Here is a 142,072-nt window from a genome sequence, read left to right on the forward strand (position 1 = left end):
ATTAGAATTACCTTCATATAACATAGGAAGTTTCCACTACACCAGGTTTCCATACCACCTCTCAAATGCCCTTCCGTTCCAGTTGTCTCTCCCCCTTGTCCCCTCCTTCAGTCCCATCCATCCGCCCGCTTCGCACCTGATCCTCCCATTCTTGTCCTCTGAAGCCCCTGCTCCAATCCACCCATAAAATCTGTTTTGTTTCCCTCTCCCAGTGAAATCCATGTGTCCACTCTAGTCCCTTTATCTATGCCTTACCTTTCAGGATTGTAGCTTGGGTATCATTTATTTAATGACTAATATGCAGATATAAGTGAATACATACCATATTTATCTTTCTGGGTCTGGGTTACCTCACTCAGGATGATTTTCCCCCCCTAGGTCCACCCATTTGCCTACAAAGTTCATGATGTCTTTTTAAAAAAATTATTTTATTATTTTATTTTATTTGTGGGGTGGGTTTCAAGACAGGGTTTCTCTGTGTATCCCTGGCTGTCTTGGAACTCACTTTGTAGACCAGGCGTGACCTCAAACTCACAGAGATCCACCTGCCTCTACCTCCCAAGTGCTGGACTTAAAGATGTACACCACCACTCTCGATGGTGTCATTTTGAGCCAAGTAATATTTCATTGTATAAATGCACTATATTTTCTTTAGCCATTCTTCTGTTGAGGGACATCTAGGCTGTGTCCAGTTTGTGGCTATTATGAACAGAGCACCAATGAACAGGGGAGCCATTTCTTTTCTAGGATGCCATGCTTCCCCACTGGGCCATGAGCTACCTGTAAGCATTCACCTGCAGTGCCCTGAAGGGCTGCGTCACCCAAGGAACCCAGGCCTCTCTACATGCTCCCTCAAGCATAGTACCGTGGTGGCTGGCACCGTACCCTAGGAAGGTGTCGGCAGGAAAGATGAGACCACAGCATAAGGAGAACTGAAACTCCCTTTTCTTTATGAACTTCAGAAGATTAGCATATGTGTTTCGGGGAAACGGAAACTTCTGCGGATATCTGATATGTGTAGGTAAGGCCTACACCAACCAAACCCTATCCTGAGGGGATGCTTCTCGGGTGTGGCTAGCACTTCAGAGGTGCAGACCACAGGCTCTCACACCTCTGGGCTAGGAAGACAGGGCAAACTGGGCAGTCCACAGAAGAGGGGCAGAAAAGCACCTAAAGAGCCAGTCAGAAATCTTCCCTGAGACTGACACTGGGTAGGGCGCTAAAAGAGGGAAAGACGGGACATGGGGACACCCTGTCAGATCACAAATGGAAGAAACAGGCTGGCACCTCTAATTTGAGTAGATGGAGTTGAAATATGAGGACTATATCCAGAGATTCTGAGGAGACAGAAACAGTTGCTATTGCTGTATGTCTACTAGATCCTAGTGTGCACTGGGTGGACCCTTCTGGTATGTTCCCCTCAATATAATCTAGTAAGTAATGATAATGGTTCTTGCTAATGGATATGTAAATATAATGTAGTCATTTGGTGTCATTTTAAAGTAAGTTAGCCTCTCTCTCTCTCTCTCTCTCTCTCTCTCTCTCTCTCTCTCTCTGTGTGTGTGTGTGTGTGTGTGTGTGTGTGTGTGTGTGTGTGTGTGTTGGCAAGACAGGGAGGGTTCATATCTCCAACTAGCTTATATCTCAATAATCAATATGCATCCCAGGCCGAGCCTCAACTTTTCATCCTACTGTCTCATCCCTTGTGCTAGGCTCTTGGGCATATTTCAGCATACCTGTCAGTCTTTATATTCTGAATATGTGTCTTAGTTATTTTTCTACTGCTGTGAAGAGACACCGTGACTGACTTATAAAAGGAAGCATTTAATTGGGGACTTGCTTATAGTCTCAGAGAGAGAGTCTATGACCATCATGGTGGGGGGGCATAACTCCAGGCAGGCATGCAGGCGAGTGAGCGGGTGGGCATGTAGTTGGAGCAATAGCTGAACAGCCTATCAGCAAGGAGGAGGCAGAGAGAGACACTGGGCATGATGACCCACCCCCAGTGACACACCTTCCCCAACAAGTCCATACCTCCCAATCCTTTCCAAACCGTTCCACCAACTGGGGACCAAGTATTCAAACAATGAGCCTATGGGACTTTCTCACTTATACCACCACAATAGCTAATATATCCACATGGCTTTTTTTAAAAAAATTAAGCACCTGGAGTGATGGCTCAGAGGTTAAGAACCATGACTGCTCTTCCAGAGGACCCAGGTTCAATACTCAGCACCCATATGGCAGCTCACAACTGTAACTCCAGTTCCAATGGATCTGACACAATCTTCTAGCCTCAGGCACCAAGGATGCGTGTGGCACACAGACATACATGCAAGCAAAGCAAAAAACCTATACACATAATCATCATCATCATCATCATCATCATCATCACTTAAATTTGTTAAGGGTTAAAGAGAAATACTGTGAGGACTGTCCCTAAAATGCATGACTCCATCTAAGTGTTTCCTATACTTTGCTCTACACAGCTTGGTTCTGCTCTTTAGCTTCTTGGTTATTCTTCCAGATGGCTTTTTATATGATGATGGCAATTATTACCATAGGTCTTGCCCTGTAGCCTAAGCTGGAATCAAAGTTATAGATTTATCCTACTCCAGAGGGCCAGGCATTCACCACCATGCCTAGGTGCACACCACCCCACCATTTGTTTGTTTGAGACCGACTCCTCCAACGCAGCCCAGGCGGGTCTTGGACTCATGGGTCTTCTGCCTCAACATTCTGAATTTTGAAAATCAGGTGTATGCTGCCGCAGACGACTGTGCCTTTTTTTTATCCCTGATACTTTAAAATGTTCTCTCATTCCGTTGCTCCAGCTAGTGTAGGGAGGGTTTTTGACTGAAGTGGTTTAGCCTACGATTGATGGTCGTTTCTAGAGAAAGAGAAGGGAGTAAGTATAGTTGGAGGAACCAAAGAGGAACTGAGAAAGAGGGAAGGAAAGACAGCAGGTGAGGGACTTGAGTGCAGGCAGGAAAATGTCTGCAGCCCAGCCCCTCCCCCAAGACTCTAACGGTGGCAGGAGAAGGTGGCACTAACGGTTAAGTCGGCCACTGTGTCATTTGCATGGGCATTCCTGGGCCAGGCCCTCTGCTGAGCCTCCAGACCCCAAATTACACAGCAGAGATGGAGGGGTGCTAGGGAGATTTTGTTGTTGTTGTTGTTGTTGTTGTTGTTGTTGTTGTTGGATGGGTAGAGACTGCAGGGAGATGGTGTCAGCTGCGGCTTCTGGATGCTTCTCAGTTCCTGTCCTGAGAGTCCAGTGGAGTCCATCCAGGACAGCAAATCTTCCTTAGTGATGACCAAAGGCCAGTATTTTCAAGGCTGGTGAGGAACAGCTGGTGCCTGGCCAGGGTGGGAATAGCAAAAGAAAACCTCAGGGTGCACGACAAGAAATTGGCGTTGGGGAGTCCAGATTCTACCAGCTCACTTCCTAGACGATACAACTGAGGCAAGAAGGCCCCAGGGCTCATGTTTCCCTGCGGGGGTTTGTGGCAGAGCTAGTTCCCTGTGTCTCCTGGCTCCTCATGAGCCAGGGTTGTCTTAGAGTGTTTCAAGGCCCTGGGGGCTTTTAGTCCTGTCAGGGCTGACTCTGCTGTAAAGACTTGGAGGTTGGTTGGACAGTGACCCACCCCTATGGACCCAGCATAAAGACTGAGGCAGAGAGGACAGCCTGGGAGAGAGGAAGGAGGCTGAAGACTAGAGAGACTGAGGGGGTCACCTGTGACAGTGACAGGCTCCTGTCAGTATGAGCTGCCTGGCTGTAGTTGGAAATGCAGCCTGCATTCATGAGATTTCCAACACTGGCCAGCGTCTATTGTTTGATAGACACCGGCCGCTGGCTTTGAACGTTAGCTTATTGAATAAAATGAAGAAGTCTTGTGTATATTCTCTGCCATATAATCATGAGCACTGGAAATTGAGTCTCCGAGGCTCACGTAAAAAGTGGGCAAGCATGGGTGGAGACCTTCAGTGTGATTCCAGACACAGATCCCTAGACCAGCAAGAGCCGATGAGTCCCTGCCACAGTAAATACAGCGGAGAAAGATTTAGGAAAACACCCAGTGTCAACTTCCACATGCGTGTGCACCCTCACAGGTGTTGCCCGCCGCCACGTGCATACACGTGCAAAAGATTAATTTGGATTTATTGAGAAAGGAAGGGAGACAGAAATACTGAGGTAGCACAGAAACAAAAGGATGGAGGAGTAAAATAACAGGAGCACACAGCAGAGGAAAGAGCAGAGCGTGGAAAGCACCAGAACACTAGAGAAGGAAGGGGAGGGGCCAGGTGCTCTCAGAGTTGCCCTAGGGACACAGGTCCCTGACCCCACTTTGACTGTTTCCTAACTTTGACCTTGGAGCTGAGAATGAGAAAACTGGCCTTGTAGCATCTAGCTGGCTTTAGACTCCGTGGGTACGCAAACCACTAGATTTGCCACCAAGATGAAAATAAAGCCTGCTACTCACGCTAAAGGAGCCAGAGTCACCTAGAAGAGGGAAAACTAGGGAGGGACACCCAGAGGTCTCCTGCCTACCTCCTCCTGGAAACCTGAAGTAACCAGTCTGGAGTCTGTTGCGCCATCTAGTGGTGCTTGGCGACAACAGATTTTCTTCCAGATGTGCTTTAAGGATGGTGAAGCACTTCTCTGGAGAGAAAATGTGGGGGACCCAGGAGAGTTCACCTGGCCTTATCACTCCTCATCTTAATAACAAGTAATGCCTGCCATTCCCCCCCCCCCATATCTGGACCTGTATGGGTTTGCTGGGACTGAGGGTAGAAAGGGAAGTGAGGAGCAGGTTAGCCAGGAGAAATAGGACAGCGTTGACTAGAACAATCCAGAAACTGCAGGTTTGGGGATTAAATCTGAGAACTAGGCTATTGATATCAAAGGCCATTTCCCCGTGTGTTATGAACATTAAAACTGAGGATCCCTACACCACACTTAATACTTTGTAAGGTAATACGATATGAGTTTCGTAGGTTTTTCCATAGAGATAATCCAGCTAAGAGCAGTTCTTAGCCTCCTCAAGAACGCTCTTCATTCCTGCTGTGTTCACAGAGTTTAAAATCTTCTAACTTTACAAATCATTTTCCAATATAATGCAACTCATATCATTGCTACATTTAATAATGAAAACACGCAGGAATAGAATTGATGACATACATTAATAATGGATAGCATCTTATAAACACTTGATTAAATATTAACTAATTTGTATTATTCTTTAGTTTTTCCACTTTACAATCAAGCTCTTATCTTAGGTTTTAACCATTTATGTGGGTCCCTGAGACTCTCAGGGGATCTGTGCATGACCATGTTGCGGGCGGGGGGGGGGGAACCTTCTTATTTGATGAGTAGGTAAGTAGTCCTGATGGTACCCTCCTTAGGAAAGCCATAACATTAAAAGTGAGGCAGGCTATGGTGGTGGCACACGCCTTTAATTCCAACCTCAGGAGGCAGAGGCAGTTGAATCTCTGTGCCTTTTGAGGCCAGCCTGGCCTACATAGTAAGTTCCAGGCCATCCAGAGCTATATAGTGAGACCCTGTCTAAATAAAAGGCTGGAATAAAAGTGGCCTAGCAGTTAAGAGTGCTTACTGCTCTTGTAGAGGACCTGCATTTGGTTCCCAGCACCCACATGACAACACAGAACTGCCTATTACCTCCTATTCCAGGGGATCTGATGCTGTCTTCTGGCTGGCTGGAAGCACATGATGCTCATGTCCTCACGCAGTCTCTCACACATAAACATTAAACGAAAATAATATAGTACATCTCTTTTGTTTTGTTTTGTTTTTCAAGATAGGCTTTCTCTGTGTAGCCCTGGCTATCCTGGACTTGATTTGTAGACCAGGCTGGTCTCAAGCTCATGGCAATCCACCTGCCTCTGCCTCCCGAGTGCTGGGATTAAAGGCATGTGCCACCACACCAGACTGAAAATAATAAATCTTTAAAATAAAATAAAAATAAAATAGATAAAAGTAAAATAAAAATAAAAATAAAAATAAAAAAGATTAAAATAAAATAGAATAAAAATGGATAACAGATGAAAGGCCGGCACGTGTCTGGTGTACTCTCAAGTACCCCATAAAAAGCAGTTGTGTTATTAAACATATCCAGTGAACATTCATTCATTCATTCATTCGTTCATTCATTTGTTCATTTTTTCATAAGCTGTATCAGGAATGCCAATGGCTGGGAAACCGTTGTGCTGAACGGACATGATAAGCCTGCCAAATGCCCTTCTAAATTGCTCTGCTTACGTCCACAAAATGGTGCTGCTGTCAACCTTGCCAGAAAACCTTCTCTTTGTGGTGGTCAGGAGTGACCGTAGAGAACCAGAACTGGTCAAAGTTCAGGGAATAAGTGACCGCTGGATGCCCAGCCATAAGCGGAACATAGGGTCGCCCCCTTCAACGCTCAGGGAACATCGTGGAAGGAGGGGGTTGAAAGGATGTAAGTGCTAGAGGAAGGGTAGAGCGAGGTGTGGACCGATCACTTGTAGGTCTGACGCGGCTGTTGCATGCTTGAATACACAGCAGCTGTGTTACCTGCCCTTCCCCCCACCCCCTCACACGTAAAAGGAATGTTAGTTGGGAAGCCCAGAAAGACTAGCGGGAGTGGAAGCAGGACAAGAGGGTAATGGGAGGGTGACTGTGATCGAAATATATTATGTATATGTATGAAAGTGTCAGAGTGAAACTTGCTAGGTCTAATTTATATATGTTAAAAACTAGACGTTTTACTGGGCACTGACTCTGCTGGGTAAGGCAGCGTTCTAGGTGGCACTGTAGGAACAGTGAACCAACTCAGCTACGATCTAAGTCCTGTGGAATTTCCATTCTACTTGGGAAAACTAAACATGGGCAATAGTATTAAAAGCTGAACGTGCCTTGGAACAGGGCCTCGGTGCATTTCAGAGCAGCAAGGAGTCTGTGTGCCTAGACTAGAAAGAGGCAGAAAGTGGCAGATGAGGCCAGAAGGGAAATGGGACCAGGTCAGGTGGTGCATAGGAGGCCATGGCAAGGACTCGGTGTGCACTGGGAGCTTCCGAACAGACGCCCTGAGGAGACTGAGCAAACAATGGGACAGTATGTAAAGTAAAACTCCTACCCACAGCCTGAACCATCTGCCCAGGAAACCACTCCCCTTATTTCAATCAACAGCCAAGAGGCCAGCTTGCTGTGAGCCAGATGGGAGCTCAAGAAACCACCCAAGAAGCAAGTCAGCTTCTGCCGCAGCGAGCCCGAGGGCTGGGGCTGAGTTAGTAACGAGCAGGTCTCTCACGTGTGCCCTTGCCTCCACGTTAGGACCAACCAGAGAAAGACAAATATGTTCCTGTTGTGATCACATTACGTAAGAATCAGATATGTTTGTCTTCCCATCATGTCAGAATGTATTGAATAACCAATAAATTCACAGGTTACATAGTTTTATTGGTTATGATGAACAAAATAGTCCCAGTTGCCCTCCATAGCTAGCTTCTGGCAAGCAGGGATTCTTTCTCCAACTTAGTTATTAATATTAAATTTACTTGCTTTATTTCTTTTCTCCCTGTGTGTGTGCGCACGTGTGCATTTGGCATACTGTGTGTGTTGAGGTTGGAAGAACAGCTTGCGGGAGCCCTTTCTCTCCTACCGGGAATCAAACTCAGGTCATCTACCCACTGAGCGAGCTCCCCAGCCTTTTCGTTCCTAATGTTCACTTTCAGATCACACATTAACGCTTTACACAATAATATACAAATGTTTATTACAGAATGGCTAAGAAGGGGCTGGAAAGGCTGCAGAGTTCAGAGAAGTTGCCCTCAAGGAAGCTGGAGAGAGGGCTCAGCAGCTAAGTGTGCACGCACACACACTCCTTTTGTAAGGCGAGAAGCATCTCTCTATATACTTGTATGACCTTTGTTCCCAGACCCTGAGACAGAGCTCTTCAAATCCAAGGAGTGTCTTTGGTTATTCATAAGAAGCCTCTTCACACTGGAGTTTAACTTAGTAAAATGGCTATTAATGGAATCTAGTGACAGGATGCAGGACGCTCACCGGGAAGAGGAAGCATTTAGAGTTAGAATTTTCACTATGACCGCTAGGGAAGGGAGACAGACAAGGAATCAGTTCAATTGCCCATGACAGATGTTTTATGTGATCATGCAAACAACATGAAAAAAAAAAACCTCTCCATAAAAAACTCTAAATAGGGAGCTGGAAAGATGACTCCGTTAGTTAAGAGCACTGGCTGTTCTTCCTGAGGACCTGAGTTCGATTCCCAGTATCCACATGGCAACTCACAACTGTCTCTAGCCCCAGTTCCAGGGGACCTGACACCCTCACACAGACATACATGCAGGTAAAACACCAATGTATATTTTATTTTAAAAAAAAACTCTTAATAATGAGATCTGGAATGCTTCCAGGTCAATAGACACACAGTGATGTTGGGAGAGGTTATGCCTTGGACAGGAGTGCTGGCTAGTTTTATGTCAACTTGAGGCAAGCTAGAGTCATCTGAGAGGAGAAAAACCCTAGTGAGAAATCCTCTCGGGGCTCAGAGGTTAAGAGGACTGACTGCTCTTCCAGAGGTCCTGAGTTCAATTCCCAGAAACCACATGGTTGGCTCATAGTCATCTGTACTAAGATCTGGTGCCCTCTGCTGGTGGGCAGGCATACATGCAGATAGAGCACTTATTTACATAAAATAAATAAATAAAAATCTTTTTAAAAAGTTAAGAAAAAAAGAAATTCTCTCCATAAGCCCAGGCTGTAGGTAAGCCTGTAAGGCATTTTGTTAATTAGTGATTGATGTGTGTGTGTGCGGGGGGGGGGGGTGGGGGGGGTGGGGGGGCGGGGGGGCGGGGGGGGCGGGGGGGGGGCTAGCCCATTATGAATGGGGCCATTAGGGGTGGCTGATGGTCCCGGGTGCTGTAAGAAAGCAGGCTGAGCAAGCCACAAGGAGCAAGCCGGTAAGTGGTATTCCTTCATGGACTTTAGCCCTGTTTGAGTTCCTGCCCTCACATCCTTTCGACGAGAAACAGTGGTGTGGAAGTGTAAGCTGAATACCATTTCCTTCCCAAGCTGCTTTGGGTCAACATATTTATCTCAACAATAGAAACACCCCCCACCCCCACCCTCCCACACCCCATCCCCGCTACCATGACAACTGAGACAGCCAAAGAAGCCTTTCCTGCTCAGGTCTCCCGTTTGGCTGTTCAGAGTCATGGCCTCTACACAAACCAGTAAACAGTAAAGAACATGTTTTGTTTTCTGTGAACCAGTCTAGCAAATGTACCAAGTCTGAAAAGCAGGATTGGGATTGGCTGGGCAGAAATGCAGGAACTAGGACTAGGCATTCGAAACAGGTTGTCTGGCAGGGCCAAGCCTTTAAGACCTTGAAGCTGGAAGCTGACTCTGGTAGCTAGCTAGCGTTAGGGCGGAACGGAGCTGCGGGAAGACAAGCTGTCCGAGAATCAGAGGATCATATGTTGGAAATGACAGTGCTCATTTGGCCCAGTCAGCCATGTCGCATGTGAAGCCAGGAGCTCCCTCAGGCTGCCCCTTTAGGGTTCCCACAGCGTCTCCCATTCCGAGCCCCTGAGAGCAGCTCACCTGTGTCTGTGAATCTGTCATTTCACCCCACTGGTGCACAAATAGACTCATGCCCACGGCGGCATTTTGAGATAGGCAGTTTCAGCCAGCATTTTCTCAGGAGGTCCGCGCACCAAGTCGAGTTCCCGGATGTAACTATAGTCCGTTCTTAATTGCTGAGTAGCAGTCTGGGATGCGGATGAGCCAGTGTGTTCAACTCTTTACACTTGGGAAGATGTCTGAGTATTTTCTTTATTGAGGCCTATTACAAATAAAGCTGCTATGAACAGTTGTGTACAGGTCTCACTGGGAAAGCAAATGTCATTTTCTCTGGGATAAATGCAAGACAGTGGAACTTCTGGGCCTTCTGGAAAGTCCGCTTTTAGTTTCTTAAAAAGGACCAGCTTTCTTCTGAAGCTGGAATTGAACATGGAGGATGGGGTGGGAGTGTGATAGGAAAGAGAAGTGTGAGGCGGGTTTTGACTAAGGATGAGGGATGTTCCTGGATGCTACCGGAACAGTGCATGAAGGGGGTGGCAGCCAGCCACACCAGAGGAGGCAACTCAGGCTACTGAGAAGTGAAAAAAAGCCACGAGACACTGTCAGTTGGGGACATTGCCTCAGAGGGTGTTAGGAGTCACGCAAAGGACATGTGGTGTGTGGAAAACCCGTTGATTATTTGCATATGTGAAAAGCCATTCTTAGCCCGTAGAAAGCCACAGGAGTATTGTCAGTTACACCCTAACAGGAAGATCCAGATAACCTATGAAAGCATGATTTACTAAAGCTGTCAGAGTTGAGGTCAGAGGCAAGTAAGAAGCCGAATTCCAGTGACAAGCTCTTCCTGAGAAAGGCAGGACCAGCTGTTCTGCAGGGCAGGGGGAAATGCGGGGGTGGGGCAGGACTGTGCTCTCCCAATGAGCTTGAGAGGGCCTTCCCTGGGCATGCAGGAGAAAGGCTGGGAGGCAGGGGGCTTCATACCCTACACACACACCTAGGCACACACCCTACAGCTACTGCCTGGGGCAGCACAGACAGCACACCCCACTGCTTCCCTAACACGGTTGCCAACACCATGTGTTTCCCAGCCCCAGGGCTGCAGCAGAGGAGGCAGGAAGCAAGACTTTCTGCTCTTGAGGCAAGATAAAAATTTTGATTCCTTTGTCCTGTAGATGAGGCAGGAACGCTGTTTCAGACACACTGGAGATGGACGAGGCAGAAAGACTGTGTGGAGATCCCACCTTCTGAGACCAAGGACATAGGCTCTGAGGAGGCGGGGCCAAAAGACCCAGCCACACCCTACTGGCTTCAAACACACTGACCAACATTCACAGTCAGCTTCTACAATCCTTGCAGAGAGTAACAAAGAACAACACAACACTTACCACTAGTGGGAGAGCAAGAGGAGAGAGGGAGAGAGAGAGAGAGAGAGAGAGAGAGAGAGAGAGAGAGAGAGAGAGAGAGGAAAAAGAAGAAGGAGGAGGAGGAGGGGAGGGAGGGAGGGAGAGGAGGAGAGAGAGAGGGGGGAATGGAGGGAGGGAGGGAGAGAGAGGAAGGGAAGGAGGGAGGGAGGGAGAGGGAGAGAGAGGGAGAGGGAGAGAGAGGGAGAAACAGCAAATTAACTTCAAACTTCCGGCAGGAGGGTTGGAGTTTGAGGTCAGTTTGAATTGTGGTGAGACCTTGTCTTGAAAAATAAAGTTATATAAATAATAGTCCAAAGAAAAGACGTTCAAAAGCAGTGAGAGGAAGTAGACTTTGGGGTGAAGGAGGGCAGAACATAAAGGGGTGGGCTCATCAAGAGGCGGTGACAGTTCCCTAGGGCATGCCCTGGAGAACAGGCACAGGATGCAGGCAATCAAGGCAATGGAGCAGCACAGGAAAAAGCAAGCACACAAAATTAGAGCGCATACGGGTAACTTGAAGCACACTAACCAGTTTAATCTGATGAGCATTTATTTATGAGCTGTTCCACCCAGCAACAGCAAAGCCCACATTCTTTGCAGATGAATGTTTAACTTCACTAAGACCGTGGTCTGAGCCATAAGTCAAATCTTGATGAATTAAAAAATAATTGGAATCATTCAAAGTATGCTCTATCTTGATAACCTAAGCTATAAATCAATAACAGAAAAATATCTGGAAAGATCTTCAAGTATTTGGAAAGCAAACAACAGGCTTCTAAAATAACTGATGGTTCTAAGAAAAAAATGAGGAGAATATTAGAGATATTTTAATTAAGTGAAAACAGTCAAAATGTGCAGAACACAATTTAAAGCAGTGTTTAAGAAGAATACTCAAAAATAGAAAAGATGGGGTGCTGGAGATGGCTCAACACTTAAGAGCACTTGTTACTCTTCTAGAGGACCCAGGGTTGGTTCCCAGCACCCACATGGCGGCTCACACCCATCTCTAAGTCTAGTTCCAGAGGATCTGATGCCCTCCCCTGGCCGTCTCCGGCATGTGCACACCCATGGTACACAGGCGTTACATTCAGGTAAGAAAACTATACACTTAAAATAAGTCTACAAAGGAAAGAAAATATCTGTGATTTTTGTTTAAATCAATATTTCTTTGGTAGGACAAAAAAAGCAAAGCCCATAGCAGAAAAAAAAATATTCTGATACGTTACCTTTCACTAAAGTTAAAACAACTGTGCCTCAAGAGTATAGTTAGATAGCCAGGCGGTGGTGGCACACGCCTTTAATCACAGCACTCAGGAGGCAAAGGCAGGTGGTGGATCTCTGTGAGTTCAAGCCAGCCTGCTGGTCTACAGATGGAGTTCCAGGACAGCCAGGATTACATAGAGAAACCTTGTCTCAAAAAAAGGCGGAGGGGGGCTGGAGAGATGGCTCAGCGGTTAAGAGCACTGCCTGCTCTTCCAAAGGTCCTGAGTTCAAGTCCTGACAACCACATGGTGGCTCACAACCATCTACAGTGAGATCTGGTGCCCTCTTCTGGCATGCAGGCAAAACACTGTATAATTACAATTAATAAATAAATGTAAAAAAAAAAAAAGAAAGAAACAAGAAGTCCCACAGGGGGGAAAAAAAAAAAAAGAAAGAAAAGAAAAGAAAAAGAAAAAATTACAGTCAGAAAATGAAAAAGGCAAGCTACAGAGTAGGATGGGGGGAGCACTAGCACAATAGCAAATAAACTTAATAATGTGCAAATAAAACAAAAAAGGGATTTGAACAGAGACTTCATTAAAGAAGAGACACAATGGCCCACAAGAACATAGACAGATACCTAATAATATTAGTCAGCAGGGAAGTAAAAGTTGAAACCCGCAGTGAGATGCTGCTCCGCATCTCTACTAGAACCTACTAGAAGGGCCTCACAAGGGTGAACCTTCCGCTGGAGAGCTTGGGGCAGTAGTCTCTGGGGAGGCTCCGTAGTTCCAAGACAGTAAATCTACCCTCGTCATGGGACTCAGTGACCTCATTCCTAACTAACCAAGAAAAAGTGAAAACACGTATGCCTACCACAGAAGCTTGTGAGAGAATACTGAGAGAAGTTTTCCCATAATGCCCCAAATGTAGGGAGAAAAAAATATATATATATATGAATCTACTAGTAAATGGGAGACCATATTGTGGTATGCCCATGAAAATCATGGTACATCTATGAATATGGGATATGACTAAACAAGTGAAAAAGTCCTGCAGCTGGGAGCATAGCTCAGCTAGCACAGGGAAAGTCATGGGTTCCATTCCCAGGGCTGCAAGGAAAAAAAAAAAAAGCAACAAAGTACAGGGTCCACACAGTGACATTAATGAGTCTCAAAAGCATTATGCCAAGAAGGAATATGGCTTTACTTTGTGATGATTACATAGCCTAGCAAATATAGTAAATAGAATGTACATTCCAAAACCATGAAGAACTGTGGCTCAGCTGCGAGGGTGCTTACCTAGAACACAGGAGGACCTAGCCTTAGTACCCTGCGTTGCAGAAGCAAGGTATGGTGGCACATGCCTATGGTTCCAGCACTTAAGAGGTGGAGGCAGGAGGACTAGAAGCTCAGTGTCATCCGTGGCTACATAGTAAGTTCAAGGCTAGCCTAGGCTAGACGCCTGGACTAAAAAAGCAAAGAAAGTCACTCAAGAAAGTGCATTTTGGATGCACTTATTATTTGGGATGATAATTGTGTTAATGAATTTGATTCAATTGCTCTGTCGTGTTCATAAATCACAACCTCACTTTGTACCCCATAAGTATATACAGCAACATTATTTCAACTTACAATATAAAAATAAAAAATTAAACTAAAAAGCGTATTTTGTGAACCAAGCTAGAAACACACGGATACATACTACATGACTCTGTTTACACGAGATCCGGTGAAAGGCAGAACCATAGGGACAGAAAACAACTTAGCAATTCCTGGGGACTGTGGTTGTGAAACTGACTACAAGGCAATGCTTTAGAATACGATAGAAAAAAAACAATGGTTAGATATTGATTTATTGATTCATTTAGTGGTTCCCTTAAAGCGCTGATTCTTGCCAAGCATTGGCTGCACTCGCACGGAATGACCTGGAGAAATAGCGGAAACCATGGGTCGTTGCCCTTGACAACCTGCTGCCTGCCACGTAAGGCTTCTTGCTGACTGTCATGTGAGCTTTCCAGTACAGCCTTGCTCCCTCGCTCCCCACCTTGTGGTTTTAGAGTTAAAACAAATATATAGACCGGGCCAGTACCACGGCTTTTCAGGAGCTGACCTGGCGTTGGTCCAGATGGCTCCTCTCTTCCTCTCTCACTGCTGTGCTTATTGCAGAAAGATCCCCACAAGAGAAGCAAGAGGGGAGTAGACTGTTTTTGTTTGTATTTTTTTTTGTGTGTGTGTATGAGTGGTTTGCCTGAATTGTACATGTGCCATGTTCACACAGTGTCCATGGAGCCAAAAAAGGGGGCTTGGCTCCCTGGAACAGGAGTTACAAAGAGTGTGCTCTACCATATGGGTGCTGAGAATTGAACCTGGGTCCTCTGGAAAAGTAAGTGCTTTTCATTGTTGAGCCATGTCTCCAGCCCCAAGAGGGAATTTTGAGGGCAATGGACTTTTCCACACTTTTATTGTGGGGAGTATTTATGTATTTATATATTTTTTCAAAACTTATCAAACTCTACACATAATGGGGGTGAATGAAAATGTATGCAAATTATTCCTTAGATATACTGAAAATGCAAAATAAACAATGCTGCAACTCAGAAATGATGTCATATATCAAAAAACAAAAACAAAAACAAACAAACAAAAACAGAACAAAACCCACTCCATCTCTGAAATATCCCTGAGGAAACAGTCATGCTCCCCCTGGTGGCCCCATATGCAATGACAGTCTGTTCCCTGTTCTCCAGCTCTGGCTAAGACCTTATATTGCTGCCAGAGATTGGAGCTCCTTGGGGCCATAAAGTGGCTGTCCTAAAGCTTTGGGGCTGCCTTAATTACCTTTCTGTTGCTGTGATACAACACCATGACCAAAGTCAACTTAGTGAGGAAAGGGTTTATTTCTGTTCACAGCTCTCACAGAAGGAAAGTCAGGACAGGAACTCAAGCAGGGACCTGTAGCCAGGAACTTAAGCACAGAGCATGGAAGGACACAGCTTACTGGCTTGCTCACTTCCCTTGGCCTTCCTCAGCCTGCTGTCTTGTACAACCCAGGACCACCTGCCCACTGGCCAATCTTGCGGGGGGGGGGGGGGCGGGGGATTTTCTCAACTGAGGTTCCCTCTTCTGGAAGGCCTCTAGTTTATGTCAAGCTGACAAAATACTAACCAGGACAGAGGATGTGCGTATTGACACAGCAAAGGCAGACCTCTGTCGGGAGTTTTAAAATCAGTGGCAATCAAGCCTTGTAGGAAGAAGGCAGGAAGGGCAGACTATTGAAAAACACAAAACAAGACAGGCCTGGTCACATGTGCCTGTCACCCCAGCTACCCGGGAGGCCGAGGCAGGAAGGTGCTAAGTTCCAGACCTGCTTAGGCTGTGAGTGAGCTGAGACTGGGGAACTTAATACAACCTTGTTCTCACTTTTTTTTTAAAGTAAAATAAAAAGAGAAGAAAATACAGCTCAGTGGTAGATCATGCCAAGACACTAGGTCCATCCCAAGTACCACAAAACACCCAAGAGCTTCATCCATCTAACGTGGTACCCACAATCCTATTATCCTAGTATTTAGGAGGCTGAAGCAGGAAGATGGGGAGATAGAGGCTAGCCTGAGCTACATGCTGAGTTCAAGGCCAGCCTCAGCTACACAGAAAGCCTCTGTCTCAAAAACAAAGCAAACAAAAATTCCCCAAAAGGCAGAGAAATGTCAAATTATCAAGCCAGCGGGCTCTTCCGGCTAGTCACAAGTTGCCATCGAACAGCAGGAGCCCAGGCGGCAGCTCTTCTGTATGGTATTTTTACAAGCTGTGCACACCGGCTCTGCTGGCTTTCTCTGCTTCCTGGAGGGGCATTTAGGACCACACAAAATAGATGCTGCGTCCAAGGACTCAGACCTTGGCTCTCTACGTTGCCATAGCACAGGTCTGAGGTACAGGGGAGCAAGCCAGATACTGATCGTGTCAGACCACACTATGGTTCTGAGTCCCATCTGCTGGCATTTTATCCAGGACTCTGCTGTCCACCACTGGGAGTAAACCAGGTCTGTGGCTGTCATGTGAGCATGGGTGGGGAGGGTGGCCAGCTCTGTCAGAGTTTTGCTGTCAGGATTATATTTACTTCATACAATTGGCTAAGGAGCATAAAATCAACCCAGTGTTTGCACAGTGCTCTGGAAGAGTTTAAATAACATAGACATTACCCATTCTTCCACTTCAAAAGAACTCATTCTAGAATTCTCCTAAGTCTGGCATTCTTTTTGGAGATGACAACTTTTAAAATCCTTCAGTGGGTAATCGGTCATTTTTCTGCTTTGTACTCCTTGGTATTGATTTTGGCAATTTAAAAATATATTCCTAGGGAAGTGCTGAATGTTGAAACACTTTAACTTATAAGCACGTATGAATCTTAACTTTTAAAAAAGTATATTTCTCTCTCTCTCTCCCTTTCCTCCTCCCTCCCTCCCTCCTCTCTCTGTGAGTGTGTGTGTGTGTGTGTGTGTGTGTGTGTGTGTGTGTGTGTGTGTGTGTGTGCGCTTCCCCAGGCTATGCAGTACCTTCCATCCTCTCTGGCCAGCTAGGACAAAACCTCACCAGCCTGCCCATAGGCACCTCCTGCATGACTCCATTTGGGGGTTTCAGGGAAGTGTGGGTGCTTCCTAACATGTGCTGTGGCTGTGGGGTGCACCAGGATGTGGCATGAAGGAAGCTATTGGGTGAGAAAGTCTATCCTCACAAGGGACCAGGAGAGGCCCAGAGCCATGTGTGGCCATCTAAGGGGCATCCTATGCCTCTGTCCATGCTGGGGAGAAACGCTTGGCAGGGGCTGGAAAGGAAGCCCTTAGCCTGGGTGGGTGGGTGCTACCAAGAATCTTCAGGAGGCACTGAGACACCTCAACACCATCTGGCCCAAGAAGCAGCTATCAAGAGTAAGCCAGCCCACCTGTGAGCTGGTGGAGACTGTTCTAGAAACAGAGACCTCCAAAGCAAAGGGTGAGGAGTTGGGGCCCTGGGTCTGTCCTTCCTTAGGGGTAAATCTCAGAGGCTTTGTTTGCATACAATCTGTAAGCATCTTCAAAGCCCCCAGACCTTGGCCAAGCAGCTCAGTAAAGCCCCCTTGGAGACACTCAGGATGATAAGGCCCTTCATCTAACAGGCAAGAAGTGGTCAAGGGCTCCCATTCACAGTACTATCAGCCACCTTCTACTACAGGTCTCACTGGGTCCCTCACAAGGATTTCTGTGGAGTGGGTGAAGACAGGAAAGGAAATGTTTTAGTAAATTAGCCTAGGGTCTTGTGGAAAGGGTGCTGCCCCCTTGGTGGAGGCTGCAGCCTGGAACTATTTGGCATCTTGGGGTCTTGGGTGGTAAAGTCAGGGGCGTGGTCGGGACAGTTAACATCAGAGACATCTAGGTCTTACTGACCTCAATCATGGTGGCATGGTGGCTTTTGTAGCCTATCTGCCTTGCGGGAAGCCCTGAACACCTCAGTCTCAGTTGGTGTCTTTCTGAAGGCTTCACACCCATGTCCTGGTGCGGGGGTCTGATGCTCCCATTGATGTCTCTATTATGGTGTCCTCTAAGCCAGGCAACGCCACAGCCTGTGCAGACTATAGGCCCCGCAGTCTCTTTGGCTACTGTCTTAACCTGAATCCAACAAGCAGTCTGCCCCTTCCCCACTGGGCTGGACTTTGTTCCTCCCAGTCCCTCCCTTTTCTCATTTCCTTCTTCTCCTCCTTGTTCTCTCTTCTCTGGCCAGACAAGGAGTCCAAAAAGCCAGGCCTTCAAATACAGGTGGAAGGATGGAGACCAACCACAGGATAGTTAAGACCTCTACTCTGTTTTTCTTAAATTCTTTCCAAGACCATACCCATGGTACCAAATATGGGATCCTGCAGGCCAAACCAAAGGGAGGCTGCAAGACCAATGCGAGCCAAACTGTTCCAGCAGGCCTTGGCGGAGGCGGTGAGCCCTCAGTACCAAGGCTGAGCCAGGGGTGGACCGTGCAGACTGCTGGGCAGGAGACTCTGAGGCTCTCGGTACTGAGTGCCCAGGACCCTCCCAGTCAGTGAAGCGTCGATAGGCCGGAAGTGGAATTGTTGCTGAGGGAATCCACAGAGCCCCAATGTCTGTTCACACAGCAAGAGGGCGGGAAGGCCATGAGTGGGGACATCCAGTGCTCCCCAGACTCAGAGGGAAGAAGGGAAGAAGGCCCAGGCTTCAAGGAACCAGACTCAGGCTGGCCTTTGTGGGAGCCTGAGGTTGTAGGTGAACCAAGTCCCTGGACCCTGCCGCCTGTCCTATGGGTCTGACATAACTCGCTCTGAGTGAGGCTTGGGGATTGGTCCTGCTCATCTTCTACTAGGTGAGCCCTGGGTAAGGGTCAGCGCCAGGTTTCGGTGAGACAAGGACAGTGGTGGCTACTCTTCCCTAAAGTGACAAACCCTCTTCTTCTGGCTCCCTCCCAGCTTCCTACCTCTGGACTACAGCACATTTGTCCAGCCACTTATGACGCTTTTCTCCCCACTTGGCCACAGGCCCTGCCATACCCAACACAGATAGATGCCCTATGAGCCATCTCTTCTTCCAGAGGGAGGAGCAGTACTGACCGAACCCTCAGACCACAGCAGCTCTTCAGAAAGAACAGTGGTCACCCTGGGTGCCTGTGCATCCTGGCTGTCTCATCTGATAGGCAGAAGCTTCCTTTCCTTTTTGCCTCCACTCTAGACTGCTCATCTCAGAAGGTCCTGCCAGAACGTGGGGACCGGTGCATGTACCCACTCCACCTTAAGGGCAGAGCTGCAGTCATCTGCCCAGCCTCTGGTGCCCTGAGGCTCCATCCAGGCTTAGGGGTCATGTGCACACAGGAACCCTGTCTGGAGTCTGGTTTGAAATGTGCCTCCTTTGGGAAACGTCACCCCCATCTCTCTCCTTTCACGTAGCCCAGTTTTCTGGCCTGAGCCTCCTTTAGCATCACTGAGGGTAGGGGTCTTCTCCCCAGAAAACTGCACACGCTGGCCATCTAGCCTGGCTGGGGCTCAGATATCTGCGCTTTAGTCCTGTTCACCCATGGTCTCGCATGGACTTCCATTCTGATCTGGGATGTGAGGACCTTTAACCTTACCTTCTAGGGTCCTTCTAACTTTGTTTTGGTCCTGGCTCGCTCTGGGGGCATCTAGAGAGGATGGCAGGGGCAAGTATTAGATACCATCTTTGAGGCTCATCTGGGCAGAGGGTGTGATGGGACAGTGATCCAAAGCCTAGGCTGCATCTGAGCTCCTGCTCAGCCTCCTGGTCCAGCCCGGATGCAGAATGGCTGGCCAGGATACCTCCCCATGCCAGGAGAGTTGGGTCCTGCTGCCTGGGCTGATGCCTGACCCAACCACTCTGGTGGGCTGGGGCCAGGCACTTTCTGGGAGGTCTTCCCACCCACCTACCAGGAGACTTCCTGGCTGCCTGGCTCCCGAGTCAAGAATAGCAACAGAGCCCAAGGATGGGGAGTGGTGGGGGCTTTTAAGGGCGAGGGGCAGGTGCTGACACTGTAGCTCGCCTTGTGCCTCCCCTGCAGCAATGACCGCTGCTTTGCCAGGCAGGAGAGCAATTCCATTTTATTAATGATGAACTCTGAGGTGCAGAGGTACAACATGCCTGGCCCAGAGTCAAACAGCTAGAACTAGCCTCTTGAGCCAAGTCCCTTTCCCTTTCCCACCAGCAGTTCTCTAGGGTAGCAGAGGCAGGGGGATGGAAAGGAATCTTAGGGCCGGTGGGAGGGAAGGAAATGAGTCAATATTTTCTTTCCACTTCTTCCTGGTCCAGCCTGGTGTCCAGGAGTTCTAGAATACCGTACCCCAGGAAGGACAGCAGATCTAGCTCCATCATGTACTCCCTTTGGCCCCCAGACCCACTGCACTTCCTGTGGCCCGTGCTATCCCCTCTGCCAAGAATCCATGAGTCCTCTCCCTTTGGGAAGGTGGCCCTTTCTCACGTTAAGGCTGCTCTGGCCCTCCCCAGGCACAGAGTATACCGCTATTGTATGGTTATGTGGTTCTATCAGGATGGGGGCTGGGGTTGTCCTGACAATGCTGTGGTTATTAGCTCCCAGGGCCAGGGGAGGTGGTGGTGGAGGTGGTGGTGGTGGTGGTGGAGATGGTGGTGATGGTGGAGGTGGTGGTGATGGTGGTGGTGGTGGTGGAGGTGGTGGTGGTGGAGGTGGTGGTGGTGATAGTGGTGGAGATGGTGGTGGTGTTGGAAGTGGTGGTGGTGGAAATGGTAGTGGTGGTGGTGGTGGTCTACAGTCTGCGAAGGAAAGAAGGACTGAGGGGCGGGGATAAGGCTGGAAGCTGGAGCTACCTACCGGCTCCGCCCTCACTCCATGAGATGGGCTCCTCTCTCTAGGCGGACAGCACGGCCCACAGCATTTCCATGGTGGCTAAGCCTGGTGTCTTGGAGGCTGCTGGAGTCCTGGCAGGTTGGCAGCCACCCTTACTACACTTTTCTACACAAAGGCCGAAACCCCAGACCATCTCCTGGGCCTGGCCCAGCTGTGGTTCACCAAGTCACTAGGCCACAGCAGAACTCCAGACTAGAAAACCCTTATTTTATTCAGCACCCGGGCAATCTTGCTGTGTGGGATGGCCAAAATATAAAAATTAAAAACCAACAACAGACAAAGTGATGTCCTAGAGGAGAATTAGGTACAAGAACGGCGTCTAGTATCCAGAATCCCTGTGGTTTTGGTCCATGTTCACTCCCTGAGGTTGGCAGGGAGGGATGCCCCAGCGGCTAGCTGCCCCTTGCCCTCGGGCTAGGCAGCTGGGCTTCTTGAGGGAGGCTGCCTGGAAGCAGGACCTGCTTTCCAAGGAGAGACAAGGGGGCTCAGTCCACTCAGAGATCAGGACCTAAAGAAAGAAAGAGAATTTGTGAATGGCGTGAGGTCTGTGAAGTGTCCCACCTCCCAGAAAGACAGGGTGGGTAGGGGGATAGGGTGGGGCAGTGAGGGTGGTAGTGGCTCCATCTCCTCAGGAGTGTGGCTTCAGGACAAAAGAACTGGGAAATCAGGATTCCAAAGAATTCCTTCAGGGCCTCCCACCTCCTGCTGGCTGCCTCAGGTCCCAGGTTCTAGATGCTCCTGTCAGGAAATACTTTCCTGCTTGCTATTTTCTAATTCTGAACCCCTCCTCCCCTTTTTTTTCCTTAAAAAGGAGAAAACATTTCTCCTTCCCCTCTTCAGAAACATGATGGAAACCCACAAGTGTCAGTCCCGTGGCCTCTTTGGGAACGCGCTGTGCAGCTTCCTGTGCATGTTGGCCCAGCAGCCAGCCTGTGGTCAGCAACACAGGGACACTCTAATAAGACCTGGGGCTTTCCAAGCACTTACATAAAGAGGTCTTGGAAGGAAAGGGCCTTGGCCTCCACAGCCACAGGCCTCAGGGGACCAAGAGGGCAGCCCAGATGGTTTTCTGTCTGCCTCTGAGGGCCCTGATGGTCAGTGCCTATGGGGCCCCTGTGACCCAAGACACACTGAAGAGTAGGGAGGCACTGGGAACTCAGGCTTATGAAAGCTAAACTGACAGTCAAGAGCAGAGGTCAGTCATTTTATCCACAGGCCATGTCCTGGGTAGTGGAAGCCTGAGTCTACTCCCTAGTAATCTGATCTCTGTGGTGACGTAGACGTGGCAGGAGCCATCCTTTCAGATGTGAGTTTATGCCTGGGAGTGACAGGTTAAAGGATGAAGGAGCCATCTTTAAATGTGCTCTGGTCACACACTGAGCCCTGATCCAGGCCACACACTGAGCCCTGACCCTGGTCACATACTGAGTTCTGATCCTGGTCACACACTTGAGCCCTGTCCCTGGTCACACATTGAGCCCTGATCCAGGTAACCCACTGAGCCCTGACCCTGGTCACACACTGAGCCCTGACCCTGGTCACACACTGCGGGGAGTTGCAAGTTTGTAAACAGAGGGATTTCTGCAAAGTGCTTCCCGGAAGGAGGGATTCAGGAGTCTGAGTTCAGCTGGCCTGGCACAGCAGGTGTAAGGAACCCTGCTTAGCAACCATCAGCCAAAAGCCCAGGCCTACATTCTATTAACTTCCTGTATGATGGAGACCCAGGGACAGAAGTTGGCTTATTCCAACCAGAATTACTTCTAATCTGCAGTTATTTAACCCATCCCACTTGATAATGACACCAAGGGTCATGCCTGCTGTTTTGTTCCTTCCTGAGCTGGGGACCTGGACATGCTGGCAATTAGGCCTGGAGTCCTTATCCCCAACTTATGTGGGTAGTAAAGAAAATAGAGCTGAGGACAAAGTTGTTATCAGAGCAAGGACCCACGGACTAGGATGGCAGAGCCCATGCATTTAACCAGACCATCCTGCCTTCTGTCGGTTTCTACTTGAAAATCCTAGGGGGGCCACAGGATTGGATGATGTCAGGACCCCATAAGCCTGAGCTCCATTGTGAGCACTCAGCTCGGGACTGGTGCACAGCTGTGTTTCACCATCAATGACTCATCCCCCAAAGTCTTAGGTATTTCAGGGAGTCCTGCTTGGTCCCCCAGGCCAGAATGTGGTTGAGGTAGTAGTCACGGGGGTAGGCAAACACGTACTGGACAATTTTGCAATTTGTTGTAGAAACGTAGCGACCTGTGTAGTGGATGTTGCATCTCACCACGTTGTTGGTGAAGTCGGACTCCAAAACGATGTACTTGGGATTCACGTGCACCTGGAGAGGAGAAACAGAGAGCAGGAGCCTCTCAGGAAGCTGCACCTCACCTGGTAATTAGTGGAGAGGTAGGCAGACACAGAAGTGACAGAGAGGGAGTCAGACGTGGGAGACAGAGAGACAAGGATGGCAAAGAATGGACCGTTGCAGTTCAAGAAAACATCCTCTATATCCTCAGCAGGAGATTGAAAATGTCCCCAGAACCAGAGCCCACTCCAGGGGCGCCCCTGCGCAGGCCACTGTTGCCAGTTTCTGCCCCGGAGAATATTGTACTGAGGGGTGGAAACAGGTAGCCAACACCTGGCCTGCCTGACTCCAGCACTCAGCCATTTCCCACATATCCCTTGGCCTGGTGACCCACTGAGGGCCCAGCTGTTGCCAGAGCACTGACCATGCCCTGAAGCCACCATTTGTTGGGAAGATGGCCCAAGCATGCTCTGCACTCTGTCGGAAAGAGCTACGGACACAAACCAGGACAGTTTGAATTAGCGGGGGTGGGGACCAGTCACTGAAGGAAGAGTGGAGACTGGATGCCGTGGAGCTGCACGTGCAACTCTGTGATACAGCACCTGCCTACCATGGATGGACGGGGTGTGTGTGTGTGTGTGTGTGTGTGTGTGTGTGTGTGTGTGTGTGTGTGTGTGTGTGTGTGTGTGTGTGTGTGTCAGGACTGGAGAGATGACTCAGCTCTTAATTAAGAACATTGACAACTCTTCCAGAAGACTCAGGTTTGGTTTCTAGCATCCACATGGCAGCTCAGGCCTTCTCTACTTCAGTTCCCGGGGATCCAATACCATTTTCTGGTCCCTGGAATTACCACACAATACAGTACAGAGATATACATATACAGGCAAAACACCCGGACAGGAGGAAAAGAAAATTTAAAAATTAAAAAAATATTAAAAAGGAACAGATGCTACTTGAAATCTTAGTGTGGTCTTCGCAGCTTGAACTTGTTTATAGGTTAAGTTGCCCATGACCCCCTTCGTTAGTCTTTGAGGAGTAGCTCGTCAGGCAAGACACACACATGCAACCTGTGCAGCAGAGCTCAGGCTGTGCAGCAATGAGCTGCTTCCGTTTTGTGTTTTGCGGGCCACCTTTCTCTCTTCTTCTTTGGTTATTCAAGACAGGGTTTCTCTGTGCATCCCTAGCTGTCCTGGAACCTGCTCTCTAGATCGGGCTGTTGAAGGCCACCTCTCTACCAGCCTCTTCCTGCAGGTGCTTGATTGGAGGAGATGGTATTTAACTACCAGGGATCAGGCTATGGGGACACTGTGTGTTTGGGTGTGCCAAGCAGAGCTTGTGTCAGCAGCATGCTTTTCTCTTTGTCCCAGTACCAAAGGAAATGAGTGATGGGGTAAGCTCACAGTACTCCACGTAGCAAGAGGGGTTCCTGCCGGGAGGAATCTCGCCAGTACCTGTCCTGTAAGGAGCTGAGAGCCTGCCATCTCACACACGGGAGGATGGCCTAACTAGCTCTCTGGATCTTTGTCACTTAAGGGGATGGTGTCATCATCACCTCCCCTGTCACTAGAATGGGGATGGAGATTCCTTGGGGTCTTTAGGGGAAGAGAATCAATGTCTGCTCGAGACAGAAACCACCATAGCAATAACGTTGCAGCTGGGGAGGTGGGGGCACAGTCAGAGAAAGGAGCATCTTTAAGAAGCAGGAGACCAGGGGCATGGGCGTCAAGTTGTCAAGAATGTTCCAGATCAGGAGGCCCACCTTGAGGATGTAGTTCCCAGGCTGCACATCGGTTATGTCAATCCACTGGCAGTCAATGTCTGCATTGTAGGTGTCATAGCAGCCTGGACTTAGGCCCTGGGCAAAGGGATAAAAAGAGAGGTTGCATTTCAGAGCCACTCCATACTCAACCAAGACAGTCTGGGGCCTCTGTGCTTCCTCCACGACCTGGGCCCACAGTGTCTCAAGCCCTCCTGAGCCACTGGATGGATGAGCCAAGGAGAAGGTGGAGATGCCATAGGCAGAGGGAGCATAACATGAAGGGACAAATGCTTGAAGATACTTGACAGAGATGCTGGGTGAGCCAATGGGAAGATGGCTTGGGAGAGACCTTTGTCCCTTTTTATGCAAATGAGATATGGTATGTGGCAAAACTGTATGGCAATGCTTTTGGGGGGGTGTTGTTTGATTGTTTGTTTTTGTTTGCTTTTTAGTTTTTTGAGACAGGGTTTCTCTGTGTGGCTCTGGCTGTCCTGGAACTCACTCTGTAGACCAGGCTGGCCTCGAACTCACAGAGATCTGCCTGCCTCTGCCTCCTGAGTGCTGGGATTAAAGGCGTGGGCCACCACTGCCCGGCATTGTACTGTTCTTTTCTCTCCAAGACAGACATGTCTTGAAATGAGGAAGGGAAGCGCTTGTTGAGGTCCTATGCTGGTCTCAGGACTGCAAGAAGATCCTCAACCAGAACTAAGTAGGCACAGCCTTGGCATTTGCCCACTCCTCACCTGGCTGACCCACTCCCCATCCACATGCTCCTGTACCCACCCTGCCACACTAGCCCAACCTGCGTGTGAGAGGTGCATGCATAGCGCTTGAGGTTGCCAAAGTCACAGGTGCTGTCCTCCAGGCAGAAGCTGGCCTTGTGTCCCTCGGCCACTTTCTTGCCCGTGGCTGCATCAAGCAGGTCATAGTGGCTGAACTCGTCCATGCTGTGGTAATGTCTGGGGGAGGAGAAAGAAGAAGACCTGGTTTCCCTGAGGCTTTTTCTTCATGTCCCCTTCCTGCGGTGACCCAGATGACCTACTATGGTCGCTTCCTTACCACTGAGCCTTTCTATTCTGAATCCCACAGGAGAGCACCTTGGTGCTTGGTCACCTCAGAACACCACCTCCTCAGGCTCCTCACTTATTTTCTGGACTCTTTCCTGTTCTGTTTTCCCAAGGGCAAAATCCTGAATTCTAGACATTTCCATCCCTTACCAAGACTGATTATGGCCCATCTTTCAAACCCAGTTTTGCCGAGGGTCCTTGACCAGCAATACTTCTCTAGGACAGGAACGAGCACCCGCATTTCCCAGAGTGCTAATGAGGAGAGACTCAGGCACTGATGGCCCTGCCCCAGGAGAGGAAGAAGCGAAGGCTAGTCAGAGTCTTACTGGTGGCAGCTGTGCCACTCCCAGGTGTGGCGTGGCCGGTTGGGGAGGAAGTCCGCTGTGCCCTGGTTTTTCACACGCTGGGGGAAGCGCAGAAGTACTCGGAGGTCATAGTCGGTGGCCTCAGGGGCATAGGCTGTGCTGTGGGAACAGGCAAGGGGACTGGAATGGTACTGTGATACCAAAAGTCAGCATATGATACGTCAGACCCTGTGTCCAGTCCTTAGATACTGTCCACTCAGTCTCTTCTGCCCCTAAGATCCTGACGTTTGACCTGTGCATGACAGTGAGGCCTGGCCTCTTCTCTCCTGACACCACCTGCCCTCCTCTCCTCCCTGACCTTCTGTGTGTGACTTGGACTGTTAATGGACTTGGACCACAGACTTTAAGGACCAAGAGCTTCCAGGCAACTCAGCTAGGGACAGTGCCCACTACCACCCCGGGAGAGTTTAGGGTCACATAAAAATCTTGGGAGGGTAAGTTAACAACAAGCAGTTCTAGGCTGATGAGGACAGCCGAACTGGTAGAGTGCTTGCCTTGAGAGCACGTAGAACTCTGTCCAGTCCTCGGAACCTGGGAACCCAGTCCCACCCCCAGCCAGGGAGTTGTGTGCTTCTAATGCCAGCACTGGGGAGGCAGAGACAGAGGGAATCCCTGGAGCTTGCTGGCCAGCCAGCCTAGCCTAACTGGTGACCTCCATAGCAATGATAGACCCTGTCTCAAAGGAGGTGGCTGACATCCTGAAAGATAACCCCAAAGGCTGTCCTTTGGCTTCCATTTGCATATGAACACACATCATGTGTGCACGTGTGCACACATACACCCATTAAAATCAATAAATAAGAATTAAGCCTAACAGCCACACCAAGGAGCTTCTAAACTCTTCCTTCTGTACAGAGGCTTAACGGGTGACCAAGTTGCCTGTGCAACCGACAGCCAGGCCTGAGCATTTTGGGCTAAGTCTTCATGTTCTTAGTCCCATGTGCCCTTCTGCTCCACTACAGACTGAGTGCAAGCTCCAAAGACTCTTCTCCCATCAGACTTCTCTCCTTCCCCTTCCTCTCATGCTGTTTGTGTGACTGTAGCGCTAAAGCCCACCAAGCTTCCTAGGCCCAATTCAAGTCCCTTCCTCCAGGATGGCTGCCATGATTGTTGTATTTAGAAGTACCCTGGTCTGCCCGTGAGCTCTTGCACTGCTACCTATGGCTCACTCTGAGCTCACATGCACCCTGGGCTGGTGCAGGTATGATCAGACCACCCTGGTGGTGCGGCTTCAGGACCAGCAATGTGCACTCTGCCTTCTGGAAGCCTGCTCTTCATTCATGTGTGGCTGTAAACTCCCAGAAGAAGCAGGGAAGAAAGAGAAGAGAGAGGTATCTTTTCTGAGGGAAGGACACACACACACACACACACACACACACACACACACACACACACACACACCAGGAATCCTGGCTGCTGGCTTTCCTCTTTGCGGCTGACCACTGACAGCTGTCCTGGCTGGCCTCATTTGGGGCCCTGGGTTGCAAGGCCAGAGGCGAGAGGTGGCCCATCGTGGGGATTAGCTCTCTCTGAGACTATGTCTGGACAGCAGGCGGCTCAGACTCCTGTCTTGCCAGGATGTAAGGCCCTTGGCCCTGTCTGGAGGTTTGGAATCTGTCTGTGTCTGGGTTGAAACAAAACATCCTCCTTGCCTGTTTGGTGAAATCCTGCCCTGCTGCTCGGCTCAAAGCATCGTGGGAAACCAGCAGGCTCTAGCTTCTTGGCCTAGCTTGGCCACAGGCTTGTGGTAAGACTTGAAGCAAATCCCCTCCCTTCTCTGGGTCCAGCCTGCAGTGTGGGACCTGGCCCAGGGCTCTAGCCCACACTTGAAGAGTCCTCCCACTTCAGGGCCCCTCCTCTGCAGGCTTTTCTGAGTCTGTAATCTTTCTTGTACCCAGCCTTCCTGGAGGCCACATCCCTGGAGGCCCCTCCTCCTTTGACCTCACTCAGCCCCAGAGCTGTGCATCCTGGCTCTCACTCTACTCCTGCTGCCTGCTTGGTTCTGTCATCGCAGCCTGGAATGAGGGTCACTCACTCACAGCTTGACGAAGAAGTCACCCAGGACGACGGAGAGCAGGCCACCTTCTCCTCACCCAACTGGGAGCTCAGGGCTGGGTGCTTGAGACGCTCCAAAAGGATGTAGTGAGAATTTGGCTTTGAGTAAAGTGGTCCAGACCTGTACAGGCCAACATGGAGACTGAACCCTCATCAGTGGAGGAATGTCAGTGGGAATGGTGCATTCTCCTCCCAAGGACAAGAGACATCAGAGAAGGCCTGAGTGGTCAGGGCAACCGAGTGGCTGTCTGTGGGTGAAATAGGGACACTTTGCCCATGATAATATAAGGAACTTTCACCAGCGTGTAAATCAACCGTTCTACCCACCGCTCTGATTAGTGCCATTTTAAAAACAGATGGCTTTATGGATGAAACTGGAAGTTGACTTATATGCTGATGAGAGTTCTTTACCTTACCACAGAGAGATAAGAGCTCATGGTCAACTACTCTGAGGGGCATAGGGCTAAAGGTCTAGAAATGAGTAAATGTTGACATTCTAAATGGTTGCCTGGAGAATAAAAGGTTCATATGTTTAAAAAAAATTTTTTTTTAATATTAGAGTGAATCATTAAGGGAGAAAACACACTTTTGGCATCGATGTCCAGAAGACCAGCAGGTCAGTCTCCCCTTTAGCGAGGTCTTTTAGCACAGGGAAAGCCCCCCAAAGCACAGAAGCTGAGCAGAGTATGAACTGCTCATAAACCAGAAGTGAACTCTGCAGGACACAACAGGGCATAACTCAGGCCCCGTGGTCAGCCATGCCTGCCCATTCCCTGCTATGATCAGACAGGATGCCTGGGCCTATCTCAGGCCACACCTGTCCTCCTCACCCTGCAGCTCTGTGCCCTCTAGGACTTCCCTGTCACCTACACTGACCACTGGAAATACAGATCAGGCCGATTTTAGTTCCTTCCGTTGTGTCTTAAGTTTCCTAGTGAGGCAGCCCATCCTGCCAGGGTTGTTATTACGACCAGGGTCACAGTGTAGTCAAGGGCCTTGTAGGCAACGAATGTAGGTTGATGGGGACCTGTCCCTTCCCTTTTCTTCATCACTTGGGCCAGGCAAGATGGAGGGCAGGGCTCCGAGAGGCTCGGCTACTTTGCCAGGCTCTGGGTTGACACCTATGGACTCTCCCAAAGCCCCTCTGTTCCGTGCTTCACCCCCTGCTCCTTACCTGGCCAGACACTTCTCCTCTGCCGCGCAGCGCAAGGAGTACAGGTGGGCTCGCTGCACGTATGTGGATGCCTGCACGTAGTTGGGGTCCGGAACCAAGTCAGGGAGGCCTGGAGAGCATGTGAGAGGAAAAAAGCACAGTACCAAGAGGGTCAGGCTGGCTACTGCTGACTCCAAGGACATCCTCCACCAAACTGCTGCCCATTCTCCCCGGTCAAGTGGGTCCTGGGTTTAAGGAGGTCAGCGGCAGTCACCTGCCTCTACAGTTTGGTGCTGTAGGAGCCTGAAGACTGAGACGTCCTAGAAGATTTAAAATGAGAACGAGACCCAGGAGCTGGAGGGACAAGGTGTCTGGAAGGTGGAATGGCATGCCATGAGTAAAGGCTTAGAGCAGGACCAAGGAGACCAAGGGATTTCCTGACAGAGCCTCCCCCTCTGTCTTTTATCCCAAGGCCTCTGCACACTAGCCAAGACACTCCTCTCACCTCTACAGCCAGCCTTATTCAAGGACCACCAGAACAGCCTGGGCTTATGGCCCAGGGTGGGCCCCAGAAGGTTCAGGCACAGAACTAGCTGGGTGTTGACTGGTAGGAGGGGGTGGGCAGGAAGAAAACATCCCCCCCCCCCCGCCCCCCAGCCAGCAGAAGTCGCAGCCTGCTGGTGCCAGCTGAGCTGATCAGGATTTCTTCTTGGCACCTGCTGCCACTTCTGGTGGTCAGACTCCAAACCGCACCCAACTGTCCCCTGTGGACAACTTCTGGTGCCCAACATAAGGGAAGGCCTGGATCCCACCCCTGCAAGGTCTAGAGGAAGCCTAAGGATTGCTCCAGCCTTTGGATCCCTTGTCCTTCCCCCTTGCCCCCCCCCCCACCACCACCAAAAAGAGTCTGAGTAAGTTACTAGGAACCAGCAGAAAACACAGGCAGGTATTGAACCCATCTCATGATGGGATAAGACAGGATGATTTAGATGCTGGGCGGGAGGGCACAGTTGGGGGAAATGGTGGTGGAGGATGATCCACAGCCCAGCTTACAGGACAGTGCCCGGGGTTTCTAAATTCTCTCTTCTCTCCAATCTTGGAGATTCTGTCCCATGAATGATAAAAGGAGACTGTAAGTTGCTCTAGCATCTTAGGCCTCTGTCCTTGAGGAGTAGGGAGGGTAAAGGCAGGCAGGGTGGGGTACCTGAGTCATGGGAAGGGGCTTCTAGGCTCCCTGTCTACCAATCCCTCCCATCAGCTTAAGGGCGTGACAGTGAGACAGTGAGGCAGATTAAGGTCCTGACAGTGAGACAAAGGGAAGTCTGGCTTCACAGCCTTCGACAGAGGTGTGTGCCTGAATATGTTCTCTTCTCTTCTCTCTCTCTCTCCCTCTCTCTACACACACACACACACACACACACACACACACACACACACACACACACACACACACTTCACATAATTAGACTCTTCCACACACATATACACACTCACATCTATACAATATTCACACATGCGCGCGCGCACGTGCACACACACACACACACACACACACACACACACACACACACACTCACAGACTTACAGACTCACACACACAGATACACTCACACTTACATACATCTCTTGGGCCCCTGAACTGGACCTGCTCTCCCTGGGGCCTGGGTCTCGGGGGGCAGCCTGGTCCAGGCAGCCAGTGTGATCTCACCTATCTGGAATGGAGAAGCAGCTTAGAATACAGGGTGGGTGAGGATGAGGTGGCTCCTGGCAATGGGGACTTCTTGGCCAGCCTAGGCTGTATGACATGAGCCCCCTGGAATGCTTGCAGTCATCTCCCAAGGGCCCCTCGGGGCCTCAAACCAGCTGGGAGAAGGTTCTCACCCACTGGTTCCCAGAAGTTTCTGGAAGAGGGGTAAAGAAGGGAGGAGGGGGTCCCCTTTCCCCACCCTCTAGCAACGCAGCAGTAGGTGGGTGTGGCAGCTGGCTCAAGCCTCATGGGCCCAGCACTCAGCACCAGACAGTCTGCCGCCCCCACCCCAGGCCCTCTTTCAGTAAATACTACACAGATGGCTCCACAGAGTTTTCTTGGCCCGACCCTTCCTCTCTAGGCTGTTTCAAGAGCTGGCTGTGCAATCCTGGAGAGTCAGAAGAGCCAGGGTCTGAGCCTAGGGGCCCTCGGGGCCAGTTATATCGCTCTTGTTCCCTGGTTGAGCTTGACCCTGGCCACAGACTGAAGCCAGTGACCACACAGGAAGCCCTGGCTGAGCATGATCCTGGTCACACACAGAATCTGGGTCCTGATCACACACTGAGCCCTGATCCTGGTCACACTGACCTCTGACGGGGTGTTCACTTACCGGGCTTTCATTCTCACTGTGTACTAAGCCTCGATTGTGGTCACATGTAAAACACTGATCCTGATCACATACTGAGCCCTGATCCTGGTCACAGTGACCCCTGACAGTGTTCACTTACTGGGCTTTCATTCTCATCATGTACTAAGCCTCAATTGTGGTCACATGTAAAACCCTGATCCTGATCACATACTGAGCCCTGATCCTGGACACACTGACCCCCTGATCCACCAGCAACTCTGAATCTTAATGTTGTCCTTAGTTTCCTTCTCTATGTAGTAAACTACAGCAATGTACTAAGAGAAAAGACCCTTCAAAAGCAATTGTTTTGACATCAGCTATGATTTCTAACAGAGGAGTAGCTTCGGTGTAAGCCCAGGAGCTGCTGGGAGGAGGTGTCTGAGAGTACCCCAGAGAGACCAGGGACAAGGTGCTGGCCAGGCTGAGCAACGGTCCACAGCTCTTGCTTCAGGAAGCCTTCCCTGATAAGCACTGACACTCTAGATGCACATCCTCCTGCCTCACGACCCATTGGGATTTTTTTCTGCAGTTGGATTTCCTCATATTCCTCCGTGGATTCCTTCTGTTCAGGTGTGGGTCTCTCTGAGGGCAGGCCCTGCAACCTACTTGTCACTAGAAGGCCACATCCTCCGCTTCTTAAGTTAGTGACTAATACGCGACTATTCACATCCGTAAGTGTGTGCCTATCTCTTTAAGACCACAGGGCACACTGGACCTCTGAAGTGTGAGGAAGCCCATCTAGAGAGGGCAACAGACCTGTTCGTATTCACCCAGTGAGTCAGGGCAGTCTCAGGACATCCCAAGTCTCAGCTCCCTCCTGTCATTCTTCTTTTTAATAGAGATAAACTTTTGGGCTGAAGAGATACCTCAGCAGTTGAGAGATTGTGCTTGTTGCCCCTATAGAGGACCCGAGGTCCATTCCCAGCGCCCATATGGTGGCCCACAACCATCTGCGACTCCAGTTCCAGGGGTTCTGACATCATCTTCTGGCCTCTGTAGTCACTAGGCAGGCATACACACGGGACACATACATACATGCAGGCAAAACACTCAAACAAATCAAATAAACTAACTTCTTTTGAAGTAAGCTCTACACACAAAGATATGGATTTTTGGTGTAGTTTGGCAAGGTTCTGACAAATGTATGCTGTCACTGGCCACTTCCACAACAGAGCTAGGGAAATGTCCCCTGAAGTGGCACACACGGGTAGGGTTTTGAATCATGACAGATTAGTTTTGTCTTTCTCAGCGGTTACATGAAATCACTGCTGTTGTCCTTGATTCTGACCCCTACCAGAGTCCTGGTGACTCACCTGACACCTCCCACCCTAGCTGCACCCTCACCCCCCCCCATCATGTCTTCCCTGGCTTGGTCTCCCACCTCAGCCTCAGGACCTGCTGCTGAGGTCCCAGGGAGTGCAGGCCCCTCCCTTAGCTGGTATGTTTTTCCAGGAAGGAACAAAGCCTCCCTCTCCAGGCTGTGATCCCAGGAGACATTCTGTCAGCAACCAGGCTTGGGCTCGCATTCTCTTCGTGGGGCTTGGGTATGGGGGAAGATTGTATGAAGATAGAGGGGAGGTGATGGAAGTCTTGCGTGGAGGTTGGCAGGCACGGGGCTAGGGGAGTGTGGCAGGCACGGGGCTAGGGGAGTGTGGCAGGCACAGGGCAGGGGGAGTATGGCAGGCACAGGGCAGGGGGAGTGTGGCAGGCACAGGGCAGGGGGAGTATGGCAGGCACAGGGCAGGGGGAGTGTGGCAGGCACAGGGCAGGGGGAGTGTGGCAGGCACGGGGCTAGGGGAGTGTGGCAGGCACAGGGCAGGGGGAGTGTGGCCTGCTGTTGTTGGCTTGTAGAGACAGGCAGAGTGGTCAATGTGGAACGAAGTCCACGTATAATTAGCGTGGTTGCCCCTGTTCCTAGATGGGTCAAATTTAGGGTCACCATCAGTTATGGAGTTTAATTCTGAGGTGGGGTAGGGGTTGGGATGGAGTCTGTCACTCAATCCTCAGGCCTGGACCTGGAAACTAAAATCATGGGTTCTGATAAGTACTTTTCTGTGAGCTTGTCATGTTTGTATAACTATGAAGAATAGGATAAATTTCATGTCTGGTTAGTTCTGAGGAGACTGACTCACAATCTGTGTTTTTCTCTCAGCCCTCACCTCCAGTCCCATTGAGTGGCTGCCGATCTATACAGACTCAGCAGTTCCTGTCAGATGGGTCTGTGGTTTAAAAACAAAAGAGAGGCAGAGGCAGGCTGATTTCTGCGTTCAAGGCCAGCATGGTCTACAAATTGAGTTCCAGGACAGCAAGGGCTACACAGAGAAACTCTGACTCAAAAAAGAAGAAAACAAACAAACAAACAAACAAAACCCCCAAAACCTTGTATGAAGAGACTGGAGAGATGGCTCAGTGGTTGAACACTTGTTGCTCTTACAGAGAACCCAAGTTCAGTTCCCAGCATCCACATGGTGGCTCAAAACCATTTGTAACTCCAGTGCCAGGGAATTTGATGCCCTCTTCTGATACCTTTGGGAATCAGGCACAGATATGGTGCACATACATACATACATACATACATACATACATACATACATACATACTTGTAGACACAACATATCTAAAGAGAAGTCTTCAGAGTGGCCTCCCCGGCATCCCATCTCTCCTGGGAGGAGTGGTCTCTGAGCCCGGTTCTACACACATGACATAGTGGATGACTTGACATGCTCTCATGGGCTTGCTGAGCACACATAACCCTTTTGAACCCACAGGGGACCAGCTGCTCTGCTCAGCTTTCTCCCAAGTCTCAGCATCACAGGTTGGAGGTGGGTTAGAGCTCAAAGGCCGTGTGGACAACTTTGCTCCTCTGGCCCCTCTGCAGGTGTCTGGGTCCTATCACTGTGCTGCCTGGGCTCCTGCCGTCGTGTTGTAGAGTTGTATGTGGTCTTCTCCAGGCCTCTCTGCATCCATGTATCTGCTCTGATCCCCTCCAGAGCCCCGTGCAAGATCCCTGTGTTCACTCTTGCCTAGGAAGGCTGTGCTGTCCACAACCTGGGCCAGTATCCTGAGAGCGCTGAGTCAGAGGACAGCAAAGACCCCCTGGGATGGCTAAAGCCTAGCGCTCAGCTGGGGAGGGCCTGGGTGTGAGCGACCCAGGTCCCAAGCCACCATTGCATGCAGACAAAGATGGTGGGTTCCTGGGCCAAGGCAGTGAAGAACCAGCCCAGGGGAAGGCCAAACATTGCATTTCAGCTCTGCCCACACTCATTCCTGCCACCAATGGCCTCAGGACAAGCCCACCCTGACCTTCTGCCCTCACCTAAGTCTGATGTTGCTGGACCACTCTCACAATGGCCTCTGGGGACCCAAGAACAATGACCATGAGCATCTTCCCGAGCACAGTCCGAGTGGGGTCTTCTGCTGGGCGAGACCCCAGAGGCTAGTTCACCACTGTGCTGTTCTCTTCCCAATGTTCTGGCCCACTCCCCTATATGAGGCGAAGTTTCCCTGTCTCAAAAGATGCAGGAAAGACTGAACTAATGGACTCTTAAGTACAGGCTGGATGGATCCATAAACACTTGGAGATAAAAATACTTTTTTTTCTTTCCAGAGTTATTCAATCCATTCTCCAGCCTTGGGCAAGAGCCTGAGACCTCTAATGACCTCAGCAGCCCATGTTTCAATAGTCAGGAAATTATCCCACTGGCTGACCCAAATCTTTCCTGCCTCATTAGAAATCTGCTAACCTCCTGCCCAGCAGCACGTGCGTCTGCACATGTCTACACCTCACCTGTTTCCCTCTGGCTTTGCAGGTTCTGTGGGTTCCACAGCCCTCCCTTGGCATCTGTGTTCCCTAAGCCCCTGCTGGTGGAATCCAACATAGCCCTAATCTCCCGAGCCCAGGACTGGAGGATAAACACAGTCCAGCAGAAACCCATCAGTTGGTTGTGAAATATGTGCTGAGTGGGACGTTTTGGCAAAGTGAGCGCAGCCAGACTCCAGAGGAGCCCCTAGGTGGGGAAAGCAGAGAGCGCTGCCGGCTCGGACTGGAATAAGGATGAGCTAGAGTGGGGCCGAGCTGGCAGCTCCCAAACCCAGGAAATTATTAGCTAATAATCGGAACATTAAGCTGTCAGCACCCACTCAGAGGTGCTCCACCTGTTCTTGTTAGCTTGCAGGCAAGGTAGCCATAGAAGCCACTCTGCCCCCATGGTGAAGGGGCAATTCCAGGCTGCGAAAGGGGACTATTGTGGCTCCAGAGCCAGGTCTAGAACCTTCCGTGGCTCCCACCTGCCTAAAGAGTAGAGCCTAGATACTTCAGGGTGGCGACAAAGGCCTCCTGTGGTCTGCCTTTTACCCGTCACTCCGGAAGTCTGAAGTGTAAGCATCAGCAAGCAGCTCCATCTCTCTACCCCTGAACTCTAAGCTCACCGTGCCCTCCTGCGCGTGCACGCCTCTCCCCCATTCTCACGGTTGACTCTGCCCATGCTGACTTTCTCTCCCAGGACCCTGCTTCCTCTTACAGCTCTCACGTCCCTACCTAACTAGCCAGCACAGCTGTGAGGTTCCTGCAGCGACTCCCTAGTACCAAGAGTATAAAGACGCAAGGCTTCACACAGTGGCCTCCGAAATGCTCTGTAGTCTGAGCTCTGTTAATCATTCTGCCCAGTCTCTGTTTCCACTTTACTCGACCTAAGCATCCTGGAGCACACTTGGGAACGCCTGTCTCTGGGCCTCTGCACTGGCCGTTCCCCCCGTCTGTAATGCTCTTCCTCCAGATGGCTGAGTGGCTCACTCATGCCTCCTTTAAGTCATGTTTCAGATGTCACTTTCTTGAGGCCCGCAGTGGTCACCTCTGTAAACTGCTCCCTTCTGCTACTTTTGATCTCCTTAGATAGCTCTATTTTATTCATAGCACCTACCAGTTTATCTATGAATTATATGTGTAAATGACAATATAAGGTCCCAAAAGGCAAACATTCCATCTTCCTTTTCACTAATACCCAACGGTAAGTGCTTAGCACACAGTAAGGTGCTAACATATACCTTTAAGATGACTACTCTTCCTCAAGAGATGTTATCTACAATCCTCGACTGGACAGGAGCTCCCAAGAGCAGTCAGGTTTATGGGCACTGCACTGAGCTGCCAGCCTGTGTATTCCCTATGTACAGTAGGGAGCTGGGAGCTGGGAGCTGGACATGTCATAAGCCAAGTGTCTTGGCTTCTTACTGGTTGGCTGAGAGTTAGAAAGGCCAAGGATGAGTCTGGGGCACTGGACAAGGGACCCAGGCCCAGCCAAATAATCCGGAACTCACACAAAAGGCCCCTGGGTCCAGCTGCAGTGGGGAGGAGGCAGTTAGGTCAGGCCATGGGTGGGAACAAGGCTCAGCCGCTCCTTTTCGTCCCCTGCCCCCGCTGCTGCTCCACAGGAATGCTGGGCACAGGAATTGGAAGCAGGTGTGGACTGCCTGGCTGGACTTTTCTGGCAGCCTCCTGCTCTCTTCTTCTTCGGCTTGTTCTAGCCACTGCCTGGGGAGTTTTCCATGTGTTCTTGGCTTGGAAAGGAAGTGGGGTAGACTCCAGCAGGGTGCTCCTGGGGAGAGGTGCCCCTCCTGAGTCCAGAAGACTATGAAGATACCCCCAGGGGCATCAAGAGAAAGGAAAGAGAGGGAACAGAACTCTCTAGCTAAGCCTGGGTGCCAGCAAAGGCACTTACAGCCCTCCCTACTCCCACTTCTAGCTCTGCTACCAAGCCCAACAACTTGGGGGAGTGGGACAGTGTCTGTAACCTCAAGGCAAAAAAAAAAAAAAACAACAAAAAACAAAACAAAAAACAAAACAACACACACACACACACACCCCACCACCACCACATTGTTGCCTGTCCCACAGGTTCAAACAAAAAGTCACTGAACACTGAGTCAGGGGTCACTGAAAAACATTTCCCTGAGGGGCAGAGCAGAGTGGGGAGGCGACAGGGGTGGGGTAGACGCCTTTCCTAGGTCCAGGTTGGCTGCTCAGAGCCCCAGTGGCTTCCTGTATGAAGTAGGTGATGATGCTATCCTATCCTATAACCATATTTTAAGGTGGTTTGGTTGCTTAAATGAGAAAACGGGGAGAAAGTGCTGGCAGAGCATAACTCGTTTACAAGTGGCGGCGGCTACCATCGGACGCCTGTCTAAACAAGGGAGGGCTCCGCAGAGAAGTCCAGGCTGAGGACCGGGGAGTGGAGGCCACATATGGGAGGATAGTGAGCCAGGAGACAGGAAGTCTGCCTGGGAGGAAGCTGCCCAGAACCATGCTTGTTCCCTCAGACACCCACGTCCCTCTCTTGCTGCCCCTCACCTGTGTGAACCCTCTACACCTTTCTCAGCCTGGCGACTCCTACTCACTGAAGGAGCGACTGAGACCTCAGGGGATGCTGAAGAAGGATGCTGAGCTGTGGTTCTGACTCCAGGCATGTCGCTGACCCCCGTGGGCCTCAGCTTCCCCACCTGCAGCGGTGCCTATCTTATATGGAAGTTATGAGGGTGAAGTGACTTTAACAGTGACACTCTAAGACTAGGAAAGTCCCACAGTGACCGGGGCTGCATACCGCCACTATTATCCTACCTTACTCTGTCACAACCAGTACCGAAATAGCCATTGATTGAATACACGAACAAATGAGTGAGTGAGTAAGTGAAGTGTGCACGAAATGCAATAAACACAGAGAAAATTAAAAATGCCTAGCTGTAAACACCGTGTGAGTTAACACGGACTCCAGTCCTCGGTTCACTACCAAAAGTGTAGGTGGACTTAGCTACTGTGTGGGTTCTTCTTTCTTTCACGAATTCAACCCTCTAACACTAGATAAGGGGGGGAGGGCGGGAGGAAGGATAGAGAATAAATGAAAGAGATCCCTGAATAAATTCAGGGATTAAAAGGAGGTGGCATTATCTTTAAACTACTTCCTGCTGATCAGGGGCATTAAGTTCCTTGGGGGCAAATTTGATCTTTGATGTCAGGATAGCTAATTTCTTCTTCTTCCTGGTTCTTTGCACGTGACTACTTAACAAACAACCACCCGCCCCCTGACACCATCTATTGGGGCTCTAAGTATTTATAGATCCTTTGAAAAATTCCCAGAATTCAAATACCACACAATCTCAGAAACTATCTGCAGCTGGCAAAACCACACCTCTGCTAGAGCACGAGGCAAATCACAGTCAGCTGGTGCAAAGCAGCCCCATATCCCCACACCTGGGATTTTAAAACACACACACACACACACACACACACACACACACACACACACACACACACACGCTCATCTAATATATTCCTGTGCTTTTTTTTAAAAAAGAGACCAAAAGTCCAGAATTCTTACTACACAAAAGCCAGCAAGTGAGCCTTTTAGCCTATCTATAAAATGGGACAATTAACAGTCCCTGGCTGAGGCTTGAAGACTAAAGAGATAAAGTGTTAAGTCACTTGGAGCCTAACCCTCACCTGTGAATGCAGAGGAGAGACTGTGGCCCAGAGAAGCCCAGCTGGTAGAGAGGCGGGGCTCTTGTCCTGCCCGCCCCCTTGCTTATCTTAGTATAAAGCTGGTATACAGTGTCTCATCTTCCAAGAGCCTGTGACTTGTATCACTAAGAGCTTGTGGGAGCAAATGGCATCTATGAAATCCCATATGTAGGTCACAAGGCACAGAAGGAGCACGCAGTTAAGCAAGCTGCTACTCCATCCCTGCCTTAAGGCTCTAGTTCAGGAAGCCGGCTGGGCGGAGGCCTCCTCTGCCCCTCTGTGCAAAGCTTTGTGGAGAAGAACAGAGGACCTGGAGGGGAAATGAGGCTGGGGAAACAGGGAATCAGGCTCGGATGAGTGAGGGGCACAGCCACTGAGGGGTGAAGGCAGGAAGTCAGGGCGGCTCTGGGAGACTGAGGGCCTCTGCTGTGCAGGAGGCTGGTTAGAGGGCGTACTACCCCGATCCCAGGAACAGCACCATGGTGGCTGTGGATGCCCAGAAAAGAGGAGGAGGAAAGGAGAAGGAAGGAAAGGAAGTACTTTAGATTCTGAGGTTCCAGGTAGACTGTAAAGATCCAATTGGCCATGTTAAGACGGGGATGATGACACATGCCAGGTAAGGCTGACACGGCCATCAGGGATGCCCCAATGCACAGCCGTCTTTGTGACCTGTTCCAGATCCCATGGATATGTCTTTCACAGCTTGTGTGGGCCCATGAGGCAGGTCAAGGTAGAAAGGAAGACCCTGGGAGAAGATATATGACCTCCTGGGGCTGGGGCCATCTCAGCATTGAGACCATCAACTCAAAAAAAGATGAGGCTGTGGTAAGCAGGAACTGAAGCAAGGATGCTGGGGGAGGGGGATCTGGCAGTGGCCTCAAGGATAGGGGACATGGGGGATGGCACAGGGCAGGGGACCTGGCAGCCCTGGGAGGCAGCCAGGCACTCCCCAGGCCTGCCTGAGTGGATGTGCTGTGTGTGAGAGATGAATGAGGGGTGTGAACCTCTCAGAGCGTCTGTAAACGCTCCTTCACCTTTGTGACCTGTTCCAGAGTTAGAGACAGAGGTACTGCAGAAGCCCTGGGCAGCCCTGAACTCAGGACAAACACTTGGAAGATACACACACACACACACACACACACACACACACACACACACACACACACACACGGGGGGGGGGGGGAATGTGGGCGGTGCTCACATGTGTTTGGTGTTGTAAGGACAGATGCACGCCCACACACAAGCACAAGCTGCCAGTGCTGGGCCTCAGACCCCTGGGTATGTGGCCAGGAGGGATGAAGTCAGCCTCGGAGAATCCGCCCTGGGCTCCCACACCAGGCCTGGGGGGCTGATCTCAAGTACAAGGCTCGGACTTCTCTGGGCTGGGATTTTCCATGGTCCTAGCCTAGCAGGGTGGGGAGGGAGGAAACCAATACTTAGGAAGACTAGTGCCCTTTCTCTGCTTCTTTGTGTGCCCTAAACTAGAATGCACCCCAACTCCATCCCCGTGCCCGTCTTCTCCGTGATCAGGGGAGAAGGAGCTTAGAGGGTCCCCTTGCACAATGCTTGGCCACCTCCTCCTCTGAAAAGTCCTCGTTCCCCCTTCCCAAGCTGATTCACTCCCAACTCCTGCGATTTGTTTGTTTCTTTTGTTCTGTTTTTGTTTTTAGAGACAGGGTTTCTCTATTTTAGTCCTGGCTGCCCTGAAACTCTTTCTGTAGACCAAGGCTGGCCTCAAACTCATAGAGATCGGCCTGCCTCTGCTTCTCAAGTGCTGAGATTAAAGGCGTGCGCCACCGCCACCTGGCTCAGCTCCTTTGATTTTTAAAGTGAGATTCTGAACCCCACTCAGGGCTGAATCATGAGTGGGCTGAACAGAGTGAGTAACTCCCCTTAGTTGAGAGAGACCCCCTGTATCTCCCACCGTCCCTGTTCCCAATACTGACATATTAGCAGCCCTAAAGCATCCTTTCTACCGTGTGTCTCTCAGGGCAGAGCCTGAGTTTGATGCATGCCAACCTGTCCACTTGGGTACCAAGAACACTGCCTTTAGGGGAGAAGCAATTTAACCCAAAATGAACTATGGGGCTCAGGGGCAGTAGCCAGAGCCTGCTGAGCATCAAGCACCCCACTCCAGACATGGACCTTGCCCTATTCTATCTTCCTCTGAACCAAATGGCTTCCTTGAAAAGTCACAGGCCACAGAGGGGCACCAGAAAACCCCACTGGCTTAAGGCTCAGATGAGCATTCCCTGGCCTGCCTCTGCCAGCTTTGTGGCATTTGAGGCCTTGGTTTTTTTTATTTTTTATTTTCCCTCAGCCCAGAGGTGGGGCCCTCCTGACTGAGCTTCGACAAGCTGAGGTCTTGCATTCTAAGAAAAGCAGCCACAAAAGTGTACCACCCGATAGGTTAAAACACCCTCTCCTCCAAGGGACTCCCAGGACGAGTCAGCACAGAGGTATGTTAGCCTGCTGCAGGTGTTGCTGACCTGTTTGGCATTGCATCATATAAAGCCCCCCTACCTCCAATTCTGATTCACCCCCAGCTCCTGTGGTTTTCAAAATGGGATTCAGGATTAGACTCAAGGCTGCATGGTGGATATGACTCAGTAGATGCTCCGCCCTCCCTCCCCCCTCCCCCCGCCTCTCCTTCCTCTAGCCTTCAGCTCCAGGAGCCCCCAAGCAGCAGCCCTTCAATTAGGCCATTTTTAGCCAGAGACAGCATTATCCAATACTGATAGACATGGAGGAGCCAAGACTGGACTGGGCACCAGCACCCTTGGGTCACAAAGGCTCTTCTCCACCTGAGAGCCCTGGTATAGCAACCCTGGTATGGGGAAGAGAATTGTGGGCAGCGGGCACGGCCCCCGGGGAGTACTGTGTGTGCAGCGAGAACTCAGTGGAAACCTTGACAAGAAAGCGGACAGCCCTGTGTGGAGATTCAGCAAGGGGATTCCAGGACAGCCAAGGATGGGCTGATGGCCATCCAGCACTGGCCAGACGCAACAGTTGGCCCCTGTCACAGTAACAGCACATGTGGAAGCTGCCCATCTGGCAGATGAAGACTGCTCCACCCTGACCCTTGTGTGCAGATGACCTGGCCTTCCCAAGAATAGGTCACATCTTCATCCCTGGGGAAAGCCAGAGGGTGGCCTGTGTCCAGACATTTCCTGGGACTCTCCCTCGGAGCCAAGATGAAAGTGAGGCAGTGGAGCACTGGCCTGGGCTATGTTTTAGAGGACAGCATAAAGCACAATACCCAAGATAAATATTTAATATATTTTTAAAAAGCAAAACCAATACAAAAAAAAATCTGCAACGAACAAATATCCCGGTTCAAACAAAGGACTCATGTTTTTTCAGTTTGCCTCAGGTCCTGGAAACATTACTATTTAAAGTTGGACATATTTGTTCATAACAGGTTTTTAATGCACTGAAATGTTACTTATCTTTATTACTCGGGTTTTTTTTTCCCCGTGCTGAGTTTGAATGTTATACCCAGGCCTGTGGGCTCTGGCGCCCCAGCTTTGTGGCTCCCATCAGGAGTCTGTAAATTATGTCTGTTCAAGGGCTGCTCTCTGACCTCCTACTTGCTCACAGAGGTCCAGGCATGGGGACATTCCTTCAGAAGCATCCCTAAGGCCTCTCGCCCCTGAAGTCCAGTGTTTCCATGACTGTTGCCTCACTCACCGTATGTGTGGCCATACGGTTCTAAGAGTTGTTAGAAGATCCCACAGCTAGACGAGGGAGAAGTGAGAAGCCGGGTTTCCTCACTTGTCCCTGGATGACCCCAGCCACATCAGTACTTCTTAAAGCCTCGCTAGTCCTTCCAAGATCACCCCAAAGCCAGGGTCAGAAACGCAGGCCTTTGGCCCTGATACCTGGATACGGGGCAGGCAGGGAGGAGAGGCACACCTGGGCTGTTGGCTACGCGGTCCTTGCTCAGCCACTACCGGGAGGCCTTTGGTAAGAGAAAAGGAGTCTGCACCCACCCACCCCCCACCCCCCCAGGCAGCATTCACCAAGGCGCTGGTGGACTGTACTCACCTCGACCATTCTGGTTGGGTCGGTACACACTACCCACGCTGAGACGGCCCTGCTGGGCGCCGTTCCGCTCCCCACCCGACGAGGGCGCGTCAGAGCTGCGCACAGGCAGGTAAGGCGGCTCCAGCACGCGAAATGGGGGCTGTGGCTCCACCGCACGCGGAGGGATGTAGGCCTCGGGCGGCACATTGGCTGCATAGGGCGGGTACCAGCCGAGGCGGGGATCTCCAGGGCCAGCATAGGTGTTACCGGCCCCGGCGGGGGCCTGCGCCACCTCGGTGCTGGGATCAGGATAGGCTTGCTCGAAGCCGGGGGTGCCTTCATTGTACAGGCTGTGCGAGTAACGACGGTCAAGGCCGTCGGAGGGTTGGGGCTGCGGCTGCGGCTGCGGCTGCGGCTGCGGCTGCGGCTGGGGCTGAGGCACATAGGGCCTCTCCGGAGCTGGGTAGAAGCCCTGGGCCGGGTACTCGGGCTGCTCCTCGCCGCCACCGCCATACTCCTCGTAGCGCGCCCGGGGCTGGAAAGGATAGATGACCCCAGCCGAGGCTACAGCCGTCGCCCCCGCGCTCATGCCGCCGCCCGCACCGCGGTAATACACGTAGCCCTGGTCGTAGGTCCGCGATGCGGGGTCGTAGTTCTCATATTGGCTTACGAAGGGCGCCTGCGGGTAGGGGAACTGCTGCGGGTAGGAGGACGGCTGGCGGTAGGTGGTGGCGAAGGCTGAGGCCGAGACAGAGGAGGAGGTGGAGCCCCCGTGCCGTTGCTGGGAGACGGAGGTGCGGGCCCGAGCCATGCCGTTATTGTCCCCGACGGCTACCTCTCTCCAGTTGTCGGGCACCTGGCCGAAGCCGAATGGGTGCCGCGTTTGGCCACGCACAGTGTCCGAACCCACACGCCCAGGCAGGGGCAGGGACGGCGCCTGCCGACGCCTGGGTCCCCCTTGGCTGCGCCGCTGCGACGTTTGGGGAGCGCCTGCCAGCAGCACCCTGGAGCTACTCTCCCCTCGTTGGGGCCCTGCGGGCAGGTACTCAGAGCCCGAGTTGAGCAGACTGTACACCTGCCCGTTGTTCTCCCACTGGATCAGCTGCCGCCAGCGGCCCGGGTCCGAACCCTGTCCTGGCTGCGCCTGCTGCCCGTGCACCAGGACACACAGGCAAGCGCCCCACACCAGGGTCCCCAGTTGGCTGCAGGCTCCGGCCAGAGCCATGGTGGCCCGTCTGCAGAGGCCAAGTGGGCAGAGAGGCTCTCAGGAGTGGGCCCCGGTGCTTGCTTCTCTTTCCACGGCCTCGAGGACAGAACGGCTCCTCGCCTGCCCAAGCTCTAGCTTTGTCCATCCTGGCCTTGTCCCGAGCGGGACGGCTCCTCCGATGACAACATTTCGAGGCCAAGGGGTCAGGGCAGGGTAGGGGCGGTGCCCAGGGCTGTACGATGCTTTCCGCAGGGCACGGGACGGGCAGGACCTCCTGGGGCCCTTACATGGCCAGCCCCACGCTGGCTGCTCGCTAGGCTGGCGCTTTCCCACTCTGAATGAATAAGCAACAGGCTGGAAGTGTCCGGAGGTTTCCGAAACCTGGTCCGCCTTCTGGGGCCTCCTCCGCGGGGCCCTATGGCCCGCCGGGTTTTAGCTATGTGGCCTGTCCCACAGAGCAGTGCTCCCTCAGTCCTCGTAGCTTCCAGCCAAACCACAGACCTGCCTATGAGGCAGGGAGTAGGAGGGGGCCCCTGGGGACTCAGGCCTGGTAAGTGGGGTTTCTGGCAAGCACAGTAGGTTTAAGATGTGGCCATTACCCTGCTGGTTCCACTCATCTCTGGATACAGTTTTCCTGAATTCTACTTTCCTCATTGGCCTCACCTCTTCCCAGGGCTCTTGGGGTGCCTTCTCCCTTCTCCAAAGCTAGTGCTAAGAGATATCTTTGTTGGTGAGCCTCCCTGGGGAGATGCTTACCTCTAGCTGGGGTCACCCTGTAATTCTGCATCCTGAGGACCCTTGGCACTTGGTCCTGAGTACAAGACATTGGACCTTGAGTTCAGGCATGGAGACTAAAGGGTAGGGGGAGTGTCTCTGGGCTGAGCAGGACTTGGGAGCTCATGGTGAATACGGACTTTACGCATCCCCAGTGGTATCTGTCCTGTGTTTCATGAGTAGATAGCCAGAAATAGTCTGAGTATACACATGGATAAGGCGACCCCAGCAGCTGGCTGCTTTGGATATGGGATAGGGTCATTGTGAGGCAGGGAACCATTAGCATACATAAGCAGAAAGGGAGGACTTGGGAGAGCCATGGCTTGGGAATCTTGACTAAGTTCCTTCCCAGCTCTGATCTAGTGGACACATTTGATCAATGGAAGATTATTCTGCACAGCTCCATTTGTTCTGGCCGATTCCCTGTTCCCTCTGAGGGCGGGCAGGGATAATAAGGAAGGTCCCAGAAGTTCCAACTTAATCTTTACCCAAGTAAGTCTCAACTTTTTCTTGGTACCGAAGAAGCCACACTTTAAATGCCTCTCCTAAAGACTCCCCCCCAGGAGTTGTCTTCTCCAGCAAAAATTACCCCTGAGATTTATGAACAAAGGAAGGAAGGACCTGTCCTCGAAATGCCTGATGACTCTGTTTCAGAAACTCCTGGAACTCATCTCAGGAGAACACAGCCAGAATGGCGCTATTTGGGAACAAAGACCCCTCTGCCCTCCATCCTTACCAGGAAGCATTTATTGACCCACTGAACTGTCTTTCAGGACTGATGCTTCATTTATGTATTTTTGGAACATTAGATATCTATAATCTAGTTAGAGAAGCGAGGGGCTTGAAACAGCACTCCTGCCTTTGTCACCACAGTGGCTGACTAGGCGGAAGACAAGCAAGTCTTGGTTCAAGTGAGGCCTGGGACCTGGAGGGTTAAGCCTTCTCTCCCTCCTGCTCGCCCCCTGCAGTGTTGGCCTCAGCTGCTTAGAGTCCCTGGGGTCCTGTAGGGCCTTCCAGCCAGCCAGATGGGCAGCTGAGGAGAAGTGGAAATTGGCCTTAGGGCACCTTGGGCTTGGAGAGGAGGGAAGCAAGAATTGAGGCTGGATATGGAATAGTTTTGAGGTGGGAAGGGGGTTAACAGGACCCTTTTTTGCTGGCGGGGGTGGGGGGCAGGGAACAGGCACTGCATCAAGGTTTTGGGGTGGGGAGATCAAGGCACAGGCCATGGTGCTCAGCACTCTGCTGGAAGCCAGCATTTGGCATGAAACCCTAGCTGGAGTTGGCTCGGGTTCTTTTTTCTTTTTTCTTAATAAGGTCGAATCAGAGTGAGTCAGAAGAGCCAAGTTTCCTGTTAGGCTGTGTTTGAATAAACTCTGCTCTGAACAGAGCTTGGGCCTCTGCACAGAATCCCTTGCCTGGGCCAGGACTATGGGGCTGCCAGCCAGCTTGACTGAGGCCAGAGCCCTGGGGTCCACAGGATAGCCTGAGCCCCTGGCCTAGCTGACCACTCCCCAGGGAAGCGGTAAGCTCTCTTGCAACCTTGCAGCCTTGCCTCTGACCTGGGGAAGGGGGTGGAGGTTGGGGGTGGGGGGTGGGGGACAGATAAAACTTTTCTTGTGGCCGATTTGGGAAGGAGGAATGAGGGTTATGAAAGGTACCCAGAACAGCGCCAGACATATGGCCACTGTTTTTCTTCCTTTTGACTCGTGAGCAAAGGGAGGGGTTTATCTCTGGAGGGTGGGTGGCCCCACCTCATTTTCTTTGTCCCTTTCTTGTTTTTAATCCATCTTCATCTTTCCTTGCCCAAGGAAGGTTGTGGTCCATCTTTCATAAGGACAGTGTCTCTGCCTGACAGGGAACATGCCAGTTAGGCCAAGCTGGCAAACTGTGGAACTTCAGGGACCCTTTCTTCATGGCAGAACATCCTCCCTCTCCTCCCTTTCCTGGTGCCCAGGAGGCCACTTTGCCTCTACCTCTCTAGATGCCACAGAAGCTGGCAGTGTCTTAGCATTCCTAGGCTCAATCCTGCAGCCTGAGGATCTGAAGGAGACCTAGGCCAGGGATGGAGGATCAGAGTTTGGACCCCACCAGGCTAGTCGGGGACAGAGCTGTCTTAAGGCGAGGCAGCTTCTTGGCCAGCCCGGATCCTACTGCTGTTCCCATCCAGGATTTTAAGACATGGGCGGCATGTGACTGAGTGCCTGAGGCATCCTGCCAGTTCCTGGTACTAGGTTCTAGTCCCAAGGGAACCCTTGGAGGGCTGGTGCAAGGCTAAAAGAGATTTATCTATTGTATGCTCAGCTTCATGTCAGTGTTCCCATGGGACACCATGACTCTGTGACCTTGAGATGAAACTCCAGGACTTGGGGCTGAGGAGATGGCTCAGTTGTGTCTGCCTTGCCATCAGGAGGACCAGAGTTCAGTTCCCAGAACCCATGTGAAAAGAGTTTAGCATGACAGTGCTTGCTTGTAGTGCTAGTGATATGGGGGAGGGGGTGAAAGGGTACCCAGGGCTTCACGGCTGGCCAGCCTGGCCTAACTGGTGAGTTCCAGGCTAGGAAGGGACCCTGTCCCTAAAAAAGAAGGACAACGTGTCTGATCATCGGAATACTTGCACACACGTGTAAACATGGTGCATACACATGCTTCCCCACACACATGTACACATATACATGTACACCCGAACAAACAAACAAACAAACCTCCAGGTACTGGGAAATCCATGGGGGAAAGAAGAAAGTGACAGCAGGCTTGCTCAGAAGAGAATAGAGAAAGGATAGAAACTGTGAGGTGTCCCGTTTGCTTTGTTGAAGAGGAGGTCAGGGGTGGGCAAACTGCACCAGAATTTTCTGTGGTTGAAGGGATGAGGGCAAGCCCCAGGAGGCAGCTAATCTCTGTCACTCACACTGGCTTGCCTGGGTTTCCTGGCTTTGGTGGCCCAGGTTAGGCAGCTCAGAAAAGACCACTGATAGAGTTTATACCAAAATGGGACTCAAAGCTGGTGGCTGGGGACTGTGTTGCCCCATCTGCTGCCTTTGGAAAGTGGGCTGGAGGAAGTGCTGAGTGAGGAGGCCAGGCAAGCTGGCACAGGAAACGCTGACTCTGCAGGGAGAGGACCACCAAGTGACCACTGCCAGCTGGGCCCTGCGCCCACCCATCCCCCGCAGCCACATCTGGCGCAATGGTAGGGGAAGTGGGGCGGGGGAACTTTGGTTGGTCCCCAGAGCCAAGGCAGTCATGGAGGGGGTCCAGCGATGGGGCTGAGGCCCTTTGGTTTGGAAATGTCTCTCTTTAGGGCTGGAACTTCAGAGTAGAAGTGGGGGAGGTGAGGGCAGAGCATTTTCAAGGGACCGATGGAATGGGGGGGGGACACCCACCCTTCCCTAGGAACCAAGAGAATCTTGTTACTCTGGTCACTTCTCTCCTCAGTTTTCCATCCCAGCTCTCCTTGGAGCCCTCCTGAGGGTTCTTGGAACAGTATAGCGTGGGCATCAAGGCTGGACTCTATGGAGGCAGGAAGTTCTCTTGATTGTCCTCCTGTTTCTCCCGTGAGGTGTTGTTCTCCCCTAGTGAACAGGGCCAGAAAGGTAACATTGCTCACCTCTGACCCCATTCAAAATTGCAAAAACCAGAAGCTGGTGAGGAGGGGGTTCACTTCCAGGAAGCCTGTAATGGTGGAAGGACTTTGTATGGTTGCTGGAGCCTGCTGGGTGGGAGAGCCCCATCTGTCAACATTCTAGAGGTGGACATGGGCCAGCTCGGGTGGAATGAAGGAGGCAGGAGAACTCCCTGTCCAAAGGAGCTGGCAAAATCAAACAAGATGCCAGGCCCTTAGGCGGAACTATTGGGGAAGCAGAAACTAAGGCTCTCAGTCCCTCCTTCCCCCTCCCCCATCCCTTTCCTCCTTCCCTCCCTCTCTCCTTATTCCTCCCTCCCCCTCCCTCTTCTCTCTCCCCTCCCTCCTTCCTTCCCTCTTTCTCCTTCTTCCTCCCTCTCCTCCCTCTCTCCCCCTCCCTTTGCCTCTTTCTCTCCCTCTTCTCTCTCCCTCTCTCCCTCTCTCCCTGCCTCCCTTTGATTTTGTTTCTGTTTCTTTAGCCTTCCCTTGGATCTCTCTGGGATTCTCCATCTTTAAGCCTTCATCTCCAGAGTCATCCACTCACTTGCTAGTGCTGTCTTCTCCATCTCTCTGTGTCCTGCAGTCTCCATCTGTTTCCACTTGTTCCCACCACCTCACTCCCACTGCCTCTGTGCGCCTACGTCTCTCCCATGTCTTCTTCGTTAGTCCATTCGTTTAGTACGTTCCCTGAGTGGCTGTTCAGTGCCAGATTTATTTATTTATTTATTTATTTGTGCTGGCATAGGAGTTACAGAAACAGGGCAAGACCACCAGGTCCTCAAAAGAACCTGTAGTCTAGAGAGGGTGACACAAGTGACAGTCCTGGGTAGAGGTGAAGATGGGCATTGCACTAGCTCTCTTGTGTGTAGAAACCAGCAGTTGTATGTTTTTGAAGGTCAAAGGACAACTTGCTGGAATCGAGCTCTCTCCTTCCACCATGTTGGCATCAGGAATCGAATTCAGGTCATCAGGCTTAGCCGTGAACTCTACCCACTGAGTCATCTTGCTGACCCCACTTTCTTTTTTTTTTTTTTTGAGGCAAAGCCTCTCACTGAACCTGGAGCCCATCGATTGGCTAGACTAGCTGGCCAGCAAGCCCTGGCTTCACGGCACTGGGGTTACAGATGCGCCCCACTGCACCCAGCTTTCTGCAGGGGTGCTGGGGATCTGGACAGAGTCCCTTATGCAGCAAGTGCTGTTACTGAGCCATCTCCCCAGCCCCTTTCCTTTCATTTTTTTTTAAAATTACGTTTCTATTTCTGATCACAAAAGAAACCCAAATCCCAAATAAGAAGTGAGGAAAACAAGATAAAACACCCCAGACTTCCTCTGTAGATGATAGAAAGCCACTGTTCTAGGCCCTTCTGTCCCACTCATTCAAACAGCCGTCGCCACGACAGAACACTTCCCCCATCATCATCACTGGACCTCAGGGCAGCCCAGATAAGTGGGAGGTTGAGCCTTTGTTCACCCAGACGCCCCCTGTTGGGGCCCATGGTGGGGCACCCATATCAGCCTTAGCTCTGGTCATCATCACCAGATACTGCAGGTTGCCAAGTTGCTGTGAGGCTGCTATCTGCACAGGGCTCTGCCTGAGCTGTGGGTGGAGGAAGGGAGTGAGGCAAGACAGGTGTCGTCTTCATTTCTCCTTTTCTGTTGGCATAAGGAATAATGGCTTCCGCTCTGACATTTCCATACGTGTATCTTTGAACTTTGCTCAGACTTACCCCTCTCCCAGGACCCCTCACCCCCGACAGCCACCGTTCACTGGCTCTCTCCACTCAGAGAGGCTCCCTTTTGCTTCCACACTCCATCCCGCATATAAGGGGCTTTTGTCTTGGTCTTTCTTTGTCCCCATTAACCTGTCTTGTTCTTCCCACTCTCCTCCCTTTAGATCCCTTCTTTTCTGTCCACATTTCCCTTTATGTTCATGCTGTATGTATATATGACGGATTAACTTGCTGGGCTCGGAGCTGGCATACTTGCCTAAATTGGCTGGTCAGCAAACCCGGGATCTTCCCCTCTCTGCATCCCCCAAATGCTGATGCATGTTGGGGGTCGGTCTGGTGCGCTGTGTATCCAGATGCTGGTTTCTGGTTGCAGTCCAGACATGGGCGTTGTCATCCATGGGCGTTGTGTAAACATTGCTCCCCAATTGGCTAATACAGGAGCTGAGCAGCCTATAGCTAGGTGAGAGAGGACAGAGGCTGGACTTCTGTGCCCAGTCTGGAGGTCTCAAGTAGGGACTATGAGGAAGGAGGAGAAGAAAGAAGAATGTAGAAGAAAAAGGAAGAAGAAAGAGAGAAAGTATGTAGCCATGAAGAGCTGGCCATAAAGACTGACCTGATGAAGCAGAAGCAGCCCAGGCGAGACCAATATGGCAAGTAACTCGGGGCACGCAGCTGGGAAGCAGCCAGACTAGCATAGAGGGTTAGAATAGATGAATAACTCCTGAGCTCTGGTGTTTTGTTTTTTAAGATTTATTTATTTATTTATTTATTTATTTATTTTGTATACAGTACTCTGCCTGCATGTACACCTTGCAAGCCAGAAGAGGGCACCAGATCTCATTATAGACGGTTGTGAACCACCATGTGGTTGCTGGAAATTGAACCCAGGACCTCTAGAAGAGCAAGCAGTCAGTGCTCTTAACCTCTGAGCCATCTCGCCAGCCCCAGCTCTGGTGTTTTAAAACTTGTTGAATAAATCTAATAGGTCTCTGTGTCAATCATTTGGGAGCAAGAATGAGTGACTGGAAAAGGCCCCCAAATTATATTTTCTTTCCACAATTACAGGCATAGTCTACCCCCCCGCCGCCATGTTGGCTTTTTAATGTCAGTTCTGGGGGAATCAGACTTGGGCCATCACACTTGTGTGGTAAGCACATAACTGCTTCTGAGACTAAGGCCTCGTGCTTTAGGAGCAAACTCTTTGCCAGCTGAGTTATTTCCCTGGCCCTCGGCTAGCAGCTTCCAAGTTGTTCTTGGCGCCTGGACACATCTCAAACTAGCTTTTCTTAGTTTCTTAGTTTTTGTTTTTTTAAGGAGGATATTCATTTATTGCTAATCTTAAATTTTTGAAATTATTTTATAGGTATGGGTGTCCTGCCTGCAAGTATGTAAGTGCACCCCACCCATGATGCCTGAGGAGCCCAGAAAGGGAACTGGAAATGGAGGTGTAGCTGTCTGCGAGCTGCCGTGTGGCTGCTGGGGCTCAAACCCAGGTCTTCCAGGAGAGCAGCCGGAGCCATCTCTCCAGCCCCCTAGATGAAGTTGGTTTGTTATTTTTGTTTGTTTGTTTGTTTGTTTTTTCAAAATAGAGTGTTATAACACACAGTCCTGGCCTGGCTGATTTTCTCTATATACATGACCCAATACAAGTATCTTTGGGATTTGCAGTTGGGTTAATTTGATATTAATTCAGTGTTAATTGGTGTCTTCAAAACAGTACGTCCACAATGTATCTCCCACTACTGAGGTTTTGTGTGTGTGTGTGTGTGTGTGTGTGTGTATGTGTGTGTGTGTGTGTGTGTGTGTGTTATGGTCATTTGGTGAAGTATTTTGTGATGGCTATTTCTGCTTGGGCTTCCTCTCATGAAGTGTCGCAATTCTTTTATGGCTCCAAAGGAATCGGCCTCCTGTCATCCCTTTCTATGGTGGCTACAACTGGTGACAAGTTTCGCAGAATACGGCAGAAGTGTTCAGGTTTTGTTTCTGAGATGAGATTCAAAATGGTGTCAGGCTCTCCCTTTGGCCCACTCATTTGACTGCTCTGTGAAACCAGCCGCCATTTTGTGCGGGCTGCCTTATGGAAAACCCCGTGTGGCTAGGAACTGAGGTGGCCTCCAGCCCATGGCTAGGGAGGCACTGGGCAATAGATGCATGGCAGTGCACACTGGAGCCAGTCCTCTTCCGGCTGTTTCTAGATGGCAGCCAGGCCTTGACTGACACCTTGGATATAGTCTTGTGAGTCAGAGGCCCAGCTGTGGTTCCCTAACTCAGTGTCTATCAGATAATTGGTACTGGGGTTTTAAATTGCTTGGATTTTGACGTAACTTGTTAATAACAATGAATTACTAACACCCCTTTTTATTCAATATGGGTTTTGTTTTTCGTTTGTTTTATGTTTTTCAAGACAGGGTTTCTCTGTGTATTCTTGGCTGTGCTAGACTCACTCTGTAGACCAGGCTAACCTCAAACTCACAGTGATCCACCTGCCCCTGCCTCCCCAGTGCTGGGATTAAAGGTGTGTGCCACCACCGCCTGGCCAACGCGTTTTTTGACAAGCTGTAGACAACGAAAAAGCCAGTAGCCATTTTATAGCTGTTTTCATATGGACCAGTTTACCAGACTCTGCTGCTTTTATTATTTTGCCTTTATTTTCTTCATTTTTCTAGAAAGGCAAGTTTGAGGATATAAAAGGAAAATAAAATCAGTTTCTCCGAGTGGGCCAGCAATTCTGCTGTGAGGCCAGCTGTCCTCTAGGCCCGCTCAGTTCCGATGCTCTCTACCTGGAGGTAGTGTTAGGTCCCTCAAGGGGAGGGGTTCCAGTTGTCCCCTGCTCCAAACACCAGTGGGAAGACCCGAGTTCTGGAGGGTCTTACTGACCAGGCTCTGGCACAGGTTTCCCATGACCCACTCTCATACCACCCTCTGGAAACCTCTCCATGGTCAGCTAGCTGGAAGTCCTCCCACACCATTTTGGGGGGGGGGGAGTTCATGGAAGCTTAGTTACGTAGGCGTGAGCATCAGTGATCAGCCCAACCTTCAGCTCCTCTCCAAGCGAGGCAGGACTGAAGGTCATAGTTCATCCCGCTAGGTCCTTCCAGAGGCAACTCATTATCACACCAAAACACATCCTGAGAGGCTTAGGGGCTCAGAGGCAGGAAACAGGGAGGATGGCTAGGTGGATCCTTCACAATACCACAGCAGCCCTATTTGCCAATAATTTCTTCCCAATCTTTTCATTTATGTCCTAGTAACGTTGAGTAGAACCCTCAGAACAGTATGACATGGCAGGAGAGCTGAAAGCATCTCTTATTTAATTAAATCCTTCCTGTCTCTTTCTGTTGTAGTTAGCTGTCAGTTTGAAATTTACTGTATTCCTTTGTGTGTATATGTGTGTATGTACAGTGTGTGTGTGTGTATGTGTGTGTGTGTGTGTATGTGTGCATTTACATGTTTATACACATATGTGGAGGCAGAATTTTATATCCACGGTTCTCCTTGGTCATTCTCCACTTTATTTTTTATTAAGAGTTATGTATTTTATTTTATACATATGAGTGTTTTTACTTGCTATTATGTCTGAGCACCATGTGACTTCAGTGTCTGTGGAGACCAGAAGATCCCTTGGAACTGGAGTTACACACAGTTGTAAGCCACCAGGAGGGTACTGGGAATTGAACCCTGGTCCTTTTAAAGAGCAGTTAGTGCTCTTAACTGCCATATCTATCTATCTATCTGTCTGTCTATCTATCTATCTATCTATCTATCTATCTATCTATCCAGGGTCTCATTATGTAGCTCTCTCTGTCCTGAAACTCACTATGTAAATCAAGTTGTCCTCAAACTCACAGAGATGCACCTGCCTCACAAATTTGGATAGGTTGGCCAGGCAGCAAGCCCTGGAGATCCTCCTCTCTCTGTGTGTCCTCAGTGTTGGGATGACAGGCTCACACTGTGGGGGATTTTTGTATGCGTTCCAGCGTTCCAGCGGATCAGTCTCAGATCCTCACACCTGCACGGCTAAGCCTGTTACTGACTGAGACGTCTCTCCAGCAAGGATTTATTGTAGTTCATGTTTTGTGAGATAACCACTTGACTTACTGAGAAGAAATGGCTACGTTTGCCTAACGTGTATTCAGCAAGTGAGATAGTCTTTTCTCTTTTGTCCTATGGCAGAGATAAATCAGTTTGCTGCAGTCCCCTGAGGACTCACTGTGCTCACAGCAAGGCTTGCTAAGTGTGTTTGCCCCACACATTGTTGGCTATAGGTGGGACTTAATCTGATTGTGTTCTTACTAGAACTTGGCACCGCAGTGAAGGAGGCTGGTTATGAGATTGCTGCATGACTCATTCATTCATTCTGTGCTTTGTGCCACTTGTTAGGTTTTAGCACCAGGCTTATTCAGACACCATAGAGAGAACCAGGAACTTTCTGAGGCAAGGTCCATCAAGAAATACCCACCAAAAATGGTTTAGCCGACAAGACCTTAGCAAAGGGGCAGGCTATAGTAGTGTGTTTCAGGCTAAGGGAACAAAGAAGAGATGGCAAGAGACTGGGGGACCAGCCATAACAGGACACAGTACAATGCCTAAGGCTTCAGGGGCCAGAGGAGGAGGCCAGTGTGAGTAGAGTCCAGGAAGATCTGGAACTGGAACTGGGCTCAAGGAAGAGCTGATGCTATAAAGGGACAAAGCTACTGAAGACCCAGGGAGGTGGACCAAATCCACCAAACCGTCTCTCCTCCCATGTCAAACTCATCCAGGGCCCCAGGGGAACAGACTCTGGTGTGATTCTGGTCTCCTGACACATGCATGTGTTTAGCAGGTTTGTAACATTTTTCTCCTGATCTTGTTATATATAGTAATTTCCCCGTCATGCTTTTTGTTATTTGGATTCTTGCTTGTTTACTAAGAGTGAAGCTGTCTTTCCTCCCACTAAAGGCAGAACCATCCATGGCATATACTTTACATTCTGGCCTGTAGCAAGTCCTGTTTTGTTGTCTTCATTCATCAACACAACTGGCAAATTGTTAACATTCTGCGGCCCAACAGTAAAGTCTCAAAGTTCTGTGGTAGATGGGTTATCTGCGCGCACGTCTCTGAGCTCCGGTCCTGTTGCCTAAAGTAGAAGACTAGGTTTTATAGTCAGCATAGTCTGGAGAATTGTTCTCTTTTTTGGGGGGTTTTGTTTTATTTTTGTTTTTGTTTTATTTTTATTTTTTGAAACAGGGTTTCTCTGTGTGGTCTTAGCTGTTCTGGACTCACTTTGTAGACCCAGCTGGCCTCGAACTCACAGTGATCCGCCTGCCTCTGCCTTCCGAGTGCTAGGATTAAAGGCAGGCGCCACCATCACTGTTCTTTTACAGTGGCAACTTAGTAACGGATGGACTGGGGTTGGGGCTGGAGAGATGGCTCAGAGGTTAGGAGCGCCGCTTGCTCTTCTAAAGGTCCTGAGTTCAATTCCCAGCATGGTGGCTCATAACCATCTATAATGTGATCTGATGTGCTCTTCTAGTACGCAGGAGTACATGAGTGGTAGGTGTTTTTCCTGTGAGTTTGAGGCCAGCCTGGTCTACTTGTCGAATTTCAGGTCAGCCAGGGCTACAGAGTAAGAGATGCTGTGCATCCACCCACCCCCCAAAGAGAAAAATAAAATTGTAGGTGTTTCCCCCCATGTTACCTGCTCCACGGGGGATGACAGAATTATTTCTTTGCCGTTAAAATTAATTCTTCTGGTAAGTTCTTCCTCCTCCTTCTCTTCTCCCTCCTCCTCCTTTTTGAAGGTCATCATTATGAAGTCCTGACTGGCCCCACACTCACTGCATAGACTTAGGCTAGCCTCCAACTTGCAGCAATCCTCCTGCCTCTGCTTCCTGAGTGCTGGGGTTATCATCATGTGCCTCTGCGAGCTAGTGTTTGTGTCTTTGATCAGTTTGGTTAGGAAAACAAGGACCTTTGCAATGCTCAGGCTCTGGCTTTTCCCATCAGCTTAGGAATGTTTTTTTTTCTCTCTCTGTGCTTCCTGGTTCTTGCTTTGTTTATCAGATTTTTTTTTCTCTTTGCTTTTTATCCCTTTGGGCTTCTCTTTTGTCTTTTTTTTTTTTTCAGCGAATTTCTATCAGTGCTCCGCATTCCCAGATTCAATTTTCTGTCCTTTCAGTTCTGCTCTTTGCTATCGTGACAGAATTTTAAATCTCACTGCTGCCTCTTCAGCTTCCTTACAGCCTTCCTGCCTGCTCCCCCCCCCCGCATCCCCCCACATCACCCCCCCCCGCATTGCCCCCCCCGCATCCCCCCCACATCCCCCTCCACATCCCCCCCATGCCTTAGGTTCCTTCCTGCCTGCCCCCCCTGCATCCCCCCACATCACCTCCCCCCGCATCGCCCCCCCCGCATCCCCCCACATCACCTCCCCCCGCATTGCCCCCCCCCGCATCCCCCTCCACATCCCTCCCATGCCTTAGGTTCCTACCTGCCTGCACCCCTGCATCCCCCTACATCACCCCCCCCGCATCGCCCCCCTGCATCGCCCCCCCACATCCCCCCCACATCCCCCCCACATCCCCCTCCACATCACCCCCATGCCTTAGGTTCCTTCCTGCCTCTCAGCCAGCAGCCGTCTCCTCCCATCTCGTATTCTTAGCACTTGGTTCTTAGGGCTCATGATTTCACACAACGAACTGAGTACAAAGCAGATGTCATCCGAAAACTTTTACATTTTCATGATAGATCATTTTAAATGGTTGGTCCCCAATCAGCTGGCAGGGGCCCCTCTGCTCCAGATAGAAACTGGACGAGCAAGGAGAATCTCCTCCAGTCTGTCCACCTGTGGCTCCCGGGACAGTGTCTGTGGGCTGAGAGCTCCAGGCCAGCAGCTCCAGGCTTTAACTACTAGCAACTATTGTGGTGTTGGCTGCAGTGTCTAGGTAGACCCTGCTAGTGTTACAGCTCCTGGTGGGCCTTGGGATTTGTGACCCTTCACTCCTGCAACCTCTCATAGAGTTTTCAGGCCTACAGAGTTGGGATCCTTGGCCTGTTAGGCCTGGGAGTACATATCATATCTCTAACCCTTCACAGTGCCCCCCCCTCCCTCCCTCCCTCCCTCCCTCTCTCTCTCTGGCTGTTTATGTCGGTGGCACATACAGAAATGTGGAGGTCAGAGAAAACTTGTTGGAATCAGTGCTCTCCTTCCACAGAGTGGACCCAAGGATTAAACTCAGGTTGGCAGACTCCACACCAAGCACCTTTACCCACTGAGCACCCTCTGGCCAGCCCTCTCGTCCCTTCTCGTCTCTTCTGCTTCCCCTTGCCCCATCGGTTCCCCCACAGCCGCCCTCTGGAGTTCTTCTGTTACCTGTTTCAACAGGACTGCTGTTGCCTGGGCGGTTACTGCCACCTCCACTGACGCTGTTGCCCCCTCCCCTCCCCTGCAGCTGCCACTGCCTGTCTCTTCTTTGTGTTCTAGCTTAGCCTGCTCTGCTAATGATAAAGATAAAAATAGGCAAAGAAAAAAAAAAAAAAAGAAAGAGAGAGAGAGAGAGAAAGAAAACCTCCAGAGAAGCCTTTTCGATAGGCCTAACGTTGCAACCCGGGGCAGCATGGGACGATGTCTCCAGATGACGTGAAAGCTAAGCTAAGGGGCTGGAGACATGGTTCTTGGTTAAGAGGCTTGTCGCTCTTACAGGGGACCTGAGTTTGGTTCCCAGTACTTACTTCGGGAGACCTATTTGACTGTAATTCTAGCTGCAGGGGAACTGGCGCCTTCTTCTGGCCTCAGATGGCATCTCCACACATATGCATATGTGCACATGGATACACACACACACACAATAAGAATAGATTAAAAAATTTTAAAGTGAACAGAACAGCATAGCAAGGAGGAGAGTGTGGCAAAGATTTTTGTACCAATCATAGCTCTCCATGAAAATAAAGGATTATAACGTGCACCAATCACAGGCCTTCTTGCTAGGCCACCAGGGGAAGTCTCCCCACTCTGGCTAAGGTGACTATGGCTGCGGGGTTATTTTGAGTCCACAGGGGCTTTCCTTGCTTGGAGCGCAGCCTTTTAAAGCCTGTAGAGACTCTCTGGAGTGGTCATGACTGGAACATGTCCTCTGCGGGCCTCTGCAGCTTTAGAGCAACCTTGGAGTGACTGTAAATGTCCCAAACCGCTAGGCTGCCTTTATGGCAGTCTGGCTGGTTGCCAGTAAAGGGACTGCTTGACTGACAGCTCCCCACTCAAGGCTACCAGACATAATGGAAGGCCCTGTCAAATGCTTGCTTTTTACAAGGTTAGTCATCCATAGAAAATATTAAAAGAGTGTTACAATAAAGACTTAATGGAACTCCAACACAGAACTAACCATTCTGATAGTATTTCACAATACTTAATAGTATTTAGCAGTGCTTAGCAGTACTCAACTAACTCCCTGGCCGGGGAGGAGAGGTGGGTCCTTTTGCTCTGTCTCACTTTGAAAGACACATCCTCCTTTCATGATGCAGAAGCTTTTCAAGCATTTGAAGGTGTGTGTGTGTGTGTGTGTGTAGGAAGGTATATGTGCAGGTGTGTTTGCTCTTCTGTACAATCCTCCTTTAAAGATAAGAATTTATAAAAGTTTGTGTGTGTGTGTGTGTGTGTGTGTGTGTGTGTGTGTGTGTGTGTGTGATGGAGAGATGTCTCAGCAGTTAAGAGCATTTGCTGCTCTTGCAGAGGACCCAGGTTTGGTTCCCTGCACCCACACGGGCTGCCTGAAACTTCAGTTCCAGAGGATCCAATGACCTCTTATAATCTCCGGGGCACCAGGCAATGCCCCACCTACCATCACAGGAGCTGTGCAGGACTAGGAGGAGGGGGCTGCTTAGGGTTGGGAGGAGAGGGCTCTGCAGAGTCACACCCACCTAGGTGCTTTTTCCAATTGTCCTAATGTATTTTAAACTCAAGGACTGATGACAGAGCTACATAGTACCACATGGCTGTGACATACAAAGCATGTGTCCTCAACTTCTCATCAGTGCTGTGTGGAGTGGTGTGTGTGTGTGTGTGTGTGTGTGTGTGTGTGTGTGTGTGTGTGTGCATGTCCTTTGTGCCTCTTCACTTCACGTAAGGACTTCCAAGTGCCATCACCAGGTAAGGGCTTAAGCTTGGAACTAAGGATGGAAGGTGGCAGAGATCAGCTCAGCAAGGCACCTTACCTGTTCACAGGACCACTTCTGTGTGCCCAGTGTCCCAAGTTGCCAGGCTGCTCCTTCAGGTACAGCCCCTCTAGAGCCATGTTCAAGGAAAGAGGAACATGGTACCTGGAAGACGTTTGTCTCTGGAATGCTCTGGAATGTTCATGACTAGAGCATGTCTTCAGTCATACTTAGAGTCATGTATCTGCCATGTGGGTCCCACTCTCAGATTTCCCAGGCAGCAACTTCAAAATACCGGGCCCAGTCCTTTTCAGAGGGGAGTGCTGGATGATAAACCCTCTGCAAGGCCAGTGTTTTTCATCCCTGAGGCTTCCTACCTTAGGGACAGGGATTCTACCAGGATCTCACCTATGACTCGTGACACAGTTCTTCTGTCTCAGAAACTAGCACCCTGAATCCATCCTAAAGGACAATGGAAAACACTCCAGTCCAGGCCTTGCACATTTTACAGAATCTTGGCAATCCTGGCATAGGACTGCTCATCCCTGGCTTCCAAGCTCACTGGCTCCCCCTCCTGGTGCAGGCTTCTTACAGGCACCACTGAGATCAGGAGGATGTGCCTGCAGATCAAGAGAGGGCTTTGAGAGATTGGGTTGTGGCATTAGGAGAGTCTCTGGGCTGGGCCTTTCCTCCTGTTCTAGAACTGAAGCTGGAGCCCAAAGCTAAGAACTATAGTTGCAAAAACTGAGGTACCGTGTGCTGGGTATTCAGAGTTGCCTGCAGGCTACTAGAGGGTCCCCTAGTACCACTTCTGAAAGGACAAGGAAGGAAGCAAGCAATCATGCGAAACAGCCCAATAGCATTTTACAGTACTTAACAGTGTTTAGCAGTTAGTTAACAGTGTTTAGTATTTACACATGGAGAGTGCAGAACAGGGCTTGGGCAGTGGCCACTTAACTCCCCTTGCTGTGTGAGTGGGAACAGTTCCCGATGGTCAAAGGGCATTTCCCATTGGGAGAGGCAAGTTTCTCATTCCTTGGGTGGGGCTGCTAAATTGGGGGCTTGGTGCTGTTATACCTCTGAGCTTGCTGAGCAGTGGAAAGAGGAAACGGGACAGACGGTCAATGGGAAGAGTGTGGGAACCCTCTACCCAAAACAAGACAGTCATGTGACTTCTGTTATGTCCCTAGTCTCAGAAAGGCCTAGAATAAGCATGGTCTATGCCTTGGCTTTGGGCTGTGCAGGTGGGGCAGCAGGGGGTTGGAAGTTGGGGGTAGGGTACCATCTCCAGTGTGAGCAAAGGTAGGGGTGGTGGTTTGAATAATAATGGCCCTCACAGGCTCATATATTTGATTACTTAAGTCTTCAGTGAGTGAAGGGTTAGAAGGATTGAAGGATTAGGAGGTGTGGCCTTGTTAAAGGAAATGTGTCACTGGGGGGTGCCCCCCCCCTACTTTGAGGTTTCAAAAGCTCACACCAGGCCAGAATCAGTCAATCTCTCTCTCTCTCTCTCTCTCTCTCTCTCTCTCTCTCTCTCTCTCTCTCTCTCTCTCTCTCTCCTCTCTCTTTCCCTTCAGATCAATGATAGCTCTCAGCTATCACTCCAGTACTATGGAGCTGCCATGCTCCCTGCCATGATGATAATTAACTCAACCTCTAAAACTGCAAGTAAGCCCTCTGTTAAATATTTTCTTCTGTAAGAGTTGCCTTGGTCATGGTGTCTCTCCATAACAATAGAACAGTGACTAAGAAAGTACAAGTGACAAGAGTAGGGGAAGGGAACAGGAGACTTAGGGATTGAAAGGTGACAACAAAGTTGTCGGATGCAGTCTCAGTGGCAGATGCCATCAGGACCACCATCACCCAGCAAGAAAGACCACATCCTGTCAGCTTCTCAATGTTGCTTCTTGCTGCCTTTCTTCACAGACTGGGTTAGTCCACGGGATGGACCACTGGCTGTTTTCAGGTAGAACTTGTAGGTCCTGCCAAGGGGATGAAGTGCATCCTCATGACCACCTTCTGGTAGAACCTGGCCCAGCCCCAGGTGGGTGGTGCAGCCCAGGTGGCAACCTCAGCTGAGAGTGAGAGGGGAGTCCTGCAGAGGAGCCAGGTTAGCCAGCCATGACAGGTGTTCCCAGCAGAATTCTGGCAGTGTGACACTGTGGCCTTCTGCAGAGATGTCTGCCACCCACCTCACCTGCCACCCACCTCCCAGAGTGTCATGCCACCTGAAGAGCCCAGGACAAAGCTCTACCCTTCCCCTTGCATGGAGCCCATGGCTAAGGCAACGTGATCATCATAATAGCCCCACTTAAGGTAGAACAGCTATGTGATTTATTTCATGCTCATGGCAACTACATGCTTCCTGATCTTTGCACATGAAGACACAGGTTAAGAAGGAAAAAGGTAAGCTGGGCGTGGCAGCACACGCCTTTAATCCCAGCACTCAGGAGGCAGAGGCAGGCAGATCGCTGTCGGTTCAAGGCCAGCTTGGTCTACAAAGTGAGTCTAGCCAAGGCTACACAGAGAAACCCTGTCTCGAAAAACCAAACCAAACAAAAACAAAAAAGGGGAAAAGGTGTTCTCTTCTCTCTTCCTTCCTCACCCTCTTTGTGCTTTCTCACTTCCTACCCTAAGCGTCTCAGGCTTGCAGTTCTCTCTCCCTGAGGCTGATGTAGGCTGCAGGCAACACTGTAGTCAGCAGAGGGCGCCAAAGCCTCTTCACACACCAGAGCCGAAGCCTGGCTCAGGGCAGGAGAGTGGATGCCAGGCTTGAGGCTCTGTGTTGCAGGTATCTGTGGCTCCATGCCTTAGGCTTCTGTCATCCAATGGGGAGGACGGATACATGCAACAAAGCCAGCCAGCATGCATGTTTTCTTGCAAATGAGCATGGTTACTTGTGTGTTTTGCATTCGTTTGCGTCTCTGTAAATTCAAATAGTTTGTATATCACTGGCCTCATTGTGTCCACTCTGGTGTGCTTCAGGTGTCAGTCTGTGTGTGCAGTTTTGCGTGGCTAGATGTCACGTGCCAACTGTCTGTCTCTGAGTTTGCTTGGCTTCACGTGTGTGTGGGTGACAGGAATGGGGCTTGTTGGGGGGCAGGTAATCTGGTGCCTCAGGAAGCACATATGACAGCTATATTGTGTCAAGAGGAAAGTCAGGGACAGATACTATGTGTATAACCGATCTCAGATCTCAGTGAAGCCGCTCTTAGACAGTGGAATTCCAGATTTAGTTCTATTGTGCGCCAGGCAAGATGGCTTTCCATAAAGGCAAGGAAACAGACATCTGTCCATCCCTGGCCCTGGGCCAGGCCGCCTCAGCTAGAAGCTCTGTGTCTGTTGTCATGATCAGCCATCCTGTCTTACGAGTGATGCGATGATGTTATCCCCATCACACAGATGAAGGCAACGGGGCTCAGAGAGATCTGGCAGCTCGTTTAAGGTTGGCCAGCGAGGAAATGGCAAAGCCGAAACTCAAACTTTGGTCTCTGGTTCCAAAGTCAAGGTGGGTGTCACGCCCCTGAAAGCTGCCCTTTCAAGATGTGCTTTCCCCACCCCAGCAGAGATGGCCCGAGTTCAGCTTAGAGCACTCCAGGAGCAGCAGCTGCTCGTGGCTAGAATGACTGAGCTGAGAAGTTAATGTTGATGGACAGTTCCTAGGAGTGGAAGAATAGGGGACTATATTTAGCTGTTTGCTGTGGGCTAGCTAGCTGGTAGGGAGAGAGGAACAGAGAGAGGAAGAGGAATAAGAAGGAGATAGATAGATAGATAGATAGATAGATAGATAGATGACAGACAGGAGGAGAGAGAGAGAGAGAGAGAGAGAGACAAGAGAGAGAGAGAGAGAGAGAGAGAGAGAGACAGAGAGAGAGAGAGAGAGAGAGAGAGAGAGAGAGAGAGAGAGAGAGAGAGAGAGAGAGAGAATGAGACCAGTTATCTACTGCCTGGCTCAGTGGTGGAGGCCCTAGCCGGACTCAAATCCCCTGTAACAAGAGGAGGAGCCAGGAGATAGGAGACCCAGGTGAGGGAGGGATGGAGGAAAAATGCTAGAGAAAAATGTGCGAGGAGGATTCCAGGTCCTCCAGAACCAGTGCCAAAGCTGCTGCCCTTCTCCCTCCTGTCTTCAAGTGGATGGAATGTGGAAGGAGGAGATGTGACAGCTTGAGGAGGAGGAGGGACCAGCTCCACATGAGGAGAGACAAAGTTGGGTGGGGAGGAAATGGGTGAGAGTTGCAGGCAGCCACAGAGCTCAGTGGGAGAGAAGGTGCCCCTTGACTCTCTGGTCCCTAGGTAAATGCTGGATTGGGCCAACCAACTCCAGTTCATGTAAAGCAAGTGTTCTGCTCTCCACTTGTGAGGCAGGACATCTTGGCCACAAGGAGGAGAAACAGAGATGAGGTCAGCAGAGGGGCAGATCTAGTCCTGAGCCCCATTGAGTGCTGAGAAACTGTTCCTCCTGCTGGAGAGTGAAGAGACACACAGAGAGCTACAGGAAAGAAGGCAACGTCTGAGGGAGAAATATAAAGGAGCTCGGAGGTGTGTGAGACCTGGCTGTATCCTTCTAGAGAAAGCCAGGGGAGGGGCTGCATAACATTTTTAGGGTCGTTTACATAGTACCCACCATGTAAGCTCATGGGGCTTTTCTAAGCGTTGCTCCTTTGACTGAATCAAGCTCAGGTAGGCTAAGGACTTTCAGTTATTTGCTGTTTCTCCTTTCATCTGTTACCTCTAGAGTCTCTCCTCTGCATCAGTCTGAAAGCATTACTAATAAACTCACAGTCACCAATAATGCACCAGCATGTGTTCTGGCTTGGATGAAAATGGCCCAGTAGGGTCATAATTCAAATGTTTGGTCTCCAGTTAATGGAACTGTTTGGGAAAGATTAGGGGTATGGCCTTGTTGGAAGTGTGGGTTGGCCTTGCCAGGCCCAGTCTCTGTCTCTGTCTGTCTGTCTCTGTCTCTTTCTCCTGCCTGCAGATCAGAATGTAAAGCTCTCAGCTATTTCTCCAGCACCATGTCTGCCCGCTGCCAGACTTCCCACCAAGGTGATCACGGACTAACTCTCTAAAACTGTAAGCAAGCCCCCAATTAAATGCTTGCAATAGAACAGTAACTAAGACAGTGTTGCATTAAAGAAAGAAATCAGCTGGGCATGGTGGCGTACACCTTTAATCCCAGCACTCAGGAGGCAGAGGCAGGAGGATCGCTGTGAGTTTGAGACCAGCCTGGTCTACAAAGCAAGTCCAGGACAGCCAAGGCTACACAGAGAAACCCTGGCTGGAAAAAAAAAAAGCCAAAAACCCAAAACAAACAAAAAACAAAAACAAAAACAAAAAGAAAGAAAGAAAAAGAAAGAAAGAAATCAAAATGCTTTCCCCTGGTATCATTTAACCAAGAGTAAGCCCATCTATGAATCTACTAATTCTCTCCTTGTTCCTTCTCGCCTCCTGTTTGTTTGTCTGACCCTTGGATCTGTACCTACCTGGAGGCTGCCTTGTGAGTCTGTCCCTGTATTCATGTTTGTGTGTGTCCCTGTGTGTCCTTTACAGAGAACTCCGTGCTTTCTATTATTGAATAGCACAGAAAGCATCGCATGGGGAAGGGATGAGGGATCTTTTACAGAAACCTCTCACAGAGTATTACAAGGGATTAAGTCACGACTCCAACTGACCCCAAATGAACTACATAGCAAACAAACACTATCAAGCAGTGTCAGAATTCTGTGCCCATCACTTATGGTGGATTTTCATGTTCAGCCTACTTGCTGTTTCCAGCAAATGAGTATCATAACACACATGCAGACACACATGCTTTACTCTTGGGTCAGGGAATGGAAAAATGCATAACTTAAGACTAGAGCTACACATTGGCTTAGGTTGTAATAGTCAATTAATTACATGGGAAATCTAAGACAAGTAAGGTTTGCTGCTACATTCTTTTCTTAAAGGCAGGTTAAACGAACAGGTTGAGTACACAGTAGAGGTCTTAAGTCGTAAGTGACCTCAAGGCGTACTTTGGCTCTGAGGTCCAGCAAAACTCCCAGACTATTAAAATGTGAGAGGTTTTCATAGAGCTGCATTGCCACACTCCTCTCCTATTCCCTAGTCTCCTGACTCAGTTTACCTGACAGTAACACTCCCAGAAACTTTTGGGTGCAGAAGAGTGGTGATCCACCTTCTATAGATACGTGCTAATCATGGGTGTAGATGCTGCCTAACAGGGATCACAGAATTCTCTCTCGTTTCTGTCCATAGGTTGAAAAGGAGGCTCCACTTCAAGCTCTGCTCGTTTCAGGTTAGCAACTGATTGGTACCTTCAAAGTGTCAGTACTTTGGCTCATAGTCATTGTTGCATTTCAGAAAATACAAGTCAACGTATTGGGTTTGGGATACAAGGACCAAAAACAAAAGTGTGAGCACAAACCCACCGGGGCTCTCATTACCCATGGCTGGATCCTCATGGGCCCAACAAGACAGCCTAACCTTGCTTCTTGATAGATACTGAAGTTTAGCTTTGAGTATAACTGAATCATATTCTTCAATTTTATAGGGTTTTGTTCAACTTCTTTTTTTTTAAGATTTATTTTATTGGGGCTGGAGAGATGGCTCAGTGGTTAAGAGCACTGCCTGCTCTTCCAGAGATCCTGAGTTCAATTCCCAGCAACCACATGGTGGCTCACAACCATCTATAATGTAACCTGGTGCCCTCTTCTGGCCTGCAGGTAAACAAGCAGACAACACTGTATACATAATAATAAAATAAATCTTTTTAAAAAATGAGAAAAACAAACTTGTCCTTTTTTTTTTTTTTTTTGAGAGCATACATGTGGCCCCCTAGCTCAAAGATACATCCCAAAGAAGCAGCCTCCCATGTGGATCCTGGGACTTGGGTTGCCTCCCACTCCATGGTTGATGTTTTTGTTTTATAGGGTGTATTAAAAGGCCCAGCATGGGCTATTTCCTCCATACTGATTAGGAGGCCTCTGAGAGATACTGGTTCTTAGCACAGCTGTTGCATCTTAGGGCAAAGCCACCAGTCAGAGGAATCAGTAAGGCCAACCATCTTGTTTAAAATAGGAACCAGTATATGCCTTATTTTGTAGAATGAGGAAGAAAAATTAAAAGCAGGATAAAAGAGTTTAGCTCGATCGGGGAAGGCGGGCTCTCGTACAGCGTTTTAGTTAACGGGAGTCCTAGAGACGAAACAAGAGGATCTGGAAGGGATGTTCCAGAAAAATCCAAGCCAGTGACCATCAAGGCGTCACTTAATTTTGAAATGTGAAGAGAACCTTTGAGATCTTCCACTGGTTCACAGGAGCAGGCCTCCTCCTGAGGGTTCCAGCAGCATCCTCTATTGTGACATCACTGGCTTTATCCTGGAGAGACGAGGCCAGCCTTTACTCCCCACAGCTCCACAGCCATCAGGTAAGGAGCACTTAATACAATCCCTTCTGCTGAAGACCCTACTCTCCTGTGGGTGTTTCTTTCTCAGTTTAGGGAGGACCCAGTCTCCAGAGCTACAATCTTTGTGGTCCCACCCGTTGCACCCGGCATAACCTTGTTCCTATGTTCCCATAAAGCTTGTCAGACTTGCCCTAGGTTCATTATGTACTGAGTCATCTGCCTGACCTCAGAGTCGAAGACCAGCTCTAGTGTGGGTGAAGGTCTTCCATGTAATAACTCACAGGAACTGAGCTTGGTGGTGTCTGATTTGGAGCTGTTCTAATGCTCACGAAGGCCATGGCCAATAGTTTTAGGCACTGAGGTTTCCTGACAAAGTTTTGCTAGGATCTGTTTAATAGTTCAGTTTGGCCTTTCAGCTTTGCCTGATGATTGTGGTCTCTAAGCAAAGAGAGTGTTGATAAATTCTTTATCTGTAGAGCCCTAGGTATAGACTGGGTCACCTGTGATTTAAAGGACGGTCCATTATTGCGCTGTGAGGAGAAAGGACAAAGCCTTGGGATTATTTCCTTTGGAGAGGGGCGGCTCTTTCCAGTCCTACTGGGGAAAGTGAATATGTCTAGAAACACTAACAGACACCTGCAGCTGGCAGGAGGAGGCTTGTGGGTAAAGTCTACGTGCCCGGTCGGCCTTGCCTGGTTCAGTTCCTGTTCTGGATTTCTTTAAGATGTAGAGGAGGACGAGAATGGCCAGAGTTGTAACGTATGCATAGTGCAGGCCCGACACATACTCTTAACTCTTTTTCCTGCTCGAGGATCAATTGAGGTACCATTTCGAGGATGACATTTCTCCCCAAGAGGATTGAGTCATGTATTCCCTTAATTATTTTCCACTAGGGAGCCAGGGGAGAATTGTTTAATTCTCTACAACCCCTTTGGTTGCCCCCTTGTTTTAGAGACCACTGTCTCTCCCAGGAGTATAGTTTGGATTTATATAATCCTTCTTTGGAGGGACAGTGATAGCTCTCAGGGGATCTGTAAGATTGCCTTTTTTGTCTCCTTGTCTGCCAGCCTATTTTCTTGGACCATGTGCTTCTGGTAGCCCTTGCAATGAGCACTACCACTTGTTTGGCAAGCAGAATAGCTTCCAATAGATCTAGAATTTCTTGTTTGGGTTTTATGGGCGAGCTGTTGTCTGTTAATAGTCCTTGCTCTTAGAGTTGGAAAGATGGCTCAGCAGGTAAAGGCGTTCGCTGCCAAGCCTTATAACTGGAGTTCAATTTCAGGAACCAACAGGGAAGAAGGAGCGAACCAACTCCCATAGGTTGTCCTCACGCCTCTGTACAGATGCCATGGTGCGTGCACACACAATAGATAAGTAAGAGCCATTTAAAATCTTGCTCCTCATTCTTTATAGATGGCATATGGACAAGTGAGACCATGAAGGCACACTTAAAATCAGTGTGAATCTGCCGGGCGTGGTGGTGCACACCTTTAATCCCAGCACTTGGGAGGCAGAGGCTGGAGGATTGCTGTGAGTTTGAGACCAGCGAGGTCTACAAAGTGAGTCCAGGACAGCCAGGGCTACACAGAGAAACCCAGTCTCAAAACAAAAAACAAACAAACAAACAAACAAAAACAGTGTGAATCTTTTCTTTTCCCCAGAACGAACCTCCTCTTTTATGCTAAGGTAGTACAGGGAAGCCTCAAGCATTGTTTTCTTCTTGACTACTGAATAGCCTGCTTTACGTTGTCCTTTAAGAATATAATTGCAGCCGGGCGTGGTGGCGCACGCCTTTAATCCCAGCACTCGGGAGGCAGAGGCGGGTGGATCGCTGTGAGTTCGAGGCCAGCCTGGTCTACAAAGTGAGTCCAGGGCAGCCCAGGCTAACACAGAAAGACCCTGTCTCGAAAAACCAAACCCCCCCCCCCAAAAAAAAGAATATAATTGCAGGCCGGATGTGGTGGCACACGTCTTCAGCAGATTGCTGTGAGATCGAGACCAGCCTGGTCTACAAAGCAAGTCCAGGATAGCCGAGGCTACACAGAGAAACCCTGTCTCGAAAAACAAAACAAAAAATAATAATAATTGTAAGCTGGGCAGTGGTGGTGCATGCCTGTAATCCCAGCACTTGAGGAGGCAGAGGCAGGCAGATCCCTGTGAGTTCGAGGCCAGCCTGGTCTACAAAGCGAGTCCAGGGCAGCCAAGGCTACACAGAGGAACCCTGTCTCAAGAAAACAAAGATAAAAACAAAAACAAAAAACAATTGTTCCCACCAGTAGGTCGGACCCCTTTAGGTTATCCAAGGGCTCGTCATTTATGTCAGGGATAGATAAAGATGATCTCAGTACAGAAGAGTGACAGATTCAAAGTTTCCATGGGCCCAATTGAGAGAGGATTTAGGGTGCCACAGATTTCTTTAGTTACCTTTGTGTTGTCTAGAAGAATGGCCTGACAATTTGCTGGTGTACTTCCATTAACCATACTTGTCCCTTTAATTCTAATATGGCCTTTACTTAATGGAGTATGAAGCCTTCTCTAATGCTTGCCTCAAAGATAGCTCAGAAGTTTTTTTTTAACTAGCAGAGCTGAGGCTGCTCTTAGAGGAGGGACTCACTCTGATGCTACAGCATCCTATTTCTTTTTTTTTTTTTAAATGCCACAGGCCTCAGCTCTGTTCCTAATTGTTAACATCCCGAGGCAAGGCCCAGTTTCCTGACACTGAGCATGCCCAAGTGGTAGGGCCTCCATGGGAGCCCACTTCTATGTTAAAGGGTCATTTCTGTTAAAGAATGCAGAGTCTGAGACATTTGTTTTATCTTTTATGGACCTAGTTCAATTATGACTCAAGATGGGGATAACTGTCATGTCCTCAGAGTTAATATATATCACAAATACTGCACTTCCAGATGCGTTGTCTTAGACTTTTTTTTTTTTTCCTGGGAGACTTGGTAGCAGTCTTGAGCGGATAGGCAGTCTACGATTCTGATAGTAGTTTGGTCTGAATTTGCCTTTGTAGAGCAACATATCAATATATATCAAAATGTCCACATATTCACAATGGCTCCTTCTGGCAAAACTAGGTCCCTAAGATATGTCTTTGTGTGGGGAGGGGTTCCCTCTACCCCTACCATATCAACAAATCAGTAGGAAAGGGTTCCATAGAAAAAGGCAAGGACTCAGTAAGTGGCTCCAGCATCTATAAACAGATTAATTTTCTTACCTGCCATGTCTAATGTAACTTGAGGTTCTTCGACAGAGATCAAAATATCAGAACCAGAACCAGTCTGCTCCCTGGATCCCTCAGTTCTGTAAGGCAGCCATGACACTTGGGGTTGGACCCTGTTTACTTTTAGGATGGGGATGATCTGCCTTCCAGTGCCAGGCCCTTAACTTCTTACTCACTGGACGTGGCAGTCACATGCTCAGGGGCCTGGGCTTTTGTACGTGAAGCAAGCCTGAGTGTGGCCTTCTGGTCTCTGAGAACTAATATTGGGATTCTTTGACAGGCAGATCTGGCCAATAGCTCAGTCATTTAGGTCCCTTGCTGTTCTCTTCTCTCCTCACCTCCTGCAAGTCTGAGCTCTGAAACTATCTGTGGATGTCAGAGGCCGGCTGGCTAATAAAATGCTGACCTGAAAGAGCTTGTCGATTGGGTGTGTGTGTGTGTGAAAGAGAGAGAAATCTCCATTGGTAAATTTCCTGAAAGCCTCTGATAGCCTGTTGAGAAATAGAGCAGGATTCTGTTCCCTTCCCTGAGTGGCTTCTCTGATCTTGTCATAGTTAACAGCCCTTAATGCAGTTTTTCATTCTTGCAGTAAGGCTTTCCAGCATCATTTTATACTTATGAGTTCCCTCGGGGATGTTATCACTCCAGCCCATGGGCTCCTGATCTGATGCCCTGGGCCCTGGGCTGAGGGACACTAGGACTCTGAGTCATCCGCGAGCTCTCTAGCTTCCTCTCACATCCTCTGTGTACAGCAAGAAGCAAGCCTGGGGCACAGGTCTTTCTGTGTAGGTTGATAAGCTAAAGCTGAGGTCTGTAAGTTACTGTAAGTCCGCATGGGTCCTCAGAGAAGCTTCAGGCCTCGTTACAGTGTTGGCTTTGCAGGACCAGGAACTTCCCTTACGGAATGTCACAGGTGTCTGTCACAGGCACCTGAGGGGATGGTTGAGAAGAGGCCACACTCATAGCGTGCCGTAGAGGGCTAGGTTCCCTTTTGTGTGGTGACTTGGAGTATAAGGGGGAATGTGGATGTAGGATGGGAGCTCTGTAGAGTGGGAAGAGACACTTCACTCCGGCCCTGTTGCCTGTTGTTTGTTTTTTTGGCCGTAGCCAGGGATCGCCTGAGATAACACATGTTTGATGTTTCCCCTTAGGTTTTTCTTTGCTTGGCTCCCTTTCCTGGTAGAAGCCGCGCAAGTGTGATCCTAAGACACTTCAGGCTATTTCCCTTGATTCTTGCAGAATAGATTCAGCTGTAGGATGCCATTACAATTTAAAAGGCTCCCATCTTTTGGCCACATTTCACCCATTATCCAAGTTGTATTGAGGCCAGGCAGTAGTATTACAGTAAAACATTGGCTTCTTGTTTTTTTTTTTTTTTTTTTTTAGGTTCTCAGGATTAAATTTGTCCCAACTCTCGAGGACACAACACACAACATGGTGGGGAATCCAAGGAAACAGAGGAGGAATGTCCCATCATGATCCCAGGGAGAAAGAGACAAGCACCAGAGCTTCTAGATTGAAAATAGATACCCCAAGACCACACTGCTAGAACCCCCCTTCCTGTCTTCAGATTCTACAGATAAACAGTCTTAGCGGGGGTGGGGTGGGGGGATGGGTGTGGGGTGGGGGGGTGGGTGTGTGTGTATGTCCCTGAGGATATTCCTGAGGTCAGCGACAAATGGATTCTATATACTGGTTTGTGCTCCTATGTGCTCTACTTTAAACCAGAATTTACAGCCACCCACCCACCATCTCCCACCCCCAAACCCCCAACCCTGGGTCCCAAAACACTGGGTCAAAATCCCTGCCATCAGCACCTCCCAGGTTATTTCCTTCCTCTTGGTAGAAGAATATTTGTATTAAAGAAGTTAAAAAAAAAAAAAAGCAAACAACTCTCACCCAAAAGAGTAATGGCATAAAACCAAACATTATCCCATTATCCTGAGCTATGAGGCTGTTAGTTTTGGACAGGAGACAACTTGCTTGTATGGATTGCTTTGGTCCTTTTGTTTAAAATTGCCACTCAGATTAATCGTGTTTAAGAAAGGGGCTTGCAGGCCTAGAGAGATGGCTCAGCGGGTAAGAGCACCGACCGCTCTTCCAGAGGACTCAGGTTTGATTCCCAACATCCACATGGCAGCTCACAACCATCTGTAACCCCATTCCAGGGGATCCGATGCCCTCTTCTGACCTCGAAGGGCACCAGCCACACACATGACATGCAGAAATACATGTATGCAAAATACTCATACACATTAAAATTTTAATTTAAAATTTAAAACCATGCAGTGTGTTTTGTGGGGGGGGGGTTTCTCCTTTGAAGAATCATCTCTGTCCCCATGGGGACAGGACTGTGTATAGCAAATAAACAGCAAGGAATGGAGAGCAGCTAGGATATGACAGAAGTAAGCAAGCGTGGTCTGTAGTTACAAGTTTTGAGACAGCAAAGAATCTATTGTTTTAGCATGACTTGAGTTCTTTTTTTTTTTTTCCCCTCAGGGAGGGGAAATTAGCCTTCAGGCAGAGAATCAGGATAGCACTCAGTGTGGACTTTTGGCAACCCTGATGGAGTGTCTTACTCTTTAACATTCATGTCCATTGGGATGGGACCCAGATTTCAAACCCTTGTCCCATTAGGGATTATCCCTATGGGGAAATGAAATGAAGCCTGGGGCACCAGGAGGTGTTAGCGTACAAAGCTGTGGGTACCCAGGACGATCGGGTAGGGAATGGATTCAACATTCACTTTACAAACATCCCTTTTCCCCATCCCTGGGATCTTCAGGGAGGGTCAGGCCTGGGGAGGTTGCCTCGGGTGTGAAGAAGCAGCGGGAAAGAGCTGTCGTAGTGCCTGTGTTGGAGTCCTGTCTGGACCACCTGTGTCTGTGACCCTGGGCAGGCATCCAGGAAGGAAAAAGTGAAGAAAAGAGGAACCTGGGAGAAGACAAGGATGTACAAACAGAGGCCGGTAGCTCAGTGCGGCGTGGTGATCCCGTGGGATTCAGTGTCATTGGGGGACATTAAACGGCTGTGTGAGCCCTGCCACTTTGTCCAGTCATGTGAATGGTTGCAATCTTGGCTTACACGATCGTTGCCATCTTAGTGACATCACTAGCCAAGATCGTGACAAAGGCACATGGGTACTTCCTGAAGCCTGTGGTGAGGTCAGCCCCATGATAACATGAGCCATCGGCCATCAAGCCACGAGTGAAATCCAAGCATCTCATAGAGTATATATGGACCGTTACCTGGTAGCTGCCTCCCACTCTAAAGTCTGTCAATGCATACGTCTCTCAGAGGATCTATGGACTCTCTTGGGTCCCATCCATAGAGTGCCATAAGCTGGGGAGAGGAAAAGAGACAGAAAGAGAATGAGTCTGATTCCCACAGGCCATGATTAATTCACCTCCAGAAATCTGACACCCATTTCCAAGTGCTCAAGGAAAGCTAGGCCAGGACCATTCGCCATACTGTCATGGCTAGCTTTCTAAGAGGTTATACGTGTGGATTTGAGTCTGGGGGACTCAAAGGACAAGACAAAAGTGCAGTGCTCACACAACTTCCCCCATGTCACTGAGTCCCAGGGACCACCACACCCTAGAATCTCCTGTGCTGCTGCTGGCATTCATTTGTACATCCCTGACTTCTCCCAGTTCCATTTTTTCTTCCTTCACCTTCCCAGACGCCAGGCTCTAATGTCTCTTTACAATGAATTGCCCAGAGACACATGGATACTTGCAGCAAAGGAGATAGTTTATTAAAGGAGAAATATAGACAAACTTGGAAGTACTCCAGACCCAGCCTGTGGCCCAGCTCCAAGAGAGGGAGAGAGGAGAAATGAGGAATGGCATGGCATAACCTTTTATGTGTCATTTACGTAGTACTTGCCTCTCTCAAGTTTACATAAAGTACCCGGAGTTTCCGAGCATGCTCCTTTGGTTGAACGGAGCCCAGGTGGGCCAGGAGCTTCCAGTCTTTTGAAGTTGACGTTGCCACCTGTCAAATGTTCATCTGTGAAATCTCTTCCTCCTAATTCCCTATTCTCCAGCCTCACTCTCTCTTTGCCTTGTCATCCTTCAAAGTGACAGAGCTGAGGGCGTCTGGGACTCAGCTTCCCAGAGAAAGTGGTGGAGAATTATAAAGTTACAATAAAAATTTCCTATCTGCAGATGCAGCACCACAAGCTCCCTGGCTCTTTGCATGTGAGTGACTCTCTGCATAGAGTCTCCAGAGCTCAGCAGGAGCATGAGAGAAAAGCTTGGCTATTCACCCACAGTGCCAGATCCTGGGAGGCTGCATAGAGCACCAGTCCACGATATTAGAGGCCAGGAGGCTGCATAGAGCACCAGTCCACAATATTAGAGTCCAGGAGGCTGCATAGAACACCAAGCCACAATATTAGAGGCCAGGAGGCTGCATAGAGCACCAGTCCACAATATTAGAGGCCAGGAAGCTGCCTAAGCCACACAGTGTTAGAGGCCACGAGGCTGCCTAAGCTACACAGTATTAGAGGCCAGGAGGCTGCCTAAGGCATCAAACCACAGTGCCCGATGCCAAAAGGGTGCGTAGACCACAAATCCACAGTTAGATGCCAGGGGGCTACCTAAAGCATGAGTCCATGGTGCCCAGGAACCAGTCACTTCCCTTGAGTCTAGGATGAATGACTTTTTCCTGGCATTTGGACAGGTGTGCTGCTCTCCAGTCATACTGCCTGGGTGGAAGGACATAAGGATTCCTGGGACATCCATCAAACATCCATTCCCCACCCCCTCCCCAGGCATGAGATCCTGCTCTGTCCCTTGAAGCATCCTCCCAGGTGAGACCTGGAGCAACTGTTAGAAAGCCTCAAGGAGGGGGCTGGAGAGAAGGCTCGGAGGTTAAGAGCACTGACTGCTCTTCCAGAGGTCCTGAGCTCAATTCCCGGCAACCACATGGTGACTCACAACCATCTATAATGCTATATGATGCCCTCTTTTGGCGTGTAGGTGTACATGCAGGCAGAGCACTGTATACATAATAAATAAATCTTTAAAAGAAAGAAAGAAAGGAAAGAAAAGCCTCAAGGAGATTGAGGGACCAAAGGCTTTGCATGTGGGAGGTAGGTAAAGGCCATGGTAGCACACTAGGAAGAGGGGCTGTAGCCATTGCCAGTTCCTGTGTTGTGGTAACTCCCACCACAGTGAACGTCTGGCTCTCACCATGACACAGCTGAATGTGTACTTGGGAAAAGATGTGCACGTTCCATTTTTTTTTTCAAGCCAAAACAAACTGATGTCGGCACATCCTACACAGTGGGGGAAGGGCCTCAATCTCAGACCCTCAACCCCAAGTACTGGATGAAGTCAGGAGGCAAAACTACCCGGCAGGACCCACACATCCCTGGGCTTCCTCTCCTGTGTTGTCCTATGAAAGGAGAGTAAGATGGATGTCATAGCTCATGCCTGCAATCCCGGAACTCAGAGGAAGTGGTGACCTGGGAGATGGCCTTAGGAAACATGAGCCAGGACGAGATGTGCTAACGAGCAGGCCACCACTGAGGGCTGCTGGCACTCAATGGATTTCAGTGGGTTTCTAACTGCAGGCCAGGCCTCAGGACTCTCCCACCCAGGCAGGAACAGCTGGGAATATTTTCCCACCAGCTCCTATCTCCCATGCAGGGCTGCTCCTGGGTGTTAATCTCCCCCTGACTTCCCAGTCAAACTTACACGCAGGCCAGGGTTCAGGCTGAGACCAGAGAATGTCCTCATGAAGAGAGGTTGAGGGGCTGGAGGGCAAGGGTGCCAGGCAGGAGCAGCAGAGAGCCTGTTACAATCACGACTCAGCGGAGTCGCCTGGACTGAGCATCATGGGGCTTGCTGTTTGGTGATCCGGGAAAAGGACAAAAGCAGAAAGCAACGTGGCATCAAAAGGCTAAGAGGGAAGGCTAGCCAGAGACGGCGTGCCATTCTGAAGAGTGCAGAAAACAGAAAACTTCTTGAAGCAACCTTCTTGAGCTGGAAGGGAGCTGGGAAGTTGAAATGGCGTTGCTTTGAGCCAGGGGGAACAAGTAGGTGGCCTTGCAGGAACAGCCTCCTGCCACTCCACCGGCCACCGGCCTGGATTGGTGGCCCCCAGAGTGCCACAGCCTACACTGATTCACAGGGAACAGTCAAAGCACTCAGCTGCCACCTTGCACTTTTGTCCTCTTCCTTGGGAATTTTGGAATGGCTCAGCATGACCCAGTTCTGTAAACATTTATTTGATTGATTGGACACAGACAAGGCCCCTGCTCTCCAGGGGAGCAGACCCCGTTACTAGGCATTGCAGCTGTGGAGGTGGGGAGAGGGGGAGGGGATAAGAAAAACCTAAGCTAAGGTAGAGAAGAGATGGTGGCAGCAAGGGCTGATGGATGCGTGAACGCAGCAGGCTGTGGGGTGTGCCCAGCAGAGGTACCAGTAAGCAATCCCAAAGGAGAGGCAGCTGTACTGTCAGCGCTGGGGAAGGCTTCCTGAAGCAGCAACGTCTTGAAAAGCCACTATATTTAGAGGCAGAGAAAAAAAGGAGACAGGCTGCTTATGCCTTCCTAGAAGCCGGAAGCCACACGCCATCAGGACTCAGGGGTTATGAGGTACCGAGGCAGACATTCGCAGCCGAGACCTTCCACCTGTCCTTGGATAGGATGAGCTCACCCAGGTGGGGGCAGTATTAACAGGATGGTTGGCAAGAGATGAGAAAGGCCATAGTAGGAGGCCAATTGTGTCCTTAGCCCCGGACCTTGTATGGCAAAACGGCTTCTCAGAGGTGATTGTTAAGGATCTTAGAGTGGGGTGGTGGGTTAGCTTGCATAATTTAAGTGAGCCTTGAAGGTAATCATAAGAATTCTCACCAGACGGTGGCAAGAAGGTGCAGGGAGAAATGGGGAGACATGAGAACGGTAGGAAGAGGTACCCCTCGGCTATGCCCCCTGTGCCTCATTTCGTCTAGCGCCACAGCTCTGCGCTTCTGGTCCAGCAGAAGAGGGAGGGACGGAGAGAAATGCTTGATGGCTTGTGTCTTTTGAGTCTGACCCGTATACAGTACACAGTCTCCCTCAACCCTGGGAAACGGAATGAAGGGCCTTGTTGGAGTGCTCGGCTGCCACTGAGAGGAAGCGAGGCTCGGCATCTTACCTCACACTGGGCACTTTTTGCTTGGCCCAAAGGCACTGTCTGCCAAGGGCTGCTTATTACCGGGGGGGGGGGGCAGCCTTGTGTAGTTCTCACGCAAGCCTTGCACTGGTTCACAGGGGTCTGTGAATTCTAAGCTGGCTTTGCAGGAGCTGAGGGATACAGCTCAACCCTCAGACCTTGTCACGCCTGCACGGAAGGACAGTAAAGAGTATATGGACACAACAAGCAGGGCCCATCTGACTAGCGTCCATCAAAAAGGCATGTCCTGAAACCCTTCCGGGGGAGCTGCCTGGGCATCTCTAAGGCACACAGAGGGAGCCCTGTGGCTCCTAACCCGATCTCCTCAAAGTCCTTCTCTTCACAGACCTCTGGCACAAAGGCCTCACCTTAGGCTGAGCGATTGCTGCCCACATCTTTAACCACCCCAGAGTAGGTACTTCCCAGCTCTCTCTGTGTCCAGATAAACATGCTTCACATCCTGATATTTCTCTGTCTGTCTCTCTCTCTCTGTCTGTTCCCCTCCTTCTCTCTCTCTCTCTCTCTCTCTCTCTCTCTCTCTCTCTCTCTCTCTCTCTCTCTGTCTCTCTGTGCACATGTGCTTGTGCAGGGATGCATGCACACAGCTATTAGTTTCTTTTTTGTTGCTTTTGTTTCTTGAGACAGGGTTTCTCTGTGTAACAGCTCTGGCTGTCCTGGACCTCACTCTGTAGTCCATGCTGGCCTTTAACTCACGGAGATCCACCTACCTCTGCCTCCCAAGTGCTGGGATTAAAGATGTGTGTTACCACAGCCCGGCCTATTGCTTTTCTCTTCTCAGACTCCCCTCTGGCCCCTGTCATCTCCTGTCTCCTGCATCCCACACCTGTACCTTTGCCATATGGTCCTGTTCTCAGTTACCCTCCTCTGGGTACCACCTGACTTCCTTTTTATCCTCCTGTAGGGCCTAGGGCCTTCTCTGCCAATCAGGAGGGGTGTGGCTCCGGGCAAAGAGCTCTGGGGATGCAGATTAGCATCTTAGATGGCATTTAGGACTGGGTTTGAAGAGGATGTAAAATGAAGCCTCTGTAAGACTGCATGCACCCCCACTGTGAGCCAGCAGCCTAGAGCCAGCAGGAGGTCGGAAGACAACCCTTGTGGGCACACTACAGGCTCAGTTCTCAGGACGCAGACCTCAAGCTCCTCAGACCCTCTAGTCACAGCTGCTATGGGACTCCTGGAAGTCACCAACCTATAGGACAGGCAAACCAGATGATGATGGGTATGGATTATGAAAACACAATACCAAAAACAAACAAACAAAAATGCTGCCAAAATGTCATGGGTGACTTTATATTGATTACATATTGAAATAATGTTATGTATATTCTGGATTAAATAAAATTTGTCTACTTGTTTCTTTTTACTTTTTGATGGGATCTTGCTGTGTGGTACAGGCTGGCTTATTCTGTCTGCCTCAGTCCTCCAAAGGCTGAGATTATAGGCCTGCTCCACTATGCCTGGCTCTTTTCACTTTTTAAATATGACTATTAAATATTTAGAAATTCCCATCTTCATATTTGGTTCTGTGGAACATAGCTAGTCTTAGGTTTGAAAGACATCAGAGAGACATTTGATCCCTGACTGCAGCCAGCATCTCTCTGGGGCTGGTCCTGTAGTAAGGAGTTAATACTATTGCAGAGGCTCCCTTTCCTGGGAGAACAGCCCTTACCTCTTCAGTGGCATCCTTTCTGTGACAGTAATTATCATGACCTCTATTGTCTCTTCCTTATGGGTCAGGGAACCGACTAAAGATAACCACTCAAACACAGTTTAGAGCCAATTGAAGGTCTTTATTCCAGCTGGTTGGATTACACTCAAGTTATTCAGGACCCAAGTCTAGTGCCAAGTGTTTGGCACATCCTGGTATCCTACTCCGTAAGCAAGCAGTTTAACAGAAGCCAAGTTCGAGAGGGCATCTTGACCTTGGGTTCCTAGAATAGATTTGGGTAATATTCTGTGGAATTGTCCATCAAGGAGATCAAATTCGAGTCAAATTGAAAGTGTCGTCAGCAAGAATACAGGATGGAAGACCCTCTCCACTGTCTTGCCCCTCCCCCCCCCACCTGCCATCATGTTACAATTACTAGTGCCAGCACGGCCACTGTTCTTGTACCAATTACCATCCCCAAACTCACTCTTATCTCCGTTGTCACCATCATTGCTATTGATCGCATTGTTAGTTCACAAGCTGATCTGCTATCCTGTTTCTAGGTTGCCTGGCAACCTCTGATGTCATCACCTGCCACTGCCATCAGGGGCCCAGGATAAAAAGGACAAACCTGCCACTCATTTCTCTCTTGCACTTCTCCCTCCTGCCCCCCCCCCATCTTTCTCTGCCTACCCCTCTGATTCTTTGCCTCTCTCCTGGTTTACTCAAGAACTATCTTCTCTCCCTCTCCCCCTTGCCCTTCTCACAATAATAAACTTCCTCGTACCACACCTGTTGCACAGTGTGTAATTTCATAATGATAACACACATCCCTACTATCACCAAAAAACTTCCCCTTCACCTCCACCCTTGCCATCTTCTCAGCTTCACGCTCTTCAGCTTACGATGGGACTATGCCTGGACAAGCATTATAAACTAAAAATGCCCTAAGGTAAAAATGCCTCTACACTGAACATACAGACCATCACAGTTTAGGGGCACAGGGGAAGAGGATGTGCTGCTGGCTATGGTTAGTCTCAGAAGAAACGAAAACGTAAAATTCAGCCAGGTCTGTTGATGAAGACCTGTAATCTCACCTACTTAGGCAACTAAGAGGAGAAGACTGTAAGATCAAGGACAGCCTGGGTGACTTAGCTAGACCCTGTTTAAATACACACACACACACACACACACACACACACACACACACACATATATTTGAATGATAGAGCACTTGCCTAACATGAATGAAGACCTAGGCTCAACTTTAGTGCCTTGAAAAACAGAACAAATGTGAAAAAGCAAAATTTCAAAATATGGTTTTAATAGCATGTGTATCACATTGGCATCTCTGTAAAACTGAGAAGTTCTGTATTGAACCATCTTAAATCAAGGACCTTGTGAGCTTGGGGAGAAGGAAAGACAGACAAGGGAGTGAGCAAATCAGCGATAGCACAGGCTTTATCAGGGAAAAGACCTGCAGACTGGGAGTATCTACTGTAAGAAAATCAGAGGTATTGTCTGTTATAGACTGGAGTAATCGAAGAGCAGAAGAGGAAGAAAGAAAAGGGAACTGAAAATCTTCACCTTGGAGCCCACATTGGCTGTTGCTGGGACTACCTAGAGAAATACAGTTTAAAGAATGTGGGATTTTTTTTTAAAGAAAAGAATGTCAGGTGATCAATAAACGTCTCTTGTGGTTGGCTGTTAAGAGGGTGGTTGGTATGGTGGTCAATAGGGTGGAGACAGAATCTAGATTAACAAGGTTCTTTAGTTCAGGAACTAAATTACTTTGGTTTCAAGAATTGTCATTGTTTAACCACAATGAAATAGTTTTACAAAATGGCATTACCATAGTCAACAACCATCTATATTTCCAATTGTTATTTTCACCATTACTGCTCCGTTCACCTCCATCACCTTCACCGTCCCTGTCATCACCACCATCCCGCCAAAGTTCAGTGCCTATTGTGTAGCAGTTTCCTCCCAGAAAAAACATTCCACCTTGGAAGGAAGTTCTTTCCCATACTCATGAAATTTTCTATTCAACAGAGAAGCTTGAAGCAAACAGCTCAGAAACTTTTAGGAAGTCCCTGAAACTGACTAGAAGTGCTAAATTTCCTCCCTTTCCAGGCTTATGTAAACAATCTGAGTTGCCTGGAAGATGCAGAGACCACTAGGCTACCTAGAAGAGGCTCAGACCATCTAATCCACCTGGAGGAGATACTCTCTACTCTGTTGCGCTGCCTGCAAGTCATGTGGTGTGCTCCATGTTTTCGGTTTTCATGAGTTCTTCACCCATGCTGGGGTAGACTTTGGTGATACAGCTGTCTTTGAGTCATTTCTGCTCTTGTAAGTAATACCTCATCCATACTTTTGTAAGTAACCCCAGTGAACTCATTGGTTCCCAGATGAACTTTGGTGAGACACTTACTTTGCTCTGGGTGAGTAGACATTTGCTCATGCCTCCCTAGGAACACCGATTGGACTTTTGTGGTCTCTTTACTTTGGTGTGTCATCATTTTTCTCTCTGGGGTGAGCAGGTTTGTTCAGCTCTCTAGGAATAGTGTCACCCAACAGTGTCTGGCATTAAAACCGAGACTCAAGCCCCTGCCCCACTGTCATGTAGCACAGGAGGGGTGGAAGACAACCCAGAGGTCCCCCCACCTACCTCCACACAGCACAGGCTGGGTGGGTGCCAATACAATAGGCAAGTTATGTGGGGGAGAGATGGGAGAGAAAGAGAAGCAGAATGGTTTGTGCACTATGAAGAGAGGTGGAACTGGAGACCTGAGGGTTGTGAGGAACAGTCTGATGTCAGTAGCCTGCCACCTGGAGCCATGGTGAAGTCCTCACCTATGCTGCCACTGAGAGCCATGTCAGGGTCCACAGTTCTACAGGGGTCTGTGTTGATGTCCATGGCCCATGTTACCATCAAAGGACATGTGGACATCCCTGGTCTGGGTTTTATCTGGGACCACATTGATGTCCAAAGGCTGCGCAAAGCTGGCCCTGCCCCTCACTGGCTGTGGCACTTGGGAGAGTGGGATCCCTGTACCTCACTTGGGCAGTGAGGTAGAGCTGGCTCTGATGGTGTGGGCACAGGAGAGCCAGCCCCAGGGCATGAGAATAAGAGAGCTAGCTGGGCCTGTCCCTTGCTTGGGCAAAGCTGAGAAGCTGGTCCTGTGCAGGAGAGCTGGTAGGCTACCCCATGGGCCCAGATCTAGGGCTTTGAGTTGACCCACGCAACATCTACCCCATCTATGAACTGCTGGAGTGCTGGAAGAGGCCGAGCCAAAGCTACGGGATCTCCATGACACAATGCAACAACAGAAAAGCTAAGAAGAGTCCTGGTAAGGATCCAGTATTGATGGCGTAGCAGAAGCCAGAGGCCTCGAACCAGACCAATGACTCATCGCAATGAACATTTGCAAGTAAAGCTGGGCAATACTGTGTGACACACGGTGACACACTGCAGCTTCCTCAGGGAGCTGGTTTTTCTTGATTTTTATTTTTTGTTTTCTTTGTTGGGGGAGGTTGCAAGGGCGAAGGGAAGATACGGAGAACTGGGGAGATAAGTGGGATTGAGGTGCATAATGTGAAATTCACAAAGTATTAATAAAAGGTTAAAACAAAAACAAAAACCCTGAGACTCAAGACCAGGACCTATCAGAAAATATCCTGGCAAGATGATAAACACACCCAGACTTTCCAGTGCAGAGGACCAGCAAGCCAGGTGTCTGAACAATCTCCCCTCTTGACCTGAGAGCTGGCCCTTCCTCAGGAATGCCTCTAATAGGAGTCCATCCAGCCCTGTCAGCCATGCTTATCCCTAAAGAGACAGCTGCTGCCTGGGTGAAGGATGGGGGCCATTAATCTGGGGCTGCCCTTGTTTGCATAATTGTTGCATGCATTTGCATCTATTTGTTCCCAGCCTCTGAATACTGCACTGTGGGTGTTTGGGTACAATTTGCATATCACTGCAGGTGAGGGTCAGGTCTTTAAGACTTGGGTACTTATTAATTCCCCACCCCCAAGAGATTCTTTTATGAGGTAGTTCAGAAAAAAAAAACAAAACAAAAAACACTGGGATGCTTATTTCTGGAATGATCCTGGGGAGTTCTCTAGGTGGAGAAAGGGGAAAGCTCCAGCCTGCCAGGAGAGAGCAACACACACAGCCACGCTGATGTTCTTGCTCTTCTCTCTTCACAGGCTCTGGACCCTGTATCCTCGCCTCTCCACCTAGTCATTGTACTAACCTATTCCCGGACCCTGGCCTTTGCTGCTTCGCATTCCATGTGCGCATCCCAACCCTTTCATGACTTCTGCTCACTCCTGAAGACTGACTTCTTAGGAACAGTAGTGTCCCAGCCCAGCCTAGCCCCACCCCCAACACCCACCCAGCTCCTCCCCTCCCATTATGAAGAATGGATGTTCAGAGAGCCAGAGGAAATAGCTGGCTTAGATAAGGAAAAGGGAAGATGGATGAAACCTCTTGCTCACCCCTTAATATCTCATCCTACTGGTGGCTCCTTCATTACTGACTCTTAAGGTGGTCTTTGAGATAAGGAACTGCCCTAAAGAGGACCATATCGGTTAAGGATGATAGCAGGCCCTTGAGGTAAAGCAGCAGCACCTCCAAGACTGTCCTGGGAGTGATACCTGGCCCCCACCCAACTCTAAGTGCCATGGCAACAGTGTGTGTCTCTTTTGTCCAAACAGTTGAAACTTGGGCAACAAGCAGCTTCCAATTAATACTGTCATCTATGTTGGTGTCCCCTTGGGTTCATATAATGGAACTTATGATGCATGAGGAGGTTGGTCTCAGGGAAACAAGTGTCATTGTCTTGAGGGCTCCATCCTTATGAATAGGGTTAGCACCCTAATGAAAAGAGTAACTGGGAATGTAACTCAGTGATAGAACGCTTTCACAGCATCCATGAGACCCTGTGTTGGATTCTCAGCACTGCATAAGCCAGGCTTGGTGGCCCACACCTGTCATCCCAGCACTGAGGAGGTAGAATCCGGCGGAACAAAAGTTTGAGGTCATCCTAAGCTATATAAGCAGTCCCAGGTCAGTTTGGGCTATATGAGACACTGACTCAAACAACAGTAATAAACAGCTAAACAGAGTTTAAAGGGAGCTGCCCTTACCCCCTCTGCCATGCTTGGATACACCATCAGGGAGAGAGAACACACAACACACACACACTGAATCAGCCAGCACCTTGTGTTGGAACTGTTAATCCCAAAGATGCAAGAAGAAAGACCACGAACCCAAGTTATTATGGCCAAATTAAGTAAAGCAAGCCTTTTAAGTCATGTACACAGGCTGCCTCCCTTTAAGAGGATTCAAGAGGTCAGCCTTGGACATGGGGAAGAGAAGGGCTTTTACAGCTCAGGGGTAGGGGGTTTCCAAATGGGGTATTTTGCAGGCAAAGAGGTGGAGTTATAGAAGCAGAACAGAACAAGGTAGTCATGACAACAGGTGGACATAACAACCTTTTGAAACAATGAGTTGCAAATGGGCGTAACTTTTTGAAACAAAGACAAGATTGTCATTTCCTGAAACAGGCAGGACAGAACCATTTGCAGATAAGGTTACAGGCCCAATCCTTGAGAAGCAAATTTAATCATAAACGGGATTTTGTCTTTAGTATAAGATGGTTTTCAAGCCCAAGATGGAAGCAGGCTGGTTCATCAGGAACATCCGGCTTCTAGGGTATAACAGGCAAGCACTTCTGTTTATGGATGACTTGGGCTGAGGTATTCTACTGAAGTCTGAGCACATCAAGATAGCACTCGGTATGTACTGAAATGACCTTTTATACCAAATACAAGCCCTTTAATAACACTGACTTTGGATGTGATGATTCCAGGGCTTTTCCATAGTTCTATGCCTAGATGTTACTAGGAAAAGCCCATTGGGTGAACAGCCAAGACCAAAATGCCCCACCTTTTGTTTTGCGTGCTCTCTCTCTTTCTCTCTCTCCCCCCTCTCTCTCCTCTCCTCTCCCCCCGCCCCCTCTCCATTTTGAGAGCAGGAAAAAGGCGTTGTTGGGCTGGAGAGATGGCTCAGAGGATAAAAGCACTGACTGCTCTCCCAGAGGTCCTGAGTTCAATTCCCAGCAACCACATGGTGGCTCACAACCATCTATAATGTGATTTGATGCCCTCTTCTGGCCTGCAGGTGTACATGCGGGTAGAGCACTGTATACATAATAAAGAAATAAATCCTAAAAAAAAAAAAAAAAAAAGAAAGAAAGAAAGAAAGAGAGAAAGAAAGAAAGAAAGAAAGAAAAAGGGGTTGTTGGCTGGAGAGTGAGAAGGTGGTTGTACTTTACCCAGGGACCAGGGTCTTCTGCAAAACCAATGGACCCACTGGCCTTCCTGAAACATGTAGCACTTGGAAGTGTGTGTGTGTGTGTGTGTGTGTGTGTGTGTGTGTGTGTGTGTGTTGCATGTGCATGAGTGCATGTGTGCCCATGTGTAACTCTGAGGCACTCAGCCAACCCCAAGCCCTGTGTAGGTCCATCCCCTTCTCCATGCCCACTGTCATGAAAGCTCACCAGAGCCTTGATAAGCTGGGTGTAGAACTTGGGGGCTATGGCATGACCTAGGAGACCTGTGCCTCTTGCACCAGGAGAGAGTAGGGTCCTGGGCAGGGGCCAGAATGCAGTCTCAGGAGAGTGTGATGAAGGCTGGGAATCCCAGCTTAGATCAAAGAGACACTTGGAGGTGGAGCATTAAAGGTATAGTTGTGAGGTGGACTTTGAGACCAGGAGGGGAATGGCCTAATGTCCAGGGATTTGGGTTAGCTCTTCCACAGATGGTAGGAAGGCTGAGCTGTGGGAAAGAATTTGATGGCTTCGTTGAGAGTAAGAGGACAGTGGGGACAGATGCAAAAGCCAGAGCTCATCTCCTCTGAGATCTTGAGTCCCAGGGCATATTCCCTATGTCACCTCTTATCTGTGAGGCTTTCAAAGTCAGTCCTGCCCTACCCATTTGCTTTCAGGTGTGTACCTCTGAAGACCCATCAGTCGGGAATTGTGGCTGTCACACACTGTCCGGTCGCAGTGTGACTTCTGCTTAGTCCCTCAGTGGTCTGCTCACTTACTGTATGGTCTCGGCCATCGTGCACTCCAAGGTCAAAAACATGTGACCACCACAAACCAAAACTCCAAAGGCTGTTTCCATGGTGCTGTATTGTCTGGGGCCTCACCCCGCAACTCACTGAACTTGATCCTGATTTGCCTTCACTCAGTCCACTGAGGGCATCTGTCTATTGTGGGTGTCGGTGTTCTCAGAGAAAGAAATCCTTTAACGGCTGAGGAACCTGGGGATGAGGAGAGTTGGGAAGGTGTGATATAGACAGACACTATCAGACCGTTCTCACTCCAGTCTGTCCAGCTAGTGACATTCTCCTGACTCCCTGGGGTGATGGGGGTGGGGGGTTGGGGTGGCGGTCAGGGTGTGTGCTTGGACCCCTTAGGAAGGACTCAGGGAATGTGAGATGAAGAAGGCTATGAGGCCAGGAGTCAGTGAGGCTATCAATAGTGAGAAAACCATGCAGATCAAGTTCTGTAGGCTGGTGGGAAGGAGCAATGGCACAGTGACTCTGAAGCCAAATATGACCGCCACAGGCTGGGAGTAGGAACCGGGGAAGGCTTCTTGGAGGAGGAATAAAAGAGAAGAAGGAGGGGGAAGAGGAGGAAAGGAGGAGGGCAAATCACTGGGCCACTTACTTCCTTTTGCATGAGCTCAGCATAAACCATGCAGGCAGCAGAGATCAGCTCATCGGCATCAAGGTCAATGAGGTTGTTGCAGGCCTGGGAGGGAGACACATGTGCATGCTGTGTGTGTGTGTGTTGTGTGTGTGTGTGTGTGTGTGTGTGTGTGTGCACATGTGCACACATATGTATGTGTGTGTGCCCCTGTGCATATGTGTGTGTGCCTATAGATGTGCTTGAGTGTATGTGCAAACACTTCTCCTTGTGCCTTTGGGCACAGGCAAAACAAAGGTAAACAAAAGCTACTGCTACAGCAGTTATTGAGGGGCATCTGATGTCTCCACAACCTGCCACAGTGCCTGAAATTTGTATGCTTTGGGGGTATGATAAACACAGCCTGCACCTGGGGGGTCTAGGAAGCCCTGGGGGGTCTCCTGCATACCTCAAGTCCCTAAGGAAGTCTTGGTTTAAATAGTTAGAGTACCACCTAGATTTTCTGCCTGGTTCATCAGCTGGCTTTTCTGCACATCTAAACACCACAGGCCCTTTTGCTACATGGCCAAGGGCTAGCTTCAAGGCAGTGGAGTCTAATGGTTAGACTACCCAAGGCCTCAGTTTCCTCACATGCTTACTCAGATTATAAACCAATACATCCTCTGTCACTGTCGCAGGGCCTTTGAAATTATTCTGTTAAAAACTGTTAGCATGGAGCCCCATACTTCAGCTCTCATCACCTGTTCCCCTCTGGAGACAAAATGGCCGTAAGCCAGAACACCATGGGCTTATACATCCTTCTTGTAAAACGGTTAAAGGGAGCAGGCTCTAAGCTGGAGGGGGATCAGGCCGAGGGCACTCTCACCAGGAGGATGGCATCCCCACTCATGCTCTCCAGCAACGCCTGCTCACGCACCATCTGTAGCATGCTGTAGGCCACCAGCACCTGGAAGTTCCTGCAGGGCTTCCCCGTCAGCAGGACCTGTGTGCAACCAGGAGGCCTCAGCCCTGTGGCCTGAGACCAGGACACTGAGAGTAACAAGCTACCACAAACCATGCACTCCAAACAGGATATGGAAAAATGAGATCCAGGGCTTCCCCCAAAGTCTGGGGCAGGGGTGTGGTATTAGATTTGGCATAGAGACTGGCAGTCCAGGATGAAAGAGTGAGCCAGGCGCGTCCTGGACTATGGGATAGTACATGCCAGGCTGGCAGTTCACTGGACCCTCTTGCTAAGAATAACTGGGAGGCAGAACAGGGATTATCTGCTGGTGGCCCTGAGGACTGTGTTTGGAAGAGTACAGGTGTCCTTGGGGCCTGCCTTGGGGGAAAGCAGTTTCTAAGAGGAGCCAGCATGCTAGAGGAAGGAAAGGCAGTGAAAGAGCAGAGAGCAAGGACAGGGTTGCTGAGCAGCAGCAGGTGCCCCTGTGCTAACTGCCCTGTGGAAGGTCAGTGGAGTCTGGCATCACAGTGGATGGACAGATGCTCTAGCATCCTCCAGCAAGGTGGGAGTAGGGTTGCTGACCTAGTTAAACCCCAAATGACAGAGCATCAATCAAAGCCAGGAAGAAAGGGAAGCAGGAAAACTTGCAGCTTCTCCTCCTGATGCAGGCAGCAGAGTGCGGCCCACCTAAAGTGTCCCAGCTTCACGTGCCTCACCTCCCAGAGCCTCCAGACATCATCGAAGGATTTGAAGGCACGCTGGAAGCAAAGGCAGAACCAGGGGAAGAGAGACTGCACGGCTCCTGAGCCTTTCCCTTCTGCAGGGAGAGAAGCAGACACTTAAGCCACCACATAGGCAAGGCCACACAACGGAGCTTGGGAGACATAGGGAATACGAAGTTGTCAGCTGCTCCTTTCCCAACAAGCCATGGAGTCTGTTTGTAGCAGGTGATCAGCATCACAGGCCCAGGCTCCTCAGGCCATAAGTCTTCTCTTCCTGAGTATGCCTGCCAGGCTGGGCCCTGGCCCTCCCACAGCCTACCTGCTGGTGGGGGAAGCTGTAGGCACTGTGGACCACTCACTGAGGTGTTCGGCAAATTCAGGATCCAGCAAAGCAATCAGGCTGTTGAGCATGTCCAGGTTCTTGCCTACCCCGATGTTGATGACACAGCTGTGCTCCTGTACAAGATGGGACCAGGATCAATTTGAGTACATCATGGAACAAAGCCCAACTCTGAAAGGTTCATTCACTTCTGTGCGTGTGTGTGTGTGTGTGTGTGTGTGTGTGTGTTCCTGTGTGAATATGTATGTGTGTATATGCATGTGCGAGTATGCATGTGTGTGTGCATGTGAGTGTGTGCATGTGTGTATGCAATGTGTGCATGTACATGTGTCTGTGTGTTTGTGTGTGTGCCCCTGTGTCTGTTTGCATATGTGTGCATCTTGAAGCAGCGATATATTCATGGGCATATGGGGTTGGCAGGCGGGGGGCAGCTGCAAAGATGCCCCACATTTGGCAGTGACCCTGGAAACCACTTAACAAAGTATCTGCAGAGTGATGTCACCCTCCCTCGTTAAGCCTCACTTGTCCTCATCTGTAGAGTGGAGCCAGAAGGAAAGTTCAGGAAGCATATTATTGCAGGGGTGCAGAGAGAGGCAGGGGTGTGAGAAGCTTCTAGAAGGCAACAAATCTTCCCGAATGGCAATGCCCTCAGCCTGGGTGCACAGTTGGCTGCATCCGGGTACTAGTGAGGCCTCCAGGCTGTCTGGACTAGGAGGGGCAGCAGGGGGAGGCAGGAACAAAGAGGTGGCCTTGGAGCCCTCACAAAGGCTACTGGACTCTATTCTGGAGGCCTGGGGAGCCACAAGAGATCAGAAGGGAGATTTATGTTTAAGGGGTGAAAGGCCAGCAGAAGATGCCACCCACGGGGACTCAGAGCAGCCCTCCTGAACTCTAACACCTCTGTCACCCACTACCTGACCTACGGGGTGTTTGGGGGCTAGCGGAAGTGTCTGAGGCAGTCAGTGCCTTGGGCTTGATGGGTGGTGAGGAGTAGGAGATCTGAGCCCCCACGCAGCCCTCACTGTTTTCTGCAGGAAGAACTGGAAGAGCCAGAAGGTCTCATGGTCCTCCTCCACCATCAGCTGGAAAAGCATCACCATCTCATGGAAGCCTCGCTGGTATTCTGCAGGGGGGACGGCACCGGTGGGGAAGAGCTGATGGGCGGGGCTCTGTGAGGAAGAGCTGATGGGCGGGGCTCCAGGAAGGAGCCGGAAAGTACGGGCTGAGGCTCCACCCCCAGCTCACCAGCCTTTGTGTTGCAGACATAACTCAGCAGCAGGTTCTTCTCTAGCCTCTTCTTGTCCACAAGCACGTTGCCCAGGGGATCTTTGTCATAGAGTCTCTGGATGTCATACACTAGGTTAAAGCAAAAGACAGGAAGTGGCACTCCACCGTCTCCAGCATAGAGAACCGTGGATGAATTCCCGCCCCATCCTTAGAGGGCAGGTCTTTAGAAAACCCTAGCAGGGGTCTACAAAAGACACGTCAGCTCCACCAGGCTCAATTTATCATCACACCCTGCAGGTCTGGACTTCTCTTTGCCTCCAGTTCTTCGACCAGGACACAACCTCTGCCAAGGAATCCGGTCCTGCCCAACCCACTCAGATCTCATCTAGGAATACCCATGCGCATGGGCGGGTGGATTGACCCAGGTTTGTCATCTAGGAAAATTCCAGACCCAGGTCGAGACAGTTGCCAAGCCCCAGGAGCCACCTGTGCCTGGAAATGAGTAGGGAAAGACTTGAATGGCGCCCGCCCTCTCCTCTGCCCAGCCCTCCCCACCTCTGCTCACCGATGTTGTTGCGAGTCTCTGTGAAGTCCCCATGCAAGTTTTCCAGCAGAGGCTGGAGTGTCTCATACATCTCGCACAAGGCGTTATAGTTCTTCCTGAGAGAACAGCACTGGGGATGAGTGAGGTGGCCTGGCCCTTCCAAGAGGGGACAGTTCGGGGCAACAGCTGATGCTCTGCTCCAGGGGGATAGGGTGGCCTTTCCCACCTGGTCCCCGCTTGCAGTGCATTCGCCCACCTCAGCCTAAGTGGCCTTGAGCAAGTGTTCTCCGACAAATGGCTGCCACCGTGTGGAGACAGCTCCATGTGAGGCGGGCTCTGAGGACCGACCGTGGCACCCGAACCCTGGAGCCACCACTTAACCGAGTATCTGCAGAGGGATGTCACCCTCCCTCACTAAGCCTCAGTGTCCTCATCAGCAGAGTGGAGACAATACTGCCATCTCTCTCTAAGTTGTAAGGACAGTCTTTTACGCTGACTGCTGCAATTTGGTTAGTGGGTTTAATAACCGACTGGCGGCCTCTCAAAGTTATGGTGTCCTAAATGTAGCCCCTAAGAACTTGTAGCATGTTCTTACTTGCAGAAAAGGGTCTTTTCCAATGTGATGAAGTATCTCAAGATTAAGAGATCATTCTGGAACTATCTTTATAAAATACAACACACACGCACACACACACACACGTGGGAGGGCATGTGTCCACTGAAGCAGAAAGTGAAAGGATGTTGCCTCAAGCCGAGGAAGCCGTAGGAAGTGTGAGAAGAACCTTCTGTCTCTCAGAGCCTTCCCAGGAGGCCAACACGCAACCTTGTCTTCTGCCTCCAGGATGCCAGGAGAAAAAAAATGTCTGTTACTGTCAACCACCCTATTTGTGGCACTTTGCTAGTTCACGGCTTTTTGCCTCAGCAGCCATGTGGGCTAACGCACACAAGGCCTGTTTCCTGGTCTGACACCCACACTTTTACCGTCCTGGACTAGTCTTCTACTAGTCCCTTGTGGAGTTGTCTTTCCCGTCTCCTGCCTGGGAGCTGCCTTGGGGCCAAGCTCAGCTTCGGCTCCAGGCCCCAGACTTAGGCAGGCAGCCTAAGAAGGAAGCAATCCAATCCACCACGGCTCATCACAACCCAGCCTACCTTGAGCACTCATACAGACCAGTGAGGCCTGCAGTGAGCCAAAGACAAGAGGACTCTGCCCCGGTGTGCTCTCTACAGGGGCTCAGCAAGCCCAAGTCTCAGGGTCACCAAAGAGAAAGTTAGCAGCCTCTGGCTTTGTGTGTGTAGGGGGTGTATCCCCAACTATATGAACCCTAGCAGTTCTTTCCCTGTGCGTGATGGCATGCCCGTTTCTATAATTGGATCATTGTGACCACTCTGTGAACTGTACTGCGACCCCATGTTTGACTGTGGAGGAGACTGGGCCGCAACAGGGAACTTGGTGGGCAGATTCACTCAGAGTGTGATGGTAATGCTAGAGTGTGAGTGGAATTTTCTCCCAAACCTAAGTCTGTTCCAAGTTCAAAGCCAAATCCTACTCACCTGTGAAGATCCTCCAATAAATCAGAGCCGATGGGAGGAAGTGCCCTGTTTGATCCTGGCCTTGAAGCAGGGAACGGAGCTTTGTATTTATTTATTTATTTAGTGTGTGTGTGTGTGTGTGTGTGTGTGTGTGTGTGTGTGTGTGTGTGTGTGTCTGTCTGTCTGCGGAGAAGCCTGATGTGCAATTTCTTGACTAATGATTGATTTGGAGGACCCAGCTCACTGTGAGAGGTGCCACCTCTGGGCTGGTCCTGCGTACTATGAAGAAAGCAGATTGAGCAAGCCGTGAGGAACAAGCCAGTAAGCAGCACTCCTCCACGGCCTCTGCATCAGTTCCTGTCTCCAGGTGCCTGCCCTGACTTCCCTCAGTGATGGACTCCGATGTGGACCTGTAAGCTATGAAATAAATCCTCTCCTCCCAAAGTTGCTTTTGGGCATGGTGTTTCCTCGCAGCAATGATAACCCTAACTCTGAGGCGGTCCCTCATGCAGCTGGTATGATCAGATGGGATGAAGGGAGCCAGAATTAAGAAAGGAGACGCTATTTGAAATGTCAGCAGATACACCTCTAGGAATGTTTAACCCGAGGACATGAACAGCCCATACTGGGCACCAGAACCAGATGTGGACAGGGCAGAGAGGTGGGATGTAGACTCAGGAAGCAGTTAGGCCATGGGGCTTGGAGGGTAGCAGTTGGCACGAGATGGGGATTGGGCCCAGGAAAGAAAAATCCTAGGGCCCCTCATAGGTAGGCTGTGCAGGGAAGGGTGAGGCTGGGAGCAAGATAATAAGGGGGGGATTCAGGACAACCCCCTGCCTGCCACTGTTTATTCGGTCATGGAACTGGAGAGGAGGTGCCCACTTAAACCTGGCTATGCCTACTGTGTGTGGGTTCTTTGTGGGAAGCATCAGGGGTCCCCTCGGAATAAAGAATCCAGATGAAGAAGAAACTTGAATCTCTAGGCTGAGAGGGTACCCCACCCTCACCCCCATCCCCATTGCCACCCGAAGCCCCTGGAAAGCCCCGATCCACTGGAAGAGGATCTGGAACGTTCTACCTCCTGTTGCTGTCCACCATGAGCCGTTCATCATGGGAGCTCTGCCACGAGTAGTAGCCTGTGAGAAACTTCCAGGCCTCTGCCCTCACGAAGGGGTGTAGACCCTGGCAGGGGAGGGCATGGACTCTCAAGATGCTTACTTTGAGGGCTTTGCCCAATGCCGTACCTGATCCCTACCATCTGTGCCACCTGTGCCAGGGCAAAGCTGAGGGTAGCCTGGGAACCGTACCCTTTCCAGGATGTTGATACAGATGAAGTCTCGGGACTTGGCCAAGTAACCATTCTCGTCGAAGAAGCTGTCCCATTCCGACTTGTCAATGGGCGGATTCCTCTTTGTCTGGCAAGGACAATGACGTTAGTCCTGTGCTAGAGGCTTTTGGGCTCTCCTTTTTTAAATTTATTTTTTTTTAAAAAGATTTATTTATTATTATGTATACAGTATTCTGCCTGCATGTAGCCAGAAGAAGCCATTAGGTCACATTACAGATGGTTGTGAACCACCATGTGGTTGCTGGGAATTGAACTCAGGACCTTTGGAAGAGCAAGTGGGTGCTCTTAACCACTGAGCCATCTCTCCAGCTCTGGGCTCTCCTTTTAATGTGAGGTGGTTTTCAAATGCTATGCTCTGGGCTTTGTGATGGACTGAAATTCACAGCCTCTGACTCACGCCTAGAGTATTCTAGCCTGAGGAAATTGCTGAAAATAAGTGGGAAAAAATAATCCAGGATGGACCATAATGTTCACCACACATAACTTACCCAAATGAAAAATGTAAGTACTTTGAATGCTCTGCGATAAGAGAATAGTTAAGCAATAAGGAATAATTAAGTAAACTATGTTTTATATATGCTGGGGAACACTGTGAGGCATAGAAATACATGTTTACAAGGCATAAGCAATAATCTAAAAAAATCTGGAAAAACGCAAATGTTAACAGAACAAGCAGAATACATAGATTGGTACTTGACATTCTTCTCATGTACCAGCACAGTCTCTCCATGTAGTCTGTGGTCTGACAGTAGCACTGCCCATCTACACACTGGGCCCTCTAGTCAGTGTGCACAGTATAAAAACTGCACTACAGCCAGGCGTGGTGACGTATGCCTTTAATCCCAGCACTCAGGAGGCAGAGGCAGGTGGATTGCTGTGAGTTCGAGGCCAATCTGGTCTACAAAGTGAGTCTAGGACAGGCAAGGCTACACAGAGAAACCTTGCCTCAAAACAAAACAAAACAAGACAAAACAAAACAAGAACCGCACTACATAAACTCGAGTGTACCAAAAATTTTTTTAAAAAAAGACTGAAGCTTTGGGCATAATGACACTTGCCTATAATCGCACCGAGTACTTGGGAGGCAGAGGCAGGTGAATCTCTGGGTTTGAGGAAAGCATGCTCTACATAGTGGGTTCCAAGATAGATGAAGCTACACAGTAAGATCCTGCCTCAACATCAATCAACCAACCAATCGATAGGAAAATATTGAAGAAAATATCAAGAAAACATCCTTCCCAATAGTGGTTCTGAAGAAATGGCTCAGCAGTTAAGAGTACTGTCTGGTCTTCTAGAGGACCCAGGTTGGATTCATAGCACCCAGATGGCATTCACAACCATCTGTAGCTCCAGTTCCAGGGTATCTAATGCCCTTTTCTGGCCTCCTTGGGAACCAGACACATGTGTGACATACAGATATACATGTAGGCAAAACACAGATACACACAAAATTAAAAAAAAAAAAAAGCAGCTGGGGATGGAGATGCAGCTCAGTTGGTAGAGTGCTTGCCTAGCACACAGGAAGCTCCAGGTTTGAGGCCCCTGCACACACTTGTGGAGGCAGGAGGACCAGAAGGTTATTCCCAGCTATGCGCTGAATTTGAGACCAACCTGGGATACATAAGACCCTGTCTCAAAACAAAACAAAGAGCTATAGTGATGGTCTTTGAAATTTGGGAAGTATAAACATTTTTCCTTTTTAATGTATTTTGTGTGTGTGGTCTTTTTGTTTTGTTTTTGTTTTAGAATTGTGCTGCTTTGATAATGGAAAGCTCTAAGATAAGCACACATTAAACAAGTCATGTGCTCTGTTTTATCTCCTTGAAAACTCGAAGCAGCCTGTCACGGGAACATCCGGGTAAGGAGGTGTGTGCATGCCTGTATGTGATGTGCACACTTGTGCGCCAACTACTCGGGTATGAGCAGTAATCACAATGCACTCAAAGCATTTATAAGATGACAACTCAGAAAGAGGCTGTGGGGTGAGCAAAAGGCCTCTCTCCCCACGGTGTCTGCTGACAAGACAGGGACATTGAAACGCGAGGTTGCAGAGACAGAGGTGCTGATGGGCAGAACCCAACGGTGTCCCTCCTCTCTCTCTTAATACCGGAATGCGTAGATATGGGACTCCAAATTAAATCTGTATACTAGTCACTTGAGGGTCTCCTGGTTCAGAAAGTTCTGGGAACAGCCTACAGAGATGCATTGTTACAGTTTCCTGGGCGGCAGAGGCTTAGGCTCACAGATTGAGTAGGGAGCCAGGTGTCTTGAAGTAGAAAAATCCTTGACACTAAAAGTAGCAACTGAGCCACTGACTGCAGGCAGCTGTTTCATTCTCTATATGTCAGGAGGGCTAAGAGTTCCCTTTGGTGTTGGTGGTGTTGTTGTTGTTGGTGTGTGTGTTTGTATGTGTGTATATGTATACATGTTTGCACATATGTGGCCATATATGTATGAGTGCACGTAGAGGCCTGAGGTTGACATGCTGAGAATCATCTGTGATTCACCACTGGGTCAACCTTATTCAATGAGTTAAGGTCTCTCAATCAAACCTAGAGATCACTGGTGTTGCTAGCTCCCCTAGCCAGCTTGCTCTGGTGACTCACTGTCTCTGCCTTCTGAGACTGGAATTGAAAGGAACCACCATTAAAAAGGAACCAACATTTCACATGGGTTCTGGGATCCGAACTCAGGTCCTTGGGTTGGCAATTGAAGTGCTTTAGTGCTGAGCCATCCCCTCAGCCTGAACGCCATTCTTTAATAACTCCCACACACTTTATCTGCTGGGCCAACACCAAGACACGGGGCACTAGAAGGTACAGGGAACTTGGAAAGTGAGGTCTCCCTGACTCTGGCAATCAACTCCACTTGGGAGTTCACAAAATGAGGAGGACGACTTGTCGGCCCACTGCCTGAGTCTGGAGAGCAGTTCGGCCACAGCCTGGATACCTGACTGTCAGGATGCAGTCTCCAAGATCCATTTCCTCATTCATCAAATGATAATAGCTCTGTCACATCCCATCTCAGTGGGCTGGGATGAGAAGGAATTGACTACAAACAAAGCATTTGCAACATCATTTGTATATACCACCTGCTGTATAGCAGCTTATTCATCGTCATCAATCATCAATCATCATCATCATCATCATCATCATCATCACTATTATTATTAGCCTTCTCTAAGCTTGAAGAATGGAAGAAATATAGAAAAGGATATTCAAAGCTTGGTGATCGTTTGCAATAAAAGTGTAACATTTAAACCCCAGGTGCTCATGTTGCTTTTTTATGTATCGTCCTATTAGTCACAGGCAAATGGGTCTTGAGATTGATTACGGTCATTGTAATTAGTTATGATCTCGAAAAATAGTGCGTGGACAATTTTCATGACTCAGGCGGACTAAGGAATAGTTTGTTAACTGGCCTCGGGACCTAGTAAAAGAAACAACTACTGCCACCTGGTGGCAACATACCAAAATTGTTGGCAAAAGTACCAAAGAAAACTCACCAGCAGCTAAGCAACTCTAAAACTCAATACATTCAGGGTAACACAGCTGGGGAGGAAAGCCATAGTGGGTTCTAAGATCTCCCAGTAAGGCAAAAGGGAATTTAGGTGTCAACCCTCCGGCTGGTGTTGAAGGTAAACTGGCCTTGCTCCACCTTCCATGTCCAGCCTTCCCGTTCAGCTGGGATAGGCCCAAGGTAAACCAGAGGAAGGAGGCACTTGGGAACTAGTGAAGAACACATGTCAGCCAGGTATAGTGGCATGAGCTTGTAACCCCAGCCCTCAGAAGGCAAAGGCAAAAGGATCACAAGCTCAAGACCAGCCTGGGCAGCAGAGCGAGACCTCAAAGAACATACCAGGATGAAGGTGGCTGACCGCCTCGCAGAGAGGCTGTTTTCTGGAGAAAGGGTGCTCATGTTCCCCTCTAGCTGTCTTTGGAGTTGCCAGTGTCCAGAGCTCTCCCTGGGGAGCCCTAGTGATGCTTTGGGAGCCAGGGAAGGGAATATCCCTTTTAGGACATGAATGGCATTCCCCGAAGGAACTGGGCCTCTCTTTACTTCCCAGGCTTGAACAAATTCAGCTAGATGTGTGTCACAGGGCCCTGGAACCCTCATCACAATGACCTTGGAACGCACACAGAAGCCAAGAGAGTAAATCTATTGGTTGGCACCCCCAGCCCCAAAACTTACAGTGCACACAAGTTACATACTGGAGGTTGAGCTAAGGGGATGAGGTGGGTTGGGCTAGCCAGGGGGGCCTTCCTGGAAGAGGTGGGCCACAAGTCCCTTTTTCATATCTATGGCTGTTGTTTTACCAGACCAGTACCAGAGCTCAGTGGTAACTACAGTCAGAGCTTCAGGGTTAGGGAGGACTTTCCAAAACAACAAATCAGTACATCTGTCTGGAGGCCAGGAGTGGAGTTTTGTAAGTCTACTTAGGGGGCTAAGTGGCCCTTAGTGAGTGAGTCAGTCCTCTCTCTCTCTCTCTCTCTCTCTCTCTCTCTCTCTCTCTCTCTCTCTCGTGTGTGTGTGTGTGTGTGTGTGTGTGTGTGACTCTCTACCTTATTTTTTGAAACAGGGTTTCCATTCAGCCTGGCTATACTGGCTGGTCAGTGAGCTAGCTCCAGGTACCCACATTTTTCTGTCCCCAGCACTGGAGTTACAGATGCATACAACTACGTCTGGGTTTTTACGAGGGTCCACATTGTCCGCTGACCCATCTCCCTAACCCTCTATTTTATTTACCAGTGTACCCAGAGAGCATGATCTTGACCAAGTTAAGTCAGTTGGTTTGAGTACCAACTGAATGAATAATTTAATAGAATAAGAATAACTGACTCTGCCAGGTGCGGTGGCACAGGCCTTTAATCCCAGGACCCAGGAGGCAGAGGCAAGATGTGCTCTGTGAGTTCAAGGTTGACCTAATCTACATAGTTTTAGGACAGCCAGGACTACATAGTGAGGTGCTGCCTTGAAGAAAACAGAATAACTGACATCCTCTCATTTATTGTTCCGTGCCTTGTACATGTCCTTCTCCCCTCCTAACCTGATTTCCTTCAGACTAAGGTCACTTATTCCGATCCCATCCCCCACCCTGCTCTCCTCCCCAGCAGCTTCCTGGTGGTGCGTAGATCTGAGAAGGTGGCGCCCCTTGGCTCCAGAGTCGTCATCTCCACCCTCAGCATTGCTTGCCTTTCTGTTCAGGTCTGGAATGTCTGGAAAGCATCTTTAGTCATTAGCCAAAACCAAATTGCAGTCAGGAGCTCCAAGGTGGAACTTGGAGTCTGACCTCAAATTTGGATGCTCCTAATCCCGCCCTCCCCCCCTCCACCCACCCTCCCCCTGCCCCCGGATTCCCCAGCCATGAAATCAAAACACAATCAACCTTGTCCTTTCATATCCTTATTAACTGAGTTGTCCATATGGAAATCTTTCGTGGACACACTCATTGTCTCGTCGCCTGTAACTGTCCTGCTGGCTGGAGGCACTACAAGAAGTCTCTGAAAGCCCAGCGCCTGTCCTCTGTCTGGTGCTTCCTGGTCCATATGTAGGAAGATAGCGATGCCGAGCGCCCCTGCGCCTTAGCCCGCTGCCCCAATTCTCCACAGAGCTGGAGAGGTGGGCGGCACCAGTAGGTACTGAGTGGAATAGGAATCGAGTCCGACTCCTTGCACATCAGAGCGGCTTCATTTGGAGGTCTGTGAGGTTTCCAAGTTAAATGTGGGAAGCAGGAGACACCGCGTGGGCGTTGCTCACTGCGCTGATGACGGATGCCTCTGTTCCTCCACATTAGCAATGCACAGTGCGGAGAATTAACTGCAAGCTTCCCCGAGAAGAGGAGGATTGGGCAGAGACCAGTTGGAACAATCTGAATGCTAAACGCAACTTGGTTTCTAAAACGAGTGTGGTGGACGTAGATCATCTGCTGAACTTCCTTTAACCTTCTGCTCCCTGCGTGCAAATGCTGCTGGGTCATAATTCTACTCCAAATTAGCCCGTGCCAGTCGGCTCATATTACTGAAACCTCATAGAAACAACATAGAGGCTTAATATTCAGGCAGAATCAGAGAAACTGCACAGAACACAAAGGGCCTGAATCTGACCTACACCTTTTCAGATACTTTTTTTTAAAAAATGTATTTATTTGTGTATGTGAGTGTATGCCCATGCACGTGTGTGCACAATTGTGTATGTATGCACAGAGACCAGAATAAGGCATTGGATGCCCCCCTCTATCACTGTCCATGTACCCCACTAAGTAATAACCTGGCATTTAATGAGGCTCTCTCACTGAACCTGGGGGTCCTGCTTTCTCCATAGCCTAAAAGACAGCAAGCCCCAGCTGTTCTTCTGTCTCCTCCACGTCAGAGCTGGGGTGACAGGTGTGCACCAGGTGCCCAGCTTGTCACGTGGGTGCTGAGATCCAGATCCTTGGCCTCATGGTTGTGCGTCAAACTCTCAATGACTGAGCCGTCTCTCTAGGCTCCCTTGCTGATTCTTACCAGCTCTTCGCATCTCCTGGGACTAAAGAGTCCTTGTATCCGTATCTGAATATAATTGCCAAAGATTAGGGATGCCAGGTTATTACTTTTAAGCCCTGCCTCCCTTGCTCTCTTGCTCTCTCACTCTGTCTTAGAAATCTAGCTTTCTGCTTTAAATCTCAGTGCATGGAGATGCCTCAGGGCAGGAGAGTCATGTGTTCTGAAACGGCCCCCTTGGGGTTAGCATTACAGATGCACACTTGGACCATCTTTCCTCCTTAGGACTCTGGCTATTAGCTGATGTGTTGCATTGGTGAGGAGGGAAGGGGCCTTCAAGGGGGCAGGGCACTCTGACCTTCAGACATTTCAGACTTTTGCCTTGTTTTTGTTTTTGTTTTTCTTTTTGTTTGTTTGAAATAGTATGTCACTGACCTGGAATTTACTAAGTAGGCTAGGCTTACTGGACAGCAAGGTCAGGGGTCTGCCCATCTCTGCCTTCCCAGCACAGGGAGTATAGGTTATGTGTTACCACACCCAGACCTTACCTGAGTTTGTGGAGCGGGGTGGGGGGGTAGGGTGGAGGTTGGGGGGGTGGGGGGGTTGGGGTGGGGTGGGGTGGCTGAGTTCAAGTAAGAAAGCTCTTGGGTTGTGGTACCAGGCAGACTTGTATCTAAATCAGGATGCCGTTTCACCAATAACATGACATCGGTCCCAGCTGTGGGGAAAAGTGACCAGGTAGGTACATGTCACCTTTGGACTCCTGCTTGGCCTCTGGAAAGTGGAGGGCCTAAAACCCTTTCCTCTCAAGAAATAAGATGCACTAAGCTTGTATGGGGTACATCACTTTCCTGCAACCATCTTTTCCTGTTCCGGGCTCGAGTGTGCTCCTTTGTTCTGCTTAAGCTTGTACGTCATACGGCTCCCAGCCAGGCACCCCCCAACCACCCCCACCCCACTAGATCTCTTCCAGGTGGAAAGGGAACAAGAGCCTGTTGCACAGAAGGGTAATCATCCTGTGTTGGCAGCAGACCGAGACCCCTGGCCACAGGAGGACAGACACCCACTATTGAAGCCTTTCCTATTCCATCTCATCTTTGTGTGACTAAAGTGTGATTCCATCTGGTGCTGGGTGACTTGCGTTGTTTCCTGGCGACACCTGCCAGCCGTGGGGTGGGTTGACACCCTGAGCCTGCTGCTCCTGGCTGCAAGCATTGTTGTGCCATTTGCCATCTTCCACACAATAGGACTCCTCCCGGAGGCGGAACAGAAGTCACTCATTTGACACCATCTCTCCTTACCCTGTGTGAATCTTGGTATCCTCCCTGTGCCTCGGGGGATGGTAGTGACTGTTGGGCCTGGAAGAAAAAAAAAAGGAGGCAGCATCTGTCTGTGAGGAGCCCAGCATGGCTGGCCCGCACAGTGGCACCAGCACCCAGGCCTTACCTCATCCCCAGCCTCCCCATTGCTATTCCCTATGTCCAGAGCTTGTTCCTAAAAATCACTATGATCAAGATGCCTCCGGGTTCCATGAGGCTTATAGTAACATGTGAGCCCACATTAAAAGATCCCACAAACCTGTCAGTTTCTGCTCCTTTACGTGTACCCAGGAACCTAAGAATTACTTAAAAAGTAGTATATGAAGAACCGAGGTGACTTGCGTTCCCTTAGTGCCAACACCACATGGCACAACTCTGAAACGTCACTACTTGGCTGCTGCTTCTCTGTTAATAGTACCAGGACCCCTGGGATCTGGGACAGTCGGGATCTCTATATAAATCATGCACACCGAAGACGTTTTGCTGTACTTTTCTATTTGCCTCTCTTTGTGGGGAGCCAGGATAAGTTTAGACTTTGGGTGTCAGGCTTTCTGCCCTCACTCCCACAGAGCGGGGTATTTCTGACAATCTGGAGATGGCTGCATGTCATGTGTCACCTGTGTGATAGGAACAGGGGTGAGGGTGGAGCGGGTGGCAGCACCCTCTTCTGAGCACTGGGGTGTTGGAGTCTCCCTAGTACCAGAGCAATCCATCTATGCTGTGAGTTTACTGTACTACTGGGGTGCCTAGGAGTTATTTGTTGCACTCTTGGGGGAGCCCACCTACTGTCTACAACACTAAAAATGACCCACAAGAACCATTCCAGATAAAAGCAAGCTGGGGTGACAATTCTTTGGATCCCGTGCTGTCCCAGGGGACTTTGCTCCCACGGCTCCATGGGGAGGGAAGCTGGCACACTCCCCTGGAAGCTGCACGTGGTAATGATGGGGTGGGGGTGGTGAATGCTGCATCCCAAATTGTAACGCGAATGGGAAGAGTGCAATGGAGAGGAAAAAGGACAAGACATTCCTGAGAACACCAGGGACAGCTAATGGAGGGAGGGAAAATAACGTGGCTAATTACGTCTCTGAAGGCTATCCATTCCAAAATAAATTTTTAATGAAAAAAATAATGCATTTCCCCCTGCAACTTAAATCTGGCAGAGGAGAGAACAGGCTGAGCCTCTTGGTGCAGGCAAGAGCAGTGATGTGTGTCTAGGGGCAAGCATCCTCTTCACCTGTCATTTCCCTAGCATCCTAATCCCCAGCAGCCATTCGAGGCAGGGTCCCATGGAAGCCACAGGAAGGGGCCAAGGGAAACTCACATACAAACCAGGGTGACTCCCTCGCACCATGCAAACTCAGAGCCTGTCTGCTCATCCTCTGCAGAGGCCTCCTCCAGGAAGGGACCCTTCCAGTTTCATCTTCCACCAGGGAATGCTGGCTCTCAAATCCAGGGTAGAAAGATGAACTCTTCCCCTCCCCGCCCCCCACCTCCCCAGACGAAAGCTATTACCCAACAAGCTTTGTTTGTTTGGGAGAAAATGAGCTCCATTCCCGTCTCTAAGACAATCTGTAGATCAGAACATGGAGGGAGAAGCCGCCAGCTCAGAGCCTGACACAACTGGACTCATATCCTGCTCTTAGAACTTTTACTTGTCATTGCACATTGCGAACACATAGTAAGCAGCGGCTCTCTGGGGTAGTATGTGTTCTGGAATGTACCGCAGCAAATCTTGAGCACTGTCATTGAAACTGGTGAGATTTCCAGACTGTCAGTGGCTACCTGGGGTGGGCAGCAGGGAACCCTGGATTAGCTAGGGGGTTACTGAGGCTGCTGCTGGCCCTTGACTTCAGATAGGCTATATAATTCCAGTACATAGGAGGCCAAAAGATGGAGCCAGCCGGAAGCCCCCACAAGCAAAGGGTAGCTGATGTGCTCAAGGGCTCATGGGAATCCAAAACACCCTGGCCTCAGGCATTCTGTCATTTTTTTTGTGACATTCTTCAAATTTAGGAGTATATAAGCACTTCTAAAAGTCTTTATGCATGTGTGCGTGCACACACACCCACACACACCCACACACACCACAACAACTGACAGGGATTCTACCATGTTCCCTTTACAAGGGCAGCACCTCTGGGCCTTGATGGTCATGGTGGCAATTCCCAGGAGAAGTCATCATCTCTGGTGTGGTTCTAAGCAGCCAAGGAGGGAATGGGCAGGAGAAAGGTTCATGGGGGACACAGCAAAGGGACCCTAGGACTACTGTGTTGGGGTTGGAAGAGGTGAAAGAGGATGTCGAAGGTCAACCTTGGGGACCTGAAGACAAAAGAAGTTTCCAGAGCCCAATTGCCTTACACCAGGCATACTGCAGAAGCTTAGACACAGGAGATATTTCTTTCCTGCTTCATTCTCCATTCTTTCCTTTTTCTAGAAATATTCTATTCCTCACACCCGGGGCCACGTTGGGAGACTCATCTGACTTAAGGACACCTATGGAGCGTCACCACAAGCTGCAAAGTCCCCAATTTCCAAGCCAGGAACTCCGCAGCTACCAGGACCTGAGGTTCCAGTCCACATCAGTCTGGTCTCCATGGCGCTCATCTCAGGCCAAGATCTGGTCAGTGGATGCTGAGATCGCCGCGTTGCCCATGCGCAGCAATGGTGTCCCTGGGGTTCTCAGCCATTCTCGGGGGGGGGTCTATCTCTGAAAGGCAGGAGATAAGTAGGGGACCTGACTTGATCTGAGCTTGAAATGCTTTCGCCCTGCAGCTTAGAGAGAGAGAGTGGAAAAACCCCACCGCACTCACCAGTGTCGACAGGCGGATGTTGTTCCTGCCCCTACGGACACCCAGATTCTCCCTAATGACTGTTCTCTTTCTTCTCCACTTTCCCCTCCCCAGCCTTTCAGATTGCAGCGATCCTGTAAACCTCACAGTCCCTGAACCAGCTAGAGGCAACGCTGATGAGAAATGTTTCTGCCACTCCCCAGAGGACAGAGCCTACAGACTTGGGGTGCAGCCCAGCCTGCAGAACAGCCCTCTGCACTAGTGAGACTGTGCAGGAAAATGTTCGGTGGAGACAAAAGGGAGCCAGCGAGGTCAGGATTACAGGTGCAATCGCTCTGCAGCAGCATCCAGCAAGGACACTTCTACGGCTTGAACCTACCTGGCAGCACCCCCACCCGCAACCCCCACCACATCCACAGGCTGGTCTGGACTACCTGGACCAGGAGTTTTAAACCAGAGCCCTGAAAGCATCCACAGCAACTGTAGTTACTGGAGAAAAGCCCCAGAGAAGGGCACTAACTTGCTCAAGGTCGCACAGCATATCAAAGGCAGCCTTATAACTAGAATCCAGTCTCCTGCCTCTTGGCCCAGCAGCGTTAGATCTTGGCAAAAGGTGATGTTTGAAAGCAGACTTTGAAGAGAAGAGAGGGCGTGCCTGGGAGGTGGGGGGGATGGGGGGGTGATAGGAGCGTCTCAGAGGGCCTCGTGTCTTGGCACTTAACATTCACTACCTTTTCCTCCTTGCATCCGACACTGATCCAAGAGGGAGGTCAGAAAATGGCAGATCTCACGCATGCCCCTGGCCCCAGGGGTGGCAGGGAGGCAAGGCAGAGCAGAACAGGCCAGGGCAGGGCTGGGTTCTGCCTGCTCTGCTCTGGGTTTCTCGGCCTGCAGCAGCACGTGACACACCGCACTACGCAGAGGCTGAGATAAGAAGGAGGATTGATCTTTTCGCTGCTTCAAAGGGAACTGAAGTCAGCCCTGTCCTTGCTGTGGATCAAAGTTCTGCAGAGGATGTCTGTGCGCCTACCCAGCCCCCGCCCAGGGCCCCATGGGCACGATACCTGTTCCTACTATGCTCAGACCTTCCTCCAGCCTTAGTGCAAGCTGGACAGCCCCTATCTCCCAAACAGGGATGCAGGAGCCCAGGAGGCAGGGTTCCAGTTCCCACCAGCTTGTCTCCTGGACCATGTCTTTCTAGTCAGTGGATGCTGAAAACATCTCATTGTTCAGAGGAGTAAATGGGGCAGAACGAGGTCGGGTTACTTGTCCACAGGCACGTGCGCATTATCCCTAGGGAAAACTCCGTTCTTGTGTGTGTGTGTGTGTGTGTGTGTGTGTGTGTGTGTGTGTGTGCATGAGCGCGTGTGCCTCTTCATGTCTTTGTGTGTGTGCATGTACATGAAAGCCAGAAGACCATCTTGGGTATTGTTACTAAGGACCCACCCATCCACCTTGTGATTTTTGAAACTTTCTGGTCTCTAGTTTGCCAAATAGGTGAGGCTGAGTGGCCAGCAAGCCCAAGACTCACCAGGCTAGGACTACAGCCCAGTACACTCAACTATTCTGAGTGGGTTCTGCAGCTAGAACACAGAAAGTCCATCTTAAGGTGGAGACGTGCTGTTCCTCCCTCAGAGGCTGTGGGAGCAACAGGCTTGTGTGCATACACACCACCCCCTCAAAAAAAAAACCTACAGAATTAACCTATGTAAAAGGATGGACAGGGCTGTTTCCAGAATAGTGTCCTTTTAGAAATTCTCACTGTAAGCCAGGTGTGGTGGCGCACGTCTTTAATTCCAGCATTCGGGAGGCAGAGGTGGGCTGTGAGTTTGAGGCCAGCCTGATCTACAAAGTGAGTCCAGGATAGGCAGGGTGACACAGAGAAACCCTGTCTCAAAAAAGTAAAAAAACAAAACAAAACAAGAACCCCCCCCCCTTTTTTTTTTTTAGACAGTCTCACTGTGTAGCACTGACTGGCCTGGAACTCTCCTTGTAGACCAGACTGGTCTTGAAAGCTTACAGAGATCCATCCGCCTCTGCCTCCAGAGTGCTGGGATTAAAGGTGAGCACCACCACACCCAGCTTAAAACTTATTTTTGGTTATGTGTATGAGTGTGCGTCTGTGTGGGGCAGGGCGATACGCGCACACTAATGCAGGTGCTCATAGGGGCCAGAGGCATCAGGCCCTCCTGGAAGGAAGGTTCCAGGTGGCTGCGAGCCACACAACACGGGTTCTGGGAACATGAGTCTCTTTGCAAGAAGAGCACTTCATGCTCTTAACCACCGAGGCATCTTGCCAGGCCCCCTAACTCACCGTTTCGCATTGCCTCCTTTGTCCTGACCTTCCCAGACAGCCCCACCAACCACACCAGACTCTTCTCTTTACAGTGTTCTGCCTTGTGTGAAAAATATTCTTATCCGGTCATTCTTCAAAGCAGTGCAAATCCCCAGGTCCTTAGGCTGATGATGGTCAAGGCTCTGGAAACCCTGGGAGGCTGTGTGACCTGGTGGCCAAAGCATGAGTTCCTGGCTCAAACCTCAGGATGCCTCAAGCTCCTCAAGCTCACAGCTTTGGATTCCACGGCAGTGGTTTAATTTCCAGTTCCATCTTGTTTTACACTGTAGTCACTTGCCGGCTGCACGGACAAAGGCTGCCCCCACAGCATTCTATCACAAGAGGCATCTTGGTTTCTGAAGCACAAGGCGAAGTGCACACAGTGACGGCATGTTCCTGTGAACACGCTCCTGTCCGTTACTGTGTCGGGGGACTTCCAGACACAGTGCCCCTCCTACCAACTTCTTGGAATTTGGCTTTCCACAGTTTCAGTTATGTTTTGTTAATCATGACTTGAAAGCACTAAATACATTCAGAAAGAAACATTTTGTGCATTTGAAATCATGCACTGTTCTTAGTAGCACCGTTAACTCTCTCTGTGTCCTGGACCATCCCACCCAGGACAGGACTGTCTGTTTCCCTGGACAGGAAAATAGGGTGTTTTGAAAGGGGAGGGACCATACCCACAGAACTTTTATCATATTTCATTACTACATTTGTTAAATTGTTCTATTTTATGATTCGCTGCTATTTTTAACCTTTTACCAAATCTAGTTTTTCTGTTTTGTTTTGTTTTGTTTTTTTAATCAGCTTTATCATTCTGGTGAGATGGCTCAGTGCATAAAGACACTTGTCACAAAGCCTGACAACACCCATTACACCCTGGGACACAGGTGAAGGAAAGAACCAACTCTTGCAGGTCGTTCAGAGTCAATCAGTGTCTTCCGGTCATGGCATCACCACAGAATCTCTACACTAATGAAGCCAGCGGCTGAGGATGCCTGGACAGGACCGAGCCAGCAGCACTCTAGTCTATGCGTGGACATGGAGTCACTGACAGATGGTAGAGGGAGAAGTCAGTTTTCTTTAAGGGTGTGGCCCCTGGAAGGTTGACCATGCTCCAGAGTATGGTTCCCATATTCATGAGTATATATACATCAAATTGGAATAGATTGGTTATAAAAAAAAAATAGAGAGAGAGAGAATGGCAGACAGAAAGTTAGCTGAGAGAAGTGATGGTGGGGTGGATCTGAGAGAAGTTAGAGATAAATATGGTCAAAATATATTGTATGGATGCATGGAATTCTCAAAGAATTAATTAAAAAATAATGTGCTTTTAAAAAATCATTGTATGGAAATCTTAGTATATCCACAGTTCCAGCATCTACTAGGAAGATGTACCCATAGCTAGGAGAGGGCTAGCATAGCTCTCTGTGACTCATTTTTAGTTTATTTCCATTCGTGACAGAGAGCATAGCTATGTTCATTATTACTTCATTTTAAGTTAAGGTTTGCATTATGCCTCAGGATACCTTCTTAACCGGAGCAATTGGAAAAGAACGTGTATTCTGCTTGTCAGATGCTGATGTCAGTCCCATTGTGCTTTGATAGTGTGCTCACATCTTCTGTGTCCTCACTGAGTCCCCTCTACGTTTCTATCAACTATTGAGCCATGGGAGATGGGTCTGTTCTCTACTTCCTCTCTCAGTTCCCTCATGCTTTGAAGTTCTATCCTTAGACAAGCCTCTTTTAGGGTTTTGCGTCTTCTAGATGAACAGATTCCTTTGTCCTCGTGTAAAATCCCTCAACATGAATCTTCCCATGGCATCTATTGTTTGATATTAAAATAGCCATTCCAGCATTAAAAAGTGCTTGTAACACTTGTGATGCTTTGTTGTTGTTGTTGTTGTTGTTGTTGTTGTTGTTGTTGTTACGCTTCTGTGGTAGGTTATGGTGTGGCTTGGCCTCGTGTTGCCAGGTTGTCTTAAAGTGACTATGTAGCCTGACCTTGAACTCCTGATCCTCCTCTCTCTCTCCCAAGTGCTGAGATTACAGGCATGTGCCAGCACACCCATCTTGTCCCTTTTCTTTTAGCCTACCTATGTCATTATATTTAGATCACATTTTGTTTGTTTGTTGAGAGAGGATCTCTCTATGAAGCTCTAGTTGTCCTGGAACTCACTCTGTATACCAGACTGGCCTGGAAATCACAGAGATAGGCCTGCCCCTGCCTCCCTAACCCTGGGATTAAAGGCCACCATGCCCATCTTGAGAATATATTTCTTATAATTAGCATACAGTGATTTGGGTTTTTTTAAAAAAATCTAACCTGGAAGATCATTTTTGAACTTACATCTTTAAGCCATTTATATTTAATACATTCACATGATTGGGATCAGTTCTCCCATTTTGTTATTTGTTTCTTCTGTTTTTAATTCTTGTTTCCTCTTTTATGTATTATTTAAAAATTTTTTTGGTATTGACTGTAGTATCATCTTTTAATTTCTCTGTTGGCTTTCAATCGTTGTTTGTTTGAGACTGTCTCATATAAGCTCATATTGACCTCAACTCTCCATGTAGCTGGGGGATAGCCTTGAACTTGGGGGGAGGATAGCCTTGAACTTGGGGGAATAGCCTTGAACTTGGGAGGGATAGCCTTGGACTTTGGATTCATCTCCTTCCTTCTCCCAAGTACTGGAATTATATATAGGCATTACCACCACACCCCAGATCTCTGTTGGCTTTTTCACTTTATCTTTTTGTATAGTTTCAATTAGAACAATTTAAGTTATTGGGTGTGTGTATGTGTGTGTGTGTGTGTGTGTGTGTGTGTGTGTGTGTGTGTTGTGTATGGGTGGGGAGCACATATGTTACAGTACATGTAGATCAGAGGACAACTCTGTGAAGCCAGATCTCATCTTCTACCTTTATGTAGATTTCAGGGATTGAACTCAGGTCTCCAGGATTGTGCATTTCCTGTTGGTTGGTTGGTTGGTTGGTTGGTTGTTGGTTGCTTGGTTGACTGGTTGGTTGTTGGTTGGTTGGTTGGTTGGTTGGTTGTTGGTTGGTTGATTGGTTGGTTGTTGGTTGGTTGGTTGGTTGTTGGTTGCTTGGTTGATTGGTTGGTTGTTGGTTGGTTGGTTGGTTGGTTTTTCAAGATATGGTTTCTCTGTGTAGTCTTGGCTGTCCTGGACTCTAAGTATACCATGAAATGTCAAGTATGTATATTTTTTTCATTGACTATCATATTTTTTTTTTAGTGCTACAGTGCTTGTCACTTTGTACCACCTCATCTGTCTCCTCTCTCACATAATTACTCCACTGGACTTTTTCTAGGTGTTTTGTAACTTCAGGGGTTGAAAATAAATGAAGCGGAAGTTCACGGGTGGCAGCGGCTAGTGAACAAACCACCCCAACTCCTCCACTTCTACACTAATGCCATTACAAATCAGTAGTCTCCATGTCAACTAGTCCAACCAAAAAGGCCCGTACTGCAGGAAGTAGAGAAAAGCACTCCTTTTCTAATTTTTTTATTACACGAGATTTCTTTTTTTTACATATATATTTATATTATTATACATATATACAATAAACCACTTACAGCAAGAAGAACCACAAAACAATCAGAAATTATATAACTGTTACATTCATAGTGTTTTGGCTATTTGCATTTGGCAGCCTTTCTATTTTTCCTATCTTGGTGCATCTAAAACTCTGAATTAAATCAATATCTATCGTATCTCATTATTATCAATTTAAAACATCTATCTAGACCTAAAAACAACCCCTAAACAAGTAAGCTTAATGGTAAAATTAAGCTATCTGGTCTTCAACCCCATTAGAGACTTGAGAAAGAATAAAAATTAATTACTGGAGTATACCAGGAGTGCAGGTTAGTAACTTTCCAAATGAGATGACAGAGACAGTTTACTGCCTGAACAGTCACACAAAACTATAACGTTGGAGCATCATCGTGAAGGCCAAACTCTGCCAAGACAGAGTAAGGTATGCATATTTTAATATTAGAGCAACCATTTAAAAAACAAAGATGACTCAGTGGGTTAAAAAGCACAAGCCAGGCCCGGTGTGGTGACACGCACCTTTAATCCCAGCACTAGGGAGGCAGAGGCAGGTGGATCTTTGTGAGTTCAAGGTCAGCCTGGTCTACAAAGTGAGTCCAGGACAGTGAAGACTACTCAGAGAAACCCTGTCTTGAAAAACTTAAAAAAGAAAACAAAAACAAAACAAACAAAAAAGACCCAGCTTTACCACGTAACGTTCCATTGCTTGCTTTCAGCCATCCTATGATCCTGTGTAGTTAAAGGTACCTAGCTGTGTGAGTCAACTTCCCATGACTATGACAAAATACCTGAGATAATTATAAAAAGCTTATTTGAGCTCACAGTTTTGGAAGGCTTTGGTCTATGACTGGGTGACACTATTGTTTGGGGACCTGTGGGTGGGAGCACATGAAAAAACAAAACTGTTCACATCATGAGCCAGAGAGGAAGGGATGGGAGTCCCATCAGCCTCTCAAGGACATCCCTCATGCCCTAAGAACTGCTTCCTGCCTCCTAAAGGCTCTACCATGTCCAAACGTTGCCATGCTGGAGACCAAGCCATAGTACACTGGGCTTGGTTGGGAGTTCAGATCCAAACTACAGCACCAGCTATTTTCATTTTCTTTCTTTTTCCCCCCATAAAGTTCCACATTTCCTTCAGGAATAATTTTTCTCTCTCTCCTAAAGAATTTCTGTTAGCATATCTTTTAGCTCCGGCATGCTGGCAAAGAACTCTCTGCATTCATCTGAAAATGACTTCATGCGGCCTTAGAAAAGATGTTTTCACTGATACAGAATTCTGGCGAAGCACTTCTTTTCTCTGAGCATGGGTGATGTTATCACTGGCTTTGGCTTCTATGGTTCTTATGAGAAATCTTCAGTTATTGAAGTGTTTTTCCCCATGTATGTAATATAGTGTTTTCCTTTGGATGCTTCCAATACAGGTTTCCCCCCCCGCCCCCAGTTTCAGTAGTTTAAGACATATTTGGCTCAGATTTTCTCTGAATTTATTCTTGTTGAGGTTGAACTTCTTGACTCTATAAATTTATGTCTTTTCACTAAATTTGAGAAGTCTTTGCCATTATTTCATCAAACAGTTTTTTCCCCCTGCACCAAGCTTCCTCCTATGTGAGACACCAGTGACTTGAGGACCAGTTTCGTCTTGCTACCCTGAAGCTCTGCTCAGTCTTTCCCATTATCTTTCTCTGTTGCCCAGATTAAATGATTTCTGCAGGTCAAGTTTATTGACTCTTGCTCTGTCACATTGCTACTCAGCCCACCAAGTGATGTTTTGCAGCTATATTTTTATGTGCCTATGTGTCTCAGTGAGCGTATGTCACATGTGTGCAGGTACCCACAGGGACGTCAGACTCCCTGGAGCTGAAGTTATAGGTGTTTGTGAGCCACTTGATGTGGGTGCTGGAAACCAAGCTCAGGTCCTCTGGAAGCACTCTTGACCACTGAACCATCTCTCCTGGTCCTGTTATTGTCATTTCTTTAGTAATACAATTTCTGTGTGTGTGTGTGTGTGTGTGTGTGTGTGTGTGTGTGTGTTATTGTTGTTAATAGTTATGTTAAAGTTTTTATTGGCTCTTTGTTGTTGTTTTGCTTTGTTTCTCGCTGGTCTAGTGGTTTTTCCTTGAGTATTTGTCTCACATCCCCCAGCTAGTGTTTACTTTCCAGGGTCTTAGGCTGTGCTGTATTTACTCCTTGGGATTTACTCCAGAGTTTTTTATTTGTAAGAAATGGGAGCAAAAGAGTGAAGTGTGCTTACTCCATCTTAGCTGTAATCACAAGGCTATAGAGAGGTGATTTCAAGTTGAAAGGAATGGGAGAATTTGACTAATTTTGCATGCAGTATTGCAGTATTTACAGGGATGTGAAAGTCGCTCTATTTATACATTTAATTTATTAGATTTTACAGCACTTTTCCAAGCACACGATGAAAGGGGTTTGGTTGTTCAATTAGACATTTAAGTTACTTAGGAAAAATCAAATAGATTAAATGTTTAAATGCAGTTGAAATGGTTTAAGCAAATTTAATTAAGTTGTACATGGCACTGATTGTTTAAAAGAGTATAGTTTTTAAGTCAAGTTAATCAAACTTTAATTGAAGAAAAGTAAAGGTCTCTTGTTCTTATTTTATTACATTTATAAATAGAACTATGAGATTGGTATGCAGAACTTAATTCCTTAAAAAAGCTATGTTTTAATATGTGTGTTCTTAAATTGAATGTTAATTCTGAGAAGGTAACTATAAATAGTATTCTGTATGCACGCCCTCTCCCCCTCATACCGGAAAAGCTCATGACAGGGGCTCGCCACCTCCACTCTCAGGCAGCTCCCACGGTTGGGAAGATGACTGTCTTTCCACCTGTAATCCACAGGGCATGTAGCCTGCAGCATCTTCTGGAGACCAACTGCAGGACTTACTGTCATGCCTCAGTTTCCATATTTATAGAATACAAGTGAAAAGAGACCTATTTGAGAGGGTTTGGTTTTGTTTTGAGAGCAGGGTGTGTGCAGTCCAGGTAGGCCCTGGATTCACAGTGTAGCCAAAAATGAACTTGAACTTCTGACCCCCACTGCTTCCTGCTCATAAGTTCTGGGGTTTCAAACTGGGAATGCTCACCCCCACACACCCAGTTTTGGAAAGTGCTGAGATCAATGCCAGGGCTTTGTGCATGCTAGGCGAGCACTCTCTCTAACGAGCAACATTGAAGATTAAATGAGATATTGCCTGTAAATGCATGTATGTGTAAAGTGTTGAGCACAGAAAGCCACAGCAGTCGTGGCAGAAGTTAGGAGCAGCTGCTTCTGATTCTGCTTGAGTCAGTCAGTTCCAGAAGGGCACTGCGAGAGGCAGTAAAAACATACAGGCTGAAGGGAAAGTCTGGGCATCCGGACCCGCTCTTCCGTCCTGCTCCTGATGGTATAGGTGGTTGTTTTCTGTCCTCGGGTGGTAGCTGGGATGGAGAGCTTCAGTCTCAGAGAGACCCATGTTGATTTGGAGCTTTACCATTTCCTCCTGGGAGGTCTGAAAAGAAACCTCTCCGGATCTCCATGCTTGGAGAACCAAGGCCATGTAACCAGTGAGGTGGATTTGGACATTGACAGGTGCTAAACAAGCTACCCAGCCTATGGCTGCCTTGCTCCTCTACAGCGTGTGTTCTTCCACAGTGGAGCCAATGGCCCCAGGGAATCCTACTCACCTCTACACTGGCTTTCTAGTTTATCTATATTGAGTCAACTGAGGAGCTGGTGGCTGAGGTTCTAGTCCTTGACGCTTAAGCAAATCCCTCCCTCTTACCTGGGACTCAGTTTCTCCATCCCTACATTGGCTATTACAATCTCCCTTCTTTTCCACAGGCCCCTCATGCCTCAGGCTGCTGCCCGTGGTTGCAGAGACCTTAGTTCTGAAGGCCAGTTTGCCTGGACAGTCAGGCAGGGTTCTCTGCCTCTTCTCACCCTGGCAGGAATCCGGATGTTTTGTGTTTGAAAGGCCTAGAAATGGCTTCCAGCATGACAGAAGCACACAGATGTTCACAGGCTCATGTGTCTGGATCGCCCATTCATTAACCCCGTGCTCCCTTTTTCAAGCTATTCTGACAGAAGCAGAAGGCTCGGGTGCTCTCTCTCTCTCTCAGTGCCGTTCCCATAGCCTCTCAAATCCTCGCCAGCTGCTGTCAGCTTCCCTGTTGTTGGGATTTTGAGCCCTGGGGCCCTGGTCCTAAGAACTGGAGTGAGTGAGTGAGAGTTTCCCGGAGCTGGCTTTCTAGCCTTTGGGGCCAGGGGATCTTAATCCACTAGGTTCACGCTCACCTCCACAGAAACTGTATCTTATAAGGCCTGGATGCAGCTCTTTCCTTACTCTAGGCACCCAGCCTGTCCTGCTTCTGAGTGTCTATATGTCACGCATCAACTCCTGCTCCTGTTCTGTCACGTTTGGGCCTCTTGCTGGTCTCTGGGTGGGTTATTACCTCAGTAGGACACCTAGGAACACCACCTTCTCTAACTCGCTGCCATCTCTGCCGCCCCACGCCGGGCTCAAGAAAGAATGGTGGCTAAGAGACGTAAAAGCCCAACTCCCCCACTAGAGCCCACAAAAGACAGATACAAGAAGAGAGGAAAGATAAACAGATAGATATCTAAAGGATTGAGACATCGGACACATTGGGCTGTGAGAGAAAGAAAAAAACCTCTCTGGTCTCAATATTGAAATTATCTCCTGGGTGAGTGGAGCCTTAGGATTTCAGGAGGCCGTTCCCAGACCTCTGGCCATTTCACAGAGTGGGCTTCACCGCCTCTTACGCACAGAACAAACAGCCAAAGAGTGTAGGGAGACTTCCCAGGGTCTCAAAAGTTTCAAGGGCAGAAACACACAGTCTGCTTCCAGCCTCTACTGGGGGCGGGGTAAAGTGGGGCCAGAGCCAATCAGTGATTCCCAGCTCCCCTGCATCCACTCAAAACCTTTCATGCGTCTATTAAGCCTTCTCTGCCGAGGGGAAAAGATAGGCAGGCAGAGGGCAGAGTGGGGAAGCAATAATGCTTGAGCCTCTCCTGTGACAGGGTATTTGGAGCCCAGAGAGCTATCACACCTACATCTTACAGCCCTACCCCAGCCTTAGAGACCCCAGTAACTCCTGTCCCAGGCTCCTTCCTGGGGTCCCAGGGAAAGGCATGCTGTGAGCATCATTGAAGCTGCCCTAACTCCATAAGTTTCTGGAGCTGAGGCTGGAGTGAGCTGTAAGTGGTGACGCTGGCAGGAAAATACGGGAGACTGCATTCTAACCCTGAAGCTCTGGCCCTGCCCTCTAAACGTGGGCCAGGCTGGCATCTGGCTCCTGAGGTCTTGCATCTTAGCTTTTGTGAGCTGCAGCGGCGAGGTCTTCCTTGCTCTTGTTAGTTTTGCACTGGCCCATTTTCCTCTCCTCTCCTCATCTGCCTCTAGAGGGTTCTAAAGGGGGAAAGGCAGCCAGTCAGCATTCTTTTTCACTAGCCCAGCAGAAGCTTCAGGGAGAAGAGCCTTGTGTGTGTGTGGAGAGGGGGCAGGGTTGTTGGTGTGTGTGTGTGTGTGTGTGTGTGTGTGTGTGTGTGTGTGTGTGTGTGTGTTGTGTTTCCCGAAGATAGGCCAAGCCTTCCCCTGCATCGCCCTCCTGCATCCTCCCCCTCCCAGGACAGGCAGGGACCTAGCCTTGCCCCAGGAGAGCTTGCGGAAGAGATGCTTCCCAATACTTAGGCCTCGTTATCCCACTGGCAGGTTCAGGAAGTGGAAGGTGCTGACTGTCAAAAGAAGCCAGGCCAACTCATTAGCTACCACTAAGTACACAGGGGATAGTCAGCAGGTGGGAGACTCTGACACACAACATGGCCGGGGAGGGGAGGAGTGGTGGGAGGAACCGGGCCAGAACTCACAGAGGGCCGGAGATAAATGCATGCTTTACAGAGGGATGCTCAGCATTGGCAGGGAGTAGGGCAAGTAGCTCACTATACACATGGGGAAACTGAGGCCCAGAGAAGGGCAGCCCTCTGCCAAATGTTGTAGAACAATCAGGAACAGAAAATAAACCTTGAAGGGGGTTTCCACTGGGGCTTTTAAGGATGGATTATGGATGCCAAAATCAATAGCTGGAAATCGTTCGTCTCTGTTCCCTGCCCCACCTGGGACACTGTGTGCAGCAAACCTTGTGTGCAGTCTTGGAGAGACCCGGGGTTGCATGGAGCTGCTCCCTCTGCAGCCAGAAACTATTTGCTGTCCCTGAGATAGGACAGGCCCACATTCTAAAAGTGCCATTGATGGAGTAGCTGGCAGAGCACAGGGAGACACGGGGCAGCAGGGATAGAAAGAAAAAGTGGGGAATCTTTTTCACCCACACCCTGCTTCATTCCCAAAGGACTCACGGTGGCTGTGACACTGTGAGCTCATGAAGGCTTCAGGGTAGGACCCGATCTTAAGGACCAACAGAGTTCAAAGAGGACAAGATAAACACAGGCGTCCAGAAGGGGACAGCTTGTGCAAAGATACAAGATATGGCCGGGCGGTGGTGGCACACACCTGTCATCCCAGCACTTGGGAGGCAGAGGCAGGCAGATCTCTGTGAGTTCGAGGCCAGCCTGGTCTATAAAGAGAGTCTGGGACAGCCAAGGCTACACTGAGAAACCCTGTCTCAAAAAAACACCACTGTGGACAGACTGGTCCTTCCAGAAGCCGGTTGCCTGGAATTTTGTCACTAGACTGTCCCAAATGCAGTGGCTTGAAACAGTATTGCATGTCATGCCCTGCAAGGGTTGGTCCTGAATACATGACCAGAGCGACAGAAGTATAGAGAAAAGACAGACAAACAGACAGACAGAAAGACAGACAGACACACACGCGCGTACACACACACACCCCAGAGTGGCCAGTGCTTACTCTGATGGAGCAGCACAAAGGACAGCACCAACCTGGAACTGCAACACTTTTATGTGCAGCACAGGCGGAGAAGGTAGCTAGTCTCGGGTGAGGGAGGAGTCTCAGGTTGCAAACATCTGGGAGGAAGGTCCATGTTTTCTGTAAGCTCTGCCAGCATTCACGCACTGACCAGAGGAAGGCTTTGCCTTCCAAGCCTGTGTTGGGGAAAGCTTTGCCGTTCCCATTCTTCTTAGGGGTCCTTGTCAATAAATTCACACTCACTGGGGACTTTGTTCGCTTCTTACACACTCACTCGGGGCTTCCTCTCTTCCCCAGTTACAGTTATTATTCTGTGCTCAGCAATTCAGGTCAGGCCTGCTGGCTGGCTGGTTCTTCTGGTTTCAGCTGGTCTCTCTCTCATGTCTGGAGTAGGCTCACTTTGGCTAGGTTGGGAGACTAGGGTGACTGGCCTTCTCTGCGTGTCTCGTATCCATGGCAAGGCCATCTCAGGCACGTTCAGAAACACCAGAAGCCAGACTCCTGAATACAAACCCATCCCAAACATCTGCTTACAGCTGTGTGCTGGTGTTTATTGGGCAAAGCAAGTCACATAGCTGAACTCAGAGTCAAGGGGTGGGCGTGTCACCCCATTCACAGCGGGAGGCCAAGGCAATGTTGCGTGCCAAGGACCAGGATGGAGGGACACACGGGGCATGGAGCGTGGGAGGCGTTCACTCAGTCCTTGGTCAATTTGCCACCCAGCTATGACACGGGTATCTTCTGTAGGTGTAGAGCCAGCCTCAAGAACGCAGCGGAAACCCTCACTTCTCTGAGGATCCCTCTTTGCCTAGGGCTGGTGGGCAGGGGGGATGTGAATGTGCTGCTGCTTTTAAGCTGCTGGTGGGGGGCTGGGAACCGGTAGGGGACCCCTGTTTCTTCAGCACCCTCGCCATTCTCTTCCATGGAGCCGTGAGGTGCCTCACATGTGGTCCCTTCTCTCCAGAAAATCTTGTTCTCTTTAGGAAATCCTCTTACCAGCAATGACAAGCCAACATCTGCAAGTACCAGGCTCAGACATACAGAGAAAGCTGAAGGGAAGCCCATGTCCAGCCTGGCAGCCAGGCAAGCTTGACTCAGAGCCAGAGTCCCCCGGAGGTCCAGGATTTGGGAAGGCTTGAGGTCACTGACTGTCGGCAGCCAGCCGCAGAAGCCTCCTGTCACCAGGGCAGGAGCACGCTTCTCTTTTCAGCTGCCTGACACAGCCCTGGCTCCCACCTGCTGCTGCTTCATCTGACCCAGCCTGACGTCACAGCTCAAGGACAAAGAGCAGAGGGAGCACCAAAGACAGGTGGCATAAAAGTGACTTTCCAGCTTGTTCCTCCCAGCTTCAAACTGGCTTCAGATGTTCCCTCAGGCTGGTGGCCCGAGGGCCACACTGTTCACTAGGATGGCCTTCAGTCACACATCCTTCCCCTGGAGAGCTTCAAAAGCGGTCTTGCAGAGCCAGCCTCCTGTTTCCCACCAGGACCTGGAGGCTGGATCCTGCCCGCAACCTGGAAGTCCTTGGTTCCTTCGCCTCTAAGCCTCTGGCTGACACCAGCTCAAGGGGCATCCTCCCCGCTGCGGGACTTCCTCTCACCTCGAGGCTTCCCCTGGCTAAGGATCTGTCACCCACTGTGCCCACCTGGCACAGAGCATGGCTATTCTGCTCTATGAGCCAAGGTTCCTGGCACTCCTGCAGGCCCTGAAGGGGGCTGGCTGTAGCTCCCGGCAGCTGCTAAGAGAAGGAAGGGGCTTCAGCTAGGGATGTAGCTCAGCTGGTAGAGTGCTGCCTTGCATAAGCGAGTCCCTGGGCTTGATCCCCAGAACCATAAATAAGTAAGCTAACTAATGAGTTATCTGAGCAAAAACGTGGAAGCATTTTCCCCTCCCTTGTCTATTTACATGACGCCCCAGCTGCAGAACCAGGTTCCGAGCCTTGCCCTGATGAGGTAGCTCTGAGAAACCCCTTTAGGTTCTTCTACTTTAATGGGCTGATCTTCCAATTCAATAAGATAATGCGCCTGCCTGAAATTGCTTCATAATGCTAGGCACAGAATAGGCACTCATTTTAACGAACTCACTCAGCAGTCCACACAAACTTTTTATTCATAGGATAAGCCTGGGAGAAGGAAGGTTCTGGGGAGGAAGCACCTTGGAGTAGGGGCATCATCTGCTGATCAGTGTTCCTACTCCACACTCAAGTGCAGGCAAAACACGGATAGCAGGAGTCACATGGGACATCCCAGTGCAAGAGCACGGGGCTCAGCAGCACGGACAAAGATGTTAGGCCAGAGATGGCAGGGTAGGCAAGGAGCCAGGAGGTCTAACTTGATGTTAATATTAGGAAGGCAGAGAGGATGGGAACGAGGCCAGTGTGTCCCTGCTATGGGTCCTTCAGGGACCCTGCATCTGAAAGGAAGAGACTAGGGAGATGATGGAAACGCTCAGATCCTCGAATCATAAATGTCTTGAGCACGGCCTGCTGCTCTGACCCTGTGCTGTTAACTGGGTTCAGTTGTAGCCATTCTCAGGCCTACCTAAAGCTTTCTTTTTCTGTGGTTGCTTTCAATACGGCCTGCTTCCTCATTCCCTGAAACAAACACCCAATACATGCCACATCTGCTGCCTACGCTAAAACCTAATGGTCAATGCCAAAGTCATGTAAATAAGTTCTGCCCTTTGCTTTTGCTTTCTTTAGCCAATCTGTACCCACCTAAAGTCCAAAGGATGTTAACAGAGACACAGCCCCTGCGTGCAAGTTCTCCCTCCCCCTCTCTCCTACACACACACACACACACACACACACACACACACACGCACACATGCACACACACACACATGCACACACACACACACATACACGCACACATACACGCACACACACACACAGACACACACATACACGCACACATACACGCACACACACACAGACACACACATACACGCACACATACACGCACACACACACAGACACACACATGCACACACACAGACACACACATACACGCACACACACACAGACACACACATGCACACACAGACACACAGACACACACATGCACGCACACACATATACACACACAGTGGGGGTGCCGAGTTCTCTGTGGTCTCTGAATTTCCCTGTTGGAATGCTCATTGTCCCACTTGACACCCACCCCTAAGCCTAACATCCCTCACTGAGGCTCTCTTATGCAGCAGTTATTTTAGCTTATGACCCTCAAGAGATGAATCTCAAGTCCAGCTGGTAGAATGCTTACCTGGCATAAACAAAAGCCTTGGATTCTATCCCAAGCACAGTGTATGCTAGGCATGGCGGCTCAGGCCTCTAATCCCAGCATTTAGGAGGTAGAGGCATGAGGGTCAGAAGTTGAAGGTCATAGCAAGTTTGAGGCCAACCTATCTGGACTACATGGGACCCGGTCTTTAAAACAAAGAGACTAAATTACAATATTTACTTATTTTTAATAAATCATAACACTCAGGAAGACCAAAAAGTCCTGTCTGCCTTTTGTCAGATATCCTTGGAGTCAGGAAGGTGAGCTGGCCTTTGCTTCCACAGACTCACCTAGAAATGTCAACTGGTCTTGTAAGACTAACGGGAGTGAAGTCCTTCCATAAGGTGGGGCTGGGAACCTGAACATTTGAAGTCACACAAAATGCAGGTTACAGTCAGTTCCGGGGCATGGGGTGTGTGGAGTAAGGATTTTTCTCTACCTTGAGAAGCAGTAACTGTGGCTCCTGGACAAAGTGATCATGGCCAGTGAAGGTACAGAGATGAGCAAGGGAAGTGGAGATGGCAACCTGCATATCGCAGAGCCCCAGACATCTCGGTGGAGGCAGGAACAAGCGTTTGTCAGATTTTATTCAGCGAAAGAGCTTGGAGATTCAGTCACTGAGATAAGGTCAGACAGAGACAGACAAAGGAAGAGGTGGAAAGAAATGCCTACTCAGGGAGAGATGGTGAAATGGAGGAAGCAGGAAACTAGAGCTAGTGAAAACCGAGTGGAGAAAGAGCTCGCTCCGAGCCCCCAAGCAGCAACTGCTGTGGCTGGCAGCCTGCCCCAGGTGGCCCTTTAATGAGGGGGTAGGGGTGTGCTGGGTGTGTGTGGGGGGTGGGGTGTCGTGCTGAACCCAGCATTCTCCAGCTTGGCTGTTGGTGTCACCAAGGACAATGTGTGCTGGTCTGAGGTTTTCTGAAAGACCCAGCTGGAATAGAGTGAGGATGTGTGTGGCTCCCACCCTGAATGCCAGGGACGTGAACACGTACTGAGAAGGTGGTCCCAGCCCTGGAAGGTCAGGGCCTCTCCTGCTTGCCACGCAGAGGGAGATGAGGATCTGAGGAAGGGGAGGCTGAGAGAGGAAATGGTGAAGGGAGCACTTCAGAGATAAATTACATTTTCACAAAACTAACTCTCCCTGTATATGTGTGTGTGTGTGTAGGGGTGTACATGTGTGTGTAGTTCTTATATATATGTGGGTACTCATGTATGTGTATATGCATGCATGTGGAAACCTGGGGTTGGTGCCAGAAATCATCCTCATGGCTCTTCCACAATGTGCGTTGTTAATTGAGCTAAGGTCTCTGAGTGAAACCCAGAACTTGCCAATGTGATTGGTCGGTTTTTTGTTTGGTTTGGTTTTTTTTTTTTAAAGATTTATTTACTTATTATGTTTACAGTGTTCTGCCTGCAAGACAGAAGAGGGTATCAGATCTCATTATAGATGGTTGTGAGTCACCATGTGGTTGCTGGGAATTGAACTTAGGGCCTTTGGAAGATCAGCCAGTGCTCTTAATCTCTGAGCCATCTCTCCAGCCTCCCCTACCACCACCTTTTAAAAAGCAGGGTTATACTATGTAACTCCAGATGGCCTGGAACTCTCTGTCGACCAGTCTGACCTCGAATTCATAGCTTCACCTGCCTCTGTCTCCCAAGTGCTGGGCTTACTGCTGTGTCCCACCAGATGAGGCCAGCATGACTAGTCTCAATAGGCAGCTAGCTCAGAGGCAGGAATTACAGGTAGACCAGCAAGCCCATTCTGTACTTCAGTGGGTTTCTGGGGGATCTGAGCTCCAGTCCTTGAGCTAGCAAAGTAGCAAAGCCAGTGCGTTCCCTGCACCACAAAACTCTCTTAAGAGGCTGAGCATCTGCTCACGTCTCTTCCAGTGACAGGTTCCAAGTAGCCTTAACTTAGATACTTCCTCTTCTCAACCTTCGCCTATTGTGTAAGAAGAAGGCTGGCCCTGTATCTTTTTTTTTTTTTAACTTTTTATTGATTCTTCGTGAATTTCATACTATGCACCCCAACCCCACTCATCTCCTCATTTCTCTACATCTGCCCTCCACCCTTGTAGCCTCCCCCAACAAAGAAAACAACAACAAAAATTTTAAAAGTTTTGCTCAAACAGCTTTACTTGCAAATGCTCATTGCAACGAGTCGTTGGTCTGGTTCAAGGCCTCTGGCTTCTGCTGCGCTATCAACACTGGATCCGCACTCCACTCAGATATCCTGTTGCTGCCCTATGGCGTGGATTTTCTGCAGCTTCGGTTCTGCAGGACTTACCCCTACAATGGCTCCAATAGTTCATAGGTGACATAGATGTCGGAGTGGGCCAACTCATAGGCCTAGATCTGGGCCTGGGTAGGAGCTGAGTTGTTCAGCATACCAGCTTGCCTGATTTGCCCAGGTGAGGGGCAGGGACAGCTCTCCTGCCTGCAGCAGTCAGCAAGGGGCAGGGCTGGCTCTCCTGTACTCACAGCACCAGGGCCAGCTCTAGCGAGCCGCCCAGGTGAGGTGTGGTGGCCCTGCTCCAGCCAGATATGAGTGGTAGCCTGGCTGGCTTCCATTTCCCCTTGGGGTAAAGTGAAAACACTCACTGTTCCTCACATCATGAGGAATCTTCATTGGATGTTAAGACTTTTTTTTTAATAGAAGAGGAGAGGAGAAGGAGGAAGAAGAGGAAGAAGATGACAATGATGATGACTAGGGGCTGGAGAAGACCCCGGTTCAGCTCCCAGGATCTGTTTGGCAGCTCAAAACTGCCTGTAACTCCAATTCCAGGGACTCAGGTGCCATTCCTGACCTCTACATGTATATGGTGGTCATACATACACTCAAGCACAGAAACAGACACATAAAATAAGACAAGTATATATTTTAAATATATGGAAATTTTAAGTTGAATGAACTTCACCCCACCTCTGTCTATCCTAAGGAAAATTCTAAACTTTTTCTATAGACTTGCACTGTGTCTGTTTTGTGAGTCTCAAAAAAAAAAAAAAAAAAAAGAGTCAATTAAAAAATTTGAACTGAATGCCTTAAATAAACTTAGGAGTACATAAAATAATGATTCACCATGCTGCCACAGTTCTCACTGCTTACGTGAGATGAAATTTTGAGCAAGGAAAGGTTGCCTTTTAGGTGATCCAACTATTTTTGGGGGATTCCTGGATTTGTGAGCTTCCAGTCCCCTGTACAATTAAAAAAGCAGACACAGGCAGAAGATTGCAGATGGACTTGAGTTAGTTCTTCATTTCCATGAGTCAGCAATGCTCCTCACTGAAATGAACACTAGCTGGATGAGGCAGCCCACACCTCTAATTCCACCAATGAGAGACCGCGTCAGGCCCTCTAATTCCACCAATGAGAGACCGCATCAGACAGACTTCCATAGATTTGAGGACAGCCTGGTCATGGGTTTAAATCCAGCTTTCCCTATGTAGTGAGTTCCAGAGAGGCCCTGTCTAAAAAATAGATCATGTATTAAGTTAATTCATATTTTACAAATTTGTTAAAAATAAAAAATATAAATTGGCAATTAGTTGGAAAGTTTCCTCAGACATAAAAGAAGAGGAGAGTGGCATAAATAGGTGTTGATCATGCATTTACACAGCAGGCACCAAGGTGTATAAGCATTCTTACTTCCAGTGTATCATTTATTCCTCACAAAAAGTCTACAGTGCTTTTTTTATCATTACAGGTTCCAAATGAGGGAATTCCAAATGGAGAGATTAGATAACTCTCCAAGGTCACCTAGTTGGTTAGTGAAGGAATTAAGGTCCAAGTCCCTGTATGCTTACCTTTAAAGCCCATTTCCCCACACAGATGGCCCTAGGAACTTTTTAGACGTAAGGCTAATCATTATCCTATGAGTCAGGCTTCCAGGAGGCTTAAGGAGATAGATGTGGAGGGTGGATTTCCGCTCTCTTGGCAATGCTGGGTTTGTATAGCAAGCTAGTGAGCATAGGTGTTAGCAAGAAGCTTAGTCCCAGAGGGCCAGGACTGCAGAGATGCCATAAGGTAGTCAAGCAGAAGCTGATGCTAAAGTGATTAGCATGCAGAGCTCATCCAAGCGCGGTCTCAGTCCAACGCTTATGTGAGACGGGAGGAGGCAGGACAGGGCAGAGGCAGAAGCTGAGCAGCAGGGCAGTCTCAGCGGAAGTTTCAGGTGAGTCCACTGGATTTCCAAACACAAGGTGACTCTTCAGAGGGGTGCAGTGTTGGGGAGAGTGAAAGGGGCCTTTCTACCCTGTTCGCTGCCTGGTCTGTGGATGTGGAGTGCCCTACGTGGTGTGTTACCTAGGGGGAAAGATGCTCCTTTTCAGCTGAGGCAACCCCAGTGAGGTTGGCAGATGTGAGTTGTCAAACAACCATCTTCCACCAGCTGGATGGGTAAGTCCTTCAGCCCCAGAGGGGCCATCAGGATCCTTGGCAAGGTTTCTTGGTGATGCCAATGAAACACTCTCTGGGGAAGCTGTCCCCTGGCTTAACGAGGCCAACTTCACAATAGACAAAGAATCCCAGGGGGAAGCAGCTCCTGGACAAGGACTTGAAGAAGCAAGAGTCTTGCCTATTATGGTGGAGGAATAGGAAGTCTGGGCTTCTGGAAGATGCCTTGACACTTGACCGTGCCCCCTCTGCTCCCTGTGTTAGTGCTGTGGCCAGTATAAGGAGAATCAAAACTGAAATCCCATATCGACTATATCCTCCAGAAAAACTCTGACTGCTCAGTCCTGTGCTGGGTGGGAGGAAAGGAGACAGTGGAAAAGATGAGCGAAGGGCAAGCCGATCCTGTTATGAGGCAATCATGTTCCAGCCGGGGGTGCAGCCTTGTATGTGGGAGAAGGCAGGGGAAAGCACACGGTGTGCTTCTGGGCTGTCTTGGATGGTTCTCCCAGACTGTAGGGGAAATTAATTCAGAGGAAGCAAGCAAGGTGGGAAAGTCAAGGAGAAAACCTCAGAACAGAAGACTCGGGATGAGTCCTGAATAATGGAAAGGCGGGATCTGCCCTCTTCAAATGTACTCACCCTGTGGGGATGGGGGGTGGGGTCACCCAAGTCCAGTCCATCTCCAGATTAGGAGTTTACTTGGGCACAGCACCTGTCTCGATCTTTAAACCCTCTGTGTCTTGCCACTCTGGGCCTGTCCAGGGTGCTGAATTCCCAAAGCCCGCCCCACCCCCAACCCCCACCCTTGAGCCTCCTCTTAGAATGATCGAAAAACACAGCAAGATGGGCCTCCTCACAGAAGTTAATCCCAGGAAACCTCTTCCTCGACACCCAGTCCCTCACCTTCCCCACTGGGCAGAGCTGGACAGGACAGGTAGACCAGCCTTGGAGCCTGCACAGGGCACAAAGTGGGCAGTCTGAAGATGCGCCCTGGAGTGAGATCCTTCACAGTGACAGTCATTCTTCACCTTGGCGGGGGCAATGATGGACTTACACATGGGGTCAATATAGTGTACACATGCAGAGAGCACTCACGAAAATGTGGCAAAAGCCGAGTAAGGGCTGTAGATTGGCTAGTTAGCCTGTGCCAAGGTCCATTTTCTAGGTTGGTACCTGTGCTGCTGTTTTCAGTGAGGAGGACAGCACAGGGTGAAGCCAGGGGATAGGTACTTAGGAGGCTTTCATGCTCTCTCTCTGTCTTTCTGTCTCTCTGTCTCAGTCACTCTCTGTCTCTGTCTCACTCTGTCTCTGTCTCTCTCTGTCTCTGTCTCTGTCTCTGTCTCTCTCTGTCTCTGTCTCTCTGTGTGTGTGTGTGTGTGTGTGTGTGTGTGTGTGTGTGTGTGTGTGTGTTACTCCTCAGGCACTAGCTACCTTTGTTTCTTTGTTTGCTTTTTGAGACCAAATCTCTCACTGAACTGGAGCTCACCAAATGCCAGGCTGAGCAGCCAGGGAGATCCGGGTATCCACCTGTCTCCACTTCCTCGGTGCTAGGATTACAAGCATGCACTGCCATCCTGACTTGCGTTTTGCATGGGAACTGGGAATCAGATTCAGGTCCCAGTGATTGAAAAAGGAAGCATTTTACCAATGGAGCCATCTCCTCTGGCCCTATGTTTTGTTAAAAGTCTATAGTTACTTCAAGACAACACTTCCTAAGTTCTGTATTCTTTGAATGGTCCACACATTTATACAATGTCTATCAATCATATGCATCGACCATTACTTCCTCCAACTCCTCCTAGTGCCTCTGTCTCTCTTCCAGCTTCATGTCGTTTGTTTGTTTAAGCACAGGGTTCCAGTGGCTGGGCCTGCTTGAGAGTCTCGTAGCAGCTGCCTCTTTCTCAGACGTTCTTCCTCCAGGATACTTCCACATCCTGAAGTGATCTCAGGATCAGGTCCTACTTTATGTTGCTTTAAAAGTTCCTTTGCCCCAACCCCTTGGCCATGCTCAGACTTTCTCAAGGGTGGAGGTCAAACATCCTGGGTCTCCCATTTCCTCAAATCCTTAGGACACACAGCTGGCGCTCGGTTATTACGTGATGGTTGATAGAGAAAAGACTGCCTCCCATAGCATCCAGCGCTCCCGGGTCCTGATTCTCACTCAGTCCGTCTTCATGATGCCTTGGTTTCTTGTGAGGAAGTACAGGTCTTGCAGCTGACAGGAGCCGTAGTGCCACGAACCAGATACTAAGAGTGTGCATCACAACAGAGCCTTACTGCATGACCACCCTGAAATCGGTCTGCATTTTACAGATGGGGACAGATACACTGAGTGGGTAGGTACTGGTAACAAAATTTAAAACCAACTCTGCTTTCCAGCCTCCCCACCTACAGTATGCCTGACCTTGCTTATCGATCACTTGTTTCCTCACCTGTAAGGCAGGTAGACTAACTCCTGCCTCCTAGGATCTCTGTGAAAGGCAAATGGAACATTCAGAGCATTTGTTTCCTGGTGGGTTCCTCAGAGGTAAGACCAGGACTGACAGTGCTGACCCTTCCCTGTGTGCTTACTGGAGTAGTCTGTGAGTAAACTCATAATTGAAAGAATGAACTGATGTTTGCACAGCCTGAGTTCAGAGCAGGAGTTCTGCCAACATCCCTTCTGAGTTTCCTGCCCTTCTTGTCCTCTTCGCTCCATCCCAGCTCTTCTGGTGTAAGTCCCCATCCAAATAGTGGAGAAGCTTCCAGTGCCTTCTGCTATAAAGGAAGGACAGTGTGCCACCTGCTGTTTCAGAAGTTTGGGCATAGGGTGGAGGAGCCCGGCTCTGGGCAGACATGCATCTATCAGCTAGGCACAAGCATGGAGCACCTGGGAAGAGGGAACATCAAGTGAGAAAATGCCTCCATCAGATTGGCCCGCAGGCAAGTCTGTGAGCATTCTCTTGATTAATGATTAATTTGGGAGGGCCCAGCCACTGTGGGCAGTACCACCCTTGGGCAGGTAGTCTTGGGTTGGATAATAATGCAGGAAGAAGCCACTGAGCAGCATTCCTCCATGGCCTCTGTCAGTTCCTACTTCAAAGCACCCAGCTTGAGTCCCTGCCCTGACTTCCCCAGATGATGGTTCATTACCTGGACGTATAATCCAAAATAAATAGTTTCTTTTACAAGTTACCTTTGGTCATGGTGTTTATTACAGCAACAGAAACCTAACTAGGACAAGTGCCTTCAGCCGGAGGCTGGCCAGGGCCAGGGGAAGGCAGGACAAACCATTAATCTGGGTCCTTTTCCCAAGTCTAGAGAGCGAGCTTCAGGCTGGGCCTGCAGCCTGGTGTTTGCCCACTATTTAAGTATGTACAAAGGAGTCAGCAACCCCGAGGAAGTGGGTAGGAGACAGTTCATTAGAACTTTACAGTGTATTTCTGCCAACCACTCTGAATATGTGCTTTTCAGAGATGTGAAGGTCCCTGCCAGGCATCAGTGAGTCTCCAGGGCACTGAGTCCTTTTTTCTTCAGAGCCAGTGAGGAAGACTGTACTGGTCCTCCTTATTCTGTGGGGAATATGTCCCAAGACCTTCACAGGATGCCTGATATCAATGTATCAAAGCTTATCTATACTGTTTTATACTAACATGTCTATGATAAAATTTATTCATACATGAGACACTTCAAGAGATTAACAATAATAATTAATAATAAAATATAATAATCATAGTATGCTAAAAAATAAATTTTGTTTCAAGCTTAAGAATGAGTTGATTATTTCTGGTTGACTGAAGGCCACTGAGGAAGTAGTTTTGACAGTGACTTCTGTCTCCTATCTTTTGCAGAACCTTGTGTTCCCATAGTGTCAAGCCGGATAATCCAGGATCATCTGCCAGTTTCCAGATCAACTGGTTAATGACCTTCCTTCCACGTTCAGTCTCAGCCCCTTCTATCACACCAGTGTAACAAATTCATGGGTTCCGGGGATTAGAGTGTGAGTGTTCGGCACAGGCACCACTTTGTGTCATACACCAAGTAGAAGAGATTGCAGTCTGTGCTCCCATCCAGAGTTGTAGGTTCAGGAGCTCCCCAAAGTTGTTTCTAGACTGGTGTGTGTGCCTGGGGCAGGTCTTTCCCCTCTAGGGCCTCAGCATCACCTATAACTGAAAGAGCAGACTAGATGACTACGGTGTTAATTAGTGTGAAATGATCTGTAATGCATCTACCTCTGCTTATGTTTTGCTCCTGGGATGGTACTTTGTTACAAGGTATGATGGGAAATGTAGTCCATAGCTCAGCAGCCACATCCTTAGCTGTGGCTCTCATTGTGGAGGAGAGGAAGGCCAAGTTTGGTTCTGTAACTAGTGATCACCACAATTGCTAAGGTCTCTTCCAATGAGGAAGAGGAATGGGGATTTTTGCATGTCTGCCCTGAATCATGGACTCAGGAGCCAAATGAATCCAGAGATTTGTCCTCACCTATGTGGCATATACCCTGGCAATCTCACCTCTTGGGAAATAAAGGCAGGAGGCCAAGGTTAGCTTCAGCTATACACAGAGCAATCCTGAGCAACGTGAGATCCTGCCTCAGAACAAAAACAAACTCAGCGTTCACCTCGACTGATATGGCTTCTTGCCATCTTGGTGGTGCTCAGGACAACAAGGCCAACTCTCTAATTGGAATGAGGGTGAGCTAAGGAGGGGGTGGGGCTGGGCTACATGATGCCTTGCCCCACCCTCATTTAAGTAGAAGGGGCTGGGCTGAGCTAGGCTTAAGAGACTGGGCATCTCATTTTCATGTACTCTTTAGGATATATAAGACACTAGACATCTCCCAGATATCCTAAGGACAACAGGAAAGGAGGCACACTGATGGGTGCCCTCTCCTCCAGGAGCAGCATCAAACATTTATTGAGGTTCTACGTTCCATCCCTGAGCTGTTTGCTAAATGGGAAAGTGACCCCTACTGCTCACATCTGTAAGTAGGAACACCTAGGGTGGGGGCAGCTGACTATTCTTCTTCCTCCTACCACACTGTTCTAGAAGCTTCTGAAGTTTAGGATGAAAGGGCTTATTCAGACTAAGCATCATCACAGACAGAAATACTGGCTGTCCTTGGTTCTGGAAACCTTGAGACTGGGAGCTTCTTCTTGTTCGCTCACTCTGAGCACACTCATTTGTGTTTTCTTCCCCTGTCACAGGAGTGCCTGCTTTCTCCGTTGACCCAGGTTTCCCTAACCCTCCAGCCCATGCTGGCTGGTTGGCATTCATGAACACTGTCCTCAGCTGTGCTTTGGGACAGGCTGCTGCTTCTGCGAGGTATTGTGAAGAGCACATCTGTTTTCTATGGAACTCGGGAAGATTGCTCTCCAGCTCGTAGCTCGGTGTACCTTAAGTAATGGCTCCCATGATAAATTCTGCTTAGAATTTAATGCCAGAAGCCTGTTTATGTTCCCTGAGAACTGCCCTTTTGTTCTGGCATGGAGAACACTATATCTTTTTGCTTCTACTTCGGTCTGGGCTGCCAGGACCTCAGAGCTAAAGTGAGTGATTAATTGCCACAAGCTCGATATTTTCAGTAGAGGCTGCAGCTCTTCTGTCCCACTCGCTGAGCCTTCTCGGAGAGAGGAGGCTTTCTCAAAGCCCGAGAAAGAACCAACTTGCTGGCTCGCACTACACTTGTCCCACCTCAGACCCGATGGGTAAGAACACTAGGACGCTGCTGCTGTGAGTCTTTACATCATCTCTCTGCAGTGTGAGAGCTGCTGCTGGGAGTCACGTGGCTTCTTATCGCAACCGGTTCTCTGCCAAAGCTTTGCTTTCCTGTAAAACCACTTCAAACCTATTTGGACATGGGGAATTTTTTTTTAAAGTGTGATATTGCATTTAATTGTGTTATATGAAAAATAGAGATGATAGCATCCAGCCTTTGCACACAGTAGTTGAAAAATCACCATAAGAGTAAGACTGATAAGGTTAAACTTAAAAGCAATTCTAAACGTAAGATTCATGGGCACCCCTGGTAAAGAAACCAAAGCCAAACAAACTGACCATCAACAATAGCCAAAACATAGTCTGAGAGCCCATGTTAGCATAGGCAAAAATGATGGTGAGCTTGTCCTGATCCTGGCCAATGAACAGCAGAGTTAGAAGAAACTAGAATGTGTTTTCACTCTATTAAGTCATAGGAGAATTAAGAACTGTTGCTTTGAAAAATTATTCAACTAATCACAGTGGCTGTTTATAGACCACCATGATATGCCATGTTGCTAAGTGGTTTTCTTTGTGTGGGGGTCCTTGTGTGAATCATTTTCTTTCTTTCTTTCTTTCTTTCTTTCTTTCTTTCTTTCTTCTTTCTTTCCTTAGTTTTTTGAGACAGGGTCTCTCTGTGTAGTCTTGGCTGTCCTAGACTCACTTTGTAGACCAGGCTGGCCTTGAACTCACAGCGATCCGCCTGCCTCTGCCTCCCGAGTGCTGGGATTAAAGGTGTGCACCACCACCACCTGGCTTCATTTTCTTATTCATGCATTTCTACATGGATGTTTGGGGTTAAGATTCTGAACTCTAAGTAAACTCTGCAGTGGAACACTCTGCAGCTATGAACATAAATGCAGGAACATATTTAAAAAAATGGAAAGACCTGGGATACATGCGGCCTTCTCTCAATGCAAAGGAAAGAAAAAGAAAGGAAAACAGAAAAGCACGTGTAGAATTCTGGCTTTTGTGAAGACAAGCAAAAGTGCATTTCATTTGCATGAATAGACTTTGTAATGAACTAAGAGCTGTTTAGTTTATACTAATACTAGTGAGACTTAGGGATGGGCTAGGTGCTAGGGTGCTTGCTTACTGAGGACATGGCTTCCACCATTTGCATAGGAAGAAAGGAAAAAAGGAAGGAAGCCAACAGACAGCCTTCTCCTTTAGTGTGTTCACAAGAACACTAAGCATCCTATTTAGTTAGGGGCTGAGAGCCAATCAGCTTCCTCAATGTCAACCCTTACTTCACACCACTTTATTCTAGAACAGCCTGTTCTGAAAGGTGCCCCCAAAGTTCGTGGCTTTGGACAGCAAGTGGCAGCCATGGAAAAGTCCAAGAGTTACCAGGGACATTCATCAACAAACCCCTTCATTCTCTAGAGGAAATGGGGGAAGCCCTAGATGAAGAAAGTGACTTCAGGCCACACAGTTGGCACCTGGACTGGCCATCAGCCCCTTACAGCCATCCTGGCTGTCCTGCGATGCTCAGAATCCAGGATCCAACAGCAAACCAGGACAGGGCCCATTCACGTTTGGATACGAAGGGGCTCATGATTGGCATCATGACCCTACCTATTTGAGAACGTTCTGGAAATTTAAGGAGGTAGAGCCTTGCTGGAGAAACTAGGTCCTTGGGTGTTTCTTATCCAGGGCCCTTCCCTATCCTCCTTTCTGTTTCCCTTGCATCATGGGGTGAAGCCCTCTCTGCCATTTGTCCCTGCTGCCATGATGCTGTCTCACTACGGGCACTCACGATGCCAAGCGCCATGGACTGAAACCTCCGAAGCCATGAGCTAAAACAAACCCTTCAACCTTATAGGTCATTCCCCAAGGTCAAGGGGGAAGGGATTCTCCCAAACAAGAGCCTGGCATCGGTGAAAACAATGGAAAGGGTCTCCCCGAAGAGGGCTGCCAGCGGGCGCACGCACACATCTAGAGGCATGAGGAACAGTGAGATAGAGACACTTCAGGAAGACTGCCCCTGAAGGAGACAAAGTGACATAAATTATGGCTGCATGTCCCCAATAAGTATCACTGTGATAGATCAGAGTTCTGGCTGCAGGTGTAAATGCTGGGCCCGTGATGGATGAATGGATGGGGTGCTTCGAATGAAAGAGCTTCTCCAAACTCCCAAGTCATGCTGGCCTGTTTTATGTTCAGTATCCACAGCGAGGACGTGCCCAACAAACGTCAGTACCAACTTGTCTCAGTTACAACCTCCCTGGTGACCAGGGGGTTGGCCCCAGAGCTCTCTACCAATTACCCAGTGCATGGAGGGACCAGTTCACAGACCTCCTCACCCGCCACGTGCATCTTGTCACCTCTTAGCCATGTGAAGGTGCAGAGTGACTGATCACTTACCTTCCCCACAGCACATAGTTATCAGTTTATTCCAATCCGGTTTTTGTCTTCTGAGCCACACATCCAAGAGTGGCAGCTACAAAGAACCAAGTCCTGTTGGTAGAGACGTGGCCTAGCCTTCTGGAGACAGAGCCATCTGCTTGGGGAAGGAATATCTTGTCTAGGTTTAAGGTCTTCTCACATTTCTGTGTGAGTCAAGCATGTCAGGATGCGTTCCATCTTTTCATTTGTGCGTGTGCGTGTGCGTGTGCGTGTGCATGTGCGTGTGCGTGTGTGTGTGTGTGTGTGTAGGGTTGGTGTTTGTCCAAACAGCCACATGTGCAGCCCAGAGGCTGCCATCAGTCTATTTTCTCCACCTGTGTCATTCTCCACTTTATTCTCTGAGACGGGATCTATCACCATGCCTGTAATTCACGATTTAGGCTAGACTGGCTGGCCAGTAAGCCCCCAGGATCTGCCTGTCTCTACCCCCCAGAGCTGAGGTTACGGGCATGAACTGCCACACATAGATTTTGACACTGAGTGTTGAGGTTCTGAATTCTGGCCCTTGTGTCGTCACGGCAGGAGCCATATCCACTGAGCTCCATCTTCTCAGCTCGGAGCCGTTGTTTCTCACCTGTACAGCCAGGCCCTACACCTGTCTCTCCTAAGCAGCTTGCACCAGCTGCTCTCCCAGCTGTGCTCAATGTATCCTTCCCGACCCTGCTCTGCTACACAAGGCCATATGGTGCCTTTACTCATGTATAGTTGCTTAGCAGGTTTCTACCCTCAAGAAACCTACAACCTATATCCTTAGGCTCCACAGAGAGCTGGTGCCCTGCTCGGTCCTCGTACAGAGTAGATCCTCAGTAAGTGGGGACTGGACCACTGCCTTGGACTGAAATAGGAGCCTCTTCTCTCCTGCCAATCCGAGCACTCACCAAACACAAAGAAGCCACTTACTCAGCCTGCCCCATTGCCCAGCACACAGAACTGGCACAGGATCTCTGGAGAATGGAGGCCAACAAAACTGGCCAGTGCCATCCATCTCAGCAGAGCTAGGCTGGCTCTCAGCTGTGCTTGGCAAAGCAAGGCCGCCCAGCTGTTGGTGCTGAACTCCTGATTCCCAAATGAGTCACCCCCAGACTATGATCACCTCACCTCCTGTGAAGTTCCAGACAGACTGTAGCCACAGCCCTGGGGTTTCCTCTAATGCAACATCCAGGGCCAGGCAGCCGTCTGCTTCCACCGTGGGCTCACATCTGCTCCTGGACCACCAAGGCACAGTAGCTCTAAGGGTGAGGAAGGCATCCCATGCAGAGATCCCCAGAGTATGTACCTCTGCTTTCATGGAACATGACACTCCTGCATGCCCAACTCCAGCCAGCAGGAAGGCTTTGGGGACTTGTGACACACAGAGCCCCTCCCTTTTGACGACGGCCCAAATGCCACCTACTTCCACCTGGACAGCATTCCCATTTTTAAAGATGGAGTCACTTTTTAATCCTACAGGCTTTGGAATGGTCAAGTTGTCCGGACCTGTGTCAGAACTTGTGCAGAAGGGAAATGAGATGGCATTATACGTGTGCCAACATTCAACTCCTCTCACCTCCCGGAAGTTCATCCTTTTATCTGACCTAAATCTCTTCCAGTGCTGCCGAAGCCATCTGCTCTCTGTCCCCCACAGATCTTGGCTGCTATCCGAAAGCTCATTCTTGCCCCCTCTTTGCTGGTTGTGTGGCCAGCACAGGATTGTCCTGTGACCTCACTTTAAATATCAGAGCCTAGGGAATGGTTTTCATCCTTGCCAGTTAGTTCCATCTGCCTTAATTACATTTTCAATCTTGTCACTTACTGTCTATTCGTATTTCCTCTAACAGCCGAGAATGCCCGTGAGGGCCTGGGTGTGGGGGTTCCCTGCCCTTCCCGGGCTACTCCATCATCGAGAACTGGTAAATTGCCCGTCACCTGCCCTGGGGCATGCTGAATAACAAGCTGAGTAAGTCTCCACCCCCACCCTCTACCCCAACTCAACAGAGCTGGCTGCTGCCCAGCCGGCTGTCCCACTCGCCTGCTGACTGCCCCTGGGTTTCAGGGTGACCTGGCACTTGTGTCCAACACGCTGCAGGAATCTGGGAGTCCACCAGTCTGCCCTGTGCTGGGCACCTGCTCAGCTGGCCCCACGCCTGGCTTCAGCTCTTTCTGAACTTCTGTGAGAATACTAACAGCTTACTGCTCCTATGAAGCCTGCGTGCTCTCTTTTCTACTGGAGGGCTCGAAGGTCTAGACCACAGACAGGCTTGAGGGAAGACTAAGAGAAGGTTCCAGAAGTCAGATGAAAGGTAAGAAGACTCAAAGGAAGAAATTACACATAAGCCAGCATAGCCCCTATTTTTGTTTTGTCACTTCGGCGGTGCATAAAACTGTATGAAATTTGTATGACGCCGAACAGGCTCATGCAGTGCTTGCTTCATGCCCTCTTTCCTATTGAATCACCCAGATTCCAGCCTCAGGCTCAGCTCTGTATGGTGCTTACATAGTGCTATGGACCTTGTCCCAGACTAAGCTATGACCCAAGGCTGAGGCCAACCTTGTCACAAGCTGGTCTCTCTGTCCTGACCTAATTTCTATCTTGCCCAGAATGATTTTCATACCCTGAAGAGTGTCGCGTTTTCAAACCTTGACCTTGGTCTCTGAATGCACGTCCTAACATCTGCTCTGACCGGTGGTAGATCAAGAGGGGCCAGCTGACTGAGTGTGGGCCGGCCCTAGGGACTGCATGCAGGTCCACAGCATAGCCTTCAGTCCCTAGCCTACAGGTGAGCTAGAGACACCATTGAAGGAGAGGCCACAGGGCAGAGTGGGCAGGAGTGAGCCAGCACTCAAGCCTTTTCTTGAATGTATTTACTTTGTCCTCAGCACTGCCTTGTAAAACCATCCTAACCCCATTTCCTCTCATCTCCTAGGCCACCTTTGCTAGTCTCCAAACTGCTCCACCACTGCATTTGTGTCCTCATTTCCTTCAGGCCCTTTGCCTTCCTTTCCTGGACCACGAGTGGCCACCAGTGCTGAGCATCAGTGGCTAAGGTTGGAAGCAAGGCAGGCAGTCAAGTCGATATAGTTCTGGAGTAGAGAGGAAAGAGAGACCTCCCACTGGCCCCTCGCTACCCTGGAAAGCTTTCTCCCTCTTCTCCATCTCCTGCAATGGGACATCTCTTCCAGGAAGTCTGCCCCAATACCGCCATCCCTCTGAGCGCCATCCAGCTGCCCTGAGCAGATCTATTGGCACTGGCCTCCTGCAGTTTTGAAAACCACTTTGTCTGTCCGTGATCTATTTCTCTATTATGGATGGCTGGGCTAAATTGGTCCTCTGGTGACATCAATACTGCACATGCTGGAAGTGACACCTCTCAGACCTCATCTTACACCTCTCAGAGGTGCATCCGGACAGTCGCTCAGCAGTTCAAACAGTGACTTCAATGAGACAGAAGTTTATCGCTTGTTTGCACAAAGGTCTCAGCTCCTGTGGCATTTCTGGGATCACCTGGCATGACCTGACCTTATGAAGCAGCTAGCACAAAGGAGTAACACTGATTATTATCGGGTGGTGTTCAGCCTGGCCTCTCTCCATGTACACACTGTTTTCAGTGTATTGCAAAGCTTGGGAGCTTTGGGACCACATTGCTCAGGCTCCTTTCCCACAATGCACTGGCTGCTCTTCAGAAGACAGGAAGAAGGCTGAGGCCCCTTTTCCTTACGCAGCAGAGGTACGTGACCTCAGCCTACTGCTCCTGGCAGTTTCCACAGGAGCCACCTCCTCCTGTCTCCTGCCTGGCCACCTTGCATCTGCAGCAGCTATTTCCCAGAGCCTCCTACAACCTTCATACTTCTAGCCCTGATAATAAATGGATTGCATTGCTATTATTATTTTAATCTGTGTGTATAGTGTGTGTGCATGTATGTGTGTGTGAGTATGGGCATATGCATGCCACGGCACATGTGTGGAGGCCAGAGGAAAACCTTGGGTGTTGGGTTTTGACTTGACTTGGCTTTTCAATACTGCATGCACCCGGCTAGCTGTCCCTTGAGCTACCAGGGATTCTCCTGTGTCCACCTTCCATCACCCCAATGAAACACTGGGACTACAGACATGTGCATTACTATATCCGGCTTTACGTGGGTTCCAAGTCCTTGGCCTTACATGGCAAGCACTTTATTCTTTAAACTCTGTCCATCCCTGGCTCACCATTTTATTTCAGGAGCACCCCCACCCTCTATATTAAACCCCTTTCTGTTTGAAGCACCTAGAATAATATTTTTTTTTCTTGTCCGGCTCCTACACTATTAGGGAACATTTGCCTTGCCACTGTGACCAGACCTCATCTCAGGAAAATATCCAGGGAGGCCAGGAAAAGATTTTTATTCTGAAGGGACACGACCTCAGCTGACTCGCAGGTGAGCGAGCTTGGAGGGAAGCAGGAAGGATGAACATGGAGGGATGGTAGCCACCCATCTCAGGTGCCGCGATAAACTCTATGCAGAAGAGGCCTTCTGAGAGCTGCCACACTGGCTCCGCAGCATCCCAAGGCCACACAGCTACTAGGGTTCCCTGATTCTAGAACCCCGCCTTGAATCCTCCCTGTGTCACGAGTTCCTCCATTACCTCTCTCACATCCTCTGACCATGCTGTAGAATATGATGAGATGAGAGAGGCCGTGGGGGAGAGACAGTGTGCCACCTCATCCACGGGGCTGTCCTCCCACCCTGTCCTAACAAGGCCCTATGTTAGACACTTGGACTGCCATGGCAGCTTAGATGGAGCCACTGCCCTCCAGAAACTCAGAACCTTCCAAACACACACCCACTTTGATCCCTCTAGCACCTATGTAGCCAAATATAGCTATGAGTGTGGCCCAACACAAAATTGTAAACTTAACTTAAAATAGGAATTTTTGCCGGGCAGTGGTGGTGCATGCCTTTAACCCCAGCACTCGGGAGTCAGAGGCAAGTGGATCTCTGTGAGTTCAAGGCTAGCCTGGTCTACAACACTAGTCCAGGACAGCCAGGCCTACACAGAGAAACCCAGTCTCAGAATTTTTTTTTAAACCGGCCTCTCCCCATTGACGCTACTGCGCGGTGTCCTCAGGTATGCACTTCACTGGTGACCATGTCCTGGCACAGTAGTGAATGGAGCCTGACATCTGACTTCCATTCCCAGGGCCCACATGGTGGAAGGAGAATATCTCCTGAAAGCTACCCTCTGACCTCCACATATATACACACGGTGGCACATGCAACCCCCACCCCCACCCTGCACCCCAACAATAAATTTTGTAAAGGTCGGGCATGCCTGCTAAGGGTTATTTGCTTTTCTCCACTCTGGAAAACCACATGTCCCTCACCCTTAGATCTTGAAGCCAAATGTAGGATGCCTTCCCAGACCGTCCAGGCAGAATGAGCTACCCCTCAGACTCTCGTGCAACTAAACACTGGCCACAGTGGGTTACCATCAGTCTGTCCTATAGACCCTCAAATGCCAAGTCCTGCACTACCTCAGTCCCAAGCCCACATTCCAACCGTGCCTTTCTCAGATCTGCAGGCCTCTTCCTGCCCCTGTGACTCCACAGACAGTGCTCCTCCTGGGACACATCCTCCTTCCCACCTTCCTGGCCACACCCCACCAGCTTGCACCTTCCCCCAAGCAGCTTTCCCCCACCCCTTGAAGATGAACTGAGGCTTCTCATGGCCACTTCAACCTCTGTGCCCCCTTCATTACCCTCATCTCAATCATAGGGACCTGAAGCCACCAGAACAGGTTGAAAGCGCAGCCTCTTGGCCCCACTCGGACTTTCCTAGGAGGAAGATGAAGATCAGTGAGGTTCTCTGATGATTCCTTTGCTCACAGAGATTCTGCGGAGGAACAAAGAAATCGTGACATTTGCAAGCAAATGAAAAGATCGCCCTGAGTGAGGTAACCCAGTCTCAGAAAGAAATTCACTTCTAAGTGGAGTTTAGCCGTACAGTACAGGATTAACATACTACAATGCACAGACCCAAAGAAGATAAGTAACAAGGAGGATCCAAGGGAGAAAGCTTAAATCTCACTCAGAAGGGGAAATAGATTAGACAGGCGTGGCGATTGAACAGAGGGAACAAGGTAGGAGAGGGAGCATAAAGAGATGTGAGGGGGGAGCTCAGACGTTGGGAGAGTTGGGGTGGGAAGACAGAAGGCCTGTAGAGAAAAAAGAAACTGTAGGTGAAGGAAACATAAATGTGTTTTTGTTATGATCCCAAGTGTAGGATGGGGAACGGTCTTGAGAGAACAGGTGAGGTTAATCCACTAGAAGACAAACCACCTCGTGTGGGAACTTGATTGTTGCCAGCTGAAAAGATCCCATGAACAGACTCTGGGAGGAGATATATAAATAAGCCTAGAACTGGAGGCGGGGCCTTGGGAGACTTCGGATAGTTTTGGCTGATCATTGATCCACTTCGAGATGCTCCTAGAGAGAACCGCTTGAGGGAAGGCTTCGGGGCTCCAGCTCCTGCTGAGGTTCTGGGTTCTGGTTACTCCAGGTTCCAGCAGAAGAAATCCTGCTGGCAACGCCTGGAGAATCGTTCCTCGGAACTGATATCCTTACGGTTTTGTTACTCTTTAATCCTCTTTTCCTATTGTTTCGGTTAGTCAGGTTATAAGGGGCGTACGCTCGGTTAATAAGTTTGCAATAAAATATATTGGTTAAGAAAACTGAACCTACATGTAGTGGGGACATCTCTGTGACAACCTGGAGACCTAAGTCAGGGTAGGCTTCCGGTAGGATATGGATTGAGGGGGACCCTAAGCCGAGGTTCCTACTAACAGGGGCCATAGAGACTGAAGAGGACTCACCCTAACTAGGAAGAGTCCTAGTAGAAGGAGGGAAACACCAACCCACCCACAAAAGCTTTGACTCTAAGTTTTCCCTGCCTACAAGATGTGCAGGGATAATGACAGAGCAGATAGAGCAGAGATTAGGGGGAATTTCCAACCAATGCCTAGCCCAACTTAAGACCCATCCTATAGGAGGGAGCCAACCCCTGACATTATTAATGATACTCTGCTATGCTTGCCGCCAGGAGCCTAGCAGAGTTGTCCTTTGAGAGGTTCCACCCAGTAGCACTTTGAAACGATGCTGAGACTCATAGTCAAACACTGAGTGATCCGTAGGGAGTCTTGTGGAAAAGTAGGGAGAAGGAGAAAAGGACCTGGAGGGAACAGGAGCTCCAAAAGAAGACCAAGAGAGCCAATTAACACCAGGGTCCAGAGGGGCCTGCGGAAACTGAAGCACCAACCAAGGATCATGCATGGGCTGGACCTAGGCCACCTACACTGAAGTAGCTGATGGGGAGGCCTGATGGCACTCAGAGAAAGAATAAGCAGGCTACCAAGATGAGACTTGATAGCCTATGACCATATATTGGGGGAGGAGGTCCCCCTCGGTCATAGAACTAGGGGAGGGGAATAGGGTGAAAGCAGAAGGGAGGGAGGAACAGGAGGATACAAGTGATGGGATAACAATTGAGGTGTAATCTGAATAATTTTTTTTAAAAAAGCAGTAGCTGATGGGCAGCTCAGACTTCATGTGGGTCCTCTAGTAATGGGAGCAGGGGCTGTCTCTGACATGGACTCAGTTGCCAGCTTTTTTTTTTTTTTAATCACTTTCCCCTGGCAGGAATGCCTTGCCAGGCCACAGGGGAAGAGGATGCCTTTGTTCCTGAGGAGACTTGATGAGCTAGGGTGGATGGGGAAGGGGGACTCCCCTTTTCTGAGCAACTGGGGAGAGGAAATCGGGGAGAGGGAGGGAGGGGAGGAGCGATGGGGATACAACCAGGATGTAAAATGAATAAAAAGAAAAGATTCTGAGAAGGTTGCTGGTGTGGACTGGAACCCTCTGCCTGAACACTGATTTCCCACCAGAGTATGAGCTTGCCCTGGGAGCACAGGCGTCTCTCACATTCTTCTTGTCCCTCCTGCCTTCTCCAATAGAGCTGCTTGATGTGTCCAATAAAAACACAGGACACAGCATTAAACCTAAATTGCAGGTGAATGATGAATAAATTCGGGGGGGGGGGGTCAGGGTCCAAATATGGCTTGTACAATATTGATAATATAGTTACACTGAAAAGATAAATCAGCTGCTGCTCTAAAACTCACATTTAATTTACATTGTGATTTGTATAGAGTTATGTTTAATTTGTATTTTTCTCTACAACCCTCTCCCAGCCCCTGCCAAGTCCCTGACTTCATAAGAAGCCTTTCAAACACACTTATTGAATGAAAGCTGATTGGAGGAGCAAATGGGAGCCTTGGTGATAAATCAAAGTGGCTTGTCCACCTCATCTGCTTCCTGTCATTGCTGCTAAAATAAAACCCGCAAGAAGTTTCAAAACCTGGCCTCACTGAGCGACTGTGCCTGCTAAGAGAGACGTCGCCATCGCTCCAATGGCCCCAAACACAGCCAAGCTAGGCATTTGCAGTATTTGTATATGTCAGTAATTCTTTTCTATTGCCCAGATCCATCTGGGTTTAGCACATTAGAGCCAATGACATTCTATAATAATCATGTTATTACTATTATTATCACCACTGTTGACGTTGTTACAGTATACCACTGTATGGATCACTGTGGTTATTTTCCCTGCAGACAATTGTATGTTCTCGTCAGTGATTTTATTATAAGAATTGAAACCCCAACCCTTCCCCCAGGGCTCTGAGTGACAGCTCCCTGGAAGCCCCGCCTTCCCCTCATAAACCAGGGAAGGACTGAGCTTGCTTGGGGCTAGAGACTTCTGGGGGACAGAGGCACAAGGTTTACTTCTCCCTCCACCTAGGCCAGCACTTCCCAGAGTTCTGTCCTTGGGCTGGCAGTGTTGACACCTCCCCGCATCTGGTTACAACTACAAATTCTTGGGGCTAGCGAGATGGCTCAGAGGTTAAGGGCACTGTTCTTCCAACGGTCCTGAGTTCAATTCCCAGCAACCACATGGTGGTTCACAACCATCTACAGTGAGATCTGGTGCCTTCTTCTGGTGTGCAGGCACACATGCTGTGTAAATAATAAATAAATCTAAAAAAAAAAAAAAAAAAAGAACTACAAATTCTTGGACTCCTAACGGCCAAACCGGAAGTTGGGCTCTGAGAGTGGCCAACTAGCTGCTGATTTGACTGTCTCAACGGTTGGGGGATTGATTCATTCATCTAGTTGGATGTCAGAGGACATGGACTGCTTTGATGGCTACAATTCTACCATGTTCACAGGCTCCGGGGGAACAAGGGGACTGAAAGAAAGCCTAGGCACCAGGGGAGAGGTTGGTGGCCCTTGGTGCCAAGGTCCCATTGTCAATGTCTTCCTTCAGTCTTA

At 49.4% G+C, this 142,072-nt stretch overlaps 2 protein-coding genes and 2 long non-coding RNA genes across 7 annotated transcripts; 2 read left to right on the plus strand and 2 right to left on the minus strand.

Annotated features, from left to right (window-relative positions):
- Positions 1-20,774: 20,774 nt before the first annotated feature.
- On the minus strand, positions 20,775-44,858 carry LOXL1 (lysyl oxidase like 1). The gene is made up of 7 exons (XM_084781156.1): positions 43,222-44,858; positions 29,314-29,422; positions 26,046-26,183; positions 25,455-25,611; positions 24,653-24,748; positions 22,811-22,926; positions 20,775-21,096 (listed from the first exon to the last, which is right to left on the minus strand). The coding sequence occupies exons 1-7, from the start codon at positions 44,423-44,425 to the stop codon at positions 21,090-21,092; spliced, it is 1,827 nt and encodes a 608-aa protein (XP_084637282.1). The 5' UTR covers positions 44,426-44,858; the 3' UTR covers positions 20,775-21,089.
- A 1,558-nt stretch (positions 44,859-46,416) lies between these two features.
- LOC311597088 lies at positions 46,417-66,422 on the plus strand. Of its 3 annotated transcripts, none has more exons than XR_014779084.1 (4): positions 46,417-46,703; positions 51,891-52,072; positions 63,059-63,164; positions 66,238-66,422. It is a non-coding gene; the product is annotated as an uncharacterized lncRNA (long non-coding RNA). The 3 variants fall into 3 exon arrangements; XR_014779085.1 differs by having other exon boundaries at positions 51,891-52,068; XR_014779086.1 differs by lacking the exon at positions 63,059-63,164 and having other exon boundaries at positions 46,425-46,703.
- A 19,868-nt stretch (positions 66,423-86,290) lies between these two features.
- TBC1D21 (TBC1 domain family member 21) lies at positions 86,291-97,587 on the minus strand. Its single transcript, XM_084782349.1, has 11 exons — positions 97,361-97,587; positions 93,462-93,569; positions 93,233-93,336; positions 90,646-90,740; positions 90,099-90,209; positions 89,876-89,976; positions 88,873-88,969; positions 88,508-88,608; positions 87,714-87,830; positions 86,870-86,953; positions 86,291-86,460 (listed from the first exon to the last, which is right to left on the minus strand). Exons 1-11 carry the CDS (start codon positions 97,418-97,420, stop codon positions 86,428-86,430), a joined length of 1,011 nt encoding a protein of 336 aa, XP_084638475.1. The 5' UTR covers positions 97,421-97,587; the 3' UTR covers positions 86,291-86,427.
- Positions 97,588-97,700: 113 nt separating this feature from the next.
- LOC311597457 lies at positions 97,701-107,823 on the plus strand. 2 transcript variants are annotated; one of them, XR_014779242.1, is made up of 4 exons: positions 97,701-97,928; positions 100,643-100,719; positions 103,738-103,923; positions 107,238-107,823. It is a non-coding gene; the product is annotated as an uncharacterized lncRNA (long non-coding RNA). The 2 variants fall into 2 exon arrangements; XR_014779243.1 differs by lacking the exons at positions 103,738-103,923; positions 107,238-107,823 and adding an exon at positions 100,944-101,490.
- The last annotated feature ends 34,249 nt before the right edge of the window (positions 107,824-142,072 follow it).

The sequence above is a fragment of the Acomys minous genome (genome assembly GCF_964271855.1).
Source record: "Acomys minous genome assembly, chromosome: 5".
Taxonomy (NCBI): Eukaryota; Metazoa; Chordata; class Mammalia; order Rodentia; family Muridae; genus Acomys; species Acomys minous.

Coding starts and splice junctions, on each gene's coding strand:
- TBC1D21 (XM_084782349.1), bottom strand. CDS start 97,420: ATGAGCACCCTTTCTCCAGAAAACAGCCTCTCTGCGAGGCGGTCAGCC. Junction 93,570..97,360: donor GGTCAGCCACCTTCATCCTG/GTATGTTCTTTG, acceptor TGTCCTTGCCAG/ACAAAGAGGAATCCGCCCAT. Junction 89,977..90,098: donor TGTCTGCAACACAAAGGCTG/GTGAGCTGGGGG, acceptor TCCCCCCTGCAG/AATACCAGCGAGGCTTCCAT.
- LOXL1 (XM_084781156.1), bottom strand. CDS start 44,425: ATGGCTCTGGCCGGAGCCTGCAGCCAACTGGGGACCCTGGTGTGGGGC. Junction 24,749..25,454: donor CATGCACCTCTCACACGCAG/GTTGGGCTAGTG, acceptor CCCTTTGCCCAG/GGCCTAAGTCCAGGCTGCTA. Junction 22,927..24,652: donor CTGGGAACTACATCCTCAAG/GTGGGCCTCCTG, acceptor TCTCCTCTCCAG/GTGCACGTGAATCCCAAGTA.